The 144,179-nt window shown below is 37.8% G+C and overlaps 1 protein-coding gene across 1 annotated transcript; it reads left to right on the forward strand.

Moving 5' to 3' along the window:
- Positions 1 to 3,425: 3,425 nt before the first annotated feature.
- Positions 3,426 to 99,708, forward strand: MPDZ (multiple PDZ domain crumbs cell polarity complex component). The gene is made up of 48 exons (XM_070935552.1): positions 3,426 to 3,460; positions 4,512 to 4,678; positions 11,550 to 11,771; positions 12,554 to 12,693; positions 15,448 to 15,661; positions 16,982 to 17,110; positions 18,170 to 18,376; positions 20,518 to 20,638; positions 21,438 to 21,526; positions 23,003 to 23,201; positions 24,079 to 24,168; positions 26,936 to 27,015; positions 28,631 to 28,777; positions 30,699 to 30,845; positions 31,923 to 32,111; positions 33,809 to 34,018; positions 37,732 to 37,848; positions 41,390 to 41,551; positions 43,161 to 43,403; positions 44,293 to 44,401; positions 45,449 to 45,647; positions 47,359 to 47,400; positions 51,826 to 51,930; positions 53,271 to 53,363; positions 56,855 to 57,032; positions 59,252 to 59,362; positions 60,545 to 60,628; positions 64,005 to 64,106; positions 66,265 to 66,427; positions 66,878 to 67,074; positions 69,167 to 69,258; positions 69,572 to 69,662; positions 69,861 to 69,941; positions 70,319 to 70,411; positions 70,490 to 70,564; positions 71,165 to 71,351; positions 73,205 to 73,350; positions 74,373 to 74,456; positions 74,619 to 74,812; positions 75,867 to 76,014; positions 77,754 to 77,840; positions 78,558 to 78,654; positions 79,963 to 80,006; positions 88,675 to 88,797; positions 90,578 to 90,682; positions 97,096 to 97,208; positions 97,835 to 97,958; positions 99,094 to 99,708. Exons 1-48 carry the CDS (start codon positions 3,445 to 3,447, stop codon positions 99,238 to 99,240), a joined length of 6,303 nt encoding a protein of 2,100 aa, XP_070791653.1. The 5' UTR covers positions 3,426 to 3,444; the 3' UTR covers positions 99,241 to 99,708.
- Positions 99,709 to 144,179: the final 44,471 nt, after the last annotated feature.

The raw sequence follows: 144,179 nt of genomic DNA on the forward strand, positions 1-144,179 counted from the left end.
CAGGTTACACAAGAATTCAAACACCAGGAGCATACTGTAGAATATTATTCACCATTTGTTCATGGTTCTTCCATTTGACTTGTGTTCAATTCCCAGTGAATTCACAAAGATGATGGTGATTGCAGTAGCCCACTTAGATCCAGGGGAATATACTTAACTAGGCGACTTGCTCATTCTATTCTGTTGATCAAATAGGGAGAGACATCTGAAATCAACTGGGCTTCCCAAGGATACTGGCACTTAATCTATAGAAATATAGATCATTCAACCAGTGCATAACTTAAAGCATCTAAATGTTATTATATGCTCTGAAAGAAGGCTATCCAGCAGCTGTTTGTTTCTGCTTTTCAAGTCAGATGCTCCATCCTTATGACTCTTATCAGTCTCCAGTATCGGATGATGATATAGACTCGGTGAAATTCCACACCCCTCCTCTCTTCTGATGCTTTTTCCCTTCCAGAACAAAGATTCAAAGATCCTGGAGAAGCTTGCAAATTCATTGAAGAGCTCCCTCAGATAGTGCATCTTGAAAGCCTTATTCAAGGGTAGGGATGTGATCCTCTTGCTAGATCCAAGTCACAACTTATGTGGTGGACATGCTCAAAGTCCATTTTTAAAATAATGTAGCCTTGGGTCTAGAACAGTGGTACCCAACCTTTTGAGCACCAGAGAGAGGTTTTCTCCGCATGGTTTTGCGTGCTACCTGCATCCCGTGGATGCAGTGAAAACCTGTTTTGTTTTAAGAAGTGGTATTTGCCTTGGCTGTGTATTAATCATGTTTTGTTATATTGTTTCTGTATTGCATTTAATGTTTGACTTAATAGTTTTTTTAATTTATAGTTTTTTTGCCCAGAGTTGCAAGTTGTGAGTGGAACAGCTGTATTAATTCTTTAAACAAATAAATAATTTAAAAAAACAATTTTGTGTTATCACTTGTATGTATATATGTTTTCTCTAGATTGCAAATGCAAAACAAATAATGATTTTTTAAAAAACTTCAAATTTTTATTCATATATTTTCATTGAATTACAAACACAGTATTTTTAGCTGAAGTAGAATGAACATGTTTTAAATCAAATAATAACATATAATTGTGCTCATACCTACTTATGTTCACATAAGCCATGAAAACGCAAATTTAATAGACCCAGAATTGAATCAGCCAGAAGCTGAAGTCTCAAAACTTTTTATGAAAACAATACAGTGCAAATGTAATTATCTGATGGTGAAAGAGATACATTGATGGAGCCAGATGTATTTCCTGAGGCAGCAAGTTGGATAAAAAAGAGCACAAATAATTAAGACTTGTGTGCTGGCCTTACATATCTTGGCTCTGTAAATTATGGATGATGGCCTCAGTAGCTAAGTAGAGAAACACCTGTTTTAATGTGATAGTTCCCATGGTAGTCACGGCTGAGGTCATAATAAGACCTCAGCTAAGGACTTGCAGTTTGCTTAGATCAGTGATGGCCAACCTTTTTGGCACCGAGTGTCCAAACCGGAACGTGTGTGCTCACTGCAGCCCCGGAAACTCGAAGACCGTCTGGCCAGTGCACGTGCATACCGACCACCTGTTATTTGGGTTTCCGGGGCTCCGGCACACACAAAGATCAGCTGGCTAGTGCGCATGCGCGCGCTGGAAACCAGAAGAGCAGCTGGCAACGGCATGTGTGTCCATAGAGAGGGCTCTGTGTGCCACCTCTGGCACGTGTGCCATAGGTTCGCCATTATGGGCTTAGTAAGCAATAACCAATGAAGAGGATACAAAACAAATGTTAAATATTCTATGTTTTCTGGTATCTGTCACAAACTATTGCTGTTTATTTGGGGCATGTAACTTCATTACTCTGCGAGCTACATTGGCTTCCAGTGTGGTTCTGGGTATAATTTAAGGTGCTGGTTGTTACCTTTAAAATGCTTAATGGCTTGGGACTGAGTTACTCCATGATTGTCTTACCCCATCTTATCCAACTTGGCAGGAGGGGCATGCTTTGGGTACCATTGGCTAAAAAAATGCCAACCGTCAGGGCTAAGAAACAGAGCCTTTCCTGCCTTGGCATCTACCCTTTGAAATATCGTTCCTCCTGAGATTAAATTGGTCCCATATTTGCTGACCTTCCATCAGGCCTTGAAAAGTTGGTTTTGTCCCTGACTTCTGGCTGTGTAGTTAATTGGTTGAATGATGCTTGGCTGCTCTACGTTTTCATGTTCTGCATTTCATTGTAAGCTGCCTAGAGTCACATATAAAATACATACTTACATGCATACATATATACATTATCTCAGTGATTGCCAGAATTTTTCAGTAGAATTAGAAACTTGTTTTCCCAGCATTTTCTAGCTGTCGTAAAATTAGCACTCTGCGTGCAAGAAGCTTCCCTTCATGAGGAGAAGCTGCTCTTTTGTGATATCCAATGAACATCTTAGCCTGGATATCAGTGTTAGCTTTAGCAAGCCTTGAAAGTCACTAACATCTCTGAGGTAAAGCTTATTATGGAACTGGCTATCTTTGGCATTGCATGTTGGTTAATCTGACGCTATGAGCTTATAGTTTCTGAGGTATTTATCTAAAAAGGATTTATGAAATGGGACTGTTGATGAATGCATGAAACTTCATTGGAGATTATATCTGCAGAGAAGTCTTATAGCTGGTAGACGAGATTAGTGGTGCATGTTACCTTTTTGATGAAATGATGAATGTGTAGTAAAATAGTTAAAATAGTATGTGGTAGATAACAGACCTTTAAAATCCAGGGGATTAGACAGCTGAAGGCTGACAGCTGTTCTGGGCTAAGAGCCTCTTGGTACGAAAACATGTTTTATCTTGATGATAACATTTTAACATTTAGTTTGCTTCTCATAGGTGTATCATAGTTTCAGATATTAAAGAGATTTATGTTTTCTTTGGATCACTAATATTTTTATGAAAAATACAATCACTAATATTTTAAAAAAATCTTGCACAGGGACTGAGATTCAGGAAAAGTAACTACATAGCTTTCCACTTCTGTTTTCTTAACATTTTTCTTTCTCTATACCTCTTTTCCTCATAGAGGAATTCAGAAACTGCATTTACATTAATACCAGATACTATTTCATATAACATGATTAAACAGGAGCCACTGTTAAAAGCTTTCTGTGCTAAAATAGCAATGATATTGCTATGACCGAAAAAAGTACATACGTTGGGAATAAAGTTTTATGTGGCTCACTGTATTGTGATGAAGTTTTTACTTATTACAATGTATTTCTATCAGAATTAAAATTGACTTGTAATTGCAGTGGATTCCTTTCAGTCTTGGATACTTTTTTAGGGTGACCAATAAAATTGAGATTATTTTTATAATATTTATTTAAAATTGTTCATCTCCTTTCTCCCAATTCTTTTTTAGGAAGACCTTATATTAATTAACATCTGGTGAAGTGGGAATTAAGCAAAAGCCATGTTGGAAACAATTGGTAAGATATAGTAATAAAGTTTATTTAGAAATAGTAAATATATTTAACCTACTTAGAATTAAGTATATACTAAATAGACTCAGTTTCATTCTCATGTTGAAGAATCATGTTAATTTAACTATTGATCTTTCTAACATAAGAAAAGATAAATGGAGTATTCCACAATAAATAAATCATTGAGAGGAGGTCCAAAGGAGGAAAAGCAGAGAGTATGCATAGGGTCCACAGCAAATCACTGTGACACAAAATGATGTATTTGTGTCCTGAATGTAAATCATGTTATTAATGTGATGCCATTATCATCAATGATTCATCATTTGTCTCCCTCTTAAGTTCTCACTTGTGTATCATGATAGTATATCAGAAATTATTTATTTAACCATGTGAACAATTCTATATGGGTTTGGGCACTGATCCATGCATGTATGGACACCCACAGCAGCTTGGGTGTGGGTTGCACTTGCAGTAATTTAATTAATTGCATAAATTAAAAGGATAAAAGCAGCATTGCAATATAAACTACATCCCTTTTGCATTGGAATACAAAATTGTTGTGCGTGTACAAAAAAAAAAAAGCAGGACTTGTTTTGTGATGCTCCAGTACTGCTTTCATTATTCTCCAGATGTTGCTGCTATATGCATATTCAAGAGGGAGCAGACCTCTTCCCTCTTGCCCAGTATTGGCTCTAATGTTCTCCTGATGGAAAATATCAACCCAAATCCTCCTAGATGGATGCTGGCATGCAAAAGAATTGAATTGAGTTGGGTTACAAATAAAACAAGCATAAGACCCCGTGTTTAAGAATTAAGGCTGCCTTCCTTTCAAATTTTGTTTGATTTTCATTATAATTTAAAACAGTCATGTAAGCAGTAATTTAATGTGTTGTCTGGGCTTTGTGCAATGATCACAATTTATGGAATTTATGTCTGAAACATTTTTCAACATCTCTGAGCATCTTGGGAGTTTGGGTCATGATTTTTATATTTCCACCACATAATGTAATAAACGTGGTGAAGATAGCATGTCACAGTGAATGTTTTCCCCCTCCAGATATTCACCGAGCCCTCCAGGCAGTAGAACGCCTGCAAGCAAAATTACGAGAACGTGGTGATTCAGCAAATGAGGAGAAATTAAGTTTATTAAAATCAGTACTGCAGAGTCCTTTATTCAATCAAATCCTAAACCTACAAGCTTCTCTTCCACAGTCACGAGATCAGGTAGGACAGGATCATCAGGAGGAACAAAAGAAAATGCTGATAAATCTTCCTCAGATGTTTTCATATGATAACTCTGAATAATTAAAAAATGTTATGTTGAATATTTAAACAAAATGTTACATTTGGTAGCGAAATTCATTGAGCTTCAGTAAATTCAGCATGGTTAGCATTTTTTAAAGAACAGATGGGTATTTTACAATATAAATGTTGCTAATGTTAATATGCATTCATAATGTACAGTGATTAAAAATAATGCTTCTACTAAAATGAGGATAACCTTATTAATTAATCAGGCTGTCTTGCTAAACACAAGACGTTTTTGAAAAGATAAAAATAATATTCTTAAAATACATCATAAGAAGTTAGCCTTATTGGAAGTAATACTGCTGATTAAACTTGCATAGGATTGAATTCTTAACCTTAATTCAGACATTTGGCTTGATAGAATGTATGAATTAGCAAAAACATAGCTTGTGATTGACAATCTAATATAAGAAAAGATAATTTGAAGTTGGCTATTAGTAGATTTTACCGTTGTTCCATTTTTGAAGTTCCCTGTGTGAATTTCGGAATGTATGCTGAGTAGAGCATACATTAAATAACCAATTACACCTACATCATAGTTTTCTGATCCTATGCATGGATTATGTTCTAAGACATGATTATTCCACTTATGGAATGCATACAGTCTTGCTAGATGAAAATGGTGATGGCAAATAATAACGTTCCTTGCTTTGTTCTGCCTTTGTTTTTCCTCCCTTTAGTTTCCTCTGTAGCGATCAGGCAAATGTTTGTCCCCTTGCATATAAAGAGATAAGATAACCACATCATGGCAAAGACTGGCTATGTTTGCATGATATGATACGTATGGTTAATTTAAACATGGCTTTCTCAGTTGCCCAAATTTTATGGGATTGCATGACATACAGAAATGTAAAGTAACCAGATGGGCTGATTCACATGGCACACCAATGTATAGAAACAAACTGCAGAGAGCTATGGTCTTGTATCATTAATTGTTCCCTGGGGTCCTTGGTGCTCTCTGAGCTCGGTTGTTTTCTTGCAGACATTTCATTATCTAACTAGGTAACAACACCAATACTAAAAGGGAGTGGGGTTTGCTCTCTATATACTTGTTCTATTTCCTTCTTTTCTTAGTATGACAATAGGAAACTTTTGCTTTTTATTTTTGAGTGCAAATTATGATTAATATGGTTCATATAAATTCATGTTTTATGAGTTTGGTTTGCACATCAATAAGCCAATTTTTAAAATCATGGTTTGTTGAAGAAGGGACATGCTTTGCATATTAATCAAACCCAAAAGTAGTCTTGCTCAATCAGGGCAAGGCTGTTCTTTAGTCCAGTATTTTGTTTCTTATAGTGGCCAACTCCAGAACAGGTGATTGAGATAGGACCCTTCCTTACCTGTGTTTCCCTGCAGGTGGCATTAACGGTCATGCTGCCCTTGATACGGAGGTAACACTGAGTCTTCAAAACTAGAGATATGTTCTCTATAAATGCATCTTATCTCCTTTTAATGCTACTCAAGTTTGTGGCCATGACAACTTGTGATAATGAATTCCACATGTTAATTATATAGTGGTTTTTGAGTGAGTTAACACTTCATGCAAAGCCAAAACCAAACCTCTTATGCCTTAGTGATTTGTGTAAACTAGGACCAAACGTGACACGTTGAAGATAGTGGTGCTTATTGTAAGCCACAAATTCAGATCATGTGGCAAACTTTAATTAAAAGGAGAAGTATTCCAAATTTCTCCACTTGGCCACATGCCGCAAAGACAGGGAAGAGGCTTAAGAAGGAAAATTTGCTGCAGGTTGTGTGTACTGCAGTTAACAGTGATTTATAAATATCTGTAAATATATTCAATATCTTTCAATGGAATTGTTCCAAAAACATTATGCAATGAATTAAAAGAGGAAAAGTGCTGAACTTTTTCTTTAAATTGGAGCTTGAAGCATTCTTTGTGGGCATATGAGCATTCCTGAGAGCAGGAATCTGACCCTAGCAATGATTACCAAAGCAGGTTTTATGACAGAAAGGAGATTTATTTATAGGAAATACAATATATGGATAGGCAGTCTAGCACCTAACTAATTGAATCTTCCAGAGAGGAATCAAAGGAGCTTTTGGTCTCTGTCTGTCCTCCAGGGAAACAAAGATAGAAAGGTGTGAGCTCAGATTAGCTAGTTCAAAAAAACAGAGGGGAGAGAGAGAGATAAAGAGGGCACACGTTAAATAATTAACTCTTCATACTCTACTGATTCCTATCATAGGTGATAAAGTACCAAAGTGTCAGTGCCCATTGGATTTAGTCCTCCAACATTTTAAAACAGCTAACAGTTTAAATTTTTTATTTGACCTTATGTCAGCTATGAGGCTGTTAAAATTAGCACTGAAATTGTGAAAGAGAACACATTAGGAGAAAAAGAAAGCTAATCTGAATTCCTGTTCCTCACATAATTGTGTCGCTGCAACACCCACCTAGAATGTGCTGAAAAGTGGATGGAATGCAGTTATTAGAATTGTGAATTGCCACATGCCTTTGTTTAACTGAATGCTTTACAAAGCCTTCAATGTCTGTCATATATGGGAAGAAAGTGTAAATGTAATCTTTCTTCCTGTCCTATGTTTTCTCTTTCCCCCTTCATGCAACGAAAGCTTCAAAGTTTAAAAAAAAATGCCACCAACTTTGATTTTTTTTAGCCTAAACTGCTTACATAATAAAAATGCAACTGAGATAGATTTTTTTTTTAAAAATAGATAAATTACAAACTAAGTACTGAAGCGTTATCTGATTGCAGTGGAAGTTTAAATATAATGCCAAAATGTATGTTTTTATCGTATAAAGTGGCATCAGAGGCATTCTTTTATTTCTTCCCTGCCAAATTGTGCCTATATTGCAGATGTTATGTATAGTAAAAGGAAAGGCGATTGTAGCAAATTAGCATAAGGAGATTTATAGAATAAAGCAATGTTCCTTTTATAAAGAACATACCTGTCCACTAGCCAGCTTGCGAGAACCTGGACTTACTTTGTTAGAAGCCAGCTGGAAGTTGCAAGGAGTATCTCAGTGACTCACAATCTTTGCTTAATGACAGCAATGTGAAGTGTAAGATTGCTGTTGTTATGCAATGTAGCCCCATGACATCTTGCTTTGCTTTACAACTGCATAGCTTAGTGCAGGGGTGTCAAACTTGCGCCCCACTGGCCAGATGCATCACATGCTGTCCCTGCCCCTGCCCAGTTTAGCCAAGGGGAAAAAAATCCCGATACGTCACGTGACGCCGCTGTGATGCCACAAGTTTGACAACCCTAGCATAGTGGTTGAAATTCTGGCCCCGATTACCAAGGTTAACCAAGGGCTACCTCTGGTTCTTTTTCATACAGCTGTAAAAGCTTGTGAGTACTTTAGGATAGGAAACTGTGAACCACCCTTGAAGGGCTAATTCTTAGTTTAAGTTCCCTTGAAAGGCAATTGAGGAAGTAAGATTCATAGAATCTTAGGATCCAGTCATAGTTTATGTTGACCCACTGAAATCAGCAGGACAATCATTGATTTTATTGCATCTGGATCCACCTAGAATATGTTAGAGAAAATGTAACAAATCAGTAAGCATATTTTAGACAAAAATATTTTTCTCTGTGACATGAAGCTCTTACACTATCTCCAGTATTAAATTATTGGCAAATTGATACTGTATTTGTGATGTGGATTTTTGCTGTTGTTCATTCATTCCATTGCTTTTAGCTCTTCATAGACCAACATGTAGTGTTTCCCCAGTACAGTATTTGTCAGTAATGTTTTCTATGAGAACCAGTTTGATTAAAGATGATGGTGATGATGTTGATGATATTGATTATATATTTAAGTTTAGTTGAAGACACCAGGCTGTGAACTGGAAGACTATGAATTCTAGTCCTCCCCTAGGCACAAAATCAGCTATATGACTTTGGGCCAATCACTTTTCTCTCAGCTCCAGAAAAAGAGCAATGGGAAACACATGACAAAAATGTTGCCAAGAAAAGTGTAGGGACTTTCCCAGGCAATTGTCAGGAGTCAAGATTGACTTAAACTCACAAGACAAAACACCTTCCACACTTGAGATTTTGTAAAATCAAGCTTGTGCCAACTTTGATAATAGCTATCTTAATTTCTGTTGACCTTTTTTTAAAAACTTGCTTGGATTTTTCAAAGCATCACATTCTTCTTTGGTGTTGGGGCCCCAAATACCGTACTTTTTGCAGTATAAGACGCACCGGACCATAAGACGCACATTAGCTTTAGAGGAGGAAAACAAGAAAATAAAAATCTGCCTCTGCTTCCCAGCATTCATCTGGTATTCATCTGGCTAGCGTCCTTGCAGCAAACAGCCTGGTCAGCTTCTGCATGTTATTGCAGCCCCAGCACGTGGCTTGTCAGGGCTCCGCCCCATTGCACCCACCACCGGTCAACTGAGCTGAGCTGCCGCCGCCACCAGAAAATGCTGGAGGCTTTGCTGCCGAGCAGCTGATTGGCGGTTGGATCGGCCTCCTGGAATACCGCCGATCAGTTGTTCTAGCCGTCTATCGCCGTTGCTGCTGATCACTCCCAATCGCCTTCACCGCCAATCACCGCCTATCGCCGAATGGTGGCGATTGCTGGCAGCGGCGAACGGCGCCGCTGATTGGCAGCGGTGGTGGAGATCCCTGCCACCTAGAACAGCTGATTGGCAATCTTCCAGGAGGCCGATCCAACTGCCAATCAGCTGCTTGGGAGTGAAGGCGCCAGTTTCCCTGCAGCAGCAAACGGCAGCAGCGGAGACAGGCGGCGCCGGCAGTGTTAGCCACCACACCAACCCCCCTCCCACCACCGCAATATTAGCTCTATAAGACGCACAAACTTTTCCACCCAATTTTTTTTGGGGGGGGGAAGTGTGTTTTATAGTGTGAAAAATACGGTAATCTGATGTTACATTTAATTATTGATGCTTGCAGTGAATAGGTGGGGTGTTACTTTGTTTAGTATTAAATGATTTGTTCTTCTTGTGATCCTGAAGATCCCCCTTATAAGATCTGAAGTATTTCTCCATTACAACTAAAAACATTTTAATTCTGAATTTCTGATGATTTGACTTTTCACTGGTAGATTGTTTTTTAAATCAATCAGTCCCTTTTTGTTTCAATTATTGTAGACCATCTTCCTTAGCTGCAAAATTGCATAGGAGCTATCTGCCACTTTGTCTGATATTATCTTTCATGCTAAATCAATCCTTTTTGTACATGCAAATCACTTTCTTTAATTAGGTTTAAAAACGATAATCATTAGAGTGGAGTGCCACTCTGTTAGTATAGATGAATTAGTAGTCAATAATACATCAAAAGTCTGCCATAGTGCGTATTAAAGCCTTTTAAAAACCTAATTAAATCTTAACTTCTTTTCTTTTGTAACTAGTCTCAACAGGAAGCCTTCCCTTTGCCTTTTCAATTTTTGAGAGACAGCAATGTTTCTTTCTTAATCAGTTTCTTTCTTTACATTAGGAAGGATTCTGTTTCCTAAGAAAGGAGAGAATAATCTGTTAGATGAACTTCAAGGACAATGAATTAAAAAACACGAAGTCTGACTTGCTTCTTAATGAAATAGTCTGCCATCTAGCTTCATAGTCTATCTGATGAGAAATGCAGCCAGAAGAACTTCTAGACTGTATGATCTATCAACAGAGATATTTTATATAGCTTTTGATAATTTTCCTGATATGATAGTCTCCAAATCACGGGTATCACTCAGTTAAACATTTTAAATCTTGTTCATCTCAGCACATAATTTGTCTTGCTGAAAGAAGTGGGACAAATGCAGTTAAAAGACGAAGCTACCAACAGTGTGTTTTTAGAAATGAAAAAGAATAGATTAGATTACAGGTAGTCCTCGAGTTAAAGCCATTCGTTTAGTGACCTTTCGAAGTCACATTGGCAGTAAAAAAAGTGACTTATGACTGTTTTCACACGACTATTGCAGCATCTCCGTGGTCACGTGATCACAATTCAGACTCTTGGCAACTGGCATGTATTTATGATGGTTACAGTGTCCCAGGGCCATATGACAACCTTTCTTTTGACAAGCAAAGTCAACGGGGAAGTCATATTCACTTAACAACCATCTTACTAATTTAACAACTGTCGTTGTTCACTTAATAACTGTGGTAAAAAAAAGATCCTAAAATGGGGCAGACATCACTTAACAAGTGTCTCACTTAGCAACATCAATTTTGGGGTCGGTTGTGGTCATAAGTCTAGGACTAACTGTATACGGTATTATTATTTCATGCTCTTGGTCCTTGTAGCTATATGTAGCTGAGCTATCTCTGACATTGAAGGAACTATGTAATTCCTTCTTGTACACAGGTGATCTTCCTGTAAAATACCTAAATCCAAAGGATTGTTTACTCTTAATGTTTACGGTAATATTTGTTTTTATGATTTCGGTGCCATGTGTTGTACCTTATGATTCTTGACGAATGTATCTTGTCTTTTTATGTACACAGAGAGCATATGCACCAAAGGCAAATTCCTTGTGTGTCCAATCACACTTGGCCAATAAAATTCTATTCTATTCTATTCTATTCTATTCTATTCTATTCTATTCTATTCTATTCTATTCTATTCTATTCTATTCTATTCTATTCTACTCTACTCTACTCTACTCTACTCTACTCTACTCTACTCTACTCTACTCTACTCTTCTATTGTGTCATTTTGGGACATATTTTCCATTGGTTATTTTTTTTTTTTGTTGGTTTTGTTCTTTTGTACTGTTAGCTGTATTTTTGTGCTCTTAAATTAAAATTTTAAAAATGTTATGTACAACTTTCAGGTGAACCTTGCACCTTCCATCTCCTCATCTGGTGAGCACCTACAACTTTCCCATCATGGTAGTGTTGTGGGCTCCTCACTACACAATGACTCCTACTTGATGGCTCAAGAGAACAGTAGCCCTTCTAATGGGCTAGGAATTGTTCTCCAGTCGATCACTCCTCAGATTAATGGGAAGCCTGCAAGTGATGAATTTGAACTACTGATCAGAAATATGGCACAGGTAAATTTTATTTAAAATCAGTTAGTTGATTGGAAACATCGAATTGTTTTTTCCAAAGTCCTTTCCTTTACCTTCACTTCCTCTCTTGGGTTAACAATAATTTTCTTCCTATTATTAAAGAATAGAAGAATAGAATAGAATAGAATAGAATAGAATAGAATAGAATAGAATAGAATAGAATAGAATAGAATAGAATAGTTGGAAGGGACCTTGGAGGTCTTCTAGTCCAACCCCCTGCCCAGGCAGGAAACCCTACACCACTTCAGACAAATGGTTATCCAACATCTTCTTAAAAATTTCCAGTATTGGGGCATTCACAACTTCTGCAGGCAAGTTGTTCCACTTATTATAAATAGGAAACCCAATTTCTCTTCATATGTGATTACAATCAGGGATAGTGTTTCCATATGTTACCTTATAGGGGAGATGGGTGGCATAACATTTAATAAATAAGTAAAATTAAATAAAATCTGCAGAGGCAGCAGAGTTGAGTAAGTTGACATTATCTTCTCCTGTCACCCTTCATTTGTAGAAGATATCGAGAATTTATAGTCGAGAATTTCCTATTCCCATGTAGGATTTCCGAACAATCAATGATCCTGGTTTTCTTAACCATAGCGCCTTGCCAAAGACACGTTTTCATGTCTGTACTGGGTGTACATTGCTTGATTGTTTTCTTTCTTCATTAATATACAAATATGAAAATTAAGTGAATGTTTTGGAATCAGTGTGCTTTTGAGTTTGTTTCAAAGTGATTTGTTTCCTGTTGTTTTTGCTACTAGGGTCGACTTGTTGAGACAATAGAACTTTTAAAACCTCTAAGTGGTGGGCTTGGTTTTAGCGTAGTTGGCCTGAAGAGTGAATATAGAGGTGAACTTGGTATATTTGTACAGGAGATTCAAGATGGAAGTGTGGCACAAAGGTGAGTTTGCCTGTAAGGTATACATTGAAAGAGATGTATAAATGCCAGCTTACAAGTGGATTGTAAACATAAACAATATTTAAAATTTGAAATGTATCCTTTAAATAATTATTTTTATGAAATGAATGAATTAGTAAATCTGTTTGGTTTGAGCTCAAAGGATGACGTCTCCCTAGAATGTTCCACAAAACATTTTGAATTGCATATATTTTAACAGAGCAAATCTTGAACCAGTTTAATTGTTATTCAAACAAAACTCAATACACTTTTGAGGGTTTCAGCTACAAGAAACAATTCTTCTCTCTTTAAATCCAAGATACACAAGAATAGATAGGACTTTGCTGAATGCTAGCAGTGAGCCAACTTTGGGAAGAACTGGCAGGGGCGGGGGACTTTATCTACTTTCTATTTATTTGAAGTATTTGCTTATCCCTTACCCTACTGTCTCCCTTAAATCCAAGCATATTTTTTTTACCGATGAAAGAAATTTGACGAGAGGTTACTAATATAATGTGCTTTCTGTCTCTCTCTTTAAATGCACAATATGCAATACTGAACATCAGATACTCAGCATGCCAACCAACTAAGAAATTATTGCTGGTTTTTTTGTATGCATTTATAATCAAAAATTCCATTAAAAGCCAACATTGAAGCAATCAACCAATCAAACACATCAACACAATTGAAAATCTTCAGGGAAAAAGCTTGCAAACGTTAGCGATGCATGTACATAACAATAATACTTAGACTTATATACCGCTTCACAGTGCTTTACAGCCCTCTCTAAGCTCTAAGAGTCAGCATATTACCCCCAACAATCTGGGTCCTCATTTTACTGACCTCAGAAGGATGGAAAGCTGAGTCACCTTTGAGCCAGTCATAATTGAACTCCTGGCAGTGAGCAGTGAATTAGTCTTTATGTACTCTTTCATCCTGGTAAATTTGGAATTTTCAGAGTGCTTTTGAAGATTAATATTCACTGCATTTAAACATATCCCGAATTTCAAAATCAGCAGGATCCAGGAGCATGCACAAAGGGCACATAACCTCTAAGAACTGTGGTGGCGCAGTGGTTAGAATGCAGTACTGCAGGTTACTTCTGCTGACTGCTGGCTGCCTGAAATTTGGCAGATCAAATCTCACCAGGCTCAAGGTTGACTCAGCCTTCCATCCTTCCGAGGTGGGTAAAATGAGCACCCAGGTTGTTGGGGGCAATATGCTAACTCTGTAAACCGCTTAGAGAGGGCTGAAAAAACACTGAAGCGGTATATAAATGTAAGTGCTATTGCTATTGCTATTGCTAACTTCCCCCTGCTCAGGCCAAGTTTGGACGTGCATCACGGGATTAAGGGAGGTGATGTGCTTGTTTGTTTCCTTTTCCTCATTATGTTGGAAAGCAATTGGCTGTTGATGTTCTCTAGGGTGGCCAGCTCTCTTTTGGGAGATACATGTAAGTTAATCCAGTCTGGATGCTATGCCTGTTTTGTGCAATATTCTGCTGAAAAAAACGCACAGATTTGCAAACATTTCACTTTCATTGCAGTATACAAACTCAATAAACAACAGATAACATAAATAAAAATTTGGGTTGAAAAGAAGGCTTATTTCAATTTGTTTATGCTCGATATGTTTTATACAGATAAAGTTTGACTTAACTATTGCCAATCAGCCTTTCTCTGATCCAGTTCAGTTTTACTTAGAAGTCTGTTTAAATTTTTTTACATCAGGCTAAACATTTAATCATGCAAAAATGCATTTATTTTTACTGACAACTTTTTTATACACTCATTTTTCTGATACAGTATACAGAGAAAATATATTTTTTGCTAAGAACTAAGAAAAATATTGAGAAATGCTATCTGAATACCATAATATTCTCGGAGAGTCTAAATTAAGTCGGTATCTTAAAAAAATTTCTATAACACTAGTCTATCGATTGATTTCTTTTACTAATTGTAACATAATAATGCAGATTAGCTCAATAGCTGCTTTATCTCAGATCACTTTGATGTAAGTTTGAGAAGCGTTACTGTATGTGATTATATGAGAAAAAACCCTTAATTAAAGCGTGAGTCCATTTTGTAAGATGGCCTTTGTAATTAGGATCCTTTTTTGGATGTTTTTTTTTTAAAAATACCATGTTTCCCTGAAAATAAGACCCTGTCTTATATTTTTTTGAACCCTGAAATAAGCGCTTGGCCTTATTGCCATGCGCTCAAAAGCCTGATTGGGCTTATTATCAGGGGATGTCTTATTTTGGGGGAAACAGGGTAGTTTCTCCTCTCCCATTTGTGAAAATGTTTGGTAAGTAAACTGTGGATTGATGAATATTCAATACTTTTCATGGTGAATGCAGTAAAACGCTTGGTGTTTTTACCCAGCAGGCTCACAGTCAAGAATAAAGTTCCCAGGCAATAGCAAACAAAGCTGGAAGCAACCAATATATAATATGCTTAGTTTCGGATTGGGGTGTAAGAAGGAGGAGGTAGCTCTGGGGTAAAGCTAGGAGACAGGGTCTGTGGATTAGCTTCAAAGGAAGCTCATCAAGAAGGGGCCCAAAAAGATGCCTGCAGCAAAACTGCAAGGCAAGTTTTTTCAAAAATAATAAATAAAATAGAAATAAATCTGCATTGAAAGAAATAGAAAACTGGATTAAAAACAAAACAAAACTACAGTACTTTGGAGAAACTGTCAAATACGATAGCAATACTGGTGATGATGCTTATTAATTTTTTGTTTGTTTGTCTACAACAGGGATGGCAGATTGCAGGAAGCAGATCAAATTCTTGCTATTAATGGGCAAGCCCTTGATCAGACCATAACACATCAACAGGCTATCGGCATCCTACAGAAAGCCAAAGATAGTGTCCAGCTAGTTGTGGCAAGGGGCTCTTTGCCTCAGCTCATCAGTCCCATAATTTCTCGATCTCCGTCAGCTGCTAGTACAATTTCAGCCCATTCAAACCCGGTGAGTGGACCCTGAAAACAAGTCTGTCTTCTTTCTTCTGGCTTAGGTTGGTGCAGTCAATGCAACTCTTTGTACTCTTGAAGATAAATAAAAGGTCTCTGCAACATGTTGCCGAATGTTAGCCATTGTTAGCCAAGTTGCAATTCCAAAGAAAGCTTCTTACACTCACAATTCTGTTTTTTCGGTGTATAGAAAATAGTGCAGGAAGTAGTTCAAACAGTTTAAATGTACACTATGACTCATGTCCCAGCTACCAAAAATAAATCCAATTTGGTGATGGTGGAAGCCAGGGGTGGGTTCTACTTACCTTTACTACCGGTTCACAGCGGGGCCGCATGCGCAGAAGCGTTTTGATGATGTCGGGGTTAGTGGGTGGAGCCTCCCACCGGTTTTACTACCAGTTCTATAGAACTGGTGTGAACCTGGGGCAACCCACCACTGATGGAAGCGTATTATACGTAAGACATTCTATAAAATGTGTCTTCATCAGTTCTTAGCAGATTATAAACCTGTGGACTTAATTACCACAAAACTTTCTTTAAAAGCAAATTGGGTGAGAGGTCTATCAAGGACTGTTGGTCTTGAGTAATCATTGACTCCTACAGTTGAGCCATAGTTTGCCTCCAAAAGCCATTTGCAGGAGAACAATGATGGGGAAATGATATGTTTTTATCTCCTCCCTGTAAGCATCTGAGAGGTATCTGGTTGGCCATTGTGTGAGCAAAATGCTGGATTAAGAGAGTCCTTGGCTTAACTCAGCAAGGCTGTTTTTATGTACTTTCATCCTAAATGATAAGCAGTGTCAGTTCTTCGATTGGATCCTTTGATGAGAACCTGATAATAGGGAAGGGCCTTCATGATGTAGATTAAGGAGGGAGTGAGAGAAGATCAAAAAAAAAAAAAGTACCTCAGTCTGAGGCCTTTGAGAGAGTTAAGCCAAATCTTTCCTGTGGATCAGATGTACCATTTTATGCATAGTATGGAGTCACCACACTTTATTTGAGCTATGTAAACAGCTGAGTTGAGTAGAAATAAGTTGTTCTCAGTCGGTGCACCTGAATGAATACCTTGGGAAAGCAAGCATAAGATTTTATCTTTCATGCCCAAAATAATTTATTCACTAAGATGTTAAACACTGTAACTTGCCAGTAAAACCACTCAAAATATAGAATGCTAAAAAGTTCTTTTGATGATTCATAAACATTATTTGGAGTAGCTATAGAAAAGAGATTGACTATATGAGGAAAATGCACACCCGATGGAATATCTTTAGAGGTTGTTTTTTAAAAAATGAAACTAATGTAAGACTTTGTCTTAAAGGTACATTGGCAGCATGTGGAGACTATTGAGTTGGTGAACGATGGATCGGGACTGGGTTTTGGGATAGTAGGAGGAAAATCAACTGGAGTGATAGTTAAAACCATCCTTCCAGGCGGAGTAGCTGATCGGGTACACAATATATTCTTCTGTACTAGAGTTACAGCATGATAATTACTTATTACCATTTAATAAATACCTTTATTTACTTGAAATAGAAAGAATGGAATGCTAATGTTCTATGAGGGAAAACATCTTGAATTAAAGGGTTATCTTTTCCCAGCAAATGATCCCCATAGCAATGGCTTGAAACCCCAGCCAAATTTATAATGCTAAGCTTTGCTTATGAACTGCTATCGGTCATGAGTATAATTTTTCTATGGAAATAGGAAGCTGGTTTTGTCTGAGAATGAGGACCACAGAAAAACAGATAGTAGAGTTCCTTTATGGATAACTTTTTTTATTCCCGTATTTGAGATATTTTTTAACATGGTGTTTACTCTGGGTGAGGCAGATGTGATAGCAGAGTTTAAGCCATACACATTTGCCCTTCACACATGGAAAACAGTCCCCTTTTCTTCCAATCTCCCCATTCCCACCTTGTTTTCCTTCTTTCTCCTCTGTGATTCTGTTTAAAGGAGAGGTATATATGAGGGTAACTTAGGTGCGGATAAGCAGATAGGAGGTAATCATTTTCTAAATGGGGATGTTTACAAGCAACAAGTAGATTTGGTAATCCTAGGCCGATAAGGTAGAAATTAGAGATTTTGAACAGGATGTTTTCCATGTTTTTCTTCATTTTGGGAGGAAAACAGTGCTAAATTTAGTTGTGTCCTTTTGGGCAAATATGCTAATAAATAGGAATAAAAGCAATAAATGATACATAAATTTTGAATGTAAGCAATGCTAAACATATTACTTAGAACCATAAAAACATTAACACATTTATTAATTTAAAATATATTCATTTTTATCAGGTGCTGCATAGATAAATAGCATATGATAAAAAGATTTAAAGTAACATTGTCAACTACAGCAGTATTAAAAGCAAAAAAATAAATAAATCTAAAACTAAAATAGATGAAACTATTGCATTGCATTGCTTGCATTCCAAGCTAGATAAAACTCTTGCATTTTTCTAAGACACCTCTGTGTATAGTTTTTTAAACAATTGAATATTTGCTCATCTAGCATGGTAGACTGTGCAGTGGAGACCATATTTTGAAAATTGGTGATACAGACCTGACTGGAATCAGTGGTGAGCAGGTGGCACAAGTCCTGAGGCAATGTGGAAACTGCGTCAAGTTGGTGATAGCCAGAGGTCTAATTGAGGAGGCCGCTCCATCAACAGCAGCTTCTTTGGGTACTCCAGTGCAAACATGTATGATGGAAAACAAGGTAATAACAACATGTAACTTACATTAAAGAAACAGGACTGACAGTAGATAGAGGTTCATAATGCTTATTCATAGTCAAAACATCCTGCCTGCCTGCCTGCAAATAACTGCTAACCTGCTAATTTCAATCTGCCACTTGAATGGTGCTCTAATAGCAGTTTAAGCAATCACTGCATGATAGTATTTCCCCTTTGCTCTGCAGCAGCCCTTTGAGTTCATCTGGATTATTCTTCTTCCACTTACCACCACCACCTCCTCCTCCTCCTGCCTGGCATCCACCGCTGGGCTCCTCTCTGTGCCAGTCGGTGCCTGGCTGTAGCTCTTCACCTAAATCAGCTGGCACAACTTCAGCTGCTGCTAGTTAGGTGGCAGCTACCCAGCTGCCCTCTTTATTTCATATAGTGTTCTTCGTTTGGGCTGATGTTTTATTTTCTCCGCTGAGTTCTTCTGTTGCCTGAAAAGTAACCTCATTCAAACTAAACCTCATTTACCAAAAACCTCCTGTGCTCTTTATTATCTGTTTAATCACACTTGTATAGCTCCCCCATCTCACCAGTGACACTTTTCCTTTAACCTTTTGAAACGATGGCAAGGATGAATGTGGCTGATAATGTACAAAATAAAAGATAGAATAGGGAGTTGGTGTGTGCAAACACAGATCAGAAGGTGCAAGTGCCTACATATGTCAGTGGCAACTGAAGCAAGTTTTAGTGTCTTAAGAATGTAAATACAATTCGGCAGGAAGCTTCAGATAACTGGATTATATTCAACAGAATGAAATGCTTGAGTGACAGAGCGAAGAAAAAGGACATAAGGTAAAAATTATATTTCTGCAGAAATAGGTGTTCATGTCTTTCTGTCAGAAGCATAATTTATACCCCATTGTTTTCATTTTACAGCTTTTTCAATGTAGTCTTCAGGAGGAATGGATTTGAATAATTGAATCATTCCTTCCAATTAGCTATGCCTTTCCTGGAAACTATCTTTTAGTTTGAATAGATACTTTTCTTTCCTGAATTGCTATACAGTAGTCCTCAACTTACAACCACAATTGAGCCCAGAATTTATGTTGCTAAGTAAGAAATTTGTTAAGTGAGTTTTGACCCATTTTACGACTTTTCTTTGCCACATTTGTTAAGCGAATCACTGCAATTGTTAAATTAGTCACACGGTTGTTAAGTGAATCTGGCTTCCCCATTGACTTGGCTTGTCAGAAGGTCGCAAAAGATGATCACGTGACCTCGGGACACTGCAACAGTCATAAATATGAATCAGTTGCCAAGCATCCAAATGTAAATCATATGATCATGTGGATGCTGCTGTCATAAGTGTTGAAAAATGATCATAAATCACTTTTTTTTCACTACTGTTGTAACTTCGAAAAGTCACTAAATGAAAGTCGAGGACTACCTATATTTAGTAGATGAAATCGAATATTTTACTGTCTTTTACCCATTTTAAGGTTTTGCTTAAACAAAAGTACGCAGCTTATATCCTTACAGAGTTGTGGAATTACAACTCACAATATCATACATCTATAGCTTGGAGTTATTTTAAGAAAAAAGTACAGCATCATCGATTTCCCCATTCCTCACTTTGAGCTACTCTTTTCTGATTATATTAGTGATTATATATCTCCATAATATAAAAACAATTAAAAAAAATAGTGTTTGAATTGATATTTCAATATTTTAAATCTTACTTCCATACTCTGTGTGTGTATGTGTGTATGTATATAAATGTGCATAATTGGATAATTTTCCATTTTTTAAAATTTTGATCTTTGTTTTATTTTCTAGAAATGATTTCTGTAGAGCATAAAGTATCTGCAAACCTCAAAAATCACAAAGCCACAGCCCTAACATTCCAAACATGATCCAGAATTACATAGAAAAGCATTTAAGAAAAATCCATTGAGGAACTCTTACCATAGCAAATAATGTTAATGCTATTAAAGGTTCACTAATTATATTGGAGAGTTATGAAACTAATATCTGAGTCACATTCTGGCAAGAAGTACTCTGTGTTATGTTTAGAATTAAGTGCTGAAATATTAGGGCTTAGGTGAGAAATAGAATAATTATTTTTGTTTCCTGTAAGAACTTCTGTCATGAAGAATAACTACATGTCTTTTCCCTTAAGAAATTGGAAGATACACAAATTGAGAGTGTTGAAGATGGGAACACATTTGATGTGGAGCTTACAAAAAATTCTCAAGGGTTAGGAATAACAATTGCTGGCTACATTGGGGATAAAATATCAGGTATGTTTAAAATGAATTCTGCTCAAAAAAATTATTTTTTTCCTAACTCCAAAGTCCATTTATTAGCTTTTTGGTTGAGTCAGTCCAGATGTTTTAAAGTACCATACACAATACATAGAATAACTGCTTTGCAAGAAAAATGTTATATATGGATTTCATTTCAAAATATGGATTTTATTTTGCAATAGATTTGTAGTCTGGAATAGTTTGAAATAATTAAAGGCATTCATTGAATGCAACATATTTTCTTTCACTAGATTCAGAACTTGATGTTAGAATTGTTTAAATGTGCTTCATTTGGGAAGTCAAACTTCTATTTTAATTAGAGGTCTCAGGCTTAGTATATTTATAGCATAGGTATTTGCACTATAATTGAAATAAAAATACACGCGTCAGTTTAAGATCTAGCAGCAATTGGCTTAAATATGTATGTTAAAATGTAAGTTTATCTCTTTGAGTGAATACATTGGGTTAGAGCAGAAGTGGGGAACTATGGCTCCTTTATAATTTGTGGACTTCAAATCCCAGAATTCTTGAGCCAGCCTGGCTCAGGAGTTCGGGGAGTTGAAGTCCACAAGCCATAAAAGGAACATAGTTCCCCACCTCTGGGTTAGAGCATGATAACTTCAGTGATACTATGTTGTAATATTTCTGCTTAAATACTTAGAAGTCATAAAAACCATTTGTAGTCAGATCTTGATAGGCTGTGTTTAAGTTTATGGATTCAAGTCATAACAGCTTTACAAATACATGACTCAGACATACCTTTAATTACTTCAATTTTATTTTTAAATCACAGAACCTTCTGGTATTTTTGTAAAAAGTATCACAAAAGACAGTGCAGTTGAGCATGATGGTAGAATCCATATTGGAGATCAAATTATTGCTGTAAGTAACCTTGGAGGAGTTCTGTTATCCCTTTTTTCCTTCTATTATTTAGTTTTTATGCTTGATGGATTAAAAGCAAACAACTCATGAGGACTGTCCCAGAGTTCTTAAAAGATCTCACAGGTGAGATCTCTGATCTCAATTGACACCCGCCAAAAAATTACTAAGTCTGGTTTTTGTGCAGAAAGATCACAAACTGTGAAACGTAATGCCTAACTCTTTAAAAATTATTTCAGGAAATTACAGACTGCTTAACTTAAGGGTACCATATTAATAATAGGTAAAACGAATGGAAAATATTAAAGATAAAATTATTAAGGTTATAAAACAGAGGTGGGCAATCCCCCCCCCACAACCAAGCACTTTGTTTTATATACTTATTTATTTTGTCTCTGAGGGTTAGTAGTAATTAGACTGTCATAAAGAAAAGGCCATTTTGCTACTACATTCTAAATCTAAAATCTAAATGAGATCCTGGATGTGAGAAAAATGTGGAGGATTCTTTCAGAGGTCTTTGAGAAAATGTAAGTCTTGGGGTTAGAAGAGATGTTCTTTGACTTAGTTTCTGATGAAAGCAGAGATAAGATCAATGACCTACTTCCCACAGCTGAGGAACATAAATAATTATTTACCTGTAGATTCTATATTGATAGTGTTGCTTGTAAATTGATTCTTAAACCATCTTACAGGTGAACAGCAAAAATAACAGTAAACTTTCCTGCCCAATTCCCATCAGCCTACGCAGGTAGTTCTCAACTTAGAACCATATGTTTAGCGTTTGTAATAAGTGAGTTACAAGTGGTCCTTAAACTTACAACCTTCGTATCTTTCTCACATTTACATAATCAATGTGCAACTCACTTAACCGCCTTGTTTAACAATGGATATTCTGGTCCCAATTGTCGTTGTAAGCAGGGGACTATCTGTATAGAGGAAAAATTTTTTAAAATTTTTGCATGCATTATTTTAAGTTACCTTAAATTTATAAAGCTCCTTCGCACAGTTTTCAGACATTCTCTTCAAACTCTATGCTGTCTACCTTTAGATAGGATTCTTATGCTGAAGATAGTAACAAACCCCAAACCAAATTTCAGCAGACATTTGGCAAATGTGATTTGCCTAATTTGTAATAAAACAGTTTTTCCAGTCTTGACAGATGTACAATGACTGGTAAGAAATGAACATATGTTTGCAATAGTGGCGAATATCTGTAGCTTGGGTGTAGGATGATGCTGACAAGACCCATCCCAAGACTCTCACTTGACATAGCCACACCTGGCCATCCTAAGGCCCTCACTTGACACACCCACATCTGGCCTATCACAAGACCCACACCCACACCTTACAAACAGAAGAACACTGACACTGACATCCCTTAAACTCTGCTGAAGATGTTACCTAGCCTGGTAACAAAACATTCAGAAACCAATCCACAAGCATGGAGAATGAACCGTCACCCTCATGTTTAATCCATAGGTGGATGGAACCAATCTTCAAGGTTTTACCAACCAGCAAGCAGTGGAGGTTTTGCGACATACTGGGCAAACAGTCTATCTGACTTTGGTCCGAAGAGGAGGCCTGAAACAGGAAAATCACACTCAGTCTCATGATGACTTCAGTGATGCTGTTGAAAAGGATTCAATTTTCCAAACAATGGATATTGGCACAAACACAGGCAATTAAGATTATCTTTGCTTCACGTTTCTTGAATTTTATTTTCTGTTCTTCAGAGGCTAAACCAAAGTGGCTTAAAGTCATTCTTGCAATCCACTTTTTAGTCTCAGTTGGAGAAAGAAAAAGCATACTCAAAAGGAGAAACAAAAAAGTCTTGTGGATTTTTTCTTTCATGAATAACAAATAAATAATCTTCAAATAATATTGTTTCTGTGATTTATGTTTTATGGTAGAACTAAAAAAAAAAATTAAAATACAAAAACCAAAACAAAATGAAAGTGAATGAAAGAATTTAAGCCTTAGGGAATTAATGCCATGGTGCTCATTATTTCTCTCTATTTTGACCCCTAAAATCTGTGATTCAACTTTCCCAATTCAGGTTTCCATAGAATCACCCATGTATGTGACATCAGTCAGATTTTCCCCATTTGGATTAACCATATTTCCCCCTTTCAGATAATATAGAAGATTGTGGCCTTTTTGCTGTTACCAGTTTTTATTTTATTTTTAGTGTTTTGCTTACGCATATCTACACTAGCCACGTATGTATGTATGTATGTATGTATGTATGTATGTATGTACTTAATTACTTATTTATATTAATATCCAAATAATCAAAGGTGGAAAACTTATCCAACACATCTTCTTCCTCCTATTTTCCCCACAATAACAATCACCTTGTGAAGTAGGTTGGCCCAAAGTCACCACACTGGCTTTCATGGCTAACTCTTACAGTCTCCGCTTTCTAGCATGGAGCCTTAACTGCTACACCAGACTTAATTTAATCTGGTAAAAAAATAGGAGACCTTAACAATAGTGAAACAGGAAAGGGGTTTAACTGTATTATCACAGAAATTGGCATATTTTTTTTTCCACAGAAAGCTGCAAAAGAGAGCAGGATTCTCCATTAATGTCATGCAGCCCCAGTGAGATTCATTTTGAAGAAGATACTAATATACAACAAACAGGTTATAAATAATGTTTTCCCCTTTATAAATATGCTTGCCCTCCCTAGTTTTTGCCTTTGCTTGCTTGGCATGGTAGCATGGTAAAAGTTCCTTTTGGGTTCCGAAAATGTATATTTGAGATGTCATAGACAAATCCATCTTCGAAGAATAATGTAATGATGCAGCTCTGTTTAGTTGCATTTATGTACATTGTCCACAGAATTTTAGCTAAGTAAACACAGTCGGAGGCTCCAACTGGTGCAGAATGCTACTGCGCGGGTAATTATGGGGGCGACATGGCGCTCCCACATGACACCTCTCCTGCGCAAGCTGCATTGGCTTCCAGTGGTCTTCCGGGTGCGCTTCAAGGTATTGGTTCTCATCTTCAAAGCGCTTCATGGCTTAGGGCCCGGTTATTTACGAGACCACCTTCTGCCACCGATAACCTGCCACCGGCCAATACGCTCCCACAGAGAGGGCCTCCTCAGGGTGCCATTGGTCAGGCAATGTCAGCTGGTGACCCCCTGGGGAAGAGCCTTCTCTGTGGGGGCACCCGCCCTCTGGAATGAGCTACCCCCAGGGATACGACTGATCCCGGACCTCCGTACCTTCCGCCGGACTCTGAAGACTTTTTTATTTCAGCAAGCCAGGCTGGGTTAAAAATCTTTTAATTGGTGAATTTTATGGGTAAGGGGTTTTAAATTGGGGGAAGCCAATGATAAATTTAATTTTGTTTTTATAGTATTTTAATGTTTATATTGTATGTTTTTTTAATTTTGGCTGTTCACCGCCCCGAGTCCTTCGGGAGAGGGGTCGGTATAAAAATTTAATAAATGAATGAATGAATGAATGATTGAATGAATGAATGAATGAATGAATGATTATTTGTATAGCCTTTCCTTTGAATCTTTTAACTTCTAAGTATCTTATCAAAACCTGTGGATAAAGTATTTAGAAGTTAAAAGATTCAAAGAAAAGGCTATAAAATAGTTATTTGAGTTTGTCTAGTTAAAATTCTATGGACAATGTACATAAATGTACACAAAGTTGATTTCCTGAAGGCATCCAGCTTCATATATCAAGTGTTAAAATTATGAAGCTTAATTTTCAGCATACTAAATGGCATCAGCTGAAAAGAGTACTTATTAATGAGGATGTTAAAAGTAAATTATCATTAGATAACAAAACATACCGCTGAAGATATTTCATGATTGTTTATTTACAGTGAAAAACCTTAAGGATAATACTGGGCGAACAGCAGTTTTAATATATTAGAAAATGTAGGTGTAGCATAAAGCAGAATTCATAACTGAAGTTAGCCATGTATACACACAATTCTTATATCTGTGATTGATCACATTTGTTTATATCTTATTTTTAAATAAGTATAATTTGTGATATACATAGCTGATTGTAGCTCATCAAGCCATGCTAAAGAGAGATTATTCAGATTCTGTGAATTTCATGTTTCCACCTACTTCACATTTTTAAGCATGTGAGTGTTTGAGGATATTGTAAGTGCTTGGTGGGTCACTACATATCTGACAAGCTCCAGTTACCGTAGTAAGAGATAAACTAGATCAGATTTAAAATGATAAATTATTACACTCACAATATGTTTCTTTTTCCTATTTTTAAATAAATATACAAATTGTTAAATGATTCCAGGAAGTGTATTCTTCCACTGCCCTCTAGAGACCATGTTTCGGTAGGAGCCTTTGAAAATGAGGTCATAGTTTCAAAAAGAAAAATCTTAAATATAGAGAATATTTCTTGAGTGCTTAAATATTAAATAATATATTTATTTGTATATGTAACTCAAGATATAAGCAAAGTAATATCAAAATCATTACAGTGCTAAATGTTCCAACCTGAGAATAAGTTTCTTTTAACTTTAACTTAACCTCTGAATAAATATGAAAGGAATATTGTATGCTGAACAATTTTGGGAACTGATTTTAATAAACCTGAATACATAATGTTATTTACTAGTGTACTCCTGTTGAAGAGAACTATGAAATGATAGCCATAGTTTTATAAGTAAAAACAAAGACTTTTAATTATTCTTCAGAATTGGAAAACAATCACCCATAAGCTTAGCAGCGCTTTCTGCTTTATCCTTTGAATTTTAGTTCTTATTTTTATTTGTTAATGTTTCAATCACGCAAACTTGTTTTGCCTACATTTGTAGAGTGCAGGGGTATAAGATAGTAATGAATAACCAGAATGAACCTTTCAGAGAAGAGTTGGGTCAGAAAAGAAGAACATGCCTGTAATTTCTGCATTCACAGAAAGGAAACGGTGCAGCGGACTGTAGCCAGACAGAAATCCAGTTATTCAGGAAGCTAGACTAGCACAATTGGGATTCTATGGAAGAGAGATAAAAGGAAGTTCTTGAGTAATGCAAGCCTAAATTGAATAGCCAAGGTAATACTGAAGGATTGAGTCTCATGCTGATTTAATTTCAAATAGAACTGGATAACGCTAAAAGTTTATTAAGGTATATATGGTACAAAATTGGTTAGAAAAAGCAATTTAAAAATGAACTGTTATTTTTGTGACTTAATCCAAATGAATTCAGCTAACTTTCAAAGGATTTTAAAAACCAAAATTTAAGTTATAATTCCTTTTCCCCCCTTTTCCTTTTTTAGATACGTAGTATTGAAAAGTATTTTCTTTTTCATTTTATATAAATCAGATGCATGTTTACAAATTCTAATGCAATTCATTTTCTACCTAGAGATAAGAATGTCATAGTTATGCTTAGGATAATTGTCACATCTTACAGATATTCAGCTAACATCCCTAGAAGAAGAAATATTGCTGAACAAATGGCAGAAGATTTTGGGGAAAAATTATGAAGTTGTGGTAGGTCGACTCATTGCTTTCTTATTAAAAGAATAAACACTTTGCTCTTCCTTGGGAGCGACATTGTTTTTTAAAACCTAAAAATGTGGTAAAACAAAACTTTTATGTAATCTTAGGCAGTCAGAAAACGAATCCTAAATTTGATCAAACAGTTTATAAATATTGCTTCCTGGGGAGTTTTCATTAATTCAGTCGATAAGTATTGGCAGCATTTGTTTAGTAACTTTTGGAGTCCATTTTATATTTTGATTCTCCTTGTTGTCAACAGTGCATAGTTTCATTTCTTGGGGTAGCATTTTTGCATGATGACCTCTCTCAATGTGGGCAGAGCTACAGTTGAATTCTGAAATCTACATTTGGAAAGCAAAACAATGTTGCTTGTTAGGAAATCTACCCACTTCCAACATACAACATTTAGCATAATCCTTGCTTCATAAGATTTCTTGCACATAGCTGATATTTGGAATAAAAGACTTCCCTCTTTTAATCTGACATTCATCTACCAGTAATAAATGCCACTAATTTTAATGTTGGCCTGCTTTCAGGTAAGTAATGCAAAATTTAACAATTAGGGCCTATATTTTCTTGTATTGCTGCTGTTGACCCCTAGTTCATTGCTGGATGGTCTGTTAGTATCGCTTACAGAGATTTTTTTTTAAAGGAACCCAGTTTGCCCCACTTTTACTGGCATTTTAACAGATCATTTGCATTTTTTCCTTTTAGTTTTTCTTCCCTCCTATGATTTATGATAATGATTGCTGATCCTCTATTTTCATTATTTGTTTTTAAATTGATTGCTAATTGACACTTTTATTCTTTTAAAGTAAGGATTATGTGAGGGATCTTGGTAGCCCTTTGGCCTACAAGCCTTAAAATGTGTTTAGTTTTTATGTAATAAAAACTGTTTTCCTAGCTGACACTTTACTTCTCATTGAGAATCTAGCCAGTCTTCCTTTAACACATTTTAGAACGTATAAGCAACTACTTTTGTGTGCAGTAGTCCAAGGGATGTTACAAGGATGTGGAACTTTTGAATAGAATTCTGCAGCAGGGTCATAGATGCAGTTCCTGTTCTTTGACTGTTCCCCACCTGGGGATTAGTAAACCATAGATAATTATGTTGCCAGGTGCATGTCCTGTTAACGCTTGACTTGTTTCAGAAACAACAAGGATTGCCAGATATGGAATCCAGTTCTTTTTCTTCAAACTGGAAACATTTCTGTTTCCGAATACTGTATTTGCTAACTATTGTTCCATGGCGGCCACAAAAGATGGTGTAATGAGAAGTGTGGAACCTTTGATAGTTTTATTTGTTCCCTTCATTTGTGAGACTCTGGGACAGCTGTAGCTACCAGCATCTGTTACCCTTTGCAAATGAGAAAAAGGATGTTACAGCTGGATGCTCCTTTTCAGCTCACATTGTGATTCCATCTTGTTTTGATGTGAGAAATCAATGAACATGGATGTTGTTTGAAAGAAATGAGCTGTAGCTTAAGGAGAGCATTTGTAGCAAAACAGCTTTTACATTTACTGGTCCTTTGTATAGGATCTCGGTGCAATTTTCTAAGCCTCTGATTTCTTGGTGTTATGAAGATTGTATTCTTCTTCTTTCTAGGTGGCGGATGTGAACAAGTTTAGTGAAAGCAGCGGACTGGGGATTAGCTTAGAAGCTACAGTGGGACATCATTTTATTCGATCTGTTTTGCCTGAAGGGCCTGTTGGACGATGTGGCAGATTGTACAGTGGAGATGAATTACTAGAAGTATGAATTAATCTTTCTTATTCTTCTGCTCTCTTAAAAGATATACTGAGGGATTTTTTTCACTTTTAATATTTTCTTAGCAAAGAGTACAGGTAGTCCTTGACTTACAACAATAATTGAGAGCAGAATTTCCATTGATAAGCAGGACGGTTAGTGAGTTGTGGCCAATGTTGGTGTGGTTGTTAAGTGAACCAATACAGTTGTTAAGCCAATCATGTGGTTGTTAACTGAATCCGGCTTCCTCCATTGACTCTATTTGATGGAAGCCAGCTGGGAAGGTTGCAAATGGTAATCATATGACCCCAGGACATATGCAGCTGTCATAATTACATTCCCGATTGCCAACCTCCCAAATTTTGATCATGTGACCTTGGGGATGCTGCAACAGTTGTAAATGCGAGAACTAGTCATAAGTCAGTTTTTTTCAGTGCCAGTGAAACATCGAATGAAGAAATTGTTGTAGGGCAAAGATTACCTGTATTCATGTACTTGTGAAAGAAATACAGGTAGTCCTTGACTTCATTTAGTGACAGTTCGAAGTTACAATGGCACTGAAAAAAGTGACATGACCATTTTTCACACTTATGACCTTTGCGGTATCCCCATGGTCACATGATTTTTTTTTTTTTAATTTGATTTATATGCCGCCCTTCTCCGGAGACTCAGGGCGGCTTACAATGTGTTAAGCAATAGCCTTCATTCTTTTGTATATTTTTATACAAAGTCAGCTTATTGCCCCCACAACTGGGTCCTCAATTTACCTACCTTAGAAAGGATGGAAGGCTGAGTCAACCTTGAACCTTGGCGAGATTCGAACCTGCAGTAATTGCAGGCAGCTGTTCTTAATAACAGGGTGCTTTAGACCACTGTACTACCAAGGCTCTTTACATTCAGATACTTGAAAACTGGCTCACATTTATGATGGTTGCAGTGTCCCCGGGCCATGTGATCTTCTTTACAACCTTCTGACTAGCAAAATCAATAGGGAAACCAGATTCACTTAACAACCAGGTTACTGGTAATTGAAGAACTGCAGTGATTCACTTAACAAATGTGATGAGAAAAGTCCTAAAATGGGGCAAAACTCACTTATCAAATTTGTCATTAGCAACATAAATTTTGGGCTCAGTGGTGGCCGTAAATTGAGGACTACCTGTGTATAGCCTGTATAAATTCACAATATGCTAGTATGTTCTAAGGTAGTGATTATATAAATACTCCCTTCTGCTTGTCAGAAGTTCGCAAACTTGATGGGGACTGCAACCAAGAAATTAAAAGACACTTGTTCCTGGGGAGGAAAACTGTGGCAAATCTAGATAGCATACTAAAAAGCAGAGACATCACCCTGCCAACAAAAGTGCGTATGGTTTTCCCAATTGCAATGTATGGCTATGAAAGTTGGACCATAAGAAAGGCTGAGTGCCAAAGAATTGAGGCCTTTGAACTCTGGTGCTGGAGAAGACTCCTGTGAGTCCCTTGGACTGCAAGGCGATCAAACCGGTCAGTCCTAGAGGAGATCAACCCTGACTGCTCTTTAGAAGGCCAGATCCTGAAGATGAAACTCAAATACTTTGGCCACCTAATGAGAAGGAAGGACTCACTGGAGAAGAGCCTAATGCTGGGAAAGATTGAGGGCAAAAGAAGAAGGGGACAGTAGAGAATGAAGTGGCTGGATGGAGTCACTGAAGCAGTCGGCGTGAGCTTAAATGGACTCCAGAGGATGGTAGAGAACAGGAAGGCCTAGAGGAACATTGTCCATGGGGTCACGATGGGTCGGACACGACTTCGCAACTAACAACAACAATCTTTTTTAAAAAATATGATACTTTAGTCTCCTATGTCCAATCTGAAAATATATGTATTTCTTTCTCTCTTTCTGTCTTTTCCTTATTTCTGTAAATATCCTTATTTTCATTGGCAGGTAAATGGACAATCTTTGCTTGGAGAGAATCACAAGGATGTTGTAAATATTTTAAAAGAGCTTCCTATCAATGTAAGAATGGTGTGTTGTCGTGCGGTTCCACCTGTTACTGAGGCAGCATTGGATGAGACTCATATGTTAGAGCAGGTAATTCAACATAAAGATTTATACCCTGGGGAAGAAACCGAGAGGCCACTATTCTTCCTTGCAGTAGAGAATTCAAAGAAAAGGTTTGAACTCCTGAAATGGCTCCATTACTATTAAATATTCCTTCATTTATTAATTTTCTTTTATCTGTTTTATTGTTTTTTAATGCTTTAATGGTTGTGAATGATTTTAGATATTTATTGGTTTAGTTTTGTTGGAGGCTACCCAGAGTCTCTTGTTTGTGAGACTGCTGGCTATATAAATTAAACAACTAAATAAATATTGAATATGGTAGTACGATAAATAAAAAAAAATTCAGCTAAGACAATTTGATCAGATGGCTAGAATTGGATCGAGGAAACCTAGTTTAAAAACCTTTTTTAGATTTTTTATGAAGCTTTGGTCAAGTTATGGTCATTTAAGCATTTCATATATGATTAGACATCTACATAAAGTTTAGACTTTTAGATGATGGAATTTATAGAGATTATTAAATTAACCTCTTTAAGGAAAAAAATTATTCACATTTACAGTTGAGTGGAAATCTGTTATAGACTTTTGCATGAAATATAAAAAATGTACTTATGATTTATGGTGTTTTTGATGATTAGAAAAATATAGATATAGAAAAAGCTAAGGTTTTTATTTGTAATCAGAGAATTTTGTAATCATAAGAGAATTTTATAAATATGCTTATATTTGCTGAAAAGGAAACTGGAACTTTTCTCTTTTTTGTTTTTTCCTTCTTTCTACTTCCTTCCTTCCTTCCTTCCTTCCCTCCCTCCCTCTCTCCCTCCCTCCCTCCCTCCCTCCCTCCCTCCATCCATGCCATTGCTAAATGAATCATGTGGTCATTATGGAAATCTGGCTTTGCTTAAAAACACAACTACTTTGTGTTTTATGTATTTTGTAAAATTTTAATTAAAAGCTTATTTAAAAAATAGATAAATTTTAGACACTTTAAATAGCAGTTCTCATTTATTCCAGTTCCATTGATAACCTTTATTTATTAATTATTATATAATTATAATTTCATTTAGCTTTATTTTAAAAAAATAACCATATTTAACTTTCCAGTCTCATATAGACCTTGGTGGACTCCTTGCTGCTTCAGAGACAGACGATGCTAAACTGGAAATAGCTAACATAAGTCAGAATACTGAAGAGGTACAAGGATCTCCTCTGGCAATGTGGGAGACAGAAATACAACAAATTGAGCTGGAGAAAGGCAGCAGAGGTCTTGGCTTTAGCATATTGGATTATCAGGTAATTGGGGCTCCCTGAATTCAGTCGTGGGATTCAGTTGGTTCGGGTGAACTAGTAGTTAAATTACTGGCTGGCCCTGCCCCTTCCCACCCCGCCCCTTCCAGGAGTCCCCACGCACCCCATTTTGGCTCCCAGGTAAGCCTCCTAGGCCCAAAACGGGGCGCAGGGGGAGCAGCGCACCCCCCCATGCCCGTTTTTGCTCCGAGGGGGTGCAGGAGGCCGAGTGCTGCCTGTCACACACCCTGGCCATGCCCACAGAACCGGTAGTAAAAATTTTTGAATCCCACCACTGCCTGAATTACATCATTAAATAAACTTGTCAAACTTATTTTATATATCTTCATACTTTTGCAAGATACTCATCTTCCATTGTGGATAGTTTTTGAGCTTAGATGAGAAAAGGCATGGTATGACTAAGAAATCACTTCATTAACATTCTTTTTCTCAGTCTTTCTCTTTAAGGAGAAACTGAAATTTAAGGAGACATGATCTTACAGTAGTACTTATTCCATGGATCTAATAATTACACACACAAACACATAAACTATTAATATTGGGACTGCTGAGCATTATCACAAAGCAAGATTCATTATTATTGCAGTTATTATAATGAAAGTAATAGAAGTAATAGTAGTATTAGTTAGTAGATACTTGTGTAGTTTGTTTTTTAAAAAAGACATGTCTCAAAGTGCAATACTACCAGCTTTTTGACTCTTTTGCACTAATTTGAGCAGATTTTAAATGTGGAGCAGATTCTGAAATGTATTTGCTAATTCCATCTCTATGCAAAGAATTTATTTATATTCTAGAATCTGGTTTTAATGTTGCTTTCTGCAGTCTTTCTGCAAGATTACATAATGTATAATTAGGTTTTAATTTTTTATAAGTACCCTGTTTCCCTGAAAATAAGACATCCCCTGATAATAAGCCCAGTCGGGCTTTTGAGCGCATGCCCTAAAATACCCTCCCAAAAATAAGCCGTCCCCGAAAATATTTAAACGCATGCGCAGCTGGTCCCCGCCATTTCCTCTGGTTTCCTCCAAGTGCGCCAAAATAATAAGACCTCCCCAAAATAAGGCCAAGGGCTAATTTTGGGGTTCAAAAAATTATAAGACATGGTCTTATTTTCGCGGAAACATGGTAGTGGCTTGATAACTGAATCTTTCTATAAGCAAGTAGGGTCAGGGAAAAAAACCCCATACCATTGTTTGAAATCTCTGATCAGATCCAATAAATTGGGCATGCTGCAGATCCTATTCACCAAAGAGAGCTGAGTAGCAGGAACTAAAAGAAAGGGGTTTTTTTTTGCTGTAGCCCCTGACTTATGGAATATTCTCCCCTCGAACATTAAAATGGCCCCTACCCTGTGGGCCTTTTGCAAAGCTTTAAAAACCTGGCTATGTACTCGGGCCTGGGGCTCGGAATGTGTGAAGGGCCTTGTTACTTGGCTTTACTATTAGCAGATTAATCATCACAGCTGCTGTTTGTACTTACTTATTTTGGTGGACATTTTTATTGTTTTAATGTCTTTTAAAGTGTTTTAATTATTTTTTTGAATTTTAAAATTGCAGGCCATCCAGAGTCTCTTGGTGAGTTGGGCACTGCAGAAATTGAATGAATAAATAAATAAATACAAAGTAAATAAAAACACATCTCAACCTTTTTTCTCACATTCCCCTCTTTTCTCCTTCAATAAGGACCCAGTGGATCCCGCAAATACAGTGATTGTGATTCGTTCTCTTGTTCCTGGGGGCATTGCTGAGCAAGATGGCCGGCTCCTCCCAGGAGACAGGCTTATGTTTGTCAATGAGATCAGTTTGGAAAATGGTAGCCTGGAGGAAGCTGTACAGGCCCTGAAAGGAGCACCTTTGGGAATGGTGAAAATAGGAGTCGCCAAGCCATTGCCTGTAAGAATTCTTGTTTTATATAGTGGGATTTTGTATTATGCAAATAAACTCCTGGGGTATTTACTGATGTAGGACTTTAGCTATATAACTGTTGATACTTAAAAGTGAACTAACATTTGTTGTGAGATAATAAAATGCTGTTTTAGATTTCTCCCTGCAAATTGCCCTTTGCAAAATCTCTCATTTTATACATTTGTCATCAAGAGAGTAACAAAGCTCTGTGAACCAGCCCACTATCACTTTGTTCTACAAAAAATATCTTTGCTTGGGATTCATGAAAGTAGCGCAGTTACTCAATAATAACTTATTTGGAGCCAAAATAATAATTTTAGTTTGGGAATTAGTTACTGAGGGTAGAAACATCTTGCTTCCAGAAACCTAGGGTAAGAATATTTAAAATACCCCAAACAACAATGTTTTGATTTATTTTCATAAAGCATAAGCAAACAATACTTACACAAAAAGATTGAATGTATTAATTATTTACTGTGTATATACTTCAGCAACTTTGGTATCTATATAGTAATAATTTTGCAGATTTATTTCACATAAATGCATACATGCAAAAAAATGTATGTTATGAAACCTTCTACATGTAATCTGGAAAGTTCCTGTCCCTAAGTGGCAGGAATCTATAGTGAACAGAACTGAAAGTTTGGGAGTAATTGTTTTCATTTATTCCTTGAATCAGCAAGGTAGTAATTTTGGTTGTTGGTTTGAGGGCTACTTTCTGGAAAAGTAAGACATTTGTATATCCACCTTTTTCTGGCTGAATTCTGGTGCTGTGCTACCTTTGCACAGAGGTGTGCAACATTTGATAAGCAAGGGCTACACTTAGTGATACAGAAGAGTACTGAATGCCGCAAAATAAATGGGCCTCATTGAGGTGCACTTGGGACTAAGGGTTGTGGATGAATTAGAGGGAGAGCGTCTTTTTTTATTTACTGTTTACTATTAATGTAAACTCAGAGGTATTGCTAAAGTTTGCCCCTATTTTTCATTTGGAAATTGGAAACATTGCCATCAAGTTCCAACAGCAGTGGACTTAGGAGGTTCTGAGGATTGCAAAAAATGATTCTGTGGCCACACAGGGCTTTGGGGTTACCCATTGAATTGCTGCTTTGATAGAAGAACTGAAGGTTGTCACCAAAGGAAGGGAATGTTTCTTTCTAATTTTGGGTATAAATCATTTTAGATTTCTATGATGGTCTGTTTCTCTGATGATTAAATGCAGCCAGACCATTTTTCACAATTATTGCTTGCTGGATATATTAGTTATTGTAGGCGCGACGATTATTTATTTATTTAAAGAATATGTTAACGCTGTCATCTCAGCTAATGACTCTTGATCAGTTAACAACATTGTATGGAAAATATAAACTACCGTGTTTCCTCGAAAATAAGACCCTTATATTTTCTTGAACCCTGAAATAAGTGCTTGGTCTTATTGCCATGTGCTCAAAAGCCCGATTGGGCTTATTATTGAGGACCCAGTTGTGGGGGCAATAAGCTGACTTTGTATAAATATACAAAAGGATGAAGGCTATTGCTTAGCACATTGTAAGCCGCCCTGAGTCTCTGGAGAAGGGCGGCATATAAATCAAATAATATAATAATAATAATAATAATAATAATAATAATAATAATAATAATAAAAATAAAAATAATAATAATATTATTATTATTATCAGGGGATGTCTTATTTTGGGGGAAACAGGGTAAATTAAACTAAAATAAAAACAATCTAGTACGATGTGACTGAGGCTGCAAGCAAATCTTTCCGTCTCTCTCTCTCTCTCTCTCTCTCTCTCTCTCTCTCTCTCTCTCTCTCTCTCTCTCTCTCTCTCTTTCTCTTTTACCATAAAACATATCTTAAAACATGCATAATAGAACATATGTTGGGCTCATCTCACGTTCTGGCACCAATGTGTGAGAGAAAAGCCAGCTTTTCAAGGCCTTCCAGAAGGCTAGGGTCAATGGAACCATTCCAGGCTCAGAGGGGAGGCTGTTCCATAGGACAGGCATTGTGACATAGAAAGCGGATGTCCTGGGTTCAACCAGGTCATTCAGTTTGATAAAAGGAACCTGAGGTCTGGTGGAATGGGTAGAAACTATCAGAAACAAGTAGACTCATAGGTATCCCGGTCCTGTGTCACCCAGAGCTTTATGGGTGATAAATTAAATTGTACCTGGACACATGTGCCCTTGCATTCTGGATCAGTGACCACTTCTGAATGGTCTTCAAGAGCAGTCTCATTTAGAGCCTGTTGCAGTAATCCAAATAAATAATTAAGGCGTGTGTAACTGTGATAGCCTCGTGATCTAAGGGCTCAGCTGGTCGTATGGATAGACTTGTGCTAAGGTCCTCCTGGCTGTGGCTGCCACCTGCTCTTTTTTCAGGACCTCCAAAGGTCCTCCAAATTGCACACCAGTCACTGGGGGAATGTTAAGTTATCCAAGTGATGGGTAGGGCAGAGATCTATAGCAGTGGTCCCCAACCTTTTTATCGCCGCGGCCCGCTGAGCGCGCGCAGGGGTGGGGGCACGGCCCAGGAGCTTTTGCGCATGGCCCATTGCGCACGGCCCAGGAGCCTTTGCGCTGCAGCGTTTATGTCCCCCGGCCGCTGCGCGGCCCGGTGCCAGGTACTCCACGGCCCGGCACCGGTCCGCGGACCGGGGGTTGGGGACCACTGATCTATAGCATATTAATGATGGTTAACCTTATACGGACAAATGTTCTGAGTTATTCAGATGTTTCATTTAGACGCTAAATAAAAGCAGAAAGAAAATGCAGAAAAAACATTCGTTGCATTTTTATTCTGTACCAACTCTAACTGGAACCAGCCTTAGAGGAAGGAGGAAAGCCACTGTGTCCCGTCCCCCCCCCCCATTACCAACCCCCATAAACCTGATTCAGGAGGTACTGAATGTCTCTGATCAAGGGTCAAGGCCTGGGTGCATACATAATCCATATTCTGAGTTTACCAGAGGCCATCAACAATTATGGCCAGTGTTATCTCAATTCTATAATCCAACCTCAAACCCAACAGAAAAGGATCTAGGTAATGTAGTTTTATTATGATGTTGATAAGGAATATATTTTAGTTGTATTGGAATGAACAATTTCTTAAAATCCTTCATATTGAAATTGGGTTCAATATTCATGACAAGATTGTGAAAGCTGTTGTCTCCCAGTGACTTACTATGAAATTCACAAGCGAGATAGGTAATTTTTTTAAAAAATAAATATGATTTTCAATCTGCCCCAAACAAGTTTATCACAAGAAATGTTACTGATTTCACTGGAACTTACGCATTGTGTTTACTAACTAAGTATAATTTAAACTTGGTAAGACTTAAATCTAGTTTAATCTTAAACCTAGTTGTGAGGCTTAACTGCATTGGAAACCAGGCAGTGGAAATACAAGGAGAGAGACAGAATTTATCATCTGGTCTGGGAGAACATTTCAAATATCAGCACCTAGGTACATAACCATGTGATACTTAAAGGCTATTTCAAATTCCTAATTATTGCCATCTCATTTTTCTTTTTTCAACCTTATAAATCATTTCATGGTTTGAGGGCTATAGTATCATTTCTAGATACCTTTTTTCCTGATCTTTATATTCATTTAAAATTTCTTAGTATTTACTTACATGGCATGTTCTGTTCACTGGCCATCATCCAACTCAAGAGCTTCATTCTTTCTGCAGCTTTCACCAGAAGAGGGCTATGTTTCTGCTAAGGAAGATTCCTTTTTCTACACTGCCCAGTCCTTTGAGGAGGAAGGGCTAACCGATTCAGCCCTCTTCCATGCTGAGCTGGCTCTGGTTAGTCTATAGTTAGTCTTTTATTCTATGTATTAATTTTGAACGGTATTTTGTTAAAGAACAATACAGGAATAGTCCTGCTGTTGACATGTTAACAGGTATTTTAAAAGACTTCTTGCTTGGTTTCCTTGAATCTACATACTGGTTGTTTATTTGCTAATATATGAAAATATCCATAACTATATCAAAACATTGTATTTATAAGAAGACAATGCTGTGTGCCAAAATTAAACTCTCTAAATATTTAAACATTTTTTTAAAAAAATATCCTTGAAGCCTTCAGAATAATGTACAATTAAAAAAAAGTTAGAAAATTATAAAAGCAAACCATTATTTTTTGAATGAGAAACCATGCACATATATAATCCTATAATACAAGGAAATTATGGCCCCAGCCAAATTACTTTTTAGGACTCTGCAATTTCTCTCTTGGAACTTGGACTTCTTGGAACTTAGAACTCGCTGTAAACATATGATATGATTCAAATGCTGTCGCCCATTTAAACTCTGCAATATCTAAAAACCCCAGAAGGCAATGGTTTTTCTCTTATTCCATATACTCAGTTTTCTCACATACTTTTTCAGTTCATTAAAAAAAAATTCTTACTTGTTCTGTTCAGAATTCTAGGAATTGAAATCCACAGGTGGTAAATTGCCATAGTTATCCATGCTCTAGTGATATACTGTATATAGTAGCTGAGATATCAGCCAGTCTTCAAAAACCCACAAAAGCTAGAATGATGAATGAATCTTTGACTGATTCTGTATATATGTATGTCAATCCAACTCTAATAGCTAAAGTGGGCAACTCCTGGCTGATTTAATAGTAATCTATCTGAATCCAAGTCCCTGCTATCTTAGAACAGGGAGAAAGCGAGTGTGCGTGCATGTGTGTGTTTATGTGTTTGCGTGCGGGTATGTATGTCATCTCATGGGATTTAGTAAATTGAAAATTACTTTGGATTATACTCATCCAGACCGTCTTTGTAGTGGTATGCAGATGTCACCTTAGTCTTGCTGGGGCTGGATCAGTGATGAAATCCAAATTTTTTTACTATCAGTTCTGTGGGCGTGGCTTGGTGGGCGTGGTGTGGCTTGATGGGCATGGCAGGGGAAGGATACTGCAAAATCCCCATTCCTTCCCCACTCCTGGGGGGAGGATATTGCAAAATCTCCATTCCCTCCCCACTCCACGAGAAGGATATTGCAAAATCCCCATTCCCTCCCCACTCCTGGGGGGAGGATATTGCAAAATCTCCATTCCCTCCCCACTCCATGGGAAGGATAGTGCAAAATCTCCATTCCCACCCACTCCATGGGAAGGATATTGCAAAATTTCTAATTCCCACCCCACTCTGGGGCCAGCCAGAGGTGGTATTTGCCGGTTCTCCAAACTACTCAAAATTTCCGCTACCGGTTCTCCAGAACCTGTCAGAACCTGCTGGATTTCACCCTGGTCTGGATGCATGCAACTCATTCCATTTATTGCTTCCTCCTCCCTCCACTCCTTTTTTTTTTCTTTGGCGTCCTTCAACCTTTTGGGCACCAAAAGCAACCTTTTGGGCACCGGTTCCATGGAGAGAGGTTTTTCCGTGGACTCAAGGGGTGTGGTTTCGCACACTGCCTGCATCCTGCAGATGGGGTTGGTTTGTTTGCGCAGCCCGGTTTCTGTCCTACCACGGCCCAGTGCTGGCCCACAGACCATTGTTTGGGGGACCCCTGCTTTAGATGACATTTTTCAATTCTGCTGACAGAATTTTTTTGATTTACATGTAATGGTTTCCGGTCAGCATTTTGTGTGAAATTTAGGATTGCACCTTAAAACCACCTTTAATTTTTTTAAATAAAGAACTTGAGATTATTACTTCCTCATCAGTGTCACTTCATCTTGTGTAATATTGGCCCCATTGAGCTGACCAAATATTTCACCCTTTGATTTGGGAGGTATTATGGTTCATTATCACAATATGCACATACAGGCACGTGTAGCTTTAGATAAGGTACAAACTACTTCGTTTTAAATTTACTGCAAGAGTTGGAAATTTGCATACCTTTGTACCCTACATATACTTTCAGAGAAAAATGTAGGAAGATTTACATAAAATTATGCAAATAGGCATTCTAATTTGATAGAAAGACTGAGAGGTACAATTGACTCAGGTCAAAATGAATGGGAACTATGGGAAAAATACTTGGTGTTTTCACAGTGGTTCTGTTCATTAAAAATGTTTTTTATTGTAGAAACTTCTGAAGGGTTTTATCACAAAGCTACTTAGGATAGCTTTGGGATATGATCCTTATATTTTGTTAAAGTTCAACTTTTATTGAAGATATAATTTGATTATTTTTCTGCCTGCCATACATTCAGGATAATGTATTTGGCATGCACTGGATTTTAGCTTCTGACTTGAACTGAATTGGAATTGATAGTGAATCCCATGATTTCATTGTTACAATGCTATGCTGATATGAAAATGTGCTGAGAAGGCAATAATAATATAAATTTACAACGTGTGATAGCTTATGTGTAATGAGAATAGTAATGTATTTTGGGAATAAAGGACAACATTTTTAATAAAAAAATCACAATCATTAAAGCTTATGGAATAATCCACTTGATTATTTATATTAAATTATGAGCCATGGTGGCGCAGTGGTTAGAGTGCAGTACTGCAGGCTACTTCTGCTGACTGCCTGCTGCCTGCAAAATTTGGCAGTCCAAATCTCTCCAGGCTCAAGGTTGACTCAGCCTTCCATCCTTCCGAGGTGGGGATGAAGACCCAGATTGTTGGGGGCAATATGTTGACTCTGTAAACTTCTTAGAGAGGGCTGTAAAGCACTGTGAAGCGCTATATAAGTCTAAGTGCTGTTCCTATTATAAAAGTAAGCCTATTTAGAACAATACAGTAGTCCTCGACTTACACCCATTTGTTTAGTGACTGTTCAAAGTTACAGCAGCATTGAAAAAAGTGACTTGACTGGTTTTCACACTTACAACCATTGCAGCATCCCCATGATCATGAAATCAAAATTTAGGCACTTGTAGCTGGCCTGTAGTTATAATCTTTGGATCTTGTGATCACTATTTGTAACCTTCACAACCAGCTTTTGATAAGCAAAGTCAATGGGGGAAGCCAGATTTATCTGATGATTGCATGATTCACATAACAACTGCAGTCATTCACTTTAAGGACTGTGACAAAAAGGGTCCGAAAATGGGGCAAAATTCACTTAAGCAGTGCCTTGTTTAGCGGCAGAAATGTTGGGCTCAATTGTGATCCTGCACTTAGCATAATATTTTAGAGAGATAATAAAAAGTCAACTAAAATATTTTCACATAAAAGTCATTGCCTATCCACGATCTGATATCCAAAGCTTTGAGTGGAAATAAACACGTTGCAAGCCAATATATTCTACTTTAGAAAATTGAAAAGAAAAATGTTATAAAGGAAAACAGCTGGAATTATTTAATAGCCACCAATGCTTGTATTTGAAACGGATACAAAGGTAGCCCATTTGATTGGATTTCTTTTGCTATTAGGTGGACTCAAGTGAGGCAGATGTAATAGAAGACTGTATCATGGGATCGGACTGTTCTCCAGATAATGATGGTACATTCCAGCCTTCAGCTTTAACATTGCATAGCGGCATTTGTGGTGATGATCTGAAGCTTGCTCTTTCACTGCCCTCTTCAACTCCCAAGGTAAAATTATGGGGGAAGGATATGAGCAGGGATATGAACAGAAAGACACACTTTGTTCATAACTATAAATCAGCCTTATGAAAATGTCTGCTTGGACAGCGAAGGTAATGTTACCAGTTGGTTCCATCTGTTCATAGTTTTTTACTAGATTAAAGAGTAATTTCATTTAGATAGTAATGCTGATTGAATTATCTTTCAGATTTAGTATTCAGCAGACCATCTACTATAATTTTTAGGTGCTCCATTTTTTAAAAAAATGTGGTTCAAAGAAATCTTAAACAGTAACAAGCCATTTATGGAAAGACATGCATAAGTATAATGAATGCTCCATGCTTACAGTTCAAGCATTAAAAACTCTTAATTTTCTTAAGGAAAATTGTTAGTAAATAGCTTTAGAAAATCAATGCTCGAAAGGTGACTCAAATGCTTTTATCGAAAGGTTGCTCAAATTCTTTTTTAAAATTTTGATGTTCTTTTTATCATGTTAGCTTTTCTCCTACCCACTTTTTCTGATTCTCTCTCTCTCTCTCTCTCTTGGGTCATTCTGCGTATTTCTTTTAACATTCATGGTGGGATCACTGCTGGATTGTCAGTTCATTCAAAGCAGTTGTATCCTGCTTTTATTGCTTTTTAAGTAACTCTTTGAAAAAAAGAAGTTGCTCTTCTTTCACACCTGAAATTTATAAACTGGCTACATTTCTTTTGGAATCTTATTTCTGTTGGATACAGCATGGGTCTGATGGCCAGAATTTATTTCCTAATAGAATTCCTTAGACTAAACATAGTATACCTGTTCCACATTGCCAATGAGACAGATTGCATTGTTCAACTTTGCAATAGTTAATGAAATTAGAAATTAAAGTGCATGCTGGGAAACATACTCTGCAAAAAAATCCAGTTTTATACAAGGTACAGAACTCATGTTCTTGAAATCATTATCTTGTGTCCCATCAGAATAGAAAGAAAATGTTTACAATCAAACTTGGTAGTAGGATCCAACCTGGGTCAGTCACTGGGATCAGACGTTTAGTCTTCTGAGTTTTCAGACTTTTGCTAGAGCCCATCCTCAGGAAACTTGTCTCTATGTCATATTCTGGTGAGTGAGAAGTTCCCAGAGGATAGGCTCCAGCACAAGTCCAAAAGCTTGGAAGACTAAACTTCTGGTCCTGTTGACCAACCCAATTTGGATCCTGCAACATTATCTTGGAACACGTATAATCGTCTTCATTCATGAAACTTGTTAGTGGTTATATTTATCACTTTATCCCAATAAAAATAATTATACAAAATAAAAACGGACTGTATGGCACCCTGAATGTAAACTAGTTATTCATGGGAAAGGTTTTTAGACTTCCGGAGGAAGAAATGGTGGACTCAAGACAGCTTCACAGAAAGTGGAGCCAACACAATCGTGGCTTTATTTTAATAATTGAAAATGTATTAAGAATTAACTGTAATTAATATTAATACTAATTTTTAAAGTATGATAGAATATTATTGTTTTAACAATTAATTAATTAATTATTAAATCAATAATATTCTATCAATAATACTCTATTATAGTTTAAAAATAGAATGAGTTTGGAATTCTTGTTATTTTGTTTGCTAGACTACTTTCAAAGAAGATTCCAGCGACCCACTCAGTTACCAGTCATCAGATAAAAACCTGTACACAATGGATCTAATACAAAGAGAGACAGAGAATAAATCTGCAGGTGGATGTATGAAACAGATCACAGAACCTTTTCTTGTGAATCCAACAACACAATCGCCTAAGAAACAAGTTGAACACGAAAGCATAAGCATGTGGAGACAATCTCAGCTAACACCCAAATTTTCACACCGTACAAAAGTAAGTTCTAGATTGCCACTTGATTCTACTGGAAGAATTCATTACATGCATTTGTGAAAAAGCATCATTTTCAGAGATTTAGTAGATCAAAGGGGACTAAAGGTAATTGTGTTTTCTGGTCATTCTGCCTTTTGATCTAGAACAGGGTGTCAAACTCGTGGCCCAGATGCGTCACATGCTGGCCATGCCCACACCCAGTTTAGCAGAGGAGAAAAAGTCACGATATGTCATGTGATGATGCCGTGATGACGCAAGTTTGACACCCCTAATCTAGAAGAATCAAATACAACATAAGTTGGGGTTGTATGGATTGTATACACTAATTTGTGGCACAGCTTGCTTTCTAAGAACTGAGCTGAGACTCAACATAGCACTTGCTGTTCAAGAATATTGTTCTATACAGTACAGAATCATGGGTACCTTGTGGAGAAATCCTGCAAGGATTTCTGTAGAGAGGTGAGATTGTGGATTCATTAGTACAAAGATGTATTCCATTTTTGGAGTCTAATACGGAATATGCAACAAGGACCAAAATTGATTGTATAGCTAGACAGAGCACGTCAGCTGAATTGTACAACTTTCAATACCTGGAACCCAATGTGTTGCAATGTGCATTTGGAGGGCACAAGATTGGACAAGTCTAGTTTTTTTAAAAAAAAAAAAAAAATATTGTGTGTCTATTTGCTGCCAGTTGTGAAGGATATACTTCCTCAGCGGATTTATTTTAGTAAAGCACTATGACACTTTATTTTGTTGTTTGCTTATTTTGAACTGAAACAAGCTCTTTGAAGAATGTTACAGATATGCAGATTGTCTAGCAGGCTGTGATTTGTAAACTACATAAAATCCTACTGTTTTTCAGAAGTGACTTTTATTTTCTTCTTATCAGGATCAAGATTTCTTGATGGAAAATAATAGCTTAATGCTTGCTGGCCTAGATACAAATAAAAACAAGTTGGAGAAAATGATTACCATTGCAAAAGGCAATTCAAGCCTAGGTAATGTTCCTCACGTAACTGTGCACATCTTTGCCCTTGCAACCTTATTTCTGCCTAGTTATTCTTGAAAGAAAACTGGATATTATTCTTTTAAGTTGCTTTAATTAAGAAACAAAGATTTTTATATATATGATCTCAATAATAATTATATTATATCTTAATTATAGCAATAATGTCTATACATTTTTCTTTCTATATGAAGGCAGGAACAGTCAGGAAAAGATCAATCTGTATTGTTATAATCAGGCAATACATCAATGATATAGTTGTCCAAGCAATTTAATTACCAATAAAATTAAGAATCATTGCAATGCTAAAACTGTTAGCTTTTCTTAATATAATGATACCAAGTCTAAGAACTCTCTGTTTGTAGAATTTTAACATTCTTTTTATCTTGGAAGTGTTCAGAAGGACAAAAATATTGGCCATATTCAAATATGGGAAGGACGAAATCCTTCACTTATGTGCTTTGTAATTCATTCCTGTTCAGAACAAATCTTCTGTAATTTCTTCATCGTTATCTCATCTTGATCTTCTTTTTTTCTCTTTGCTCACTTTTTTTTATTAAATTAAAAATAAGTTCATTGCCTTTTCTTTTTCTGTTCTCCGCTTCTTTCCTTGAGGCCGTATGTAAAAAAATAAAATAAAAATGGATCTCATCTAATTAAGTAGCTTTTTAAACAGAACAGAAGGCATTAGGAATTCATCATCTTTTTGATCTTGACGGTGAGCTTATGCGATGGAGGCAGCTGTAGACCTGAAGAGACAATCTCATATGCCAGCCTCAGCTGTTACCAGGTTTTTTTTAGTGAGAATTTTCTAGCTGGTGTTTTTTGACCTTGCATGTTGACTTCTCAGACCTACCAATATGATATTAATTTTTCTTCAAGTTATGATTAAAAGAAATCTGTGGAAGTATGTGTATATTGGCAGAAATACAGATAAACATATAAATAAAAACGATTTCAGAAAATGAATGTTACTCAGTGTAGGTTCAAGTCAGATACCATGTTTCTTATTAGTGCTAAACTTTTTTTTTACCATAAGGGATGACAGTAAGTTCTAACAAAGATGGCATGGGAATGATAGTTCGCAGCATTATCCATGGTGGTTCCATAAATCGTGATGGACGAATTGGTATTGGAGACTGTATATTGTCTATTAATGAGGAACCTACTGCTAATTTAACTAGTGCCCAAGCACGGGCCATGCTGAGGAGGCATTCTGTCATTGGACCAGATATAAAGTAAGTTGGATGTTATACAGATTGGTAGATTTTCAAACACAGTATGCATCAATTATATTGTCACTGTACTTGTGTTTTTTTTAATTCCATGATTATTTTTAATTCAGTAACCTAATGAAGTTTCAGTATTAAACTGGTTTCTACATTGATGGAAGAAGTTGAAATGTCTTCTGTGAATCACAACCAATTAATGAGAGTTCCAAAATTGCAATCCAGTATGATAGTTTGATTATCCCATTCCCTGGTTTGATACAATTTCATGAACTAAAATGAATACATGGAATTTGCCAACCATTTGCAATAAGGGAGAAAATGTTTGCCCCTGTCACTTAATCTTACAAATGCGTAACTATAATGAAAAAATGGAACTTGATTAAAAATATTATTAAACTAAATCCTGAATTGGCTTCTAAAAATTAAAGCTTAGCAGCTGCTCCTTAAAGCTGTCAATGGAATTACTATGCCTGAAGAATATTCACCTTCAATGTCTAAGCAATGGTGAAAGTTGATGGAATATTACAGCATGAAATCACCTTTGGGAGGGGAAATAGTTTGTTAGATGAATGAGGATGATAAATAGGGCAGAAAGGATCAAACCTCTCTTCTTTATTTCCAGTTAATAGTAGCATTAGAGTGAGCAAGAGTTATATATTGATCCACGAGACAAAAGGGCATTTTAACACCTTTTTGAATCTCTTGCTTTCCCGGATTCCTGGAAGATACAGTGATAGTATTTGCATGGGATTTAAATTAGATAGCTTTTTTGTTCATCAACTGAAAAACATTGGAATTTTATAAATAAGCTTTGATCTTTTACCTTAAGTGACTGAGAAATCTTTCAATAGTGAAAAATGGTGAATATAGAAATTATGGTACATGACATTATAACAGAATGCTTTCTCAGTATATTTTTTTTACAAATATTAGGAAGAAAACTATATTTTTAAGCCATTTGTGGGATATAATTTAATGTAAAATGCCACCCAATTGTAATGAACTTGAATGATCTATACCTATTAAAACAGTGCTCCAAATGCCTGAGACTTAAATTGCAGGTACTGTATCTTGCATCCTAAATTAGCAGTTCAAATTTGGGCTTTATACGCAGACAAAACTTTCTACCAGTCCCCTAATTTGAGTGTCAAGCTCAGTATAGCTTTTTCATAATAATTTTGCTTAGAATTATAAACTATGTTTTTTTCTCTCTCTCTCTCATCTTCTTTCCTTCCTTCCCTTCATATATAAACCTTTTTTTTTTCCTAAACAGAAAAGCAGATGTATAGCATCATCAGGATATCTGTGGCTTCACTTCTCCCTGCACCTTACACTTCTTTAACAATATCTAGAGACTTTTGCTTTTAGCAGTAGTTATAACAGCTGCCTCTAACATCTGCCAGATAATTACAGAGCTGATTCAGAATTCACCTGCCTTAACCAAACGTGTGGAGATGAATCTCTGACCAAAGAATAAAAGATTGATTGCGGTTGCATTTTTCATGCTTGTTAATAATCATTGCTATACACTCCAATAAAGAACAGATGCTTTCTGATGGGAGGTGTGGATAGAATAGAGGTGGAGAGGGGGAAGAGGAAAGTAAGCAGGAGTGCACACTTTTAAATACGTGTGTATGCATCTCTCATTGAGTAGAAGTCACTGACATTTGTTAACAATATTGTAAAAAGATGCTGCGTCGTATGCTTCACATTCTAGATCTTCTCCAACACCTGCTGATGATCAGGCCCCCTTTTATGTGTGAGTATTGGCGATTCAAAAGCTCATCATAGCTCTGTGTTCCAACTTGTCTGTTCATTCATTCATGCTTTTATAACATCAGAAGTAGCTGGGATGTATCCAGATATAGGTACCACATAATATACACAGAGCACAGATGCTTTCAACCAATTAAAACCTATTACTGGATGAGATTACCTGATTAATTATTCAACTATATCAAATGCCTCAATTGTAGGTATATTTAGAGATCTAAGATGAATATCATAGTTTTTAATCGGTTAAAAACACACATTCATCTTTTAAAGATAAGTTTATAGAAGCCAAGTTTATGGTTTAGATTGGAACAGGGAACGTGGGTTCTTCCAGGCCAGGGCTGTCAAATGTGCGGTCCAAGGGCCAGATGCATAACACGCTGGCCACGCCCCATTTAAGCAAAGGGGAACAGAGTCCCAATATGTCACATGATGCTACTGTGACGATGCAGGTTTGACACTCCTGTTCCAGGCCTTGCAGAACAAAATTCTCAGTCTCAACCAGCATCACCAATGGTGGTGAGATATTGAGAATTATAATTAGCAATTCCTGAAGATATCCTGAAGCAATTCCACCGCATCTTATTTTTCAGACAAGACTGCCTAATATTAATCAAATTTTCAATTTCTTTTTGTAGCTAAGCTGTCATGGATCAGGTTAATATGTGGATAGGAGAATGCCTTAGAATCCTTTCTGTGTTCCTTCGACTTTCATGCTCAAAAAAATGCAAGCTGTAAATTATTTAGAATGCAGTCTTGTGGAGAATGATGGGCTATGCATATCTTTGGAGTTGAAAACAAAAGATATTTCAGAGCATGCAAGATGAAATACTGGCCTGAAGCTACTTCAATCAAAACAATTTTTTCTTACTTCATGAGGTAGCTGTTGTGAGTGGCTGTGAGATCCTAGGAAAAGGGGTAGCTGCTTTAAACAGTTGCAATTGTATGTGTCCCTCCACACACTTTGAAGCATCTTTTTGCCTTTGAATTTTAAAGAAACATTAATAATAGATTTTCCACTGAATGGTCAGAGAGAAAATTTGGAGCTTCAACAGGAAAATCCATTGTCGGAAATGTCACATATTCTATTTGCCAGAGTTTGGGCAGGAAATGTTTTGGGAAGCCAATCTATTAATCTACTAGATCAGGGGTGTCAAACTCGTGGGCTGGATGTGTCACATGTTGGCCACACTCACCTAGAATCGCGAAGGGGAAAAATGTTGACAGCAATGTGATGCGGCGAGTTTGACACCTGTATACTAGATCCAAAGGCTCCCTAATTGTCCATTAACTAAGATCGTGTAGACAAGCCGTGGAATTGCCAAGGGGTAGATTCCCTTCCTTTGATTTAAAAAAGAGAGAAATCTGTCTTAAAACACTCATAATGTAGAAACAAAGCAGAAATCACCATGTTTCTATGGCATCCATATTTCCTCCATGTATCCATCAGAGAACTGGATATCTTGAATCTATTTCCATGCTGGTGGATGGCTGAAATTTGACACAGTGCTTTCTGGACTAAAAGTGAAGTCATATTTAATTCTCTTCTTTAAAAGATACGTATTTATTCAACAGTTGTTAGAAAACAATTGCCTTCCTGATAGTTCTTATTAATTTTGGTTTAAATGTCCCACCATTTTTGCTCAGGATTCTTTTATCTCTCTCGAGATAAAAACACTCTACAGTGTTTCTGTAGCTAATTGTAGCACAGGTAACTCAGAGGTTCCACATTTACCTCTGTTTCATCTCATAGTTACAACATAGAATAGGGGAAGAAAGAATCGATACTTAATGGACTTTCCACACTGCTAAGCTTACAAAGGGGGATACATGAAACACAGTTGCTTAATTTTCAAGGAGTACTTCAGCTCTTTTCATGCCACATTGTGAAACTCCACTTCAATTTAGAAATCCCAGCATCCTCCATATATTTATTCTGATGCTATAATATAGCTTTTCAGATTTCTTATGTCTGGGTATTACCCTATTTGTCCAATTACCATTAGTTTAAGAAAGATCCAACATTTATATAATGTGAAGCATCAAATTCCAGTGCATTCTTTACTGTTATGTTTTCAAGTTGCTTATCGCTGACACAGCCATGTACTGATGTCTGGATTAATCTCACTCTTTTTATTTTCAACATTGCTTACGTTTTCTTTTCCCTGTGCTGTAACTAAATGAATCTCACTTCATTATTAAAACTCTACTGTGGTTTATTTTAAATGTGATCACAAGTTTCTTTATTTGGTTTCTTTCCTATCGTAGTATACATAAAACACTTTTTGTCTGCCTATTAAATCATGCATGTTTTATTTCTTTGTCTGTTGCATGGTATGTAACATTTACATCCCTATCTTCTCATTTCAAAGTTGGTTCAGGATGAAAATTACTCTTGTCTTCACTACCTTCTGAAGAATCAATGTACAATCAGTTTAATCCTTGATCACTTTAGATTAGTAGTCTGCCTTGCTAGTTGGGAATTCTGAAATCTCTCATTTAATAGATCCTTTTTTCTACAGTTGCTTTTAGCCAGTAGGAATTACAATGCAGTTCTGCTTACTTGGCAGTTCTGCAGCTATTTCCTGCTTAACCCACGTATTTTGGGAGTTACAACAAATATCCTAGATACTGCAGGGAAATGCAATTCTAATAATACAGCTATTTCTCATTTAATGACCATTTAAATGAAGTGGTTGCTAAATGAAGCCACGGCTGTGCTTATGATCTTATTTCAGTTTCCTTTTGCTTTAAGGTTCTGCAAAGTTCACAAATAGACTTAGAAAGTGTAAGGATTAATTGTAAAGTTAAAGAAGGCAGTCACTAAATGAGGATATCTAATGATTTTTATTTCTGAGCTGCCAGAGAGTACTTTTAGTCTAATTTGCTTTCTTTTGGTTCAGTTTAGTTTAACCAGTGGAACATTGTTGAATGATACTAATTTAATGTCATTTCATTCATAACTTTTTAACATTCATAGTCTCCTTCACTATTATCCTAGTTACATTTTGCTCCTTTTAAAATATCAAATGTTTCAAAACAGGTGTGTCAAACTGGTGGCCCGCAGGCCGGATGTGTCACACACAGGCCACGCCCACCCCAGCTCCATGAAGGGAAAAAATGTTGCAATATATTCCGTGATGGCAACTTGATGCTGCGAGTTTCACACACGTGTTTTTAAAGAATGATGTTCTTTCAATTGTGTCATAATGTCTCTTGGGTGCTACCTAGTACTTTGCTTCCTTTATAAGGAACTCTGTAATCTGGAGATAATCTTCATAGAAAAGAGACCGTATTTTGGCTGAAATTAGTATCTACAAATATTTCACATTTATTCATTGCGTGTCCAAAGTACCCAAGCTGAAGTCCGAAGAATAAAATAACAATAAAACTGTTTCAAATTTTAAAATGTCACTAAAAATTCTAGTTCAATTAATAGTTAAAAACAATGTAAAACAGGAAGTTTTAAATTCCCAGCAAGTGAGGTTTAGCCATAGTGAAATTTTTGAATATCTATTACGTTACATCTATCCATTCATTAAGAAAGTTTACCAATTTAATTTGAAAAATAAAAAGGTCACCTAGTGAACGTCTTAGCTGGTAGGAGGAATAATATAAGTTTGCTCAAGGTTTCCATTTTCAAGAATGAGGAAGAGGTTAGAGGATTTCCTTTAATCAAAGATAAACATTATTAGATTCAGTTAAAGAAAAGACATTGTTTCTAGACAGTGAAGTTGCAGTGTGTTTATTTCACAGCACAGAAAGCACATTATAACTGATATGATAATGATATAATATAATATAAATATAATAATAATATAATATAATAATATAATATTATAATATAATTTAATATAATTAATATAATATAATTAATATAATATAATATAATATAATATAATATAATATAATATAATATAATATAATATAATATAATATAATATAATATAATATAATATAATATAATATAATATAATATATATTGGTTTTGTAGCGCAGTGGTTAGGGTGCAGTACTGCAGGCTATTTCTGCTGCCAGCCGGCTGCCTGCAATTTGGCAGTTCAAATCTCACCAGGCTCAAGATTGATTCAGCCTTCCATCCTTCCGAGGTGGGTAAAATGTGGACCCAGATTGTTGGGGCCAATATGCTGACTCTGTAAACCACTTAGAGAGGGCTGTAAAAGCACTGTGAAGCGGTATATAAATTTAAGTGTTGCTGCTATACATTGTCCTGTGTGGTTTGCATTTGGTGCATTCCCAATGAATGAAAAGGAGGCTTTCTGAATCAAGAAGAAGACATTTGTGTGATGCCACACTGTGAATTATAGCCTTAAAAATCTCTATTGCTCAATACTGAACTATATCCGGACATCTGCAGCTTCTTAATTTCATGTTTAATTTTGTGTTGCAGCATTAGCTATGTGCCAGCAGAGCAATTAGAAGAGTACCAAGCTGGTTTAGGGCAGCAGCCAGAAGGAACAATGCCATTAGATGTTTTCCCTTCACACACTGTGAGGTAATTTAGAATACTGTACTATTAATAAAAACAACTCCTTTTCCTTTAATTGGGTCCACCCATGAATAAAAAACACTATCCATGAATCGATGAAGAAAAACCGCATTGATATTGATTGGAAAAATACAAATTTGCTTGTTCTTTCTTTTTGGGAGTGGAGGGGAAGGTTGGGTTATAAGTATTTATTCTAGATAAGGGAACAAAAAAAAAAAAATGCAGGCAACAGAATATGCAGGCTAATCATTTGTGTCCTAAAGTATTTATGGTATACTGACCCCCAATTTATCAGTTTGACTGTGGGAAAGGGGATGTTTCTTATTGCCAATTGTTCATTAAATTGGAGAATATATCACTGGAGCTACATCTATTATTTGCATCATGATGTCATTATGCAAATTAAGTCACTTGCATCAGTTTAATCTATTTGAATAATAATGGTGTTATTCAAATGATGTAATTGATGCGAGTGATGTGAATCACTTCTAAAATTTGGTCAGTTCCATGCAAAGTCCATTTTATCAACATTTCTGCAATGTCCTGGCTGCTACTTTACTTGGGGCTTCAGAAAATATTTATACTGTATTGACTTCTTGATTTTTGAGACAAACACATCACGCACTGATGTTTTGCATGACATTATTTGTTAGAAAGAACCACCCGGTAAATTTCCAGCAATTCTATGTTACTAAATGAGAAGTGTCTAAGCCTAACAGTTGTATGGAGGATAATTTAGGTCTTTCTGTGGGATCTTGCAAACCTAATTCCTATTGAAATTGCCCAACATGTTACAAGGGGATGGAGGGAGGGTTGTTACCATGCATGTAAGTAGTTAGCATGGTTGTATAATTGCTGGAGGGAGTGGGGAGATATATCAAAATCAAAGCATCATTAGGTATATTCATTATTTGTCCCACTTTATGGAAACTAGACAATCACGAAGCCTAGTCCATTCTCATTCTCTGGGTTATATTTAAAAAGGTGGATAAGGCAGTATACAAACAATCCTGATGTTTTCATTCTGAATTTGTATTTATATTTTAATATTGTTTGCACTGATAAATCTCAGGATTGTTTTTGGTTGTATGTTCTATCTTTGTGTAATTTCAGGGCTGGTCTAGCTGATCTTATTTTATTTCATTACCCTATGATCCTTTAATGTTGTTATCATTGTTATATTATTATCTCCAATGTATATTTCTGTTTGTTACAGGTTTTTAAAGATTTATTGTGCTATTTGCCAGTCCCTCCAATTTTCTCACATGTCTCCAAAATATTAAAAGAACTGTTTTGGGGATCCTAATGATTTCTTTTGATTTAGAGCAAAGTTTGTTTATATGCAGAGAAATCCCAGAACTACCAGAACGAGAAGAAGGAGAAGGAGAAGAAAGTGAGCTTCAGAACACAGGCTACAGTAACTGGAATCAACCAAGACGGTGTGTTTGCTTTCAGAGCTAACCTTCTGACTAGAGCCGAGTTGATCAGTTTGAAAGTTTTAAGGAGGAATACAGGCAGTCCTCGACTTGCAACCATTCATTAATGGCTATTCAAATTTACGACGACACTGAAAAAAGTAAATGATGATTACTTTTCACATGATCCTTGCATCATAGTGACATGATCAAAATTCAGATGCTTAGCAACTGGTTCATATTTATGACGGTTGCCGTGTCCCAGGGTCATGTACTCAAGTTTTGCAACCTTCTGACAAGCAAAGTTGATGGGGAAGCCAGGTTGATTTAACAATCATGTTACTAACTTAACAATTGCAGTGATTCACTTAAGAATTGTAGCAAAAAAGACCATTCTCACTTAAGAACTGTCTTGCTTAGCAAAGGAAATTTTGGGCTCGATTGTTTTATTTATTAGAATTTGTCAAACAAAAACGAGAACTAGAATAAAAGAAAATAAATACAATGACAGGGACCTATGATAGGCACGTTAGTGCACTTATGCATGCCCCCTCTACTAACCACTTAAATGTGAAATAAGGTCCATGGAAGTCAATTTGTGACTGAAACTGTGAAAATTTGTAGCTGAGACAACTGACTCAGGTAGAGCATTCCAGACTTTGACAACTCTATTACAGAAATCATATTTTTTACAGTCAAGTTTAGAATGATTTACATTGCGTTTAAAGCGGTTGTTCACGCGCGTATTATTGAGATTAAAACAGAAAAAGTCATTTACAGGTAAAGCATTATTACATATATGCAATACCTAGGTCTGACAGCAAGTGATTAACCTCGGTTATCCAAACCGAAAATTTCTAGCCTAGTAGCATAGGGAATTCTATTGTGTACAGAAGAGTGTAAGACTTTTCTAGTGAAATACTTCTGAACCTGCTCGATTGTACTGATGTCAGATATTTGGTGGGGATTCCAAACAGTTGAACAATACTCTTAAGATTGGTCTAGCATAAGTTTTATAAGCTCTAATTAGCAATATAATGTTTCCAGAAAAAAAGCTTTGCAAAATTAAATTTACAACTCTTAATGTTTTTTTAGTAACACAGTTACCGTGAACTTTGGAGCATAGGTTGTCAGAGATAAGTATACCTAGGTCCTTGTCAAAGTAAGGGTCATCTGCTAGATCATTGCCACCTATTTTATACTTGACATTCTGATTACGTTTACCAATATGTAAGACAGAGCATTTATTAATTGAAATTTGAAGTTGCCAAATGGATGACCATTCAGACACGTAGTCAAGATCACTTTACAAAACAACAGAATTATCTGTAGTATTGAATAATTTTACGTCATCAGCAAAAAGGATGCAATTGCTTTTAAGTTGATCCCATAAATCGTTGATATAGAGCAAGAAAAACGTGGGACCTAAAATGCTGCCTTGCAGAATACCACTGTTAACTGATGCAGGATTAGACAGCGAGTTCCCTATTTTGACTTTCTGCTGTCTATTAGACAGGAAAGCAGCAATCCACTTGTGCAAAGGTCCAGAAATGCCGTAAGAGTTTAATTTCAACAGCAGTTTATCATGTACTACTGTATCAAAAGTCTTACAAAAATCTATGTAAATTGCATCTACAACTTTACCTTGATCAAGACATGTAGTCAAGATGTTTTTACAGTGCAAAAGTTGTAAATTACAGGATGAGTTTTTCCTAAAGCCAAACTATTTGTCGGATTGTGGTCATAAGTCGAGGATTACTTGTACTCCATTTGCAATTTAGACTTAGTGAATTCAGTGGTATTCATTTTAGAAATCTTTGTGTTATTACCGTGGGGAAGAAAAGATGTGCTACTGAGATTTTCTGTCTTTGAGTTCCCATTTCAGGTACTGTACTAATGGAATTAGGAAAAAAAAGGCTATATACCCATTGACTGTAGCTCTTGAACTTAAAGCAGTAGTTATGAGCCAAAAAGGAGGAGACCACATAGGAAACAAATGGTGTCAAGGTGTCTCTCATCATATAATCATATTTACATTCATATAATTTCTCATTGTTCAACTACAAAATTATCTCTTAAGAGGTTTCACATCAATCTCAAGCTTATACAATAGTATTTGCTTATTTGTTTGTGTTAGTTTATTAGATTTTTACTTCATTTCCTAGACGGAAATTCTTTCTCCTCCACTTCTCCACTGCATAGCTCCCTGCTTATCTAAAATTGTGCTGTGAACTAGTGATTGACTCACTAAATTTCCCTGGTTGATGGTGGATTTGAACCAGAGAATGCCCACCAATAAATACATAAATCTAAAAATATAGTGTAAAAAATGGTTATCTTGGCCACATGGTGGCACTGGCCCATGTGGGTTGGGATTAAAGGTTGAGGAGATTTATATTTCTTTCTTAGTTTTTTTTTTTACTAAAGTCTCAAAATTTCTGATAATAAATGCAGCAATATTTCTGTTGTTATTATAAGAATTTTCCATTAAAAATAATATTACTTGCATAGTTCAACAAACATAGCAAAAGGAACAATTTCTACTCTTACTAATTTCACTTTTTGAAAAACAGTATCATTCACCGTTCCCTGGAGCAGAGGTAGAGAAAACATAGAAAAAGAGCAAGAATTAAAAGAAATGTCAGCCTGTCAAATGTGACACAGTGATAGAGGAAAATTTTTCCATTACGTGTATAATCAATTAGCAGTTCTTTTAGTTATTTATTTTTACAGGTATACATACTTTTCTATAATTAGGAGTACATTTCTTCTTAAATACTATACACTAAAAGGAGTATTAATTGATCAGATATATATCAGAAGGGCAAAAAAGTCCCGATACTTCATGTGACACTGCCATGAGGACGTAAGTTTGACACCTCTGTGTTAGAGAGTCAATTTGTTCTAGTGAATAAGGCACAAGGCCAAAAACTAGGAGATTATGAGTTCTAGGTTTGCTTTAGGCATGAAAACTGACCTCTTGACCCTAGCCTAGTCGCTCTTTCACAGTCCAGCTTACCTCACAGGGTTATTGTTGTATGGAAAATAGCAGAAGGAAGAAATATTAGGCATGTTTGTCACCTTCAATGATTTTATAAAAATATTTTTTATTTTATTTATTTATTTATTAAGAAATTTATTTGCTGTCCATCTTGTTCAAATGACTCTGGGTGGTTTACAGCAGAAAAACATTAAAATCATCAGATGTAAAACAACAAAGCAGATAAAATAAAATCATTAACACAAGATAGAGAAGGAGGACGCCAGATATATGGGGGTGGGGGAGGGAAGGCAGGATTAACTTTCAATTAGTCAACCACAATAATTAAATTAGGATAAAAATAAATTAAATAAATAAAAATAATGAAATAAAATACCTCACGAACAAGCCCTATAGCATGTTGCTGTTTAAATTTTAAGCACCTAGGTTTAATCATATTTAGTAAAAAACTTTTTTTCTGGCTAAATTGCATTTCAGTCAATGCAATTTATTTTTTGGTTATTTGTCATTGTAGGGTTGAGCTTTGGAGAGAGCCTAGCAAGTCTCTGGGAATCAGCATTGTTGGTGGAAGAGGTATGGGAAGTCGTCTGAACAATGGTGAAGTTATGAGAGGAATCTTCATCAAACACATCCTTGAAGACAGCCCTGCTGGCAAAAATGGAACCTTAAAAACAGGAGATAGAATTGTGGAGGTATTTTGTTGGTTTCCATTTTTAAAATGAGCTTAGAACTGGTGGGGAACTATGGTCCCTTTATGATGTGTGGACTTCAAATCCCAGAATTCCTGAGTCAGCCTACATGGCTGATTTAGGAATTCTGGGAGTTGAAGTCCACACGTTATAAAGGGACCATAGTTCCCCATCTCTGGCTTAGAATGTAACAATGTTTTTGCAAGAATCTTGACTCCTAAAAGTAAATGAAAATACATGGCATAGCCGACTGGCTTATAATGTACTTGAATAAGAAGTTTTCGTTTGGTCAGCTCTGTTATTTCCACTTTGCCAAATAAATAAATAAATAAATAAATAACAAACAAACAAACAAACAAACACCAGGACTCAAATTGAGGAAAAAATAACATGAGAGCATTTAAATTTCTCAGGACATTTGATCACAAATGTGAAGGTGCCTCTTTTACAACAACAAAACGACACTAGCTGTATAGAGCAGGAGACTGCTGAACTTAACATATACCAGAAGGCTTCAGGCCTTTTCAGAAGGCCTTCAAAAACACAATGGTTTTTGACATTACAATCACTAATTGATGAGGTACTTGAAATGTGACTCATATATAACCTGCATCTGCATAACCACCCTTTCTTCCTTCATCACCTTTTTAAAATCCCACAATAATTGAATCACCCATGTATCAGGTGGACTGAGATACAGGTCATGAAAGTTTATATCTTTTATTAAAAATTGGTAGTCTGAAAAGATGCTCAATAAAGGAGCATATTTGCAGTTCATATTTGAAATGAGGGGTCCTTGGTGTTATCTGAGGTTGGCACCCCATTCCTTACTAACACCGATGATATTACTGAGGTACTTGCGTAGTGAGACATCTGCAGGAAAACAGCCAAGCCTGAAAAGATACTACCAGTGTCCTTCTGATTTTTGGCTACTGTATGCTAACATGGTTCTCCTTCTACAATACTAACAATATAACCTCATTATCTTCATATATCAGAACAGATTTTGAACACTTGTCTTGCAGAACTTCACAGTTGAAAGGCTCTTTTCAGAAAACAGGAGGTTAGAAGGTAGCATGTAAGGAAGCTGTACGGAATAAATAAATTTCCCTAAATTATTTTATAGCTTTTAAAACAATTTTATTGGGACCTGCCTTAGTTGTCTGAAAAATGGGTGGCCATATACCATATTGTTTGGAGTATAAAACACACTCTCCCCCCCCAAAAGAGGGTGAAAATTTGGGTGCGATTTATATACCGAATGTAGCCCCGCCCACCTGCCGGCCCCCACCCTTTTGGAACTTTTGGAGGCTGCAAATGCAGCTTCTCAAACGGAGAACCTCTCAAGCAGATTTTTTTTTCTTATTTTCCTCCCCCAAACATAAGTTGCATCTTATACTCCGAAGTGTCTTATACTCTGAAAAATAATGGTAAATGTTTAAAATAAATTAATAAAAAATAAATATGCTGTATACCACCATCTCATTTTTAAAAATAGCCAATGTTATTTTATTAGAAATGTGCTTACAATAGTGAAACAGATAAACACAATCTTGATTGGAAAGGATGAATTATTTATCATTCACTTCCAAAGCTGCTTTAGAGATTATGACCATTGCCGTGTATTTTGACTCTGAAACATTTATTAAGAGACAAATGCACAAATATTAGTAATATGGATTTATTATACAAAATGATGTATAGAATCCATTGAGGTTTTTTTTTTAAAAAAAAAAATCCCTTCATATTCCTCTAGCTTACTACATTTTACACAATCCTTGTTATATATGTAATGTTGCAGATTTATGCCAGGTTTATGCCAAAGACTTGACAGTCTTGAATTTAAGATGATCTTAGATTCCAAACAAAAATTAAAATTGTTATGTTTGACAGCCAGTGAAATCAGAGTCTAATTTAAGCTCCATATCTGAACCACTAAAGATATAAATTAAATTCCCAGATATAAAACAATGTTAAATGATAATTTACAATAATAACTTCCACTGTCATAGTATATCCTGAAAATTGCAACCTGTGGTGTTCATGCATAATAATATGATCTTGCTAAATAATGAAATGCTGCAAAGGAGGGACTGAAACTTTTGAAAGGACCGGCTACAGATTTTTGTTTGCTTACATAAAACAGAGAAATAGGTATAATTTTTAGGAGTTTCTCCATCATTTTTAGCTATGTGTATTAAACTTAGGCCTTATATTTTCAGGTGGATGGAATAAATCTCAGAGATGCAAGCCATGAGCAAGCGGTGGAAGCCATTCGAAGAGCAGGCAACCCAGTAGTCTTCACGGTACAGAGCATTATAAGCAAACCAAGGGTAAGCATATGAAGAGAGGGGGAAAAAAGATATGTAGAACCATAAATATGCATTTGAACCATAAATAAATGCTTATGTTCCAATGCTTATATTCCAAATTGTGTTAATTTAGAGTAGAACTGAGGCTTCACTTTCTAAATCTTACATCATCTACAAAGCTAAGAGCAGAATTAGTTGAGGATGCAATTAGTCCAGTGGTGAAATTCAAATTTTTTTACTACCGGTTCTATGGCATGGCTTGGTGGGCATGGTGTGGCTTGGTGGGCGTGGCTTGGTGGGCGTGGCAGGGGAAGGATACTGCAAAATTTCCATTCCCAACCCACTCCAGAGGAAGGATACTGCAAAATCTCCATTCTCACCCCACTCCAGGGGGAAGGATATTACAAAATCTCCATTCCCACCCCACTCTGGAGCCAGCCAGAGGTGGTATTTGCCGGTTCTCCGAACTACTCAAAATTTCCGCTACTGGTTCTCCAGAACCTGTCAGAACCTGCTGGATTTCACCCCTGAATTAGTCCTTGGTTTTGTGGTGAAAAATCTGTGTAGAAATCTGTGTAGATTGGAAACAGGAAATGGCACGTCAGAGGCTATCTCGTTTAATCATGCAGAAAATTGATAAAATATTTACATGCTATAAAACGGGTGTCCAATTCTAGAAGTTGAAGTCCACAAGTCTTAAAATGGCCAAGGTTGGACACCTCTGCTATCAATGATTGAGTAAAGCTTTGAGGATTTTTCAATACTGCGTTGCTCTGGAGATCATATTAATAATGCAGCTGAGATCCATATATATAGCACATCTGTACATATCCCATCTTGATTTTCCACCTGTTAGCCGTGCCTGCCAGAAAGAAATTGTGATCTGTGCAGAGGCTAAGAAATCCACATGAGGCTATATATTTGAAAGATGAATTAGTTGCCCAAATATTGCCTTCTTTTTCCTTACCATTTTCCCTGTACTTTTCATTTTGCTCTTAAGCATAAATCAGGAGAGAAAGTCTGCAGTGCAAAATCACTAAATAGCCCTCCATAAAAGGATATGGCTTTCAGCCACTTTGCACAGTCATTTTAATATTGTTGCTTGCATCACTTGAAACTATACTTCCTGTATGTATTTTTTTTTTTTTTTTTGTAACTCGCATGTTTGATTTACTGGCTCTTTTCATAATTCTTGTTTCCCAGCCAATATCTCTTTATGGCTCTTTAGCATCCTCTGCTCCTGGTGGGCAGAAATTTAATAATCCATTTTACCATCAGTCATCACAGGTAAATAGCATGGGTAGTCCTGTTGAATGTTGGTGATTTGTATGCAGAACTAATGGAAGCTTGTGAATTTGCTGTGGCATGGGAAAATACATTTGCCTGCTGAATGTTGGTGATGTAAAAACAATGTCTTTAATTTGTGCTCTTTATATGAAACCCTAATACCTTCTAAGGGGATTTCCAATGTTTAGTTATGAGCAATCAACCAGAAAGCTAGCTGTATTTTCTTCTGGTAGTCTCCTTTTAATGCTGCTTCATGAAATAAAAAACAAAATAAAATAAGGCAACTTCACAGGCATAGATGGCTTATTCGTCCATTGGAGAGAGTTAAAGCATTGCTTTATGGAGATGAATGTTTTCTGTTGATCAACAAATTTTAGCAATTAATAATTCTTATTTTGCTTATACACAATAAAAGGAGTCTATTTTGTTACATATGGTTATGCATTAAAGGTATAATTTACCAAAGATGCTCAAGCTGTTATATGAAGGTTCAGGGCTATTGTAGTAACAGAAATTATCTTATTGTTTGTGTTGGACCCATCTGCCTGTGAAATTTGAACTAGCATTGTTAGTGAAAGGAGTTACATAAATGTTTATGGGAGCTTTCTTCTTATTTCAAATATAGAGAAGTTCTATATTTGATAGAGCTTTGTAAATAAGGAATGATTAATGCCTGTCCGCATGCATGTCTCTTGTAATCCTGTCATTCAGTGTTTATTGCCTTCAATATGTGCTTTTAATGCTTCCACTGAAATGTGGCATGTTTAAGGTGTCTTGAAATGATTCAAGTTAGGGATTTCTCTTTTTAAAAATACGTATTGTTCAATTCTCTGAAGAAAGTGATAATCTGGTTTATTTCCTGAAATTTGTTTATACACAAGGCTAAAATCTTCTGAAGTGAAGCAGAAGTCTTTCTTTAAAGCCTAGATGAAGATCACAGAGAGGGACGTTTCATGCAATAATGCGTATTTGCAGAGTTCAAAGTTATGTGGTATCATTGTGCAAGAGCACAATAAAACAATCAAAGGAAAAAGTACTTGGGAAAAAGAAACCATGAAAATCAAGAGTACCATTTTCGAGAAGGAAATAATTATTCAGGAAAAAAACCTATGTGGTGTGTTCATCTCTTTAGTTTTAATGAAAATAATCTAGAGAATATATATTCTTAATTACAATCACAACACATATATGTGGTTTTCATATACAGATATTCTCACAACAGAGCGGAGCTAAATTTTGATAGTCCCCAAAAAATGGTCTGAGGACTTACTGCTACTTTTTTCTTAATATCCATATAAGCAATATCAAGTAATGCTGTCTGCCTTTTTCTGTATAAGTGTAGCTAAACTTTTTTCCCTCTGTTCATTTTAATCTAGATTTTTTTTTCATTTCTGTATTAAATTCAATCTTAACGTATTTTTTTTAAAAAAATGTAATTTATTTATTTCTTAGATATATCCACCTTTTGTTCAGAAGCTCAAGGTAGTGTACATTATGCTTCACTTTCTCATAGTGCCAATAGCCTATTCAAATGCAGCATGATCAACTTCTTTCTTCTTGGGAGTATAAAAAGATTAAGGAAGAGTGAGAGGTTGTTGGCCAGTGTCCCTGCCTTTTTTCCCCTGTTTAAATATAATAACAGTTCTGGCCTGTTATCTGAAAGCTGACCTCCTCCCCCTAGGGAGTAGTGCCTTGAAAATAAAGGGAAATATTTTATCTCAGTGTTTTGAGGTAAAGTGGACTAATTTTCTCAAAGACCTTTGCGGTATCATCATTATCATCATTTTAGCCATTGTCTGCCTACTGTAGGTTGAAGGCCTCTTCCGCGTATTTCCAACCAATACGGTCCTGAGCTTTCTTTTGCCAATTGGGCCTGCAATACTTGCTGATGCCATCAATCCATCTTGTTTTCGGTCTCTTTGGCTTTTTATCAAGTGGGATCCATTCTGTGACTGCCTTGGTCCACCTGCTATCAGTTCTTCTTGCTATGTGACCAGCCCATATTCATTTCAATTCAATTCACTTTTGTTTGTTCTCTAATCCATGTGCAGGTCTTTCTATCTTGTCTCTTTGCTGTATATCAGTAGCAAGATACTTCTTATAAAAAGTTTCTTTTTGGAACTTTTTAGTTGTTTAGTTTAGCATCATAAAGAGTAAGCATTACTGAATCTGTTTAAGAGGCTGAGGGCTCAACACTCTCACCAGATATATAGCAGATAAGGTTTCTCAAGATAAATGCCAGCTGTGAGGCAACTGGAACTTTACCGATTGAATTGCTGTTCGCTATCTTCTCTTAAAAACAGTGCTCCAAACATAGTAAGAAATTGCCCTAAAAGTACAATGTAAGAATAAACAATAAAAAGACAAAAAGACAAAAATCTGCAGAAGTTTAGTTCAGCTTTTTTTTTCAAAAAAAAAAGGAGGCAAATAAAATGTCTGTGTTCCTATATTTTAAAGCTATAAATACATTATTTGCTGAAAAATACGGAGTCAGAGAATCAGCTCTCGTTCTAGCCTTGTTGGGTTTACTTTCTTCATCTCTCTGTTCCCATAGTATGCAGTCTTTATCACTAGTGAAGAAATGTGCTAAAATTCTTTTTATGTATCAATTTTGGTCCTCATTTTAATAAGTCAGGGCAGAACAAATAACAAATTTGTATTTACCTAGATAGATAAATCCAATGACTTTCCCACATCCTGGATGGTATAATCACCTTAAACAAAAGGGGAGCATTTTTGTTTTATTAGGAAAGTTTCAGGATAAAATACTTTACTTATTCATAAAGCTTAAAAAAATGTTCTAATGAATAATAGTATTAAAATATTATCATTTAGAAGAAATCCCTATTTCTGTGTAGTACTTGCAAGTATAATCACTGTTTCACATACAGGTAGTCCTCGACTTACATTCATTTAGTGATTATTCAAAATTAGGATGACATTGCAAAAAAACCCTACGACTGTTTTTCACGCTTACGCCTGTTGCAGCGTAAAAATTTGGGCACTTTGCAACTGGCATTTATTTATGATGGTTGCATTGTCCCTGGCTCATCTGATTATCTTTTGAGACCTTCTGACGAGCAAAGTCAATGAGGAAGCCAGATTCATTTAACAACTGTGTTGTTATTAATTTAATTTTTAACTGCAGCCATTCACTTAACATCTGTGGCAAGAATGGTTGTAAAATCGGGCAAAATTCACTTAACAGCGGTCTTGCTTAGCAAGAGAAATGTTGGGTTCAATTTTGGTTGTAAGTCAAGGACTATATGTAAGCTACCATTTGCTGTTGGGCAAATGCTGATCGTGCATGTGTGAATGTGCCCTATTATATGTGTCTTTTGATTAGCAAGTTCCTTTCTTTTTTTATTTTTTATAGAATTTCCCAATGCCTTATCTGCAGTCCAATCCTTTCACTAAGCCTCCTGCCTTCAGCAGCACTAACCCTTTTGTTGATCCTCTGCAGTTCAACACTAACAAGGTTGGATTATGCCCATGTGTTTGTGATGGACTTGGTGAATATTTATGTGTTTATCTTTTTTCCCCTTCCTTTCCTAGACCCTCATTTAATAATATTAATAATGTTTCATAAGCCAGTGGTTTGCTGAAAGTGAATATTCTCCATATTGAATTATGGCCATCATGCTCATATCCCTCTCATCCCGTTCCATTGAAATTATGACATGGAGGTAGGAGAAACTTTTGATAGTGCCTGATCTATGAAAGTATGATGGTAGGTCTTTTAACAAGCTAGAATTTTAAGAGTAACTTTCAGACATAATTTAAGTTTACTTAAAGGAGAAACTTAATGCTGAGTTAATTGGCAAAATGAATGGGAATCCTGTTACTTTTGAACACTGGACTTTTGAACAAAAGTTTCTAACGAGCCTTGGTGGCGCAGCAGACTAAAGCACTGTTAAGTAACACCAGCTGCCTGCAATTACTGCAAGTTCAAATCTCACCAGGCTCAAGGTTGACTCAGCCTTCTATCCTTTTGAGGTAGGTAAAATGAGGACCCGGTTTGTGGGGGCAATAAGCTGACTTTGTATAAAAAAGAACACCGCTGGGTGGGGGGCGAAAGCCCTACTAAGCAGGTATATACAAAAGTATGAAGGCTATTGCTTAACTCATTGTAAGCCGCCCCGAGACTCTGGAAAAGGGCGGCATATAAATCGAACCAATAAATAATACTTTGAATTTTGGACAAAAACATTGATAGAAATATTTTGTCCCTTCCACAAATCCTATTATGCTTGTAAAAAGTTAATCTAGCAAATATTGAGTACAGTTAGTTAATGTTACCATCTTATTCTCATGTATCTGGAGGCTATTGTTACAGCAACTGCAAACAGATGTTTGTTGAATTGATTGTAAGTGAATTGTTTGTTCAGTTAGAAATAGAAAGTTCTGTTTCTACTAGACTGATTTGATGTAGTGCTTAAGGCACCAGGCTTGGAACCAGGAGGCTCTGAGTTCTAGTCCTACTTTAGCCATTAAAATAACTGGGTGACTTTGAGCCAGCCAATCACCTTATTGGGGTAGACCAAGTGTGCGTGTGTGTGTGTGTGTGTGTATTTGTTTTCTGAGGTTTTTGCTGGTGTTTGTATGTAGGTCTTTGGTTATTCGGGTTTTCTCCCGCGTAAAATTGGAGGTGTCTTGGCAACGTTTCGACGATTCAGGCATTCCCATGACTAAATTTATATGTGATAATGTTCATTGTAGAAAGACATCAATGTCTTTTTTAAAACATCACCCTCTTTCTCAGCACAGTTTTACAATTTCAGACATTTTATTTCCGGTTCACTTCTTAAGGCCTTTCCACATATTTTCCTAAGGGCATGGAAATCAATTTCCAAAATAAGTTCTGCAAAGGAATCTTTTTAGTGTGTTATTTATTTAAATTTTTCACGAGTAGCACTTCCAATAGTGTACACAATTGAAGAATGCTGTGTATGTGAATTCAGCTAATGTGTCACATCCATTTTGGCCTTCTTTCGTGCAATCATTCAGTCAATTTATATAGCCACTCATCTCACATCAGTGACTCTGAGCAGCTCACAAAATTAAAAACCACAGCAAAATACAATAAAATATAAATAACTATAAAACCAAATTAAAAACCATCAACATGAACAGAAAACATTTTTTTCCATTTGTGAAAACAAATTAAAAAAATGCTCCCTGCTGATTTGATTTTTCCACAGTAGTATAGTATGCTATTCATAATAGCATCTCTCCATCTATCATGAGATTTCCAAGAACTCTTGATCTAGGCTAATGCAATGTCTGTATCAGATTTCACCCCCATTTATTATTTCAGAGACAATTTTTGATATAAAATGATGCACAATCAAGAACATAATTATCTTTTGAGGATTCATTCATATTCCTTAACATGTTCCTGTTTGTCCAGTTTTGGAACTGACATGCAAAGATTTAGTGGTATGTAGGCTGAACAGACGTTCATCTTCACCGAATTTGATTTGCAGTTTCTGTCTTGTTTGCTTTTTTGTTCTACTGTTGCTGTGTATTTTAACTTTAAAGTCCTGGGTTTTTCTTTTTCATCATCCCATGCATTTCGATTGGCCATAATTCCTCTCTGTCTCCTCAAACACTGTATTTTGCCTTACTCCCCACAGGCATCCAGTCAGTCAGATTCAGAGCCAGAAAAAAAATCATCCTGTAATCTGCCCTTGCCTCCTCCTTCAGTATTTCCAGCAATGAGCAGTGAAATTGTGCTGCAGTCCTCTAACAATCACCTGGAAGATTTGGATAAGGAGGATGAGTTTGGATACAGCTGGAGTAAGTTACCTCCTTATCTGCAGTGTGATGTTTTCAATAGTTTTTCTTTTGACATGCTTGAGTAGAATTTGTGGTCAAAACTAACAGCTTTGTTGTTTCCTTGTGCTGTAAGCATTCAATCTGGACCATAAGGCTTTAATATAATTGTATTTCATGTGTAACACAGAAATGATTGTGATTGTTATTAAAAATTATTCTTAAAAGTAGCATATAAATAGAGAAAGTGTCTTTATAATGAAGAAAGTAATGATGGATAGATTCTCATTTTCCTGTTTTTTAAAAAAATGAAGTGGCTGGGGGGCATACCTTTTTCTAACTTTGGCAAGTGAATAGAAACATAAATTCATTCTTGAATTGTTTTTGTAATGTTGAGTTGAGGTTAGGACTATTGAATTCCAAAGTTTTGGAATCGATTTTGACTCTGCCACCCATTTGAATCTTTACACTTAGGGAAAATCAGTCACCAGTATGGGAATCTGTCAGGAGATCTGCACATGATAGAACTGGAGAAAGGGAAGACTGGATTAGGACTCAGCCTAGCTGGGAACAAAGACAGATCCAAGATGAGTGTCTTTGTAGTGGGCATTGATCCAAATGGAGCAGGTGGAAGAGATGGCAGGCTGCAGATTGGAGACGAGTTACTGGAAGTAAGTGTCTAATAGACTTAAATGAAATATACTGACTTTAAGGACAGAAGAGCAATTAATTCAAAACAATTAATTGGCATAAAATGTAGGGTTTAATTAAAACAACATTATTTTCATCAGTATGTCCCTTCATTACATAAATTGTACGTTCAAATCAGTTTTGACATTTGGCAGCTACATAACTAGTCCTTTTTCCTTATGTCCTTTTTATGGAAGTGGTTTGCCTTAGAGAGAGTGATTGACTCAAGTCATCCAGCTGGCTTTGAGCCTCAGGCAGGACTAGAATTAAAGTTGTAGACTATAAAATGTCACTTACAGATTGTAAATTATAGCATACAAAGACTGGTTTTTATTGTTGTTGTGATGGTGGGGTGGTATTTGGGGTTAAGCTACTCTGCGAATGTCCTTCTTGACGTTGAACTTCGTGTGCTAAATGCAAAGATTGTAGCTTTGACTTGCTTCTTGAGCATTAATAGAGACAGGACCCTTTTGTTCCCTTGTTTATCCTCTAGAATGGTGTTCTCCGAGAAATTTGTATAGCTGTTAAAAGTGGTTAAAATAGCAATAGCACTTAGATTTATATACTGTCCCATAGTGCTTTACAGTGCTCTCTGGGCGGTTTACAGTGTCAACATATTGTCCCCCAACAATCTGGATCTTCGACCTTGGAAGGATGGAAGGCTGAGTCAACCTTGAGCCCTATCAGGATCAAACTCCAGGCTGTAGGCATAGTTGGTCTGCAATACTGCATTCTAACTATCGCACCACCAAACATGACTTTTCCTATGAATGAAGGCAAATATGCATATTCCAGGATAATGTTATAGGACCCAATCTGGGTCAGTCACTGGGATCAGAGGTTTAGTCTTCTGAGCTTTCGGACTCATGCTAGAGCCCATCAGTGGTGGGATTCAGCCAGTTCGCACCACTTCGGGAGAACCGGTTGTTAACTTTCTGAGCAGTTTGGAAAACTGGTTGTTGGAAGAAATTATTAGGGCAGAGAACCGGTTGTTAAATTACCTGAATCCCACCACTGGAGCTCATCCTCAGGAAACTTCTCTCTACCAGCTTTTCTTCCCCAGACATGTAGTTGGTAAACCTCTTCCAGGATTTTGCTATTGAGCTGTTTGTTTTTTTCTTCCAGATAGGTTTTGTCTCTTCTGCTTTGGTTATTTGTTTGTTATTGCAAGTTGTCCAGAATCATCATATAAGGTGGCCTTATAATTCCTTCCTTCCTTCCTTCCTTCCTTCCTTCCTTCCTTCCTTCCTTCCTTCCTTCCTTCCTCCCTCCCTCCCTCCCTCCCTCCCTCCCTCCCTCCCTCCCTCCCTCCCAGGTCAAAAAGGTAAAAGAAAATAGAATACAGCAGCCAGGAGGGCATGAAAATAATCTTTGTGGGTTGAAATATTTCATGTATATCAACAAATTATACCTTGGACATTGATGATGTGTAGAATGGGATCTTAAAAAAAAATCTTTAAACAACAGGCAGGAGGATATTTCAAAACCAACCTCCATAACAGACTTTGTAAAGAAAAGAAATTGCTTTTTTCTATTTGTGGTGCCAGAAGCAGTTCTATCAACAGAACTTCGGAATACTAAGTTTGCTATTAACTTAAAGATGATTAATCTTGGAAATTTAAGTAAAATATTCAGATATTCTTGTACAGCTATAAATTAGTCTGCAAATCGTTTTGCCATTATTTGTATTTATCAGTCTGCTTCTCCATGCCTTTGTTTTCATTTGGCAAAAAAATAAGTTATGAATCATTAGTGAAAATTAATGATGGTGTTCTCAATGTCAGCCAAACCACTGCAATCAAGCAAAGGGCATTTTCCAATCCAAGAGAGAGGCCAGTACAAACCAACAGCTGTTACAATTTTGAAAACAGGGAAAATAATAATAAATGTTGCAGGATTAGTATCCACAGTGGAATGGCTGAAGAAAAATATTAATAAGTTAACAATTATAATTAGTCAACAGTTTATTACACTGAATCAATTATAACAATAATCAGCTTTGCATGTGAAAGAATTGATTTGGGAAGAAATAATGAAATGTGTATTCTTGTCTGTTTGTGCCATGCTGATCAGATAAATGGACAAGTCCTGTATGGAAAAACACATCAGAATGCATCTTCAATCATCAAATGTGCGCCTTCTAAAGTAAAAATAATCTTTATCAGGTAAGAAACATTTAATATTTTAATCTTTTAATCTTGTCTCAGTTCATCTTTCAGATAACGGGAAGGGCATCAAAGCATTGCTAAGGGTTTTCTTGAATTATATACCTGCTTTCAGAATTGCAGGTATTAACTTTAGAGTCCCTCTGGACTGAGAGGTAGAGATCAATCACCTAAATCAGTAAATAAATAAACAATGTAGTTTTTATTAAAAAAAAACAACAACAAAAGTATTATTTAGATATTAAAAGTTTAAAGAAAACATCCTCCAACACCAGTTCTATAGTATTAAAATTGTGTGCTTTTTGTATGATAGAAACAAAGATGCTGTCCATCAGATGGCTATTTCTCCTGATAAATCACTGGTATCAGCATCTTCGTCTTCAGGGATGGTTCAGCATGAAGAGGTACAATGCATATTAAATTAATTAAATAAATCTTAATTTAGTGATTGAAAAAATTGCTACTTACAATGTTTTCCATTGAAAATAATCAAAAGGCAGACCCAGTTTTCATTTAGAAGTAACTTCATATTCTTAGTGAATTTAAATGTGGTTCTTTTATAGCTACTGTGAATATATTTTTAACATATTTATTTTGTTTAGGGGGAAGTGAACATTTCAAGCTCTAATTTACCAATAGATCTGACTTTATATAAGAATGTTCAAAATGTGGAATTACCTAAGGTAAATATGTGTACTTATGTTCTGTTCGTATCTCTAGTCCTAAATGAATTTCTGGCTGTAAATTTCTTTTATTCTGATGCAGAAGGTACAAATGAGATAAATCACCTCACATTTTATTTATGTATTTATTTACACACACAGATACCTAGATATGAGCAAGCAAGCACGAAAACATTGTTTGATGTGCTTAAATTTTGTAAATGCTTTTTAAGTTTCTGAGAAATGTAAAACCTGAAGTTTGGCTTAGATAATATCTGTATATCAGTTTGAAAATTTTAACTATTTGTATAGAATTTGCAAAGATAGAATTCCTAAAGTATCATTTTACCATTGGTTAAACTCTTCAATAATGGTAGTTGCCCTTTGTGATTCTTTAGGATCAAGGTGGTATAGGTATTGCTATTGGTGAAGAAGATACACTTAATGGTGTAGTTATTCAGAACTTAACAGATCATGGTGCAGCAGGAAAGGTAAACTTGATACTAAAGATGATAAAAATTTACATTTCCTCCTCCTTGACCTGTGTTAACGTATTTATTTTATTTCAGGATGGCCGAATTAAGGTTGGAGATCAAATTCTAGCAGTGGATGATGAAGTTGTGGTGGGCTATCCTATAGAAAAGGTAATTGAGCAATGACTACCCTAGGCAGTTTTTAAAGATTTGTTTGTCATAAGCTAAAATGCTTGATTATTTATTTTATTTTTATTTATTAAATTTGTAGGCTGCCAGTCTTATCACAGGGTAACTCTGGGCAGCTTATGTGTTAAAAAGGATAAATACACAAAAACAGGCATTTACAAAACATGCATATAAAATAAAATACTGTAAAATATAAATTATCAACTCTAACTAAAGATGGGAAGAGGCGATAGGATGAGCAGTGGGCATGTGGGATGCAGATATTTCTATGGAATTAGATTTATAGCACTGTTCCATTTTTAAAACTCAATTTCTATCTCACATCTCATTGAAGACACCTGTCCAAGAGAACGTCAAACAATCAGATAATTGTTGATCAGGATGAGAATAATTAATATTTAATGAAATTTAAAATATCTCCTTTCATGAACGAATGAGTTGTTCAAACACATAGAATTTGCTTTCCTCTTAACAACTTAGCTATAATAATTTTGCTGAATATTATACAGCCATATGTTTGTTTGTTAGATGGTAATTTGTCTTGTTCAATATTTCTTATTATCTGTTCATTATTTCAACAAGTTTATCAGTTTGCTGAAAACATCAAAGCCCAATGTAAAACTCACTATTAGTTCAGTGGAACCGGAAGGTCTGGCAGTTTCCCAGCCACTGTTGTCAACTTACAGCACCACTTTGAGTGAGGGAACCGATATCCAGCCAGTACCAATTGTTCCATCATCTGAGTCACCAGAACCAGAGTTAATTAAAAGTAAGAATTTTCATTTACTCCATGTTAAAAAAAAAATCCAGTGCACTGTGTTCATATCAATATATATGTATGCCAGGGGTGGGTTCTAAATTTTTTTACTACCGGTTCTGTGGGTGTTGCTTATTTTGTGGGTGTGGCTTGGAGGTCATGTGACTAGGTGGGCGTGGCTAGCTGGTCAGTCATTTCTGGAAGGTCCTCGCACTTGCGACCAAGTCCTCGCACTTACGACCCAACTCATTTTTTTGCTTTTAACACTGATCAGCTGTAGGACGGCCCTTTGAAGCCCTGCGGCAAGAGTTTAAACAGTTTTTTTCCCTCTAGTCATCAGCTGGGACTCAGGAGTCAGCAATAGATTGGGGGTGGGACCAAATAAAAGGTAAGAATAACGTGGGTGGGGAGGTGGGGGGGTGGGAGAACCGGTTCGGTGAGGTCATATCGTCACCGCTACTGGCTCGGCCGAACCGGACTGAACTGGGAAGAACCTACCACTGATGTATGCACATAAACACCTACCCATTATTGAATCAGCCATTAGCCTACGCGTCATTGATTTGTTACCTCAAATGTCCTCCATTGTAAGATTTAAGCAAATTATATAGAAATCAATATGTTCCTTTCGGCCAATGTATTGTGTTTTAATTTTCTTCCCCTTTCTTCTTTTTGGCCTTTTTGGTTCAGGTAATCTTCAACTTGTGGCCACAATTGACCCCAAAATTTCTGTTGCTAAGCTAAGTGAATTCACATCTATTAAGTGAATCACTGCAGTTGTTAAGTAACATGGTTGTTTAGTGAAACTGGCTTTCTCATTGACTTTAGTTTAGTTTAGTTTAGTTTAGTTTATTTTATTATATTTGTATACCGCCCTTCTCCTGAGGGACTCAGGGCGGTGAACAGCCATGGTAAAAACAATGTACAACAAAAATTAAAAGCTTATTAAAATAATTCAATCATTCGGCCAAATTTAAAACATCCAACTAAGATCATTTTAAAACCCCTATCAAAACCCAATTTAAAAAACCTTTATCCTGTCAGTCCAGCTTGCTGGAATAATAGGGTCTTCAGAGCGCAACGGAAGGCACGGAGGTCAGGGATCCTTCGTATGTCTGGGGGCAGTTCATTCCATAGGGCCGGGGCCCCCACAGAGAAGGCTCTTCCCCTGGGGGTCGCCAGCCTATACTGTTTGGCTGACAGCACCCTGAGGAGGCCCTCTCTGTGGGAGCGTATTGGTCGGTGGGAGGCAATCGGTGCTTATCAGAAGGTCGCAAAAGGTGATCACATGACCCCCGACACTGCAAGTGTCATCAATATGAGTCAGTTGCCAAATGTCTGAATTTGGATCATGTGATCATGGAGATGTTGCAATGGTCATAAGAATGAAAAACGGTCATAAGTCACTTTTTTCAATGTTGTAACTTTGAATAGTCACTAAACAAACTGTTGTAAGTTGAGAACTATCTTTATAATTAACCAACTGTTAAGTAGAAATATTTGTATGATTATTAAATGTATTCAACTGTAAGACCAATGGATTTCTCCCATGGTCAACCGTTGCTCTGTAATGATATGAGATACATTATTATATTACTGTCTGCTGTAATACTGCAGAAATGTATCTCAAAGATGGTTTTCATTTAAAATCAAAATTTTATTGAGGAAGTGTATACCTTGCAATTGTTGATGTTCTGGTATATCCTAATTCCACCGAGGACATATATCCATTGAGTTAATAAATCCCAAGTTATGTGGTAGCTACTCTCAACATGGCTTGTAAAGTGGTACTCTTGATGTAAAACAACAAACAAGGTATCTTAGAATCATAGATTATAACCAGCTCTTCTAATTTGTGTTTTTAGATGCAAGCAGACCTTCAACTCCAGCTATGTTAGCTTCTGACCCAGCCACTTGTCCAATAATCCCAGGTTATGAAACAACAATCAGTATCTCCAAGGGACGTACTGGTCTAGGGTTGAGCATTGTGGGAGGAGCTGACACATTACTGGTGGGTAAAAATTATTTCTGTAATCTTTATACAATCTCTGTTAACATTTCTAACACAAAAAATAATGTCCCGTTGAATGTAATGGCACTTATTCTCAGATTTGTGGATGTAAGATTATAACATGAGACCTATATAAAGTGACTTGAATAAATTAATTTAAATTCAAGGTATATTATTGGAAGTAAATTTAAATCCATAACTTCATAAAGCACTAATACCTTAAAAAATGGCACACCTCTGTTACATTTCATTCCTATTCATTCCTAGTTCTTATTAAATATTTATATATTTTTGAATTCATAAGTTACTAAAGTTTTCAAAGTGTTAGATTTTTTCCCCTTCTTTTTATCATATTTCAACACTTTCCTGTTAACGTTTCTTATTTTTTAGGTATAATTATTGCTATAATGTTATATAAAATGTTCAGGTTTGTAGTATTCATTAAAAGGTACATAATTACGATCTCAAGGGGCCCCTGTGGTCTAACGGTTAAGACACTGAACTTGTTCACCAGAAAGTTGGCTGTTTGAAATTCAAGCACCATGTGACAGGGTAAACTCCTATTACTTGCCCCAGCTCCTGCCAACCTAGCAATTCGAAAGCATGCAAATGCAAGTAGGTAAATAGGTACCACTTTAGTGGGAAGGTAACACTGTTCTGCGCCCTTTAACGTATAATCATGCTGCCCACATGATCATGGAAGCATTTTCGGACATCGCTGGTTCCCTCGGCTAGGAAACAGAAATTAACGCTCTCCCATAGAGTTGGACACGACTGGGGAAACCTATCCCTTTTTTAAAATTAAGATCTTATTTCTCTACTCCCCCCCCACCCCCCCGGTTCTTAGTGCATTTCTATCTTTAGTTTCTAATAATACACTATAGCATCAGAAACTTATTTAAAAATACATTTACATAGAGACTTCTGATTCTTAATGTGTGTGTATGTTTTCCTACATTCAAACTCTTTTCTTTACCTTAACATAGTTGCAATACATGGTAAAGAATCTTTCAAATCTACAGGGAGCAATTATTATCCACGAAGTATATGAAGAAGGAGCAGCATCCAAAGATGGAAGACTCTGGGCTGGTGATCAAATCTTAGAGGTACAGTATTAAACATTATTTTATTTATAATGCAATTATACAACCTACTGAATCCTTCCGTGTAGGAAATAGAAATGACGGGGAGAAAAAGGCCGTTGTGGAGATCTATGTTATTTTTGTAGTCAGCGAATGTATTCCGCTTTCATCCTCTATTCATTTTAGGTGAATGGTATTGACCTAAGGAATGCAACGCACGATGAAGCTATAAATGTTCTCAGACAGACACCACAGAAAGTCCGTCTGACTGTTTACAGGGATGAAGCCCAATATAAAGAAGAAGACATGTATGATGTTTTGAGTATTGAATTACAAAAGAAACCAGGCAAAGGACTTGGATTAAGTATTGTTGGAAAAAGGTAGGTACCGAGAGGGACTTCTGAAACTCACACTGAATATAATTTTTGCCAGAAACAAGGTTCTAAGAAAAGGCAACCCAACCAAATAGTTGGGTTTTAGTTTCAGTATATTCTTGGATTCTTGCTTAATTCTTAGTTATCTTCTGTATAAAAATATATATTTTCAGGTCAACCCAATAAAACAGTTTATTAGGGAATTTATTTGTTAGGAGAGCGTACAAACCAGAACATATGTGTTATTATGTGCAGGAAACAAACACACTGTAGCTTAAAGGTTGTCAAACTATTCTGGTTGGGTCATAGACTAAGAGAATCGATACCCAGAATATTTGGATTGTTTTAGGTTTTGTTCAAGAAAAAAAATCAAAAGACTTTTGGGTGAGTAAGTCAAGGCTGTTGTACCTTATAGCACTCTCCCTATCTCTTCTGCACATCCTATGCACCAGCATGGCCTCCTTGTCTATCCATCGCTACTCTTGAATTTAAGGTGTGGCATATCCTACAAGCCAATCCGCCCTCTTCGCCAACTGGAAGATTACAGGATTTTTCCCCCTACTAGCGCTAAATACAGTTGTGTCTCCCTAAGCCAAACTCTTGTGTTTGTGGTAGTAGAAAGAGATCTGTATGGGTTTTAAAAGACATTTCTTATTTAGTGCCTCTGATGTAATCCTGGCTCTCAAATTTCTGAGGCTTTTTTACCGAACAAATTTATGATACATTTGTAATAATGGGTTTTTATAAAATGAGATATTATAAATGTATAAAATATGTAGCAATATCTGTCACAAATTTATAAAAATGTAAAATTAATATTAAATAAAGCAGATTATTAATATTTTATTGTATTTCATATGATTATAAACCTCTTATGAATGTTCTAAGAATGATTAAAACAGTGAATTAGAGTGTATGTTTACAAATAATAGAGATTAAGAATTAAATTTATACAGTTCTGCACTGTTTATAGATCAACTCAGACATATGATAGGATGGTATAGAAGAGTCCACATAAATAACTAAATAAAACAAACACACATGAATATTACATTTGTAGAAATGACACTGGAGTGTTTGTGTCGGACATTGTCAAAGGAGGGTTAGCAGATCTGGATGGAAGGTTAATGCAAGGAGACCAGATACTAATGGTGAATGATGAAGATGTTCGAAATGCTAACCAGGAGACAGTGGCGGCCTTATTAAAGGTACATTAGATTTGAGATAAAATGATATTACATTAATTCAGAATCTGATCCAGACCCTCTTTGGTTGAAATCCCAACTGTTGCTCATCCTTGATTTGATTTGGGTATAATTATTTTGATAAAATCAGATAAATGTATTGGGATTGCAAACCTTTTTTAATATACTCCTCATTTAATGACTACCTCAATTAGCAGCCATTAATCATAATCATAAACACTAATAAAAAAATTCATTTTCCAATCAATGTGCACCTTTACGACCAAATTTAACACTCTTGACAACAATGCATGCCGATGTGAGTAACAATGGTTAGCTACATGAGAGAATTTTATTTGAATGAGATAGCAACGGCCAGTGATCTTAGCAGCATCTCTTGCTCTCTCTCACTTTCTGTCTGTCTCAGTCACATGTTCACTTAGTGACCATTTCACTTAACAATCTGGTTGCTGGAATAGAACTCAGTCACTGAACAAAGAATGGGTTCATTTTTATTATTTTTTAATGAGCGACAGTAATCCTACTATATGTGTTTCCCAGTATAAATCAGATGAAGGGACTGAACTGAGCAGTTAGTTTAGAAATCTTTTTACTGTACTCATCACTATTAAAATTATACATGATATTTTGTTTAGATTTAACTTAACTGCAATACCAGTTGAAAAAACAGGCTACTATTTAAATGACTTCTTCAGTTGTGGCTTGTTCATAAAAGAACACAGGAAGCCTGAGTGTTCAGTGGTCAAAATGAAAAATAAGTCAGATGTTAGAGGTTAAATTTCATTAACGGTGCTAAGAGAAGAGATAATATAATTTTTTGTTAGAGTCACAACGGAGTTGAAAAAATTGATGCTGGATTTTAAAATTAGATTTTTGAGCTGATTCCTTCCTTGATGGGCAGTCAAACAGTTTATTCTTAATGCATATTGTCATTGCAGTGGGTTTTTTTGATAAGTCTACTTAGATGGTTTGTTAAGAATATCTCTCATTCTAAGTATAGGTAGTCTTTGACTTACTAAAGATTTATTATTTGACCATTCAAAATTACAACGTCACTGAACAAAGTGAGTTACAACTAGTCCTCGCACTTAAAACCGTTGCATCCCCACAGTCATGTGATCAAAATTTGGGCGCTTTTAACCGGCATGTATTTAGGATAGTTGCAACATCCATATCATTGCCATATGTGACTTCCCCAGCTGGCTTCCAAGAAGCAAAGTCAGTGAGGGAAGCCAGATTCGCTTAAAAGACCACATGATTCACTTCAGAAGTGCAGTGATTCGCTTACCAACTCTGTAAAAAAAAGGTCATAAATGTGGGCATGACTCACTTAACAACCACCTTGCTTAGGAATGGAAATTCTGGTCCCATTTGTGGTCATAAATCAAGGATTACCTTTATTGTATAAGATAGAAGTGCCTTTTGTTACAATTGCTGCTAAATAATGGTGTTCCAATAGTTAGCATGTTTATATAATGACGTTTATAGACAGATCTTTAAAGTGAGCCTTTAAATGCACATAATAGGCGTGAAGCATGAGAAATATTTATGCCCATTTGGGATTTTAGGTTTGAGTCATCCAGTCCCAATATTGATTGCTCACTATTATACAAATTATGCAATTTTTTCAGCTGATAATTGTATCCAATGGCAGGCTGGTATGTTTATTTCTTTCAACTAAGAAATTACTTTATTGATCCCTGATCAAGACTATTGTCTAACCAATTATGTCTTCTTCCTAGTGTTCATTAGGTGTTGTTAAACTAGAAGTTGGAAGAATAAAGGCGAGTTCGTTCCATTCAGAGAGGAGAATGTCTCAGAGCAGCCAGGTTTGTAACTATTTGCACCAATTTCATTTTGGGGGGGGGGGAGTCAAACTGGTTATTACATTTTAAAAAGCAAACAAGGAAAATTTGATTTTGCTCTGACATGATTTTTCTGTAGAATATTATCAAATATAATAAAGCCCACAACTAAATTCCATAATTGGTTGAACTGGCCCACATTAAATATCTTTAAAGGTAATATTTAGGAGACCAGTTCACAAGTTGTAAATGTCAACATTTATCTACCAACACACTGAACATCAAATTGTCGTTTTTATAATTTTTGCTATCACAATTAAAGCAGAGTAAATCGTCAAAGCAGTATTGGTATAGAGATAGAGGGGGTAGAATTGATCGTATTTCTAATGGCCTTATAATACCTCCAGATAAGATAATTGCTTAAGAACTCTATTCTGTAAGGAAAATAATATGTGTCACATGGAATCACGAATGTTTCTTTAAATAAATTTATCTCTACCTGGGTCCAATAATTAAACCATACCAGACAATTTTCCAAAGCCACTGTTATAGTTGAATATATTGTAGCCTGTATTATTTTTAGATCCAGATTTTTTATCTTTGCTCTTATAGAAAGCATGTCCTGGATCCAAACTGGTAGGTATATTTCCAGAAAAATTATGTGTGATGCTAAAATATTAGATAGAATTGGTTTAGAAAGGCAGCAATGATTCCTGAATAATTTTCATGTAATTCTCTAAGGTCAGTGAAGGAAGTGGCAGCCTGACATCATTCAGTTTCCCAGGTGGTGGTTCCAACCCACCTGAAAGTTATGAAAGCACTTTGAAGAAGAATTGTTGTAAGTTTCACTAGTCATTATTTATATTGTTTATTATATTATATTGCTGTGCTATAAAATAAATGAAGTTCTTATTGCTGTCCTGTGACAAAATGTGAACAACTTTAAAATGATTTATTTTTTATAAGTACAGATAGACCTTGAGTTGCAATGGCAATTAGGACTGGGATTTCCATCGCTAAGCAATGCAGTCGCAAAGTGCGTGAGTGCATCACTTAGCGATGGCAGTCTCTGTTTCCATAGTTAAGCAAAGATTGTGGGACATTAAATGAGGATTGATTGCAACTTCCTGCCGCCTTCCAACCAAAGTCAGTGGGGAAGCTGGCAGGAAGTCACAAATCGTAGGTACCTTGCAAGCAGGCTAGCAAACAGGTACATGACTGCTGCTGGGTGCGAATGGGTGCAAGGGAGCGTGCGGGCGGCCGGGGAAACATGGTGCAAGTGCAGTGGATGGCTGCATTTGGGTGAAGGAGGTTAGAGAAGGGTTTGTGAGTGGTGGGGGAGTCAAAGAATGAGTGTGGCAAGACTCAGGGAGAGTATGTTGGCTGTGGTGGAGGCGCAGAATGAATGCAGTGAGGCTCAGCAAGGCATGATAGAAGCACAGCAAGGCGTAGGTTAATTGCTGCTTGTGGAGAAGAATGCATGAATGGCGGTGGAGATACAGCATCAGCACAGCAAGATTTGGGAAGGGTGTATGGTTGGGGGGAGCACAGTGCAAGCTGAAGAAGGCTCAGTGAGGTGGTGGCAAGTAGGGGAGGCTCAGTGCAAGCACAAGGCTCCAGAAGGGCGCACAAGGGTGTGTGGGTGGGCATTGAGACAAGTGCAGAGGGACTGGTAGCTGGCACAAGTGGGGGAGACTTAACTGAGCTACTTGTGACATTCCCTGCTGGCTTCCCCATTAATTTTGCTTGTGGGAAGGCACCAGGGAAGGTTACAAATCACGATCACATGACTGGGGGCATGGCAACTATCATAAGTTCCAGACAGTTGCCAAGTATCCAGATTGGGATCACATGAGCACGGAGGTTCAAAAGACAGTAAATGATATTTCCTCCAGGCATTTCTATAATATAACTAAAGCAATTTTTTTTTCAGTATTGTAGAAAGAAGATGAGCACCAACCTAAAAGCATTTTTCTATGTCTGCTCTAGCTATAGAGCAGACATAGACAGTAGACAGTAGCTATTGTCTATTGATGAGAATATTTTTTTATCTACTCTAAAAAACAAGATAGCCTTTTAAAATGCATGAAAATTCAGCAGTTTGAAATAAAAAAAAATACAACCATAATTTCTGTGTTTTTAATAGTGGCATCTGAAATACAAGGATTGAGAACAGTTGAAATAAAAAAGGTAAGTAGGTTCCAGCATATTTAATAAAATAAGAAAGAATTGGAGGAAAATACACTGAACAAAGCTTTCAGTGAAAAACTAAGTTTTAAAAAGAAACTTTTGAATTTATACTAAACAACATCACTGTTTTTCATCCTGTGGGTTAAGATTTAAAAATATTTTTTCTAACTTTTTTTGTGATTGTTCCCTTAATTAAGAATGACATAAGCTTTTTTCTTAAGTATCTTTTATCTTTCAGAATTATGATTATTGCTTTCTCTTTTTATTTAAAAAGAGATCTGTTCTTAATTATATGAATATTTAGACATCTGCAGGGGAGGGTTTCTTTTTAACATAATTATTTTTTAAAAAATCTGGTACTTTCCTGGTCCACTTCATATTACAAGGCACCCGATTCAGTTTGATAGAAGCTTCAGAGCCTGTTCACCACAGGACAGGGCAGGCTTGTTATTCAGGAAATGGAAGCCCACAGCTCCCTTGAGGATGCAAAATAATTTGCATGATAGTACATATGGGCAATGTTTGTTCATAAACTTAATATTATTTTGAAACATAACATAGTAAGTGTGTGTGTGTGTGGGTACCAGCAAAGCAAGAGTAACTGCAATCTTAAAAACCTACTTTAAAGAAGGATAATTTTCTAAAGAAAGCTTTTAAAATGTCCAAATGTCGTAAGAGGTGGTAAACTGCACTGTCTCCTTTCCAAGAAATTTGGAAAATAGAAATTTTCATGAAGAAGCATGATTCTTCTGCTACCCAGTTGCTTTGGAGAGGTACCATAAGAGGTAGATGGTCATGCTATTTGGTCCTTTAGATGCTGATGCTCAAATCCTTGAGCTCCCGGTCAAGTTTCCAGGGGCAAGTTTTGATCTTGTCTGCAGCAGCAAATTAGCTCTGATGAAAACCGTCTGCTAGAGTGACTAATGTTAAAATAACCGTCAGTGATAAGGTTCACAAATAGTTGTGTTCACTTTAATCAAACACAGTGATTGACTGACTACTTTTTCATCAAGTATGATAGAACAGAACAGAATAGAATAGAATTTTTTATTGGCCAAGTGTGATTGGATACACAAGGAATTTGTCTTAGTGCATATGCTCTCAGTGTGAATAAAAGAAAAGGTACATTCATTAAGAATCATAAGGTACAACACTTAATGATAGTCATAGGGTACAAATAAGCAATCAGGAACAATATCAATATAAATCATAAGGATACAAGCAACAAAGTTACAATCATGCAGTCATAAGTGGAAGGAGATTGGCGGGAATGATGAGAAGATTTTTTTTTTTTTTTTTTATTGAAAAAGTTTTAAAAAACAAACATATTTTCCCCACAACCCCCCACCACCCCCCACAACCCCCCCTCCCCCTCCCCGACTTCCCAGAGCAGAACACAAGGTATTTCTATTGATCTCTAACAATAATCTAAATTGCATAACCAATCATTAAACTAACATCCCTATAAAAAAAATTCTTAACCCCCCATATATAAAATCCTATTTCTTAAACATAATACTTCTAATGTCACTTATATAACGCTTATACAAATAAAAGAAATCATTCATAAGCTATTTGATATTTTTTGGTCTGATACTTATTTTGTATATAATCAATCCATCTTCTCCAGTCCTGTATGTACCTTTCCTGTGTATGATCCTTCAGATATGCTGAAATTTTAGCCATTTCAGCTAAATTAGTTACTTTCAGTATCCAGTCATCAATAGTAGGCAAAAAGTCCTTCTTCCAGTATTGTGCTACCAGCAATCTTGCTGCTGTTATCAAGTTCAAAATCAATTTAGTCTCTGCAACTGTACAGTCCGTAGTTATACCCAATAAGAACAACTGTGGAGTAAATTTCAGTCTCTTTTTAAGAATATTCTGCATCACCCACCAAATCTTTATCCAAAATGCTTTGATTTTTCTACAAGTCCACCATATATGATAATAAGTTGCATCATCACAGTCACATCTCCAACATTTAGCTTGCACATTAGAATACATACATGATAATTTTTTAGGATCTAAATGCCATCTATAAAACATTTTATAAAAATTTTCTCTTAAATTTTGTGCTTGTGTAAATTTCACATTTCTAATCCAAATCTTTTCCCAAGTTTCCATCATTACTGGCTCTTGAAAATTTTGTGCCCATTTAATCATACAGTCTTTAACCAATTCCGTCTCAGAATCTATTTCCAATAAAGCATTATACAACCTTTTAATATGCATTTGTTTTTGATCTCTAATTTGTTTTACCAAATTCTCCTCGTTTTGCACAAAGCCAATTTTTTGATCTTCCTTCCATCTAGCTTGAAGTTGACCATACTGAAACCATGTATAAATTATACCTTCTTCTCTCAGTATATCTAAAGATTTCAAATACATTACCCCCCTTTCCATAATAAGAAGCTCTTTATAAGTAATCACCTCCTGTTTTTGTTCTGTACTTATATTTTCTATTGCATGTCTAGGATTTGCCCATAAAGGTATCTTATAATTTAACTTATATTGATATTTTTTCCAAACCCTTAACAAAGCATTTCTTAATATATGAACCTTAAATACTTTATCCACTTTTTTGTCATATAACAAATAGGCATGCCATCCATATAACAAATCATAACCTTCTAAATTCAAAATTCTCCCCTCAGTTAAATTAAACCAATCACTGATTTGTGATAAAACCGCTGCTTCATAATATAATCTTAAATTAGGCATTTTAAGACCCCCTCTTTCACGTGTATCTTGTATAATTTTCATTTTTATTCTGGGTTTTTTCCCAGCCCAAATAAAAGTATTAACACCTTTCTGCCATTCTCTCAAATTTTCGTCTTTCTTAAGCACAGGTATCATTTGGAACAGAAATAAAAATCTAGGTAAAACATTCATTTTAATTGCTGCAATTCTTCCCAATAAAGACAACTGTAATTTTTTCCAATTTTCCATATCCTTCTGTACCTTCTGCCAAAGTACCTCATAATTGTTTTTATATAATTTTGTATTTGAAGCTGCTATGTATACCCCTAGATATTTAACCTTTTTAACTATTTCAAAATCTGTTAATCTTGCTAATTTGTCTCTTTCAAATGTAGTCATATTTTTAACTATCATCTTTGTCTTATGTGAATTAACTTTGAATCCTGATACCTTCCCATATTGATTAATTATATCCAATATGTATGGAGCCGACTCTATAGGTTGAGATAAGGTAATAACCAAATCATCTGCAAAGGCTCTTAATCTGTAATCTTGTTGTCTAATTACAATACCCTTCAATTTTTGTGAATCACGTATCTTATTCAGTAATACCTCCAAAGTCAAAATAAATAATAATGGGGACAGAGGACACCCCTGTCTTGTTCCTTTCTCAATTTTAAAAGCCTCTGTTAAACCTCCATTAACTATGATTTGTGCTGATTGCTGCTGGTATATCGCTCTGATTGATTGTGTAAAATATTCCCCAAAGCGCATTTTCTCTATTATCTTAAATAAAAATTGCCAGTTCAAACGATCAAATGCCTTCTCTGCATCCAAGAATATAAACACTGCAGGGACTTGATTATTTTTTTCCAAATATTCCAATAAGTTTACAATTTGTCTAACATTGTATCTCATTTGTCTACCTTTTATAAACCCTGATTGATCATTGTGAATTATTTGTTGCATAACTGGCATTAGTCTATTAGCTAATATTTTAGCAAAAATCTTATAATCAGTATTCAGAAGTGAAATTGGCCTGAAATTCTCCGGTTTAATGGAATTTCGGTCCTCCTTTGGAATTAGTGAAACGAAGGCTGTTTTCCAAGAGGGTGGTACTCCTCCTCCTAATTGTATCTTATTAAATAAATTTTTTAGTGGTTCTAACATTTCGGATTGTAAGTGTTTATAATAAACAGCTGTTAGTCCATCTGTTCCCGGAGCCTTACCTATTTTTAATTGTTTAATTGCTCCTACAATTTCTTCAGAAGTTATTGGCTGATTCAATCTATCTCTCTGTTCCAACGTTAATTCAGGAATCTCCATCTTTAGATATCTATCAATATCATCATCTTGAATTGCATCTTTAGCATATAATTTTGTGTAAAACTCCAAAAAAGCCTTTTTTATTAAATTCTGTTGATAAATCTCTTTACCTCTAAATTCTATTTTATCTATAATACGTGATTTCTGTTTTTTCCTCATCGTGTAAGCCAACCATCTCCCAGGTTTATTAGCATTACAAAATGTGTTATATCTGGCATATTGTATGCTAGTTGCTACTTGCCCCGCCATTAACATATTAAATTGCTCTCTTAAAATATTAATCATATCTTTTGCCTTTTTATCTCCCGGATTAATTATAAGCAATTGTTCTTTCTTTTTAATTTCCTCCTCTATCTCTTTCCGTCTATTTTGTTGTTTTAATCTATGTTTATTATTCAAAAAGATTAATGTTCCTCTCATATAAGCCTTACACGCATCCCATACCATCTCCATCGAAGTTCCTTTGTTCATATTATTAATAAAAAATTCTTTCATTTGTTTTTTAAGCTCACACAGATTGTCTTCATATCTGAATAAATTCTCATTTAACCTCCAAGACCTCCTTTCCCCTCTCTCCTGCTCTAATTCCACCCAAACTGGGCTATGATCAGTTAAAGTTCTTGGACATATCTTCGTACTCTTCACCCTAGAAAAAAGATCGTTTGTAGTTAATATAAAATCAATCCTCGAAAAAGATTGGTGCCTGTCTGAGAAAAAAGTAAAATCACTCTCCAATACGTTCCTTTCTCTCCAAACGTCTCTAAGCTCCATATCCTCCAAAATATCAAAAAAAGATTTAGGCAACTTAGCACGCATGGAGATCTTGGAAAGACTTTTTTTATCTTTCTGGGTATCTAATACCCCATTCCAATCACCCATTAAAAATAAGGATCTATAGTCCCATTGTAGTATTTTGGTATGTAAAAGTTTGTAAAATTTATCTTGTTGTTGATTAGGTGCATATACTCCAATTACAAGCAGCTTCCCACTCTGTGTTATTAATTCAATTGCGATATATCTACCTTGAGTATCAGCCTCAATTAAATTGGCCACTAAGCCTCTTTTAACATATATTACTAGGCCGTTTTTCTTTTCTGGTGCTGATGCCACAAAATGTATACCTAATTTCGAATTTATCAAGTACTTTTGTTCTGAAGATTTAATATGCGTTTCTTGCAAACAAATAACATCGTTCTGAAATTGCTTCAAATAATGAAATATTTTCTTTCTTTTTTGTGGAGAATTTAAACCGTTAACATTCCAAGATAGAAATTTATTTGCCATCTCTGGGCGTTCCAAGCTTCGAGAGCATCAGCTGAACCTCCTCCGCCATTTTAGACTTCGGCCTAGCTCCTCCCACTGCTTGCGTTTTTTGGGCTTGTTGAGTTGAATCTTGAGGCTGTTGCGCCATATGTTGTTTATAGGTAGCCCTTGTCAGTCGTTGATCTTTTGGCAGCTGAATCATCGTTAATGACTCCAAGGTTGGTGGTGGACCCCCAGTCAGTAATGGATCTTCTTCCAGAATAGCTCCTCCAGCTAATACTTGAGCATAGGTTTGTGGTTGCCCTCCATCTTTCTCTTGTTGAGTAATTTCCAATTGCTTTCTAGCACCCCCTGGTGAGGGTGGCCTTCCAGCCTTTAAAACATTGGCATAAAAATCTTTTGCTTTTCCAACTGTGTTTAAGCGATGTCTTTGCCCAGCGTATGGCACTATTATCCCAAATGGGACATCCCATCTGTACTGAATTTGCTGGTTTCTTAGTTCGTTCACCAAAAAACCAAACTGCTTTCTATCTCTTAACATTTTAGGAGGAAGCTCTTTCAGGACCACCAGCTCTTGTCCTTCCACTTTAATCTTATTTCTATAAGACGCTTGCAAAATGTCATTTCTAACTCTCCTTGTTGTAAAATAGATCACCACATCTCTTGGTAGCTGCTTTTGTTTTGCCAGCCAGGAATTGACCCTGTAAATTTTATCCATTTGAATTGCCACATCTGCTGGCCTTTCTGGAATCAGCTCTGCTAAAGCATTGGAGCAAACATCTTTTAAATTTTCACCACTCTTTTCTTTCAAACCTCTCAGCCTCAGGGCAAATTCCATTGACCTGTACTGTAACATAACCATCTCGTCATCCACTTTCTCTGTCTGTATCATAACCTCTCCCAGTTTAGTTGCAATCTCCAAATTAGCATCATCAATTTCCCGCACTCTCTCCTCAATCTTTAACATGTGAGTAGCCAATCCTGAAACTGCAAAAACAATGTCATCTCTTATTTCATCATGTTTTTCCTCCACCACACTTGTAAGTTTCTTTAACTCCTCTGAAAATCCTTTCATCATTTCTGTCTGATTATTCAGGGCACCCATTATAAATTCTTTAAGGTCTTGTGACTGTGTATCAGCCGGAAGTTGTTGTTTTTGAGTCACTACAGGGGAACCTCCTCCCCCTTTAGAAGTTGGTGGCTTTAGTTGTTTAGCAGCCATTTTATTTAAAGAAAAGTTTTCCTTTTACAGCCAGAAAATCTTGTAAACAGTCTTGGAAAGTATATTCCAAAGTTTTTCCAAAGTAAACAATCCTCTCTTCAAACTATACTCAAAGCCCAGTAATTTTCTCTTCAGGCAGAGGGCTATTAACAAGCAGTTTCCTTTTAACTTTCACTTTCCCTTCCGCCCATAACAAAGGCTTCCTCCCAGCCTCCAGCTCCAGAGAGCTCCGTTTGCAACAATGTATTCACAGAGTTAAGTTCTGTTTCTCTTAAAAAGCTTGCACTCTTGCTTCCGCTCTGTCTGCCTTGTTGAAAATCATTAAAACTCACTGTTTGCCGGCAGAATTGGACGCAGACGTCTTGCTCTGAAGACAGAGGCACCAGCGATCCGGAGCGATGGGAGGGGTGAACTGGGGAGCTCTCACCCTCCGAGTCCCTGGAGTTAATCCAGTGACTTTCGGGGAGCTCTACCCACCCCCTCCGGCTCTCCTCTCCTTCTTTGCCCGAAGGAGAGTTTTTTCAAACCGCCGGACAGCTGTTTAGCGCTGTCAGGGCGGTTTTAACAGATCGGGTGGCTGGCGGTCTATGGAGACCGTCCTCGACGTCTGCGGAGCCACCGGAAGTCACCTGGAATGATGAGAAGATTAATAGTAGTGCAGACTTAGTAAATAGTTTGACAATGAGTTAGCAGCTCTGTCCATATTGTAGCTTTGGCTAGAATTTGGACTATTTTTGAATGATTATGTGCCATAAGACCCGAGGTGTCACAGTGGTTAGAGTGCAGCACTGCAGGCTACTTCAGCTGACTGCTAGCTGCAGTTCAGCAGTTCAAATCTCACCGCCTCAAGGTTGACCCATTCTTCCGAGGTCAGTAAAATAAGGACCCAGATTGTTGGGGGCAATATGCTGACTCTGTAAACTGCTTAGAGAGGACTGTAAAAGCACTATGAAGCGGTATAAAAGTAAGTGCTATTGCTAGTGCTATTGTTATAGGTCAGTGTAGACCAATGTCTTAACTAGGGAATAGCAGATAATCATTTTCCTTATTTTTGTTTCTAGTATGTAGTACTGTTTCAATATTACAATATTGGGAAAGTTTTGATACATAAATTGCTTGAATACCAATTATAATTTCCACTGGCATTACGTTTTAAATCCTTCTGAAATGGTTTTAGTTACATTTTTTTTAAAAAATAGACATAGCTTTTGAAGCTACTGTATATTTAACAGGCCATTTCATATTAGATTTTGCAAGATGAAACAAGTGTATTTACGTTAAAGTTGTGGGTAAAACATACACTAGGGAGCATGATTTTATACGATTATAGTACTTCCCTAAAATTCTTAATGAAAAGGTATATTTCATGTGTACTAATCGCATTTAAACATTCATATTTTACCTTTGTCTGTTTTCTTTTTGATCACACAGAATATCTTAGAAGTAAATTTTATACAGACTGTCCTGGTCAATACACAGAAAACAAAGTAATTAAGTTAAAATAGAAATTAAGCAGCAAAACAATAAGCACATACAGTATTTCTCGGTGCTCTCTGGAGGAGCTCTTGATTGCTTATGAGGGCAGTCAAAGAGGGGCCTTAATCTAATTTCTAAGGGGAGGCTATTTCCGAAGAAAATGTAATAAATTCAAAACATTGTGATCCTCAAAAGTAATACCTCCATACCAAGTGATTTCCATCCAGGTGAATTGTGATGAGTCATGAGTTAATATAGCAAGCAGTTAGGCCGCCTACCTGCTGCAGATAGGAATGCAGCTGACACACCAAAGAAAGCTGGATAACAGCACTCCTGGCAACTGCCTCCATGTTTCCTTCTAGCAATAATTGCGACTCCATTTTGGTTTGTGAAGTAAATTGGCTATGGGTTTTGAAAAGGTACTTAAAAATAAAGTCAGAGTTTCTGCTTACTCTTCCATGCCCTGTAAGAGATATAATGACTGTAAAGTCTCACATTGTGATTCTTGGGGTTACCGTATCAACACCTAAAATTTAATGTTTTTTACATTAAGCCAAAGCCAGCTAATCTGTCATGATTAGAACCTGCCTCTAGCAACAGAACAAAGTAAACTTTTATTTATTTATATTTCCTATTCCTAAACCACCCATCTCTCTCTATGGTTTGCATTTGTTCTAACAGGGTCCTTCAGATTCTTTGGGAGTTAGTATTGCTGGAGGAGTAGGAAGCCCTCTTGGTGATGTTCCCATTTTTATAGCCATGATGCATCCAAATGGAGTTGCAGCACAAACCCAGAAATTGAGGGTAAGAAGGAAACAGAAAATGTTATGACACTATTCTTGCTTCAAGTAACCTGATCCAATTTTGTTTTTATTTGCGTGTTAATCAGGTAAGAGAATGGTAAGTAACCTGTGGTTAGCTGCTTGTGGCCTCTAGCCACTATGTAATGGCTTCCAAATCACCTCAAATCATATTACTAATTGTTGTTCATATTACTACTAGTTGTTCAGTAGTTGCTCAATTTTAAATGACACAGTGGTATGATTGTTTGTTTGTTTGGCTTGATGGTTAAAGATGCCAAATGGAGGTTGTAAAAGGGTCCTTGTTGTGAGATGGGCAGCCATATAACTTATTTGAATAAATCAATAAAAGCTTTATGAATCCCAGAATGAGTATCTATACTTTAATCCCCCATCTTCCCCCAAAAGCCAAAAACAGCTGAAAAGTTTCCAAAACATCCTGTTGTTTTCAGGGGCCAAGAAGCTTTAGTCAAAAGAGCAAAACATGACCTTCAGTTCCATGAGGGTTGACCATATTTAATGTAAGTAAAGGTCATCTTTGCAAAAGAGAATGCCATCTTAGGGACAAGAATGCTTCACCAATAAGTATGGGAGGTGATCAGAGGTGGTATTCAGCCGGTTCTGATCGGTTCTGGAGAACGGGCAAATACCACCTCTGACTGGCCCCGCCCCCATCTATTCGCTGCCTCTCAAATCCCAGCTGATTGAGTTCCAGCTGATCAGCTGGGTCTTCTTTTGTTACCCTGCACACGGAGCTGGAAAGCAAGTTAGTGGGGTGAGGAGGAAATGGAGATTTTGCAGTATCCTTCCCCCTGGAGTGGGGTGGAAATGGAGATTTTACAGTATCCTTCCCCCTGGAGTGGGGTGGGAATGGAAATTTTACAGTATCCTTCCCCTGCCATGTCTACCAAGCCACAGACACAGAACCGATAGTAAAAAATTTTGAATCCCACCACAGGAGGTGATTCAGTTTGGAAAGTTCTAGTGAAAACTGCAGAAATGAGAACAACTCTTCAAATTATCCAATGAAAAGAATGTTTTTGTTTCTGTATTGCCAGTAATTATCTTGCTTACAGGGAGTCCTCGACTTAGCCACTGTTTGACATTACGACAGATCCCCCCCAAAACTAACTACAACTCAAGTCACCCACAGTCATATGTCCACATTTCAGGTGGTCAACCACTGGCCTGCATTCATGACTGTTTGCAGTGTCCTGCAGTAATGTGGCTACTATTTACAATGTTTTTCCTAGAAACTGATGTTTACTTCTGGCTTCTGGCAAAAAAATGACCCATAATGACCAGTTGGTTTATGACCACCACATTCACTTAACAACCATGGCAAAAAAGGTCATTAAATCAGACGGTCTCACATCAATGCCCTACTTAACATCATGATTTACAATTGTAATTGCAGGGTCATTTATGGTCTTAACTGTAGAACCAAACTAAGCCACTAAGTTGTACAGTTTTATATCACAAGGCCCAAATCCAACCAAATATGAGTTATTTATTACAACTAAAACAGCCACCATTTATTACATTCAAGACCCACTTTTTAATTTTGGAAACATGAAGATATTTCTGATTATTAACATTGCGCAATGGCTTGGCGGTATATATTGGGAAACCATAATAATTTTTGCTTGTTTAAGAAACACCCTTATGCTTGCAATTTAATGAGAAAGAAAGTTAATTAATGACTTTGAAACAATTTGGTATGATAGATTATTCCTCTCCCCCCTCCACCCCCTCCCCACATATATCTCACTTTCATCATACAGGTTGGAGACAGGATTGTGAGCATTTGTGGAACATCTACTGAAGGCATGACTCATTCCCAGGCTGTCAGTTTGCTGAAGAATGCTTTGGGCGCCATTGAATTACAGGTAGGAATGTTGCCTGCAACTTAACATGTACAAGTGGTAGAATTCATCTTCCAATTACTGAACTTTTCGGAGTATAAGACACACTTTTCCCCCCCCTAAAAGTGGGTGGAAAGGTTGGTGCATCTTATACGCCAAATACAGCCATTTTTGGCCTCCCAAAACCCCACCCTGCATGTCCTGTTTTGCCAAAAATGGGATGCGCAGAGGGTTTGGGAGACTTGCAGAGTGCTCCTGGGGCCTGGAAGGGCAAAAATGCGACACGGGTGTTTGGGAGGCCAAAAACGGGCCTGTTTTTCCTGAAATGGGCCCCTTTTTTGCAAAAATGGGGGTGTCTTGCCCTCCCCAGCCCCCAGGAGCATTCTGCAGGCCTTCCAAACCCTCTGCGCAGGGGTGAAATTCAGCAGATTCTGACAGGTTCTGGAGAACCGGTAGTGGAAATTTTGAGTAGTTTGGAGAACTGGCAAATATCAGGTCTGGCTGGCCCCAGAGTGGGGTGGGAATGGAGATTTTGCAATATTCTTCCCCCAGGAGTGGGGAGGGAATGGGGATTTTGCAATATCCTTCCCCTGGAGTAGAATGGAAATAAGAGATTTTGCAGTATCCTTCCCCTGCCACGCCCACAAGCCACACCACGCCCACCAAGCCACTCCCACAGAACCGGTAGTAAAAAAACTTGAATTCCACTACTGGACTAATTGCAACCTCAACTAATTCTGTTCTTAGCTTTGTAGATGATGTAAGATTTAGAAAGTGAAGCCTCAGTTCTCCTCAAAATCAACAAAATTTGGAATAAATGCTTAACTTTGGATGCATATTTATGATTCTACATATTTTCCCCCCTCTCTTCGTATGCTTACCCTTGGTTTGCTTATAATGCTCTGTACCATCAAGACTACTGGATTGCCTGCTCTTTGAATGGCTTCCATTGCTTGCTCATGGCTTGCATCTCTGAGATTTATTCCATCCACTTGAAAATTTCACCACTGCCTCTGTGCATCCCGTTTTTGCGAAAAATGGGCCTGTTTTTCGCAAAAACTGGACGCGCAGAGGGTTTGGGAGGCCTGCAGAGTGCTCCTGGGGGCCAGGGAGGGCAAAAACCTTTTGTTTCTTATTTACCTTTTCAAAATCTTGGTGCATCATATACTCTGGTGTGTCTTATAGTCCTAAAAATACAGTATTCATATTATGATTTATATATTGTGATGGCTATCTGGAACCATATGCCAGCCCCATAAGATAGGTCAGATCTGGAAATCAACTGCACAGGAGGCCTGAAACTATTTTTATTGAAATTGATTGTAATAACAGAATCTTGCAAATAGGCTACTTCTCTCCTTCTTATACTACAGAGAATCAGGGAGGCATCTTTCTGGACTAGTTTCTTTTTTTAAAAAAAAATACTTTATTAAATTTCTGCAAAACATAAAATATAAAAACCAAACAAAATTATTAAGGAAAACTATAGGAGAAGAAAAGGTGCAAAGGAATTTTAAAAATCCAAAAGGAAATAACTTTCACCTTTCTTTGATACAGTTACAAATATGTATATCAAAAACTTAATAATATCCAATATTTCTATAATCATAAACACTCTTAATCATCAAATCACACACTTAATATATCATTTTTATATTCTATATTCCGTTTCCCCGAAAATAAGACATCCCCTGATAATAAGCCCAATTGGGCTTTTGAGTGCATGCACGAAAATAAACCTCCTCCTGAAAATAAGACCTCCCCGGAAATATTTAAACGCAGAGCTGGAAATTGGGTAAGACAGCAAGAGGAGCCCCATCTTGCTCCACCCGTCCCAAAATAATAAGACCTCCCCGAAAATAAGGCCAAGCGCTTATTTCGGGGTTCAAAAAAATATAAGACAGGGTCTTATTTTCGGGGAAACATGGTATTCTGTATTGGTTTTTAGCAAAAAAATAATAATCCAAAAGTGGTTTCCACATAGAAAAAGAAAGTTAGACAAAGTCTTTTCTTTAAGGTAGTCAAAATTTGCCATCTCAGACAATTCCATTAACTTCAGCATCCATTCTTACCATCTCTGTGCAAAGAGACATTTGACTACAGTTATTATATACAGAACAATTCCCAGCTGTTTATCCATCAGATCTAAAAGAAAAACATCTGGTTTCAGTTGTATATTTATTTTAAGAATTATTTCAATTAAAGTACATTTAAGGTGATATAAAGTGCTTTCAGACTGATTACATTTCCAATATATGTTTGACATGATGATACATCTTTGATAATTTATCGGGTGTTAAATATCAATGATACATTATATTATAGAAATTATCTTTCAAATTAGAGTTCAAAGTAAATTGTAATCTCAATACTCCACATGTTTTCTCACTGATGTAGCATTATTTTATATCCCAAAGAAGAAGACTTTAATCACAAAGTCTTCTTGAATATTAATTTGATACATCTTGGCAATACATGCTCCTCCTTAGAACACAAATTCAGTTCAAATTTAGTTCTCTCATTTTTGTGAAACCAAAATTATTCTTATACAAACTTACATCTTTTTAATACATCAACATAAGCAAACCATTGACATGTAAAACCGTCCTTTTCCAATTTTTCCCTTGTTTTTAATTAAGTTTCCTTCAGAAAAAGTCACTAAATCTGCATAAGTCAACCAAGTTTGTGTGGCTTATCATTTTTTTTTTCATTTTCATTTTATTAAATTTGTATACCGCCCTACTCCCGAAGGACTCAGGGCGGTGAACAGCCATAAAATAAAACATATAAATACAAAATTTAAAATAGAGATAAAACAAATTAAATAAATTTGGCTGAACCATTTTAAAACCCCAATAATTTAAAACCAAATTTAAAATTCCCATTTAAAAGAGGAAAAATTTAGGTCAGGCCGGCTTGCTGGAATAGGAACGTCTTAAGCGTGCGACGGAAGGTACGCAGATCCGGAATCCTCCGTATCTTGGGGGGGAGCTCATTCCAGATAGTAGGTGCCCCCACAGAGAAGGCTCTCCCCCTGGGGGCCGCCAGTCAACATTGTTTGGCCGACGGCACCCGGAGGAGCCCCTCTCTATGGGAGCGTACTGGTCGGTGGGAGGCTATTGGTGGTAGCAGGCGGTCCCGTAAATAGCCAGGTCCTAAGCCATGGAGCGCTCTGAAGGTGATGACCAAAACCTTGAAGCGCACTCGGAAGACCACCGGGAGCCAGTGCAGCTCGCGCAGGAGAGGCGTTACATGGGAGCGCCACGTCGCTCCCATCACCACCCGCGCGGCCGCACTCTGCGCCAGTTGGAGCCTCCGAGTGCTCCTCAAGGGGAGCCCCATGTAGAGAGCGTTACAATAGTCCAGACGGGACTATTTCTCTTCTATGGAAAGCTTCTTGAGATGATAACCACATCTCATTGTTATGGACTTAAAAGTCCCTCTTGTACCCAGGCAGTAGTTCACATGTATTTTCATCAAGGTCATTTTTGCTCTCTACATCTATATTTATAGTACCTTTTAAAAGCTACACAATAATCTTCAATCAGTATGTCTTTTAAGGTACATTTGGAGCATAAGTTGAAGCACAAGGTATTTTGCAGCTGATCACATCATCACACAGGTAAATTTGCTTTAAATAGACAAGCTTCTATCCAACCCACTGCTGTGCAAATGACTGTTAGCTCATTCCTCTATGTGATCAGCTGCAATAAAAAACGTCCTAAATATCTTTATTTGGAAACCAGGCATATGGCTAATGTTATCATACCGGCAGCCTGTCTTGGGCATTTAGATCATAAATCTGGATATCATTACTATATTTAAGTGTTTAAAAATGATTATAAGCAGGAATGTGTTTATTTAGGGACTTGGCTCTATTTGCAACTAGACATAATAATAGTGTTTTTCTATATGCCATGTGTATTTATGGAGGCCTAGAGATATACACGTAGTCCTTCACTTATGAAAGATCCACGAAAAGCTACTTATGACCTGGTTACAAATTTATGGTTGCTGCAGTGCCCCCCCCCCCCAGTTGTTCACCCTTATGACTGACACAGGGATGGTACAATGGCTGACACCTCCCCCCCCCCCAATTTTCCCCGACCCATCCCATCAGCTCCTTGCAGGCCTTTGGCCCAGTGGTGAAATCCAATTTTTTTTTACTACCGGTTCTGTGGGCGTGGCTTGGTGGGCGTGGCAGGGGAAGGATACTGCAAAATCTCCATTCCCACCCCACTCTGGGACCAGCTAGAGGTGGTATTTACCAGTTCTCCAAACTACTCAAAATTTCCGCTACCAGTTCTCCAGAACCTGTCAGAACCTGCTGGATTTCACCCCTGCTTTGGCCTGCTCCCAACCCAGTCATTCATCCACCCAAGCTTGTGGGCCAGGCCTTCTTCCCATCCTGGGCCTACAAGTTCTAATAGCTCCCCGTGCACCAGCAGCTTCCGCTACCTGGCTTTAGGCTTCTTAGGATGGCTGAGTGGCTGGGGTTGGGAGCAGGCTGAAGCCTGCAGTAATCCTGAGCAGCAGGGATTGGATCAGGGGGTGCCTGAGAGGATTAGGAAGGCCTTGGGAATCCCAGTACAGGCAGACCTGAACCTGCGCTAAGTCTCCCAGGGCCTCCCCCACACTCAAGACACCCATTTAACGAGCCAAACATTCATTTAATGGCCTCATCAGGGAAAGTAGGGGAGGAGGGGTCATTAAGCAAGGCCCATTTCACTTAATAGCCATCACCATTTGTAATCATAATGAATAGGTCCCTTTACGGTCATAGGTCAACAGTTACCTTTATAATTGAGAAATGAGCTTGCTGTGGAACCCATTTTGAGTTTGAGTTTATTTAGATTTATATACCGCCCTACTCCCAAAGGACTCAGGGTGGTGAACAGCCATAGGTAAAACAGATCCAATATAAAATTTAAAAAACAATTTAAAAAACATATTAAATAAATTTGGCCCATACTAATTAAAAAACATTCCTATTTTTAAAAACAAATTAGAATTAAAATTAAACAATTAAAAAGAGTTAGGCCAGCCCCGCTTGTTGGAATAAAAAACTCTTGAGGGCACGGCGGAAAGTGTGTAAATCCGGGATCCTCCATATCTCCGGGGGGAGCTCGTTCCAAAGGGCAGGTGCCCCCACAGAGAAGGCTCTCCCTCTGGGGGCCGCCAGTCGACACTGTTTGGCCGACGGCACCCTGAGGAGCCCCTCTCTGTGCGTACTGGCCGGTGAGAGGCTATCGGTGGCAGAAGGCGGTCTTGTAAGTACCCAGGTCCTGAGCCATGGAGCGATCTAAAGGTGGTAACCAATACCTTGAAGCGCACCCGGAAGACCACCGAGAGCCAGTGCAGCTCGCGCAGGAGAGGTGTTACATGGAACCGCAATGTCGCTCCCATAACCACCCGCGCGGCCGCATTCTGGACCAGTAGGAGCCTCCAGGTGCTCCTCAAGGGGAGCCTCATGTAGAGAGCATTGCAGTAGTCCAGGCAGGAAGTGACGAGGGTGTGAGTGACCGTGCATAAGGAGTCCCGATCCAGAAAGGGACGCAACTGGCGAATCAGGCGAACCTGATAGAAAGTTCCCCTGGCCACACCCGTCAGATGTTCTTCTAAGGACAGCCGTGTATCCAGGAGGACGCCCAAGTTGCGAGCCCTGTCCATGGGGGCCAGCGACTCGCCCCCAATAGTCAGTGATGGCACCAATTGACTATATCGGGACACCGAAAACCACAGCCACTCGGTCTTGGACAGGTTTAGCCTGAGTCTGTTTCTCCCCATCCAGATCCGCACAGCCTCCAGGCATCGGGACATCACTTCAAGGGCATCATTGGGTTCCCTCCATTCAGATCAAATATGCAGCTTTCTCTGAATTTCTCTTCAAGTTCAGAAAGAAATGATTATGTAACTAAACAGGCTGAGCAGAGCACTAGTTGAATGGTCATTGTAACATGCACAAAACAATTACTACCTAGACCTATGTTTCAGCCAAAAAGTGAGATAAGAGAGAAAAAGAAAAAGGGAAGAGAAACTGCACAGATGTTAAAATCAAACAAGCTTGCAATACATAGCAATAAAACACATGGCTTAGTTTAATCTTGAGGACAGGATGAATAGGAAGTGGAAATGAGTGAGTGAGTTCAGTAGCTAGCTATGTATATTATTTGAGAAATGAAGACAAGCCAAACCCACATAGGAGCAGAAGAAAACCAAACAAACATTCAGTTGCTTTTGTAGGTATAGTTATGCTTCTTAATATAGAGCTTTTTGGAGTTCTTCATGAAGTTGGATGATATTTATTGAATATAGCTCTATGCATTTAAAACAGAGAATATAAAAATTCAGAGTCATTTTTTGTTTTGTAGAGCTGTAGCCATCTTCTATATAATGATCTGTATACTCATTTGTTTATGTTTAACACTAACTTTCAGGTTGTAGCTGGTGGAGATGTCAGTGTCATAACTAGCCAACAGCAGGATCCACCAACATCTAGTCTAACATTTTCTGGTCTAACATCAAGCAGCATCTTTCAGGATGATTTGGGGTGAGTTTATCAACTTAATAGTGGTTAATATGGATTTTTCTAATTTAACTATCAAATCCACAATAAGAAAATATACTTGAATTCAGTATCCATTCTACTTGAAATTGGCAACAGTCTATTGCAAGCTTGAATGTCAAGATTTTTATGATTAGGGAAGTTGATTGAGGCTCCATTATTTTGGTGAACATAACAAAAATATACCATTGAAAGGGTTTAATACAGAACACTGGTAATAAATAATAGTGGAGGAGGAGGAAGAGGAGGATGAGAATTGTCAGCCCAAATCACTTCGTTGCAGGGTGAAGACATCTTCATTAAAGGTTATTTATGTGTGTGTGTGTATGCAAGTTTTGGTGTATTCGGGTCTTTTCCCGTGTAAGATTGATAGTATCTTGGTGACGTTTCGACGAGGTCCCACTCGTCATCTTCAGGTGAAATTTGTTTTCTACGAAAACAAATACACACACACACACACGTACAGTACAATACAGTACAGTACAGTACACACATACCTACATACAGTATATGTACAGTATGTATGCACATATTAGACAATCAAGCATGTTTAACCCATCTATTGCTACAGTGAGCAGAACAGTGAAACAACTTTAGTGTGTTTGTTATAGGCCCCCTCAATACAAAACCATCACTCTGGATCGAGGACCTGATGGCTTGGGCTTTAGCATTGTAGGTGGATACGGAAGTCCTCACGGAGATCTGCCCATTTATGTTAAGACCGTATTTGCAAAGGTAAGAACTTGATACTAAATTCATTAGCTAACTAGTTGTTATGTTTTAAATTGAGACATATACTTCAACATGGTCCTTTCTGTCTTCTCTAAAATATTGATTATGTGCCACCATCAAGTCTGTGTTGTTCCTTATCTAAAATGATTGGTAGATGACTAAGACAGCAGAAGGCAAACCATTGCCTTCAAGTGGGATTGGTGTGACCAAAGGCAAAGTATTATACAATCCAAATAATCTAGAATAGAGGTTTTCAACCCTTTTCATCTCATAGCATGCATTTCACAGGCAGGACTTTCAGGTAGCAAAACCCAAAATCCCATGACATCCCAGGTGCTTGGGCTGTGAAGGAGAAATAGAGATGGTTCACCTGTGGTGATGTCATGGGAGATGGGATTCTGGGTGAGAGGCACACCTGTAGTCTCTTTGCCAAATACCAGTGTTTGAAAACTGCTGATCTATAAAGTATGAGATGTCTTACCTCTAGCTCTTACCTTGCTTTAGTGTCTTGTTAACTTTGTCCTGCATACCTTGCCCTACATGTGTGATGCACTGACTTGAATGCCTGATGGAAACAAAAAGAAAAAAAGACAGAAATTTTGATAATGCTCTTATTTCACTATCTGTAGTTTAATACAGGGCACTGTTATCTCTGTAAATCTCATGCATCTAATATTTATATACTCCAGGGCCTCCTTTCATTTTTGTGCATCCTGGAATACACACACACAGTAGTGACCTAGATTTTTTATTATTCAGAATTTGTCCACAAATAAAAAGATTTGCATTAAGAAACCGTAGGAAATGTCCTATGATTTTCTCTGCTATAACTCATTGTTTAATGCAAAAGGACTCTAATGAAGAAATATTTGAGGTGAACAAGATCACAAGTTGTAAGAATTGAATACTGGGTATTTAAAACCTTAATACCTGATTTTGTCCTCATGCAAAAGCAGCCCATTGTTACAAAAGAACCCCATTGTAACAAAAATTCCCATGGTATATGAATTATATTGGTTGGGGTCAGTCCAATTGTAAAGCCAAAACCAAGGAAAAGACATTATGGTATAGCCTGTGGCTCGAGTTGGGCACTATATGTAATCCTGTAAAATAAAATCTGTTTCTTTAAACATTGCAGGGCGCAGCAGCAGAAGACGGGCGCCTTAAAAGAGGGGATCAGATCATTGCAGTCAATGGGCAGAGCTTGGAAGGGGTCACCCACGAGGAAGCTGTCGCTCTTCTAAAAAGAACAAAAGGAACTGTGACTTTGACTGTTCTCTCTTAAATCCTGTCTCCAAAGATTAGATGGGACTTTGCTGCCAGGCTGTTTTTAATCAGGGGTGAAAAAAACGAATGGTATTATTTTTATCCATGGTTAGACATATCGTTGAATTACAGAGATTGGCTTCCGTAGGATAAGAAAGTGACAAAATTTGAAAGCGGTAGTAATAAAATCAGAGTAGGGAAAAGTGGAAATGGAAAGGGGAAAATGTCTGGTGTGATAACCTGGTGGTGCATGTTGTGTGATTGAGGTGGGATTTGTAATGGGGAATTCTGGAACTCTAACCTCTGGAAGACTCAAAATTTTGGCTATTGGTTAGCCAGGGTTAAGCTCTCAAATGTATATATTCATTTGATTCAATTTTATTAACATCCCTGTGCCCAACATGAGATCTGAGACAAACTGTTTTCTGGAATAAAGTGTTTTTAAAGTGGAAGGAAGGAAGGAAGGAAGGAAGGAAGGAAGGAAGGAAGGAAGGAAGGAAGGAAGGAAGGAAGGAAGGAAAAGAAAGAAAGAAAGAAGGAAGGAAGGAAGGAAGGAAGGAAGGAAGAAAGAAAGAAAGAAAGAAAGAAAGAAAGAAAGAAAGAAAGAAAGAAAGAAAGAAAGAAGAAAGAAAGAAAGAAAGAAAGAAAGAAAGAAAGAAAGAAAGAAAGTTTTCTGATCCTTCATAGAACTATTAAACTGCGTTCATGACCTTCATGTTCTTTCTTAAATAGGGACATTTCGTTAGGAGACAGGACATATGTGGTAGTAATGCCTAACTGTTGCAGAGTCCCCGGGAGAAGAATATTCTTTCTCTTCTTTCTTTGTGGGGTCATCAGCAATGATAAGCAAACCTTTCACAGTCAAGACTACAAATTGCCTTTCATCACTGCAATATATCTCATTTTCACAAATGACCTAAGAATTATTGATGGAAAGATCGATCCCAAATTCTGGCTTCTAAAAACACATTTTAATATTTCCAATGCTTGAGTGCAACAAAAAGAAAGCGAAAGCTTGACCCGCTGATTTTAAACCACTTAATTAAAAACATTATGATATTTAACTTAGAATTTAAGTTTTTGATATGGATGCTTGCGTAACAGGTTAGTAAAAAATGGCCTCAAGCAGTTCTCATACAGCAAATAAAGACACAGATCCAACATCCTTCTTCCCAGACTTTGAAGGGTGTGCAGAAGACAAAAACTGTTTTTACTCCAGGTAGTCCTTGACTTACGACCACAATTGAGCCCAAAATTTCTGTTGCTAAGTGAGACATTTGTTAAGTGAGTTTTGCCACATTTTACGACTTTTCTTGCCTCAGTTGCTAAGTGAATCACTGCAGTTCATAAGTTAGTAACCTGGTTGTTAAGTGAACCTGGTTTCCCCATTGGCTCTGCTTGTCAAAAGGTAACAAAAGCTGATCACGTGACTTTGGGACACAGCAATGGTCATAAGTATGAACCAGTTGCCAAGCATCTGAATTTTGATCACATGATCATGGGGGTGCTGGAAATGTAATTGTAAAAAATGGTCATAAGTCACTTTTTTCAGTGCTGCTGTAACTTTGAATGGTCGCTAAGCAAACCCTTGTAAGTCGAGGACTACCTGCATTTTCCTGCAGTTAAGGTCTCTACTGTTGGGTAATCCTTTGAGCTGACTTACGAGGAGCTTGTTTTCTGTCTTGTCCCAAAGTCTGTGAGTTTTACTTTACAAATATAAGCCAGAGTTCTTTGGGTCACAGACCACCTAGTGAATTTCTTGTGATCGATTTGAGCCCATAAGATCACAATACTAAATGTCAGTAGTGAATTACAGTAAACCTGATTATTTGTTTTTTAAAGCAAATTTATTTGCTTTAACAGGTGTTAATGCCCTATGGTTGGCTTAACCTTCTCCATTTAACAGACACACACAACATATGGATGCACATTCAGAGACACCCAGAGGTCTTAAGATGCCAAAGCGAGACCCAGCCTTCTATTATTCTTTTCAATGATACCTTTGCTCAATGTTTGTAAGTCTTTGGAAGCGTAGGAAACCAATGCACGTGTGCACACAAACATACACACAGACAAACAGCAAGTTAAAGCAAGAGAATGCCACACAAACACACACACACCCTTCAACATTTACCATGTTCACTTCTCTTTTTCCTAGTGACAACCACTGATTTCAAATTAACGGTATTGGGTTAAGGTAGAGAAGCATATTAAGTCATCCTCCAGTCTATCCTTGCCTTATAATCTTATAGGTAGTCCTTGCTTAGCGACTGACTGCCTTGTATAGCAATGAGTTGCAGTCTATGACAGTGATGAAAAAGTAACTTTATGACCAGTCCTTGCATTTACAACTTTTGCAGGTCTATAAAGCAAACGAGGCTGAAGTACGATCATAAGCATAGTTTCTGTTTCACTTAGCGACCGCTTCACTTAATGAACACATTGGGGTCTCTGTTGTGATTACTAAACAGGGCGACCTGTATTCTTGTGTTATGACAGTTTGTAAATTGTGCAATAGTTCAGCAGGATTTTAAAAATGTAGCTCAAAATATACTTACTGCCACTAGTTAGGAATAAAAAAAAAACAAAAATGAGAAAGCCAACGAGGGGAAATTAATTTTAATTTAGTTTAGGGTTTGGGGTTTTTTTGAGAATTTGTTTGGCTATGTTCTGTCTGTGCCTGCTGCTTTTATGTGCTAATTACTGAAATTCTGGAAAATACTGTTCCTTATAACTACTCTATTTTTTTCTTTATTTATATGGGAATGAATACCTCATTAAAAGACCTACTAACATTAATTGGGACAATGTATTAGAATGTCCCTTTTTCCAGTTATTATCCCAAATTAGCATGTTGGGCTGTAAACGTATTTATATTAACTTTTTTATTTTGTTTGTGTTAACAATTTAAGTCTATATCCCTGGGATCTGCATATTAAAAATACCCAAAGAATAACACTGGGATGTTAAAGGAAAATGAAGAAAAATACCAATTTACAAGAGGATGGTAGGATTATAGAACATAAGGATTGAATGGGCCTTAGAGATCATCTAGTCCAATCACCCGTTCAGTACAGGAGCTCCTATTATTATACTTAGTATAATAGCTCATTCAAACATATCAAATGAATACTGAAAAAGCAGCCCAATTCCAAGCATAGTTTACTTTTTAAAACTCCTAAATGAAACAAACTTTGGTTACAGTCCTGTGTTCAAGTACCTGAAAAAAATTGCATTGTGGCTTATATATATGGAGTATGTTTGGACTGCTGTTCTCTGGTTCTTGAAAAGGTCTGTAGGTCAGAGCGTGAAGGGAAATCACCCAACAAATGATGGAACAGGGATTTTCACCCCCCCAGCCAAAAAAATAAAAACATTCAAATAAGGCTGCCAGGATTCAAAGTAATAGACCCATAGCAAACAAAACTCCGAGGCAGATGGATTCCTCAAAGAATAGCTTTATTGGCTTTATCATATTGGCACAAATCTGGTGAAACCCGACTCTGAAGATTCCCGCCTTTTAATTCACCTAATTAAAAGTAAAAGTTTTCCCTCAACCCCAAACAATCAGTCACACGGTCCAATCAAGACGCTGTCTGGTTGTTTGGTGACCTCACTCCTCCTTCCTCAGGCCAGGTGTGAGAACGTCCTTGGTTCCCAAGAGAAAGTATTTTATTGTGGCTACAAAACCCCAGCTATCTCTAATTCCCCCCTTCCTATACCTCAGCTCCAGTGTGGCAACACTGAAGCTCCAAGTTGGCTTCGGTCAGGTCAGCTTCAGGGTTGACAGAGGCTACAAGTAAAACAGGATAGCATTTTGCAGAGGACTTAATTTCTTTCTTCCAATTGTTTCACCAAGAAAAACGCCCCTTCCTTTCTCTTTCCCTCCCTTTCAAGAGGCCCAGCCTTCAGGAAACCATATAAGCCAGGGGTCTCCAACCATGGCAACTTTTAAGACTTGTGGACTTCAACTCCCAGAATTCCTCTGGGAATTGAAGTCCACAAGTCTTAAAGTTGCCAAGGTTGGAGACCCCTGATATAAGCTATTAACTATTTCATAATTGCTGCTGAATGAATCATAGAGTCCATTTCAACCTAAGCAAACCTGACTTAGAAAAACTATGAGAGATACCAGTACAGGCAGTCCTCTACTTACAACCACAACAATTGTTGCCAGAGTTTCATTGTGAAGCAAAGTGCTTGTTAAGTGAGTTGTGCCGGATTTTACAACCTCCCCCCCGCCCCACACACACAGTTAAGTGAATCCGAGAGTCCTTAAGCAAATTCAGCTCCCCCCATTGACTTTGCCTCTGGGAAGATCACAAATGACAATCACCTGATACTGTAACTGTTGTACACACATGCTGGTTGCTGAGCACCCAAATTTTGATCACGTGACCATAGGGGCGCTGTGATGGTCGTTATGCACAATGACCAGTTGTACCTTACTTTTTTCAGCGCCCTCGTAACTTTGGACGATCACTAAATGAATGTTTGTAAGTGGAGGACTGTAACATCTTCAGAATAAGAGTCTGTCAGGTTATTTTAGAAAGCAGAAATTCAGGAGGGGTTTAGGGGCACCTTTTCACACTCAGCACATTTATAAAAAGGCATAAGCATCTGATGATGCAGCCGCTGATGAAGGGACCAATAATTCACAAAATCTCACGCCTTTTCATGAAGTGTATTGGTCTGAAAAGGTGCTATCAAGACCTCTTTTGATTTTGGGCTACCAAAGGCTAACACAGCTTATTCTCATACAGTGTCTTAGAGTGGTAGAAATTCAGTGCAGTTTTGGTTCAACAGGAATTCTTGATATCATTAGTTGACATTCAGATATATAGAGAAAAAGCTTCCATCAGTTACTATTACTGGCAATCTGTGTTGGATTCTAGTCCTGTATGCATTAACAGTGTTGTAGAGCAGAGTGTCCAACCTTGGCAAAATTAAGACTTATGGATTTCAACGCTTAGAATTTCCCAGCCAGCCATGCTGGCTAGGGAATTTTGAGAATGAAGAAGGCTTAAAGTTGCCAGGATCGGACACCCCTGGGTGTAGAGCATGTGATACCTATGTGCAACCACTTAAAACCTCCTCTATATTTGTAACAGATGTAGTGTACAGATATTTTATTATTTTTTTAAATTTTTTCTCTGCAGTATTAGCTTGATAAATGTGAAGTTATTTGTGGTAAACAAATAAAAGGTTAAACGTATCCGTGTTTGTTTTTTTTAGGTCTAGACTTTCCATCTTGTCAATAGGGTATGATTTCATTTCATTGTGAGATCTATATTCCAACTTTTCACCATAACCAGCTGGTGAGGTACCGCCACAAACAAGCATTCATGGCTGAAGTGGAGTAGACTACAGATTTCCTGCTCCAGGTTAACTATAACATCGCACTGGCTTTCTGAGTAAATTCTGCTTCCTAAGAACTAAGTCCAAATCGTTTGATCTCATTTACCCAGAGGTCCTCCGAGATATGTAGATATCATAGCTAACTTAACTTGACAAAACCAATGCAATGAATTACTTCCTGGCACCTCAGGCTTTTTGATCTTCAAAATCTATGCACAATACAAGAGAAAGCTAGAATAAATATAATTTCATGCCATAAATACCTGAAGATTGTGGGCGCCTTGGTGCTCTCTAAACTTGATGGTTTTCTTGCAGATCTTTCATTACCAAACTAGATAACACCATCAGTGCTAGGATGAAGTGGAATTTGCTCTTATTTTTATATACTAGTGGCTTGCCCTCTCAGTGTTGGTGAGAGAGTTGGTGGTTCCTTGATTGGGATATTGTTTACTTCTTGATTGTTGCACACGTTCAGAGAGCACCAAGGATTTCGCAGTTCCACCTTGAGCTACAAATACTCTTTCCTGAAGATAGCATTGCCATATTCACAAGTCACTAAAGACCAGTTCTCATGTGGCAGCCAAGCACATATTTCAGAATTAATTGGTGTGGGATCAGTTTTAATTTCAACGACACCAGGAGGTCCATGGTGGTTGTGTATGGTTAAAAAAAGTCACCCCCTCTTATTGTGCTACTGTGCAGAGATGGAATTAGCTTCTCAATTTTAGCTGTTTCATAGCTTTGCTGTAGCCTGGATACCCTGAATTTGAGATAACACACTTCTTTTTTCCCCATCCCTGTTGGAGCTATTGATAGAGACATTTAGAATATTTGGTAACTAATTTCGGTTGCGTGGGAAAGGCAAATGTATAAAAATCAGCCAGCCCGCTATGATACTTGAGATAAATTGGATTAAAATGGAATTTTAAAAATTAAATAAAAATGACAGAACAACTGCCTTATCTTAAGGTAGGGGAGCACCCCAAAAGATAAAAATTGGAAAAATAACACCTGAAACACACCTGCAGATCCTGCCTTCAATTTCAATATACCCTTTTTCCACCTGTGCCAGGCAGAACAGGTAGGTTTTCAATATTTTCCTGAAGTCCATGACTGACAAAGCTAGCCACATCTCTGTCAGGAGGAGATTTCCAAAGAATTGGAATTGTTCTGCATGATGAGTGACTTTCAGATATTATGGTTCCCTTTATGAATGTAAAACAGATATGACACTTTTCACAACTCTCGTAGATCTCTTGAACAGAATTTCCAAGTCGTGAATAATCCTTTTAGTGATCTTTAAACATTTGAAGCAGCTCCAAATCTCTGAATCACCAAGCAAAATTACAAGCAGATTTGATTTACAAGACCTAGTCCACTAACAGCTAGTACACAACTCAACCTTATTTACTATGTTCATCTGCTTTCTTGTTTATTTCTAACTAGGTCATCATAGGCCAGGAGTCAGCAACCTGCAGCTCTGGAGCCGCATGTGGCTCTTTCATCCCTCTGCTGCAGCCCCCTGTTGCTGCCACAATCTTGAGAGGAGCTTCCGGTTATGGGAAGGAAAAGCATGGCACACCAGGAAGAGACTCTATGGCAAGGGGCGGGTTTTCCAGTCAGCTCCACAATTGATAGGGCTTTCAGTTAGGACAGGTAAAAGAAAAAGGATGCTGCGCTAGGAGGAGACTTGATGGTGGGGGAACCGGACTTCAGGTCGGCTCTAGAATTGAATGGGGGCTTCTGGTTAGGACCTTTGTGGCTCTTTGAGTGTTTCAGGTTGCCGACTCCTGTCATAGGCAGAACCTGCAGCTTTGCCTACCAGTCCTTGCTGCAGTTCCTGGAACCTCAAATAGAGATGATGCAAATGCAGAAGCTGAGCTTCCATCAAATACAAGCAATTAGAAAACAGTGAGCCAGCAATTAGAACACTGGAGCATCTGGCATATCAGCTGGAATTGTTTTGGCAAACACGAATCTCAGAATTAGCTGGTTTGGACAATTCAATTACCAAGCCTGTGTGGAAACTCTAAGAAAAAATCAACCAATTCTGCCACTGCTTAAATGATACAACTTGAGTATTCCCATGGGATTTCTACTTTTAAATCTTACCTAAAAATAATCTCAGCCAAAATTTCTGTGTGGTTCTAATTTGTAATTTATATTCTTTGCATTTTAAAGGGAAAGATCTCATGTTCTGTTCTCCAAACCATATCACAAACTTCTGGGGATTCTCACACTAGTTTTATTTGAGTGTGTATCTTCAGTTGCACCTTTAAAGTGGTGATTAAAGTGACATCACTGTACAAGTACATCCACTTCTCATCCAAGGAGCTTCAGTTCATCAGAGAACTGATGAAGCTTCTTGGATGAGAAACGAAATGTCTCCTTCCTCAAGGAAAAAAAAGTATAGTCCAGTTGCCCTTTGGAAAAAGCACCTTTGAGATACTCACGCTGAGGTTTTAGAGATTCTATAGGCCATCCAAGCAAGATGCAGTTTTCCATTATAAACTTCGCTTGTTAAATTGTCTTTTTAACACAGAGAAAATGAATAAAGAAGAGAAAATCAGAATAGCTGCACAACGTCCTATGATTGGTTGTTCTCAGCCCGCGTGGAATTGCATTCAGTGTTACAGTTAACATTTATTAACTAGGAGTCCAACTTATTAACTAAAGCAAACCTGAATCTCAATCCAAATAGGTACAAAAGAAATTCTATTGTTTGCTTGCAAAAATGCTCCTTTCACGTCTTGCTTAAGTTGCAGAACTGATAACGTTGTTCACAGGGTTAGATGAAAGCAAACAGTACATATTTGCTAAATAGGCTTTAAGGGGAGGTTACATGGATATTGATTTCTCAGTTTGATATAAAATAATGATCTGAATCTTAGCTTAAGCTGCACTTTCAAGAATGCCATTCTGATTAGAAACTGCAATATCTTTAGCCATCTATATGAAGGTATCCTATCATGATAGTGTTATTGATGAACTTCATATTTCAGATTTTTTTTTTTAAAAAAATGTATCTTTCAACTGTGCTGGCTAGCTAGTAATTAGCACAGGAGATAGGTCTAACTGAATAGACATTAGAGATGTATACCATGGTAGATTTAAGCACTAATTAGGAGGAACAAATTTTGTTCTATCATCACAATTAGCATCCATATTAAAAAAGAATACAGGTAGTCCTTGTCTTACGACCACAATTGAGCCCAAAATTTCTGTTGCTAAGCAAGGCAAGGTCAATTTACGACCTTTCTTGCCACAGTTGTTAAGTGAATCATTGTAGTTGTTGAGTTAGTAACACGGTTGTTAAGTGAATCTGGCTTCCCCATTAACTTGGCATGTCAGAAGGTCGCAAAAGGCGATCACATGGACACTGCAATCGTCATAAATATGAGTCAGTTGCCAAGCATCTGAATCTTGATCACATCACTGTGGGGATGCTGCCATGGTCATAAGTGTGAAAAACAGTCATAAGTCACATTTTACAGTGCCATTGTAACTTTGAACAGTCACTAAATGGACTGTTGTAAATCGAGGATTATCCTGTAGTAGACTTTACACAGAGTACATATATGGGAGGTACACATTCAGAAATTGATATGCCAATCAAGCGCTACAATTTTTGAAACAAAGTATGGATTTTGTTGAATTCGTGGGAACGTCTAAATAAACACATCGTTTATCCTTCCACACACTGATTAACACAGTACAGGTTGACTTAAAGCCATTCATTTCAGGGGTGAAATCCAGCAGGTTCTAACAGGTTCGGAGAACTGGTAGTGAAAATTTTGAGTAGTTCGGAAAACCGACAAATACCACCTCTGGCTGGCCCCAGAATGGGATAGGAATGGAGATTTTGCAATATCCTTCCCCCAGGAGTGGGGAGGGAATGGAGATATTGCAGTATCCTTCCCCTGGAGTGGGGTGGGAATGGAGATTTTGCAGTATCTTTCCCCTGCCATGCCCACCAAGCCACGCCCACAGAACCGGTACTAAAAAAATTTGGATTTCACCACTGATTCATTTAATTCAACTGCTCAAAATTAGAACGGCATTGGAAAAAAGTGACTTATGACAGATCCTTGCACTTACGACCATTACAGCAGCCTCACAGTCACATGATCCAAATTCACGCGCTTGGCAACCAGCATGTATTTTACAACAGTTGCAGCATCCCAGGGTCACCATATGCAATCTTCCTAGCCATCTTACAACAAGCAATGACAATTAGAAAAGCTCATTTGCTTAATGACTGCATGATTCACTTAACTGCAGTGATTCGCTTAACAACGGTGGCAAAACTCATAAAATCGAGAGCGACTGACTTAACCACCTTGCTTAGCACTGGAAATTTCCAGCCCCGATTATGGTCATAAGTCAAGAACTACTTACAGTAGTGGCCAAAATTGTGGAAACCTTTCGGGAAAAGTGTATTTTTGAAGTTTGATGGCTAATAACACCACTTTTTTGGGAGTTTCAAGATAATCATATTCCATTGCTGGAATGGCTGGGAATAGCCCAGACCGTAACCCAATTAAAAATCTATGAAGCCAATGAGGGGTGGGTGGTACTTACCTTTATTATCAGTTTGCAACGGGGCTGTGCGCGCTTCTGTGCATGCGCAGAAGCTCCCTGATGACATTGGGGTCGGTGGGCGGAGCCTCCCACTGGTTTTACTACCGGTTCTTGTGAACTGGTCCGAACCAGGGGCAACCCACCACTGGAGCCAACTTAAAAACATGTTAGTCAGAAGTGACCCAGCAATAAAACCCAGTTAAAAGAAGCAATCATTCAATCTTGGTTTCACATTATAACAGCTGCAGAACTAAAAGACTTGGTCCACGCCATGGGGAGACGTTGTAAGGCCGTAATTCATGCTAAAGGTTACCCAACTAAGTATTAACTGATGTGATAATTTTTGTATATCTCCTTTTTTCTATGGTGATAATTTTTGTATATTTGTCATTTTTTCTACGTGTTTCACTCTTCTTTATACTGTAACTGCTATTCTAATAGCAAATCCTTCATAAAAGTTATTGCATTACATTCTTCATTAAATTATCTTTCCATGGATATATAATTTTATAATACTACCCCAAAAAAGAATGGTGTTATTAGCTAGTTTTAGAAAATGCACTTTTCCCAAAAGGTTTCCACAATTTTGGCTACTACTTATATGGGCATCTTCCACTCCCACCACCACCCACCACCCACCACCACCCAGTTCTGGAAATTAAAGGGAAGATCTTGGCCATACAAGTCTGTACACACCGATCTTCTTTCTGTGTTTGGTGTGCCAAACAGTCTTTTAAAGTGTGCTGCACTGAATGTATAAACCCAGGATGGGTCTCCTACAGTGGTGGGTTGCCTCCGGTTCGCACCGGTTCTACAGAACCAGTAGTAAAACCGGCGAGAAGCTCTACCCACCGACCCCGACGTCATCAAAACGCTTCTGCACATGCGCTGAAGAGCGCGCAGCCCCGCTGCGAACCAGTAAGAAAAGTAAGTAGAACCCACCCCTGGTCTCCTACCATTTCTACTATGAACTTTACTTGGGTGGGTGTGTCTTCAGAGCCTCCTCATAAAGCCAAATATTGGAGGGATGATGGGCAAAATCACTACTGCAGTTTCCTGCCCATGGCATATGTATAAGAAATGATTGAACTGATCGGTAAACCCCGATTTAGATCTGATGTATCCCAAATCTTGCGAAATATTCCCTCAGATCCCAAGGATTGTCTATCAGTTGTCTCTTCCCCTCTGCCGGTGAGACTCTGGGCCTTCAGCTTGCAAAATTTGATTTACTTCTCATGAAATGAAAGACTAGAAGCCTCAAGGAACAGAACTTACCCAGTCCTTGATGTGGGCCTTGATTTCCTTCCTGAATGTCTGGAATAGTCACTGAAATCCGTTGATCCCCCTTGAGGGGAGAGAGAACATGGAGATTATTTCTGCACTGGATTTATAAGGAAGTGCTGAGATAAAACTTGGATATCTTATTACAAAACAAAAGCCGTCAGGAACTGTCAGGATAAGAGTGTGTGGATTTTAAATCCCCTCTCTTGCTTCCAGCAATAAGCAGAGCTTATAGCTCCATGATCATTATTATCCCTTCAATGATCTCAGGATGTGTAGATTGATAGGAGAATCTTACGGTCTTGCAGCAGATAGTGGCTCCTGACTGATTTTTCCCCCTACTCTTTATGATACACCTATTAGCTTTTCCTCCTTCCTTTTGCTTACATGCATTTCGAGGAAGGCAGAAGTTTTGATCTTCCAGTAGTTGACAGGAGACAGATACATAGCATACCTGGGGGATAAACAGCTATTTTAAGAGTATATTCAACCACAGGAAAGGAAATCTTGAAATCAATTAATTGAACGTGTATTTTTTTAATACCGGCACTAGAGAGCAGTAGAGAATCAGACTGATTTTCTAGGGCTTGTATTGATTTTTAAAAGGAAAATAAATCGTAGATTGTGCTTACTTTGGCTTATGGCATTGTTTATGCAACAAAGCAATAGAAATCACAAAGCGGCATAAGGATATTTTGCTCTATCCTGATTCTAGACAGTCAGTACTATCCCTTGCCTAAATGCTGGGAAAATTTGCCAACTTCTGGGGCTAAAAGATGAGAGAAGCTTTACAAGTCCCAAATTTTTAAGGAGTTTTCGCTTCAATCTAAAATTCCAGCTGGGAGATGTTAAATTTGAAAATGTCTGTCTAAAACACTGTCCTGAACATCCTCCTGATCCAAAATATGTAGAAGTGAGAGCCGGGGCAGATTGTTGCAGAAGAGCTTATAGATGGTTCATTGAACACCAGAGATGCATTTCCTATAGGTCATCATCATCATCAATACCACCACCATGATCAATCTCTCCATTATCCTCAGCAGATAGAAGCCCTTATCTGATCATATTTACACGTGGAAGCCCAGGAGGGCTAGTATTGAATTAATTGGAAATCAGAAAATCGCCTCGCTCTAGATCGGGGTCTCCAAACTTGGCAACTTTAAGACTTGTGGACTTCAACTCACAAAATTCTTCAGCCAGGGAATTGAAATCTTAAACTGTCTACCGTGGACCTCATACCATTCCTAAGAGGTCTGGAAAGGGGCGTCCATAACAGAGGTGGGTTTCAGCAGGTTCTGACCAGTTCTGGAGAACCTGTAGTGGAAATTTTGAGTAGTTTGGAGAACCGGTAGTAAAAATTCTGACTGGCCCCGCCCCCATCTAGTCTCTGTCTCCCAAGTCTCAGCTGATTGAAAGGAAATGGGGATTTTGCAGTAATCTTCCCCTGGATTGGGGAGGGAATGGAGATTTTACAGTATCCTTCCCCTGTCATGCCCACCAAGTCATGTCACGCCCACTAAGCCACACCCACAGAACCGGTAGTAAAAAATTTTGAAACCCACCACTGGTGCATAACTACACCAGCGTATCTACCGTCCCTGTCCTACTGACCCCATTTATTTGTACTCATTTCATGTGCTCATATCATGTTTATACTTATACCTGTTATCTCGTACATGTTTGACAAACTAAATAAAAACCAGAAAACTGCATAGATCTTTCTTTCTTTCTTTCTTTCTTTCTTTCTTTCTTTCTTTCTTTCTTTCTTTCTTTCTTTCTTTCTTTCTTTCTTTCTTTCTTTCTTTCTTTCTTTTTTCCTTCCTTCCTTCCTTCCTTCCTTCCTTCCATTAAATTTATACCCCCTCCCCATCTTGCTATCAAGTGACTGGGTGAGTTACAGCAATATAAAACATTAAAATGATAAATATTAACATTAAAATTAGCAAAAATTAGCCATGGAAGGAACCAAGATACAACGGGGTGGAGGTGGAATCTTCTTTTAATCTTCTAACCACTTCCAGTATGCCATCATTGGGACCCAGAATGATGGGCAGAATCAGGTTTTAAGGCGCTTCCTGAAGACCAAGAAGATGTGGGGAGTGGGGGGCAGATCTCATCTCAAGGGGGGGATGAGGTTCCAGAGGAAGGGACCCATGGCAGAAAGGATCTTTTCCTGGACCCTGCCAATTGGATTTCCTTGAACAGTGGGATCTGGTGTAAGTGGGGTGGGCCAATCTCATTGGGGTGAGACAGTTTCTCAGGAAACCTGAACCCATCCATAAAGGGTTTTAAAGGTGGTGATTAACACCTTGAATTGGACCTGGAAGCAAACCAGCAATGGATATATTTCTGAACCAGGCCTTGAGCGCAACTCAAAGGATATCTTTTTTATCCCCAAGGACTCATGGCAGCATGTATGGAACATCTCCCCTTGGCTTCTCCTGCAACAGCATATCTTGAGACTGTTGTGAGAGAGATTAGCATCCAATTATCCAGTGAGCTTCATGACTGAGTGGACACCCAGTTTCCTCTGACCTGGTTCCACATGTTTACTTCTGTATTACATTGACTCTCAGGTATTGTGAACATCAGCTCTCAGTCATAGTCAGAGTAATGAATAGTGAAGGATGATGAATCAAAGTATAGCTGGCTGGGTTAAAAGTTGTAAGGGGCATCTTCAAGAATCAGTTGGGGCGAGTCCCTATGTTAGATGTGAAAGAAGCCTTGAAGATTGGCAAGGATTAGGTTAATTGCCTTCAGGGTTTATCATCTTATTTACAGCCTCAAAGCAAAGTCTATTTCATTTGGGCCAAGGTTTTCAGCATTAACATGAGATTGTATTATGGGATTTCCTAACTGGGAGATGCTCAATGTTTGATATAAGATAAGGGCTATATAAATGTAATTAACCAACCAACCAACCAACTAACTCAGAATTCCCCAACGCTTCTGGCTTTGCAGTCTGGTGGAGTGAGGGGGATGGTTCTGTGTGAGTGGCTGTCAAACGTACATGTGTGCATGTGCTTGCCATTCATGCAAATGGAGCATGCACGCGTGCTTGCCCGCTGCTCGTGTAAGTAAGGATGTGCATGTGCATGTGCACATGCTGTTGGCCATTTCCATGGCCCCCTTGCAATCCCTTCACAGCCCACTAGTGGGCCAGAGCCCACAGGTTGGGGACCCCTGAACTAACTAACTAAATGTCCCAGTTATGTTAAGGAACATTAGAGTTATCCGTTTGCATTTGTACAGGCCTGGAAAGATGGCCTATTTCCATTGAATATAGTCTGACCTGATTCTAAGATACTGACCTGTAATTACGTAGTTCTATCATACAGATGCAACAGTATGCAGACCCCATTTAAATAAACCTTCTTATTCAGACTGGGATCAGACTGTTATATAAGCTGGGTTGACAAAATCAGAAATGAGGAGGGGATAAGCTGCCTGGCAAAGCCAAGGGAAATCATCAAAACCATTAAAAAGCAAAAGTTAGAATATTTTGGACATGTGATGCGATACCCGGAAAAATACAGCATCCTTCACTTAATCCTCCAAGGAAAGACTGAAGGCAAACGAGATCCAGGCAGAAGAAGAACATCATGGCTTCAAAATCTAAGGGACTGGTTTGGATAAAACTCAGCAGCACTTTTTCGTGCGGCTGTTGATAAAAATAGGATCGTCAACATGATCACCGACGTCCGATGATGGATATGACACAAGAAGAAGAAGAATTGAGACTGGGTAGAAGCTTTTTAGTTAACAAGAAATAAATCCTAAATATCTGATTGCTTGCCAGTTTAGCTTCACAATCTAAACTGGATCACTTTCTCCAGTTCTACTTCCCCTGTGTATCTTCTATAACGTGGGAGGAATATTATTTACATGATAAAAAGGCAGTGTGCAAAGGGAAGAACTGATAACCTACTTTTCCCTAGACCGAAGGAAGTTAATGATCTATCTTTTATTCCCTGCGCTGTTGCTTCCCCCGTAGCTGTGACTGAAAAACGTGTGCTAAGTCAACATATAGTGGTCACGCATGAATAATCAATAGTAAGCTATTCACAGCAAACTTGTGTTCATTGGAATCAGAGTACAAGTTCAAACAAGATCAAGGCAAAAGGTTGGCCAAAAATAAATAAATAAATAAATCAGGGGGCAATTCTCTACATTGAGTAAATTCTGAGATGAAAAGATTTGTATTCTTATCCATCAGGAAACAGATTCCATAATATCATGTTTTCAGCTGTCGCACTTATTGAGTAAATCTAATCAGTCTCCCAAGGAAGAGTCACATCCTCAATAGATGATGGCAACGAACACATTTCAGAGCTTAAGGAAATCAGCAATTCACAACATTTTGGGGCCAAGGGCACCCTCTTAAAAAAAATTGCCAGAAATGTCAAAGAGATGTGGACATTTCACAATAGTTTAAAGATTTAATGGAAAAATGATTTGATGAGATTGTGGGATTATTTTTCCAGGTGTTTCAAGTTTTTTTCAGCAACATGGTTGATTATTTTGGAGGTAACATGCATTCTGATACTGTTGTTGCTGATCTGCCTATCACAACCAAAGGATTTCCATGTTACTGCCTGTTCATGCGATCAAGTTTATTATGGATCATCATATGCCTAGGTTGAAGTGTTCAGATCCAAGAACAAACAGTATTCCATCCCAATTCTCTTCAGCTCCATAGCTATTTGGTAGGCGGATATAGGATGGAGAGGACCGGTGCTGACATCCAAATATAGATTGTTCTAGACTTACAGTTGTACAGACCTACAGTTCATTTAGTGACAGTGTAAAGTTACACTGGTACTAAGAAAAGTGATTTATGAGTTCACAATTATGACTGTTGCAGCATCTCCATGGTCATCTGATCAAAAATCAGATGCTTGGCAACGGAGTCAGATTTATGACAAATGCAATGTTCCAGGGTCATGTGATTTCCATTTGCGACCTTCTGACAAGCAAAGTCAATGGGGAAGCCAGATTCACTTATCAACCATGTTACTAACTGAACCCACTGCAGTGACTCACTTAACAAGCGTGGCTAGACAAGTCATAAAATGGGGCAAAAGTCACTTAACCAACAGAAATTTTGGGCTCAATTTGTGGTCATAAATCGAGGACTACCTCTACAGGTAATACTTGGTTAACGACTACTTGTTCAGCAACTATTTGAAGTTATGACAGGTGCTGGACAAATGGTGGTTGTGACCAGTTCTCAAAGTTCTGATCTTCCCAGCACCCTCAAAGTCACATGATCGTGAACTGGGCACTTGGCCACTGGCTCACCCCTACAATGCTTGCAGTGTCCCAAAGTCATGGGATCACAATTTACCAATTTCCCTGCCAGCTTTCTCACAAAAAAGTCAATGTCACAAGGTACTGGGTTAATTCTCCCTCACCCGTATTACCTGCCTTAGACGTTCTGCACTTGTGCTGCCTCAGCCACCCACATCCCGTCCCAATGCCTTGTTGCACTCATGCCTTGCCTTTCCAGTCACTCATGCATCCTTTCCATCAACTTGTGCATTCTTGCACAGCCTCACCTATCCAGAAGCAATTATCCCAAGGCCCACTCTGCTTGTATTGAATGCTGGGGAATTCTGGGAGTTGAAGTCTGCATATCTTAAAGCTGCCTAGTTTTGGGAGAAAAAAACCCACTGTAAAGATACAGCTTTGCTTCCCTCTTCCTTTTTTAAATTCTAGAGTGTACAATATTCAGCCTGAATGTTGACAATATTGTGGTGAACAGAGTTAAACCTTTGTCCCATGCTTGATCTGGCTTTGCATCTCCCTGTTTACACCCTGAAAATTGAAACTGCCAAAACGAATCAGTTTAGTTTCATCCGTGCGCTTTAAAGTAAGAGAGAACTCCAGGGTCAAAACACTTCGATGCTTTGCATAAGCAGGTAACTAAATTGTAACTAATTTCATTTGGGAGTCAATGAAGTATGGCTGGCAAAGCGATTTGTGCAAAATGCCAACCGAAGAGACAATAAAAATTACAGAAAAAAGCCGATTTGCCAGCGGTATACCCCAGCGATTTATTTTTCACTGGAGCAGAACACAGGGTGGTTTATTCTCTTTCGGAGGCAAACCTTAATGGCATGAAAGCAAAGGCACTGGGGAAAAAAATCCTGATCAAAATCGGCTCAGAGACCTGTGGTTATTCATTAAACTGGGAAATGGCTCTGTTAAAAATAATGTGTTAAAAAAAACCTTATTTACAGAAAGAAGAATTTTGGAGTCCCAGCAACAGGGAAGAAATACGGCAATGAACTTGGAATTGGTACAATTCTGATAGAGATCATTCTGAGATTTTATCCATAGCTCTGCAAAGGAGCATTTTGATGCATACTTAAGAGTTAACTTGTCCATTGTAAAATAAAATACTGTGGGTTTACTGTGGGTTAGTCACATTTTATGATCTCAAGATATTGTATTGAAGCTCACATCCAAAAGGGAAACCAAACAATGTTTGCTTGATCCAGCAAGAGAGAGACAGAGGAGAAACACACACACACACACACACACACACACACACACACACACACCAGTAGTGGGTTTCAATTTTGGCCACTACTGGTTTGCCCATGGGATTCTGCGCATGCGCAGAGACATCTGGGCGGGTTGACAAAGCCTCCCGCCACCGCCGCTACCAGTTCGCCCGATCCGGGGAGAACCGATAGCAACCCACCACTGACATACACATTCACACAGGGAGGGAGACTCTTCTGGAGAGGAAACATTAAATGCAGGATCCATTAGTATCCACAGAATGATATCCTTCCTTGGTCATTGAGAAACAAAAACGATCACAGTTCACCAAAGCACCCAAGAGCAGTCCATAACCCCAAAGCAGTGGTGAAATCCAAATTTTTTTACTACTGGTTCTGTGGGTGTGGCTTGGGGTGTGTGGCAGGGGAAGGATACTGCAAAATCTCCATTCCTACCTCACTCCAGGTGAAGGATGCTGCAAAATCCCCATTCCCTCCCCACTCCTGAGGAAAGAATATTGCAAAATCTCCAATCCCACCCCACTCTGGAACCAATCAAAGGTGGTATTTGTTGGTTCTCCGAATTACTCAAAATTTCCGCTACCAGTTCTCCGAACTGCTCAAAATTTCCACTACCGGTTCTCCAGAATCTGTCAGAACCTGCTAGATTTCACCCCTGCCCCAAAGTCACATGTTATCTTTGGTCTACATGAAGTCTAACTTCAAAAAGTGTCCATAAGACATTCATTCACAGCTGTAGCAAATGTAAGCTGAAAAGTAAGCAACAAAGATGATTAGGAGACTGCAAGCTAAAGGATATGAAGAATGGTTGCAGAAACTGGGTATGTCTAGTCTGATGAACAGAAAGACTAGGGGTGACATGATAGCAGAGGGGGCTGCCACAAAGAAGAGGAAGTCAATCTATCCTCCAAAGCACCTGAAGGGAGGATAAGAAGCAATGAATGGAAACTAATCAAAGAAAGAACCAACCTAGAAATAAGGAGAAATTTCCTGACAGTTAATAATTAATCAGTGGAACAACTTGCCTTCAGAAGCTGTGCTGCTCCATCACTGGAAGTTTTTGAGAAAAGATTGGACAGAATGGTATGGGACAGTGAGTGCCAAAACTGAAGCGCACCGGAGCACCGGAACCCGGAAGAGAGCAGCTGTCTGGCGTGCATGCATGTGACGGTGTAGGAAGTTAGCACCCACCCCTTTCCTGGAAGAGTGAAATATTTTAGGAAATATGAAAAAGGCAGAATATTATATTTCCCTGGGATAAGCATGTTTTGAAGCAGCTCCCATCTTCCTGCCCCCACCCTTTGTCAATGGGCCATTAAGGCTTGGGCCAGTCTATTCTACATAACAAAGATCTACCTCCTTCAGGCAGAGCCATAGTAGGAATTGCCAAAGATCCAACAAAGATAGAATTAGCCCTCTACACAATAGCAGCAGAAACTCACCACATGTGACCTGGGAAGCACATGTGACCATCAGCCAGCAAGGCTAGCTAAGACCCCCACCCCCTGGGAGCCTGACAACCAATCAGGATACTCTTTCGGGGCCCCAAGAAATGCAAAGCCAGGAAGAGCATAAAAACCCAGGGACTCACTGTATCTGTGCTCTTTTTCTGTTCAGGAACTCAAGTCATGTGATCCTGTCCACCATTAAACCATCTTTCCAAGCAGTCTCCATGTTTCCAGTGTCTGTTTCCCCACTTGGAGCAGAACCTAGAAGGAGATTTCTTCCAACAACGGAACCTGAAAGAGCAGCTGGCAACAGCGCATGTGCCCCCAGAGAGGGCTCTGTGTGGCACCTCTGGCATGTATGCCATAGGTTCGCCATCACGGGTATAAGGTGTCCTGCTTGAGCAGAGGGTTGGACTAGAAGATCTCCAATGTCCCTTCCAACTCTGTTATTCTGTTCTGTTCTCTGGCAGATGGAGGGCAGAGACAGGGAGAGTGGTGCCAACAGGAGACCAAGAGCAGCCTCTTCTCCATGACCAGCCCTTATGTGCTCTTCATTTTTTGATTTAACTATTCAACAGTAGAAAGTCAGCACCTACCTGCCAGAAGAATGAAATATTTGGGAAATATTTAAAAAAAGGCAGAATATTATATTTCCCTAAAAGAGAAATGGAGAAACATGATTTTTTTTAGAGGCAGGAAGGAGCCCCAGTCTCCCTGCCCCCAAGCAGAAACTGAGCTTTTAGAAATGCAGATTTGGTAATCCATTCAAGACAGGATATTTTGAAACAAAGGCAGAATGGTAGAATTAGAAGCAGTTCCCCCCCCCCTCCACACCCAAGATCCAACACAGGACCAAAGTCATTAGACACAACAGGAATTGCTTTCAGAACACAAGCCCCTTCATTTCATAACCCCCAGAGCAGTCCAAACTTCAACCAAATTAGCTCAGACAAACACCTAGGATTTGCATCTCCTCTTTTGCCTATAGAGCCAGCTATGACCCTCACATGACCCCATAGGAATCTGATAATAGCCAATAGAATACATATTCTTGCACAGGAACAGGAAGCTCAAATAAAGAAAGCCCAAAGAAGGTGTAACCCCCCACCCCACTCTCAACTCCATTTTCTCAGCTGCATCAGAACCACAAAGCCATGTGCTTCTGCTTCATCAATAAACCATCTTTGCAATCAGCCAGACATGTTTCCAGTGTCTTTCTCCCAGCTTGGAACTGAACCAGATGGACATTTCATCCAAAACAACCAAGCAGGAATGAATGGAGCTCCTTCTGTTTCTAGATCTGTAAAGACCAGTTTGCTAGAGGAAAGAGCTTGTTTACTAATTTGTGTGAGTCTGTAGCTCTCATTAAGAACTGATTAAGCTGCTGAGCACTTCCTGGCCATCAGCAGAGCCTAGGCCCGAGGCAATTATCAGCCCCTCAATAGGTGATTCCCACTTGGCTCTCCTAGAAAACATCCTTTCAAAAAGCGGAAATGCCAGAGCTCCATGGGGTCTCTGACAGAGAGAGATCATTTTAGAAGGGAGGAATACATGGGCAGTCATCGTACAGTATTACTAATTAAGTATTACTTAATTGCAGAAAAGCAAAGGGAAAACTGGAGCTAGTTTTTTTTTTTAAACAGTGTAGGAAGTTAGCACCCATCCCTCTCCTAGAAAAATGAAATATTTTAGGCAATATTAAAACGGCAGAATATTTCCCCTAAAAGGGAGACAAACTCACCCCCCCACCTCAATGGGCCATTAAGGCCTGGGCCAGTCTACTCTACATAATTAAGATCTACCTCCTTCAGGCAGAGCCATAATAGGAATCCCAAAGCCCTTTCATTACATCATCACCCAGCAAGGCTCAACCAAGCTTGGGACTCAAAAACACAACCTACAAAGTTACCCATGTGTTAGGTAGGGTAAATGAGGACACAGAAGCCAGGTCATGGGTAACAACAGCTCTTTACTTCATGGTGTGAATCCAGCAACTGATCCAGGGAAACAGCTCCCTTTATATACCTTACAGTCCTGGCAGTTAGCCAATCAGCTGAGAGCAATTAACATTCAAACTTTCCCGCCAAAACTATATACATTACACCCTGCATGGCCCCATGGGAGTCTGACAACCAATCAGAATACAAGCTCAAATTCAAAAGCCCAGAGAGGGTATAAAACTCAGGTACTCTCAGCATCTCTTCCTTTTTTTCCCTTCACCCAAGGTCTTCAAGGCATGCGATCCTGTCCACCATTAAAACCATCTTTCCAAGCAGCCACCATGTTTCCAGTGTTTTTCTCCCCACTTGGAACTGAACCCAGATGGACATCAACAGTTTCTGTAAGTTTTCAGTTTGTTTAAGAGACTTGTGCCATTGGTTCAGTTTTTTTGCTGGATAATCTCTTTCTCATCCCTGCAATGTCTGCCTGAAATGTAGGACAGGAGGAACATTTTGCTTGTTTTGTCTGGGTCTTAAAAACACCCAGTTAAAATTTGAAAAGCTCTCTTCTCCCTGCTGTTTTAATCCCCCAAAATAAAGCAATAGTAGGCCTTGCCAATATATCTATTGCCAAATCTGTTGTTGAATTGAAATCTTCTATCTCTGAATGGCTCAAACAGAGTCAATTGGCCCTTAAATCCCAAATTCAGATTGATTCATGCCCTCTTTGACTCTTCGCCTCCACTTTCATCACATCAGGACTGATCTTCATGGACCCATTAATCTTTGCTTGCTTCATCTTTCAGATGCACCCCAAACGGAAATAGTATTTTTAATTGAATGGTTTAACACAGAACAGTAACTGCACTGATACAAGCTCTGAAGCCACAGTCAGAAATTTAACCATTGTTAGCTTCAAAGTAAAAGTGACTCAGCTAGACTGACCTACTTTGCCAACAGAATAACCTACATTTAAAAAGTAAAGTAAAAAATCACTCCATATAATTCTGAAGAACATTATCAGCTTGCTTCTTACTTTAATGTGCATAAAAGTCAGCCATTTAAAGGATCATTTAATGTGATGCAGAAAACGAGAATCTTTATTTGTATGAAATAACAGACCTACAGAAGGCAGAATTTAATCTTGGGTGACTTTTCCTCACCACAATAAAACTTTATTTTGTATCTCTTAAGAACTAACCAACCAATTCCTCCTTACTAAATATTTCGGGTTATGACAACCCACAGAGCCATTATTATTTTTATCTAAGTCTACTTTGACCTTAGCTGCAGAAAAGTCAGGGTCATTCTCTGCCATTTTAATGTAAAAAAACCAATTAGGACTATAGTATAAACCTAGCGGGTACTTCACACAATTTTAGAAAAATAAAGACACCTCCATTAAATGAAAAAAAAAATATTATTTTCTTTGAATGTGTACTTTAAAGACTCTTTTTCAATGTGTATTTTATTTTCTTCTTCTCCTGTGAATTGGCCAAAGAACCAGTGACTGATGGATTAAAGTTCCATTAAGAAAGCATCATTAAGAGTTATAGGCAGTGGTGAAATCCATTTTTTTTACTACCGGTTCTGTGGGTGTGTCTTGGTGGGCGTGGCTTCATGGACGTGGCAGGGGAAGGATACTGCAAAATCTCCATTCCCACCCCACTCCAGGAGAAGGATACTGCAAAATCCCCATTCCCACTCCACTCCTGGGGGAAGGATATTGCAAAATCTCTATTCCCACCCCACTCTGGGGCCAGCCAGAGGTGGTATTTGCCGGTTCTCTGAACTACTCAAAATTTCTGTTACCGGTTCTCAAGAACCTGTCAGAACCTGCTGGATTTCACCCCTGGTTATAGGGCTGATCTATACCACGCTGGACAACAAATGAAGGATGTATTATATTTAATAATCCTACATCAGTGGTTCTTGACCTGAGGACCCCTGGGGGGCATGATGTCATCATAGGGGGGGGTCTGCGAAGGCTTGAAGAAATGTTATGATTTAAATCCTGAATTAAGTCTTGGGGGTCCATGGCCACAAAGGATATTTAAAGGGGGTCCATGGTGAAGAAAAGGGTGAGAACCCCTGTCCTACATTATTTAAATGGAAAATTAAACATATATACCCACGTACCAACCCTTCTTGCATACAAATAACCCAAAAACAAGCTTTTAGCTCAGTTTAATCCTTGTAAACTTAAACTTAAAATGAGTTGTGTATACAGCACAAGTGATAAGTTCCCCCGGTTGCAGCTGGGGGTAGTACCATCCATCCCCCACCCTCATTGAATTCTTTCCTGGGGGCTTATTGCAGAGTTATATCAAGCATCTTTACCTCTGTAATATATGTTCAGCAATTCTTAATGGACTGTTTTGTTCAGGTTCCTCATTGTTAACCAGTATCCTTGTTCTTTGCCCCTTCAGAATGCTATACTCTTTGGCAGGTAAGCCATATCCCTAGACTCAAAGCAAACGGACTGCAGCTGCTTTTACCCAGTATGATTAAATCAAACAATATAGGTTTGAAGTAGGCTAGGAAAGCATAAATTTCTCCTGACAGCAAAATCGACTCAATAACAATCCTAAACTTGCACCCACCGAAAACTTCACATGCGAGGTTTATAAATAACCCAGAAATGTACTGTTACGAACAATGAGCCTGCAGCCTCGGGTACGTTGGGCTGCCAGTTTAACACTTTCATCCATGAAAACCTTCAAAGGGGACCCAGCAAATGATAATAATAAAAAACCCACCCACCCCCAATGTAATAATTGTACAGCAGGCTGCTCTTAACAATGCCAGGAAAATTTCATCTAAATCAAGCAGCCATGCTGAGCATTTTAGATGAGAAGTGAATGTGTGTACAATTGGAATGTTTCTAGGTATGGATTTGTTCTGACCTAGGCTTCCTTAGAAAGTATACAGCACAATCTTAGTCCCGGCAAACCTCTTTAATTCATACGGCTGTGAATTATTGTCATTCCCAGTCCGAAAGGCTTCTCAAACAGTCTTTCAGGGGAGTGCTTACAAACACCCACTTTATCTCCCTTGGAATGCTGCCAGAGAACTAATTGCCACATGCTGGGCAAGGCCAAACTTAGCACAGAGTCAAACAGAACTTTTCCAAAGCTTTTACTGACCAGATGAAATAATTGCTACCTGCAAAAGCTCTCGCCCCATTCGCTTCTCTTTTATGTCTTATGGGATGGGCCAATCATCTCCAAGCCTTACTTCCAAGTTGACCCTGTTTTCTTAATTGTTTCTGTCTTCTGGCAGCTCTGCACATGCGCACACTGGGAACAGGCTCCCGCTGTTCTTCTGCCTCGCTGATGTCAGACTCTGGAGACTCCGGAGGCAGCAAAGAACTACCAGATAGCCTTGGTCCCCTCTCTGCCTCCGAGTCAGAGCCCTTGTCTGAGCCTTCCCCAGACTCCAGGACTAGCCCATGTTCCTCCCCAACCTCCTCACTGTCTCAATCTGCTGCTAGCCTGGCCACTGGCGGGCCACAACAGGATCCCACCCCCATGACAGAAGAAACCTATCTATTGCTTATTATCGGCTCATCTTTAACCATGGCTCTGTCTGGTTTCACCTGAAGGAGAAGAAGGATGCTGTCATTTGTCTACTCCTCTGTCTATTAGTAGTCAAAAAGAGTAATGAAGAACAAACATTTGAGTTAATTTCTTTTCCATAAAACTCCTCGGTGAATATTGCAGGTTGAAAGTAACTCCCCTGGAACACTTGGCATCACCTACCAATCATTCATGCCATCACTCATTCACTCAACCAATCAAATTTTGTATATGTAGCTTGGGTTTTCATAATTGCCACTGGTTAAGAACCCAAAAAATGGTATTTCAGAAGCAAATCCAAAAGACTGGAGTAAAAATCAATGACTGGATTAGAAAAACACAGTTGTTCCCAAACAAGAGGGTGCCTAAATAAAGTCCTTGGCTTACGAGAACAATTGAACCAACATTTCCATTTGAAAGCAACACAGTCATTAAGTGAGTTTTGCCCCATTTTATGACTTTTTGGCCACAGTCGCTAAATGAATCACTGCAGTTGTTAAGTGAACCATGTAGTCATTAAGCGAATCTGGCTTCCCCTATTGACTTTGCTTGTCAAAGGCCAACTGGGAAGGTGCCAGAATTTTGATCATGTGACCATAGGGATGCTGCAATGGTCGTAAGTGTGAACATTGGTCATAAGTCACTTTTTTCAATGCCATTGTAAATTTGAATGGTTACTAAATGAATGGTTGTAAGTCAAGGACTACCTGTATAAGCTTGGTTTTGAAAAGAATAAAAAGATGGGCAAGCTGGAGTCCTTGGATGGGTGGAAATTTTCAAACTTGTGAGTGGTCAATCAATCTGATAGTAATGCAATGAAGCACAAGTTTTACCTGCCAGATCTCCTGGGCAAGTAGGATCAAGTGGGATCAGACAGCCAGTCTTTAAGAGACTTCAGGCCCAAAACATTTTAAATGTGATATCAAATGTCTTGAAATAAAGTTAGGGGCCAATAAAATTCCCATGGAATAGGTTACTATTAAAATTATAAAATGCTTTATAGGCAGCATTTGCCATCAGCAAGAGTGGCAAAAATGTTTAGTAATCTGTCTGCTAAATGCTGGAAATGCAATCAGACCCCAGGTACTTACTATCATATGTGGTGGACGTGTATGAAAGCAAGAAAATATTGGAACAAAATACATACCTGGTTGAAAAAGATGACTAAGCAACATACAGATCTGATACCAGAAGTATTTCTGTTAGGTATAATGCCCGAGGGTTATGATAAAAGGACTACATATTTAGTTTTGCATGTACTGACAGCAGCAAGGATTGTATTTGCAAAATACTGGAAAAATTAACATACTCCACCAGATGTGGATATAATTCAGAAAATGCTAGACTGTGCTGAGATGGACAGACTAAAAATAAAAGACAAGGATGACACAGAATATTACTTGGTATGGAATAAATTTTATGAGTGGTTAGAGATAGGAGGTAGAAATTAGATGAAGAAAAATTATTGCTACATATGAATTAAAGATAAAGATGGTTTATAACTATAAATATGCCAATATATTCAACAGAATTATAAATAAGCCAATATAAAGAGAAGTTTAGCCAAAATTATTCTTGAATAATAATTTATTCAAAATTATTATATTATTACTATTGTTATCAATATATGTGTTAATATGTTTACTGCCTTTTCTTTGTTTTGTAAATGATATACCCTGATAATACACTGTATTCAAAATATTTATGAATAAAAATAAAATTAAATTTTTAAAAATATTATATTTTCAAATATTTTCACATGCACTAAAACTACAGAAAAATTGCTTCAGTCAGGTGACAACACCTCTCATTTATAGCTAGGGCAGGGGTCAGCAACCCGCGGCTCTGGAGCCACATGTGGCTCTTTCATCCCTCTGCTGCGGCTCCCTGTCACTTAAAATATGCATCACAACTGCCAATGTGCAACACCCACCGACCCAACCATGGATAAATCCAAGAAAAGAAAAGTTTCAGAAGAAAAAAGAATCTTTAAGTCAACTATATATGCTAGTTTTGGGGTTGCTCAGGAAATAGTCAGGCACGGGAAGAATTTTGTGGCTCCCGGTGTTTTCTTTTCTGTGGGAAACGGATCCAAATGGCTCTCTGAGTGTTTAAGGTTGCCAACCCTTGAGCTAGGGCTATCATTCTGAAGAAATACTTCTAAGATTGTTGCTTCCTCTATTCTAATTTTGGGGGTGGGTGGGATGGCTTGATGCTTTTATTGAAATTGGTAAGGGGGGGACGAAGTTGACTCTCTAAGAGCTTTTTTTGTTTTTGGAAAAGGTACTTAAATAAACATGTTTTATTCATTAATAATTAATGTAGTGCCTAATAAATAACACGGAGGGGTTCTCTGAGTGAATCATGCAGTCATTAAGCGACTTCTGGCTTCCCCCATTGACTTTGCTTGTCAAATGTCAACTGGGAAGGTGCCCAAATTTTAATCATGTGACCATAGGCTAGAGGTCATATATAGACCATAGGCATATATGAGTGTTCCTGATGGATACTTTATCAAGGCATGACTTCTATTCCTAAATGGTCCATTTCTATCTTATCCCATTAAAAGAGGTGGTTTGCAGTGGTGAAATGTAAAATTTGTTACTACCGGTTCTGTGGGCGTGGCTTGGTGTGTGGGGGTTAATATGACTGAGTGGGTATGGCCAACTTTTTTTTTTTACTTTTAAAACCGTTTTTTCTACAACCTCTTCGGCTGAAGAGATTGTTAAAAAATGCTTTAAAAGCCTCTAACTATCCCAACTGAGTTGCCTGATTGGCAGAAGCTTTTTCTTTTTTTTTTAAAAGCCTCTGACGATCCCAGCTGACTTGCCTGATCGGCAGAAGCTTTTTCTTTTTAAAAGCCTCTGATGATCCCAGATGACTTGCCTGATCGGCAGAAGCTTTTTTTTTCCTTTTAAAAACATTTTTTCTATAACCTCTTCGGCCGAAGAGGTTGTAGAAAAAATGCTTTTAAAAGCCTTTGATGATCCCAGCTGAGCCGCGCGATCATCAGAGGCTTTTTTTTTTTACTTTTAAAAGCATTTTTTTGGCCAAAGAGGTTGTAGAAAAAATGCTTTTAAAAATAATTTTAAAAAGCCTCTGATGATTGCGCCGCTCAGCTGGGCTTGGGTGGGGGCAGAGATTTTTGCTACTGGTTCTCCGAACCACCCGCCTCCATTGCTACTGGATCAGGAGCATTTCACCCCTGGTGGTTTGTGTCCTATTTGAAGAACTTTATCTCAATATTAGTTTAGATTGAAATCATAGATCTGAAAGAGAAGTTATAGATGATAATATTCAACTAGTGTATGTTCTCTCCAGCTTTGTCTTCCATAAAGATGTCAAATTAGTCATGTTCTGTGATGCTGGGTTCCATTTTTCTGGCATTTCTTGACATCTCAATAGCGTCTTTGAAAGATTCATGTTGTTAATTTCAGTGGTCTGAAACTATTACTCAAATTTTTTTCATTCCAATCATCTATTCCTACGCAAACAGAGCTCCGATTTGTCCAACTATGTTCTCCCATCATATATATATATTCTCTGAAGTCTAAGATATTTTGGTGATTTATGTTTGCATATGGCTGTCCTTCCCACAACACAGATGTTTAATATATTGTTCTGTAGAAAAACAATAGACATGCTGCCAGCATTTGTTTAATACTGCAGAGCAAGAAGGAGATACTTTCTTCTACATGGATAATTCCTGGTTTGAATTATTTATTTATTTGTTTGTTTGTTTGTCAAACATGTACAAAGTAGCAGGTATGAATATGAATTATCCCTAAATTGTATATAAACTGGGTTCAAGGGTACAGCTGCTTAAAAAAACCCCACCCTATTCTTCTGAAATACCGTTTTCTTCCTAAAAAGAAACATATGAAAACAGGGAAATATGAATGATCTTACAGTCCTTACTCCAGTATGGCAATCAACATGGCCTAGATTCAGGGGTGAAATCCAGCAGGTTCTGACAGGTTCTAGAGAACCGGTAGCGGAAATTTTGAGTAGTTTGGTGAACCGGAAAATACCACCTCTCACTGGCCCCAGAGTGGGGTGGGAATGGAGATGTTGCAATATCCTTCTCCCATGAGTGGGGAGGAAATGGAGATTTTTCAGTATCCTTCCCCTGCCATGTCCACCAAGCCACACCCACCAGTGGTGGGATTCAAGTAATTTAACAACCGGTTCTCTGCCCTAATGATTTCTTCCAACAACCAGTTTGCCAAACTGCTCAGAAAGTTAACAACTGGTTCTCCCAAAGTGGTGCGAACTGGCTGAATCCCACTATTGACGCCCACCAAGCCACACCATGCCACACCAAGCCACACCCACAGAACCGGTAGTAAAAAAAAATTGGATTTTACCACTGCCTAGATTTCATTCACAGGAGCTACCAAATCTATTTTATTTATCTTCAGAGCCATGCCATCCCTAAATATGCTACTGAATTCTCACAATTTCTCTGCTATTTTAAAGTTTATTTTGATCTTTACAATGTAGAATAGACTGAAACCTTTAAAACGATCCTTAAAAAGCCTTCAAAAGTCCTTTAAAATGGAAAAAAGAGAAAATGATTCCATTTTCAAAACAAACAAAATAAAAATGCTGCCATTCTTTTGTACCAATTGTCAATCTCAAGGCTTCTTTTAATGTCCAAGAACAGGAGTGAGGGAACTATTTTTATAAAATAAAGTTTAGTCAGAATTTCTGATTTTTTTCCCCTACCATTTCATAATCTTCAGAAAGAATTGTATTTCCCACCCCAACTCCCTACATAGCTGAAAAAAGATTGGCCTAAAGTATTGATCTAGTTCCTGTTGCACACCAAATTGAGATAGGCTCACTTACACAATAATAACCGAACGCCCAAGTCAAATCGGGGTACTTAAATTGTGAGAAAACATGTATGAGGATCCCTATATAGGTAGTTCTTGACTTACGAGCACAATTTGAGCCCAAAAATTCTGTTGCTAAATGAGACATTTGTTCGGTGAATTTTGCCCCATTTTACAACCTTCTTGCCACAGTTGTTAAGTGACTCACTTCAGTGGTTAAGTTAGTAAGTGAATCTGGCATCCCCATTGAGTTTGCTTGTCAAAAGGTTGCAAAAGGTGATCACATCACCATGGGATACTGCAATCATTATAAATATGAGTCAATTGCCTAGCATCTGAGTTTTGATCATGTGACCACGGGGATGCTGCAACAGTTGTAAGTGTGAAAAATCATCATAAGTCACTTTTTTTAGTGCCATTGTAACTTTAAATGGTCACTAAATGAACTGTTATAAGTTGAAGGTTTATATATATATATATATATATATATATATATATATATATATATATATATATATATATATATATATATGTATCTTTTTTCTTTTTTCATAGGCTTTTATGTGCATATTCTTTCTAGCCAGGTTTTACCTATGTAAACTTAGTTGTTCTTCAGCCCTAGGTTCTGTGAAATCTCATTCACAAGTTCTTGGGCCCTTTTTCTGCTGCCAAACTGCAACTCTGTGTTGCTTCCTGGGAGACCCATTCTGCTGCCAAACTGCAACTCTGTGTTGCTTCCTGGGAGACCCAGATAGCTATTTCTACCTCTTAAGGCGTCATCAGTGGGCCACACCCACTTCCCAATTATCCTCCCTGTAAAAGGCATAATGTATCTTTTTTCTTTTTTCATAGGCTTTTATGTGCATATTCTTTCTAGCCAGGTTTTACCTATGTAAACTTAGTTGTTCTTCAGCCCTAGGTTCTGTGAAATCTCATTCACAAGTTCTTGGGCCCTTTTTCTGCTGCCAAACTGCAACTCTGTGTTGCTTCCTGGGAGACCCATTCTGCTGCCAAACTGCAACTCTGTGTTGCTTCCTGGGAGGCCCAGATAGCTATTTCTACCTCTTAAGGTGTCATCAGTGGGCCACACCCACTTCCCAATTATCCTCCCTGTAAAAGGCATAATGTATCTTTTTTCTTTTTTCATAGGCTTTTATGTGCATATTCTTTCTAGCCAGGTTTTACCTATGTAAACTTAGTTGTTCTTCAGCCCTAGGTTCTGTGAAATCTCATTCACAAGTTCTTGGGCCCTTTTTCTGCTGCCAAACTGCAACTCTGTGTTGCTTCCTGGGAGACCCATTCTGCTGCCAAACTGCAACTCTGTGTTGCTTCCTGGGAGACCCAGATAGCTATTTCTACCTCTTAAGGCGTCATCAGTGGGCCACACCCACTTCTGTTGCCAAAACATTAACCACAAGAACTAAACGTCTGGCTGATGAAGCACATTTACAAACTGAATTATATACACTAACTAATGTACTGACATCAAATGGGTTCTGTAGAAATAAAGTCATCAATATGATCAAACATACAACACCAAGACAGAATAAAAAACAAGAGGAACAAAACAATGGGAAAGCCATCTTGCCCTATATAAGGGGTACAACAGATAAAATTAGCAAAGTACTACAAAAACATAACATCAAAACCATATTTTGCACAGATAGAAAGATATCGTCCATTCTGAGAAACCCCAAAGACAAAATAGAATTAGAAGATCAAGGCATATATGAAATCCCATGTGCTTCCTGCCCATCAACATACATTGGACAGACCAACAGAAGAATGAGTGTGCGCATCGAGGAACACAAAAACTCAATACAAAAGCAAGAACACACATCATCATTAGTTCAACATATAAATACAACAGGACACAACATTAATTTTAATAAAACAAAAACAGTTGCAAAAATAGAACATCTCAATGGCAGGATAATCAGAGAAGCAATAGAAATGGAAAGAAGACCATATTGCATGAATAAACGGGATGACACTTCACGTCTGCCTACTATTTGGAAACCTGCTCTCATAGATAGACGAATCTTGACACCATATGTGGAAGATGGACCAAACATTGCACAAAAAAATCCCAACCAAATCATATTCAAACCAGCCACAAAGATGAAGCCCTGCCACCTAGTGGAGAAAAACCGACCATACACCCGAAGCCAAACCAATAAACACATACTGGGGCTCCCAACCAATCAGAATGAAAAGGTGGAGCCATCCCAGAATACCAACACCAGATTTGAAATTCCAACGTCAGTTAGTGCAAAATGACTACTGGCATAAGCCTGATGATGGCAGATGGGATTCTGCCGAAACGTCACTTCTACCCTTTTAGGGATATATCCACAATTACACGGGAAGAAACCCGAAATATTAACTATACACACACATATATATATATATATATATATATATATATATATATATATATATATATAGAGAGAGAGAGAGAGAGAGAGAGAGAGAGAGAGAGAGAGAGAGAGAGAGAGAGAGAGAGTATATATATATATATATAGAGAGAGAGAGATTATGCTAATCTAGTTGTCTTTTTACTCATTTTTATTTGATTATTCATAGTATTGTACTGGGCATTCTGGAACAATAATGGAATGATAAAAAATAGTTGGAAATTTTCTTAAAATGTGGATGAATCAAGATTGCCATGATAACATACTCAATACAAATGTAGAACAATTGTATAACTTTTTTTCTGCTGGCAATAATACCCACCTTTCACAAAATATTTGTAAGTAGGTTCAATATATATATGAACATATACATATACAACCAATAATACAGCTATGCTTTTGAACCCAAAAAATCTATTCTAATGAACTTTGGAAAATTTCACAATAAACAAACAAACAAACAAGAACAATAAATCCCCAATTATTATAAAAAGCAATGAAACCCACAAAATTCTGTCTAGACTATGTCAAGTCTATATTTTTTGACATGTTTGTCGTATTTTGCAACATTTCGCTAGTAAACTATACCCTTTGCAGCTATCTATAAATGAATATAGCTCTTAGCTGCTTGTGTAACAACCAAAACAATATTACTAACAGACTGTGAGGAATTTTTTGAAGGGAAAAAAAATTGTATAGAGGGGTTTATTGGGTGCAAGAAAATGAAATCTGGAAAGAATGTTGTCTTTCTGGATGATCATCAGAGAAGCTGCTTGGAAAAAGATCAAATGAAATAAATAGCAGCAAAAAATAATATTAAAAAGAGATAAGGCCAAGCATTTGATATTTTTCCTTGGCAAAATCTGACATTGGCAGAAACATTTGCTAAACTTACAAGGTATTTTCCATCTTTAATTTCTATGTGTCTAACATTCCTCACCAAGGAATGCTGAAGCAAGAATATCTATCTCAAGGGCTGTTGGCAATTCTGTGACATATATTTGATTAGCAGGACACAGTAATCATTTTTATGGCCCTGTCTTTCACTTAGTTGCTGAAAATACATTTGTTAACAAATTTGTACAGATTTGTGGATCTTCTTTCTTCTCCTCCCTTCCCAGAGGTGGGTTTCAGCAGGTTCTGACCAGTTCTGGAGAACCGATAGTAGAAATTTTGAGTAGTTCAGAGAACCGGTAGTAAAAATTCTGACTGGCCCTGCCCCCATCTATTCTCTGCCTCCCAAGTCCCGGCTGATAGGGAACAAATCGGGATTTTGCAGTAACCTTCCCCTGGATTGGGGTGGGAATGGACATTTTACAGTATCCTTCTCCTGCCATACCCACCAAGCCACACCACAGAACCGGTGGTAAAATCTTTTGAAACCCACCACTGTCCCTTCCATACCTATTTCCATGACAAGCCGTGTTAGAGACAGTAGTCCCAAGGGCTGGCCTCTGTGTCTCTGCTTTAGCTAAATATAAGAAGTATTACTATCTCTGGGAAATTATCAGATCAGCTGAAATCCTTGGTCACCAATGTAAGTGTGGAAAGAACTTATAAATTTATAGCAATAGCACTTAAACTTAAACTTATATCCCAGCATAAAATATTTTACAACACTCTCTGAGTGGTTTACAGTGTCAGCATATTGCCCCCAACAATCTGGGTGCTCATTTTACCGACCTTGGAAGGATGGAAGGCTGAGTCAACCTTGAGCCCCGTCAGGATTGAACTCCAGACTGTGGACCGAGTTTGCCTGCAATACTGTGTTCTAACCACTGCACCACCAGGACTTTATATAACTCTGTTAGAAATATTGTATAGCAGGGGTGTCAAACTCATGGCCCGCAGGCCACACGCTGGCCATCCCACTCCCATTTTAGTGAAGGGGGTAAAAAAGGTGTGATATGTCACATGACGACAACGTGATGCTGCGAGTTTGACACCCCTGTTGTATAGGGAATCATATCTTAACTTATCCAAGTCTCCAACAAAGTTAACTGGTTAATGAAACAAAGTTGCAAAAGTTGCCGTAGCCCCTGGAAAAGCCGTTAAGCGATAATAACGAAATCCTTTAAACTCACAGCAAACATAAGAATTAATTAAACACTTATTTCAAATTGTAAACACACACAAGCAAACACAACCTCCCCTCAATTAACACAATGCAAACATAATTATAACATTCACAGTTCAAATAAAGAGATTTAATTCATGTCATTTTAATCAACCCCTTCTCTGGGTCAATACCATGCCCCTCAAGCCCAAAACAAAGGCCAGTCCCCTTACAAAACAACATCTCTGTACCCCATTTTTTTTTTCTGTAGATAAATCCATAGGTAAACCTCTTTGTTTTGGGGAATAATTAAATCTCCTTTCCTCAAAGCATGTATGGATTTTATTTTGATTTGTTCTTTCACAACCCCGGCTCAGGTTGGTTCCCCAGATTATTCTTCTGACAATAGTTTGCTAACTGTCCTTTGGTTAGGATCTGTCTTGGAGGAAATAAATCAATGTACTGTAAACTTTTATCTCTATTAAGATCTACTTTAACAAATGAGCCTCTGAAGCAGTTAACAAGAGCTGAACAGAACTCTCCAAACTGCCAACTGCCTTCTGAACTGCTTTCTGGACTGCCAACTGTTTTCTGTCAAGAATCTTCTTTTATACTGTCAACTGTGACAGTTAGGGGAGGGAATATAAAAGCCCTGGAGATTCAAACCCATCAGCTGCCTTCTGATTGGCTCACCCACTTGTCCATTCCAAAAACCATTAATAGGCACAGCAACTGAGAAATAACTTTTCTTTCACAGGATCTCTTTTTAATTGTAGACTAGACAATAATATATTTATTGGTTAATGGTAGCACACCCAAGTTTCTAAACTACATTTTAGGAAGGCATTTTATGTATTATATTCTGCAGGTGTGGTCAACAGTATTATCTTTTGAGATGTAAGCAATGCTTAAGGGAAAACAAAGAGTTTTAACGTCGATATGATACTTTCACATTGCTGGAGCATGGATGCAGAGATATCGGCATCTGGTGGGAACACTCAAGATGGCAGCTATGCCCCCACAATCAAAGGCCTGCTTCTTTATGGTGGCCACCATTTTGACTTTTTCAAACCCCATTTTGCAGACAACAGGGAATCAATATTTTTTAAAATTTTGATGATCAGGTTAACTGCACAGAACTACGTAGGAAGCAATATATTAAACAAAGTAACTCTGTATCAGGAGTGGTGAATCTCTGGATTTTCAAATGATACTGAGCTACAAATTGCAGGGACTTAAGCAACATTAGCCTGTAGTTTAACAACACTGTTTAGCATTATTTGAAGGGCCATTCCTTTTCTAAACCGTTGCTCAACGTAACAGTTCATAACATTGAATCTGTTGCAATATTTTCAGGATCAGACTCAATAAATTTAGCAAGAGTTAAAGATTTAAATATATCTCCTTTTATTTACATTAGGCATTCTATATTCACTGAATATTCACAGATAGAAGCTAGGAAGTGTGTGCATACAGCTCCTTATATATACAATGGGTGGAGCTAGATATGGGAGTGGTGAATTATGAATACATTAAGAAGTGAAGAATAAGTTAACCCCTGATACCCCGTTCATATACTATTTACACATTAGAGAATAAGGCATTTACATCTGACAAATCCCCCTCTAAATGCCGATTCGTTATGCAACACCAATTACATTCAGATTCAGGACAGTACAAAACATACAACTTAGAAGTTAAATATTTATGCTGTTTAGAAGGTAAAGGTTTTGTCAATATGTCAGCTAATTGTTCTGAAGTTTCACAATGTACTGCTTTAATAAATCCATCCTGAGATAATTGTCTCACATGTTTAAATTTTATATCTATGTGTCTGGACCTTTGTCCAATGGCGTCAGATCTAGATATTTCAATAGCTGCCTTATTGTCTTCATGCATAACAAAAGGCAAAACAGGTTTTTTCCAAACATCTGAAATCAAATCATTAAACCATACAAGGTTATTTGCAGCTTTAGATAAACAAACATATTCTGCTTCTGTCGTTGAAGTGGCCACTAATTCTTGTTTACCAGTGTACCAGTAAACTGGACAGTCATTTAAGAGGAATATATAACCAGATGTGCTTTTTCTACATGAGGTGTCTCCAGCCCAGTCCGCATCTGCGTAACATGTAAGCTTTGGTTCTTTATTATCGTTAGGTTCCAACATTAAACAAAAGTCTAGTGTATTTTTCAGATATCTTAATATTCTTTTAACAGCTTCCCAGTGGTACATTGTTGGCTTGCTGACATGTCTGGATAATAAATTGAGGGGTAAAGCGATATCTGGTCTTGTCCAATTAGATATATAAAGAAGTGAACCTATGACTGATCTATAAAATGTGTTATCTTTGAATTCAGGAGATGATTCATCAGCATTTCTTAGGAAATCAGTCTGCATAGGAGTATCACAAGGTTTGGCATCACTTAGATTGCATTTGTTTAAGAGCTCTATGATCTTATCTCTCTGAGTAAGTTTGAATCCTCTTTTAGTCTTATTAATTTGAACACCAAGATATTTGTTTACTTTGCCTAAAGATTTCAATGAGAAATGTTCACTTAGCTTAGTCACAAAAGTTTCTCTTCTCTCTTTATGTTTTCCTATGTATAAAATGTCATCCACATAAATCAATACAAATTCTATGTAATCATCACCCTTTTTGACAAAGAAACAGTTATCAGCAGTGGTGGCATTGAAGTCCATGGTTTTAAGTACTTTTACTAAACAATCATACCATCGTTTACCAGATTGTTTTAACCCGTATAAACTCTTGTTTAACAACCAAGTCTCATTCTTGTTTGTGTATTGACTGTGAGGTGCTCTTACATATATTTCCTTATCTAGTTTTGCGTGTAGATACGCAGTCTGTATGTCATATTGGAATACATCGAGATTGAGTGCTGATGCTACCACTAGAGCTGTTTTGACACTCTCAGTTCTTACTGTAGGGGAATACGTGTCAGTATAGTCCTCCGGATATTTCTGTGCATAACCTTGTGCAACTAGTCTAGCTTTGTATAGGGTATTGCCTCCCTCTAAGTTCTTAATTTTATATATCCACCTGGTACCAATAATTGTTTTATCTTTTGGTGCAACTGCAGGTGTAAATACATTTAATCCTTGTAAGCTTTCCATCTCTTTTTTCATTGCTAATTCCCATTTTTCCTTTTCTTTACGAGGGAGCTTTAACACTTCCTCATATGTATTAGGTGTTGTTGGCTCACCATCCATATGCATTATATAATCCTTGTATTTATTAGGCATCTGATTTCTGGTGTTTCTAATTGTTTTTTCAGGTTTACTATTGTTATCATGCAAATATCTTGCTTCCTTTTTCGTTAGTGTGTCTGTCTTTATTTTGTGTTGGCTATTTATCCATGTTTTGTTTTTGTTTTTATATTTGTTGATATTTTGCTTTTCTATAGTCCCTTTCTCTTGAGATTTTGTATCTTTGTTGTTACTTGGAAATATTTCATTAAGATGTATTTTAGACCAGTTGGCCTGTTCATGGAACACAGCTGTTCTGGAGACTATAAATTTGTTATTATTATCAATGAATCGGTACCCTTTAGTGCCTGTCTCATATCCCATAAATCTGAGTCTTCTGGACACGTTTTCTCCCTTTCTTCTTAATTGTTTAGGTATGTGTACGTCTGCAGTGACTCCGAATATGTGCATGTGTGCCAATTTTGGTTTCCTATTATACATCACTTCATATGGTGTCTTATTTACAATGCTGGACCAGGTTCTATTCTGTGTGTAATTGGAATAATGTAGAGCTTCTGACCAGAATTGTTTGCTTAAGCCAGCATCTTCCAATGTGCATCTAATCATGGTCTGTAATGTTGAGTTCTTCCTCTCTGCAATCCCGTTCTGGAACGCAGAAAATGGACTAGATGTGTAATGTAACATTCCTTTGTCCTTCAACCATTGGGAGAATTCTTTAGACATGAATTCACATCCCCTATCTGTCATGATTTGTTTTATTTTGATATTGTGTTGTGTTTCTATGCGTTTATAAAATTCTTTAAATTTTTGAAAGGTTTCATCTTTGTGTTTTAATGTATAAACAAATCCATAGCGGCTATAATCGTCTACTATGGTCAAGAAGTAACGTTTTCTATAAGTGATTGATGGAGTTAGTGGACCAACTAAGTCCATGTGTACTAAATCAAAAATTTTGTTGGTTGATCTAGTAGATTTTCTTGGCCTGGGGCTAGTTTTTAATTTTGTGGATTTACATACTGAGCATTCCAAATAGTTTTCACAATTTTTTATTTTAACACCTTCTGCGTGTTCAGTCATTTTTTGTACTACAGGAAAACTGGCATGTCCTAACTTCCTATGTAAGATGTGAGCACACTCATCATGAATTGGCTTACCTATTTTTGGTTTTTTTTCATTGTGTGCATCTTTGTGATCATGAGATATTTTACATTCATCATTGTCACTGTTGCTAATGTTTCCATCATCTACTTCAATACAATCTTCCATATTTGAATCAATGTTATGCAACCATTTTTCCTTTGTTATCAGATAAGGTAGGCCTCCTTTAATCATCACAGTGCCTATATCTATTTTATTTTTCTCTAAAGTCGCTTTTCCTTTAGAAAAAACAATGTTAATATCAGAATCTCTACTCAGTTTTATGGCACTTAGTATGTTATGAGGTATTTCAGGTATTAGCAATACCCCCTCTATTTTTCCTAGACCAGGCAAGGTTACATTCCCTCTACCTAATACTTGAACCTTTTCTTGGTTAGCCACCTTTATTACAAATTTATCTTCTACAAATGAAGACAATATATTTTTGTTATTAGTGGTGTGATTAGTTGCTCCAGAATCAATAAGCCAATTATTGTTCTCATTCTGCTGTATGTTAGTGTTGTCTTGTTTATTTAATCCATTCAGTGAACCAGATTTTCTATCCTTTGAATTATCTCTGCCCCCTCTATTCTCTTTGTAATTTGGTGGGCTTCTATATCTATGTCTATCCATGGAAGACTGTCTATAATTGTATTTGTTTCTATATTCAGACCTATGTTTTTCTTTTGAAGTTTTGGGGCAATCTCTTCTATTGTGTTCCCTGGATCCACAGTTATGACATTTAAATGTTTCATTATATTTTTCTTGGAAAATTACTTTCCTATATGGTTTGTGTTCTATGTGATTGTTAGAACGATCCCTTCTTGAATTGTCTTCTGCTATTAATTTATTGGATAGACTTTCTATGGATAAGTATCCTAGATTGATTGTGTCTAAATGTGACATATAATTGTCCCATGATGGATCAAGTGAGTTGATAATAACACTTTTCATTGTTTGGTCTGAAATCACCTCCCACCTTAAATGCAGTTCAGCTCTTATTTTGTTTAAAGATATTAAGTGCTCACTTATGGAAACCCCTGGTTTTATCCTAGATGAAAAGAAATCTTTAGACATCCTTGTGGTGGTAGCTACACTGTCACTGTGAAACAAATTGAACATGCATTGAATAATTTCTGAAACAGTCAGATTTTGCTTAATGCTGTGATACATTGCAGGAGACACACTAGATATTAATAAGAAAAATGCTCTATGGTGTAAACAGTCTATTTTTAGAGTCCAAGGTCTTTTTGGGGGACTAGTGATAAAAAACAGTAAGTTTTCCTTCATAAAGACAACCTGGAGCTGCTGATACCATTCTTGTAAATTAATGCCATCTATCCTTAGCTTTGGGAAGTCACTGGGTAAATTTCCGACATTATTAAGTCCATTACTTACAACCTGAGGTAGTCCGTGGTCTCGTAAATGCAGAAAGTTACAAAACGGCATGGGGATGCTCACAACGAGCCTGCATGGTCTTCTCGTCAATTCATGTCTTCCCGGACCGTCTGCGTAGTCTTGCGCATGCGCGTTGTCCATTTCTTCCCTGGAGTCGTCGTGAGAGGTTCTCCTCGTTGCGGCTCGCTCGTTCTGCTCTTCTTCAGACGAATCGGTCTCTGGCTCGATCTTAGGAGTCCTGAAGATGGCGGCTGCTCTTCCTCTTCTTTTGAGGGCGTTGGTGCTTGCTTCGGTCTGTGGCGTGGGGCGGTATCGGCAGGGCTCTCTGGGTTCGGGCGTCGGCGCTCTCGTAGTCAGGATGGGAGCAGGCAGGTCTTGAGGCATTGGCTTGCTCGTTCGCTTCTTCGTTAGCTTTTTATTAATTCTTAGTTTTGGCCCAAATGCAGCAAAAAGCGTTTTCATTGCTGATTTTATTTGATTGTTTGTTGAATCACCTTCACTTTCTGATTCTGATTCTTCTGAGGTGTTTGAATCTTCTTTTTCGTTTTCGTTGTCTGATAATGTTTTTCGCGCCAGAAATTTTGAATTGAGTTTTCTGATTGGCTCTGCTTCGCTCACCCTGGAGGTCTGTTGAAACCAAGATGGCTGCCATTCAAAATTTCGCGCTGGATCACCGTTTTTCTTCTTCACAATAATTTTTTCTGCAGTCATATCACTCACTATTTTTGGGTCTTTTGATTTTTCATTATTGATGTGCTTCTCTCTCGCTGCTCCGCTGTTCTTCAGCATATCTTGGAGTTTCGCGATGAGGCTTTCATCATTCTTCTGGCTCTTCAATAGTTTTAATATCTCTGACCTGAGTTCGTTATTCTCTATTTCGATTTCCTCTTGATCATCATTTTCATCTATTATTTCTTCGTCTTCAGTGGTGTATTCTTCGGATTCTCTCGAAATCGCATTTGTGGATTCGTTGATTATTTCTTGTTCTGTTTCCATTTCTTTGCTGTATGCCCTGGTGTTGGGCCTATCTTTCTTAGACATTTTTAAGTATTTATTGAGTCAATGAACCATCCTCTGCTACCAGCTTGTTGCAATATTTTCAGGATCAGACTCAATAAATTTAGCAAGAGTTAAAGATTTAAATATATCTCCTTTTATTTACATTAGGCATTCTATATTCACTGAATATTCACAGATAGAAGCTAGGAAGTGTGTGCATACAGCTCCTTATATATACAATGGGTGGAGCTAGATATGGGAGTGGTGAATTATGAATACATTAAGAAGTGAAGAATAAGTTAACCCCTGATACCCCGTTCATATACTATTTACACATTAGAGAATAAGGCATTTACATCTGACAGAATCATACTTTTCCCCCCAGATCGATTTATTCTTCAAAGCTTTGTTGGGAAGAATTTCTAGAAGTTATCTATCATATTTTAATTTTTTAAGCCAAAATGCACTATTTATCACAATGGTAAAGAAATCAAAGTGAGAGACGGCTATTTAAATTGTCTATAAAGTCCTGAAGATTTTATGAAAAGAGTCTTCAGGATGAGAGGTGCGCCTGAAACAAAAAAGATATGAGCCATTAGCTAAGTCAGGGCTATCAGATGTGAGCTGCAAAAGGGAAAAAAAAAAGGCATTACATGAAAGCAAAAAGTTAGAAGTTTCTGGGTTTCTTTCTTGCTATCTGGGCACCATATGAATTTTTTAAAGCCTGCATAGGGCAAATGGACACATCTCTTAATCAAAGAGGGCAAGGAAGTAACTCAAAAACTAAGGCACCAAACTCAGCATCAGCTGAAAATTAACAGGTCCCTGATATTTGGAGGGTAGCCAGACAATTCAGACCTGGAACTTGAGTCCAGGCCTCAAACCCAGTGGTGAAATCCAAATTTTTTTACTACCAGTTCTGTGGGCGTGGTGTGGCTTGTAAGCATGGTTTGGTGGGCGTGGCAGGGGAAGGATACTGCAAAATCCCCATTCCCCCCCACTCCAGGGGAAGGATATTGCAAAATCTCCATTCCCACCCCACTCTGGGGCTAGTCAGAGGTGGTATTTGCCGGTTCTCCAAACTACTCAAAATTTCCGCTATCGGTTCTCCAGAACCTATCAGAACCTGCTGGATTTTACCCCTGCTCCAACCACTCAGAAAGGCTGGTGGTGGCCTAGAAAGAGACTGAAGATTGGAGGATGCATGAGTGGCTGTTAGCAAGGGGGGTTTGGGACATTGCAGAAGCTGACCCAGTAAATCATAGTAGTCCAGCTGCAGCTATATTTAGATGGGGACTGGGAAAAACTTTGAAGATTTGGTTTTGGAGCAAGTTCTGTACTAGTTTCTACTTTACTGTTTTAGAATTTGCCTTGTATGTTACTCTGGACCTGGCACTAGGTTACTTCATTGTTCCTTGAACCTCAGTAATTTTTCTTGAACTCCTCACTGGGAGTTTTGACTTCAGCCTGATCAACCTTGGGTTCTTTTTGAGTCAGTCCAATCACAACTGAGTCAACTATTAATTGATTTAAGTTTATGACTGCGGGAAGAAACATACAGAAGGAAACAAGTCATCCAAGTCATCATGACTCATACCTTATTTAAGTGGGTGGTTGAGTGAAATGGATGCCAGTATACTTTTACATTTTCAAATGATAAGCTGTATTAATGTTGCTGATAAATGCATAGAAATGTTTAACATCCACTGAGCAGTAGGGCTGTTGAGATCGGAAATAAAGGATGCTGTATTTTTGGTTTCACCTACTGATCAAAACGGTCCAGTGTTTTGAAAAGAGCTCATATTTTAATTAGAAGTTATGTTTTCAGCAAGATTGGTAGGTGGTTGTAGCAGACACAGACATAAAGTACTGATTGTACTGTCCAAAAAAATTTGGCATGGTTTTGAGATGCCATTCAAATATTTTTATAGAGTGAGAATGTGGACAGTATTGACTGAAATGAATGCTTTGAAGACCTGAGGTTGATGTGAATGGAAACTGAGCTGTTTCTGGCTGGTCTACAAAGAAACAGGACTACTTTCCTAAATGAGAGAGGAAGAAACTCGTTGTGCGGTACTCTTATGGCCAAGTACACTTCTGCTATTGTTACTAAGAACACATAGGCACACACTCCCAATGCGTGTCCCGTTGGATCTGTATTGAGCCAAGTATGTTTCTGCTGCTAAGGGTTCAAATGATGCTTATGTTCTTGCAAGCGATTATAGCTGGAGAATGGCCTGTGTCTATTGCTATGAGTTGATAGATGAGAACCTCTAAGGCATTGATGGCTAACCTTTTTTTTTCTCGGGTGCCAAAAGCACACACGTGTGCGACAGTGCACACATGCATGCCCACACCCATAATGCAATGCCTCCTGCGTGTCCTGCCCACCTGTGCATGCATGCACGTGCCCTGTGTTTCCTCACCCCTTGTGCATGCACACATGACCTCCCCACTCCCCCACCCCATGGTCCTCCCCTCCACACATGTGTGTGTGTCCCCGGCCCGTTTTTCGTCCCAGGAGGCTTCACGGAGCCCTGCTAGGCCCAAAATGGGGCTGTGGGGCACACCGCATCCCCCTGCCCCCCTGTGCATGCGTTCATGACCCCCCTGGCTCCCTGCACATGTGTGCACGACCCCCCCACCCAGTCCCCCCCGCACATGCGCGCGTGTCTCTGCAGACCAGTCAGTTGGTTGGTGGGAGGCATGCGTACATACTCAGTGGAGCTGACCTAGGGCAACAGCTCCCGTGCCCACACAGATGGCTCCCATGCCACCTGTGGCACCTGTGCCATAGGTTCGCCATCACGGCTCTAAGGGGTTCTTTGTGAAATGTAACTTGGGAGTTTGTTCTCCGAGCTGGTTTGTGGGGTGCTTTAATTTCATTTGGGCTAATGCTCCCATCCTCAGATGCAATTTTATTTAATCTAGCTGGTATTCTGGTCTTGAAAAGGTTTGGGATAGAATTTAGAGCAGTGAAAAGGGGCATTTAAAACCCTAACCTCCAAATTGCAGCATTTTAGATCTTTAAAAAGAGAGAGAGAGAGAGAGAGAGAGAGAGAGAGAGAGAGAGAGAGAGAGAGAGAGAGATTCATTTCTGAAAATAGATTGATCAGCTAGCTCAGAGGTCTTCAAACTTGGCAGCTTTAAGACTTGTGGACTTCAACTCCCAGAATTCTCCAGCCAGCATAGCATAGCTCCAGCATAGCATAGCTGGCTGGAGAATTCTGGGAGTTGAAGTCCACAAGTCTTAAAGCTGCCAAGTTTGAAGACCTCTGAGCTAGATTGATCATTTTCTCTTAGAACAGTGCTGCAGAATTTTTAAATTCAAAGACCAAATTGCGAGTGATGTGAAACACACCATGTAACACTATACTACAGCGGCCTCCAACCTTTTTGATACCAGGGACCGGCTTCAGGGAAAACAATTTTTCCATGGACTGACTGTCAACGTCCGAGACAGCACACTGTTCAAAGCAGCCACAATGGGCCATCTCAGAGTTGCCACACACACATGCACTGACTTTCTGGCTTGGTTTGGAACCGTGACACCGACGGTGGTGGGGCGGGGAGGGGATAGTTTCATATGCTACCTATATCCTGCACAGGTACAGATGAAGCTTCATTCATTTGCATGGCCTGATTTTTAACAGGCCTGGGGGTTGGAGACCCTTGCTATACTGCATTATTGTGTGTGTGTGTGGGGGGGGGATGCAACTTAAAACTGCATAAAAATCTTAACCCAAAACATGGGATTTCAACTCTTCTTCTCCATTATGGTTTTGATTAAAATTGGTTTTGCCATAATACTGCTGTTTAGCTTAAGAGGAAATCTTGCACTGATAGTTTAACATTACCCGAACTTTAATTCTCACAGTTGGTTTCTTGGTGTCATCTGACCTTGCCTTTCTTCTTGCAGAGGTTTCATTACCAGGCTAGGTAACACCGACAGTGCATAAGGGAGTGATGTTTGATCACTCCCTTTCAGGGCTGATTTGCATAAACCATGCCCTACCATGAGGCATTAACCATTGAACTGTTGCAATATTTTCAGGATCAGACTCAATAAAGATAATAGAAGTTAGAGATTTAAATATATCTCTTTTTAATCATAATAGGCATTCTATATTCGCTGAATATTCAAGATAGAAGCAAGGAAAATGGGGAGG

This window comes from Pituophis catenifer, unplaced genomic scaffold, assembly GCF_029215685.1.
Source record: "Pituophis catenifer annectens isolate HBS135680 unplaced genomic scaffold, rPitCat1.0.hap2 SCAF_2, whole genome shotgun sequence".
NCBI classification, from domain to species: domain Eukaryota; kingdom Metazoa; phylum Chordata; class Lepidosauria; order Squamata; family Colubridae; genus Pituophis; species Pituophis catenifer.

Bases quoted from the DNA above. Each gene is read 5' to 3' on its own strand.
- MPDZ (XM_070935552.1), top strand. The intron at 76,015-77,753 runs GTACATTAGATT...TCTTCTTCCTAG, and splicing joins CAGTGGCGGCCTTATTAAAG to TGTTCATTAGGTGTTGTTAA. The intron at 90,683-97,095 runs GTAGGAATGTTG...ACTAACTTTCAG, and splicing joins TGGGCGCCATTGAATTACAG to GTTGTAGCTGGTGGAGATGT.